Genomic DNA, 144,179 nt, shown 5'->3' on the forward strand with positions numbered 1-144,179 from the left:
TTCACCCTCCAATGTCCGCCGCAGCTGGCGCGCTGCAGCCAGCACACCGCGCTGATCCAAAGCCAGGAGCCAGGTGCTTCTCCTAGTCTCCCATGGGGTGCAGGGCCCAAGCACCTGGGCCCTCCTCCACTGCACTCCCTGGCCACAGCAGAGGGCTGGCCTGGAAGAGGGGCAACCAGGACAGAATCCGGCGCCCCAACCGGGACTAGAACCCGGTGTGCCGGCGCCGCTAGGCAGAGGATTAGCCTAGTGAGCCACGGCACCGGCCAAAAACATCCTTTTCTTTATTACCATTTGTTATTTAACATAGGGTTATATTTAAAAAAATTTAAATTCAGCCTCTAGGTAAAATACTGCATAAACATTAGTAAGTCTTTTATTCAGCAGAGAGAACTAATCTAATCATGTTTTTTTTTTTTTTTTTGTATGCAACTAGACCATAGAGGTATTAATGGAAAAATATAAGTGGTCTTCAAAAAGTTAATGGAAAATGTATACTCTGAAAATACTATCATGGATTTCACTAACTTTCGGACCAAAATAACACCCTTTAATCTGCATTCCATGAACATTAGGATGTCTCCTTACATGATATGTTTTAATGGTACATGAACAATATGAAGAGGAGAGAAGACAGAGATGTGGCTTCACCCAGCCACATGGTGCAGTCCGCTGCCGCCTGTGAGCCGCCCTCTTACCACCTTCAGGTAGGAAGTATTCATTGTGTGCCCTGAAACTCTGTGTTAATTGAGAGGGAATTCCACAGTCACCCACTGACTTTTACCTCAGCCTGGAGAGTTGACTTGGAGCAGGAAGCCACCTTCCTTCCCTCCCCTATTCCCACAGAGTGCTATACTCAGTAGCAAAAAGAGAACAGAGGCCTCTGTTCTCCTACCAGCATCATCGTCAGAGTTAGGGCAACATTTGGGGCAAAGGATAGATCCCCTGCATCCTGCAATGGTGAGAGTTTTTTTTGGCATTATCCCCTGAGCTATGCTCACACACTCCATGTGAGCAAATGGAGATTCACCTTAGGTTCTGGGGGTTAACACCAGAACCAGCCCATAAAAAATATGCTTCTGCCCTGGAAGGTTTAGGTAACGACCCACTATTCCCTGCAACACCAAGACTGGAACAATTCATTCTGAATTTCTCAGTGCCACTAGAATCTACCCGATGGACATAGTGAAGAACCTACCGTCTACCTCTCTGGACTCATACCCTCCAGAGTAAAATCTCCTGTATACTTTGTAGTCAGCCTGTAGGACTTGAAAAGAGTCTAGTTTACATACCCTAGCCTAGTACTAGGGCTGTTTGTATTATTAGCCCCAGCAGGACCTGAGCAAGGGTCCAACAGTACTACGCATTCTAGAGCCACAACAATCAGTTCCCCAAACCCCAGCATCACTCAGGCTATCCAGAAGAAGGCCCTGGCTATCATATTTGCCAGATAAACCAACACTGAACTCTCTTTGTACCAAAGCTACACATCCAAGAAAGCCCCTATTCATCTCAGACTCATCCTTCTATCCCTACAAACTGCAGTAGAATAGTCCACTGTATCACCTATAGACACAATTGACATTGATTAAGACAAAAGAAATCACTGAGAAACTATAGTCCTGGGCTCACCTGGAGTGAAAGCCAAAGCAATAAGCCAAGTGATACCCTGAATTCCAGCTAACCCATGAAGCCTTTTATAATAAAACCTATTCCATAAGAAGAAGAGATGGACACACCAGATGGGCAGACATCAATGTAGGGACACAGGAGACATGAAGGAGCAAAGTACCATGTCACCTCCAAAAGAACATAATACTCCTCCAGAATCAGATCCTGAACTGAAGAAAATCTATGAAATAACAGATATAGAAAGTGCAGAGTTGAAAAAGTATAAAGCAAGCAATTGGAAACAAAAGCATGCATGCATAGCTATCCTGATATCAGATAAAACAGACTTTAAAATATAACCTGTAAAAGAGATAAAGAAGGTCATCATATGTTGATAAAAGTTTCAATTCATATGATCAAAGTCGGTGAACTCAGGGGGCTTCCATAGCCTTGGCAGCTCATGACAAGAGCCTAGGGTGATTACTGAGGCCATAAACAAGAGTGTCAATTTGTTAAGTCAACAACAGGAGTCACTGTGCACTTACTCCTCAGGTAGGATCTTTGTCCTTAGTGTGCTGTACATTGAGATTGAATGCTATAACTAATACTCAAACAGTATTTTTCACTTTATGTTTCTGTGTGGGAGCAAACTGTTGAAATCTTTACTTAATGTATGCTAAACTGATCTTCTGTATATAAAGAGAATCGAAAATGTATCTTGATGTGAATGGAAGGGGAGAGGGAGTGGGCAAGGGGAGGGTTGCGGGTGGGAGGGACGTTATGGGGGGGACGCCATTGTAATCCATAAACTGTACTTTGGAAATTTATATTCATTAAATAAAAGTTAAAAAAAAATAAAGAAAAAAAATAAAAAGAAAAGAACGGGAAAAAAAGATAAAAGTTTCAATTCAGCAATAGACATAATAATCATAAATATAATGCACCTAATACAAGAACACCAAGTATATACAGAAAATACTACTTGACATAAAGGCAGAGATAGATTCCAATACAATAATAGTGGTGATTTCAATACCACACTATCATCAATGGACAGAAAATCAATAAAGAAATATCAGAGTTCAAAATATTTATCAAATAAATGGTTGTAAAAAAACATTTACAGGATATTTCACCCAACAGCGACAAAATACACATTCTTCTCATCAGCACATGGAAGATTTTCTAGGATAGACCACAGATTAGGTCATATATAAAGTACTGGCAAATTTAAAAAGCTTACAATCATATTGGCAAATTTAAAAAGTCTGTAATCATACCACGTATCTTCTCAGGCCATAAAGGAATAGAACTAAAAATCAACAACAAGAACAAGAGCATACTCATAAATAGTTGGAAATTAAACAACATGGTACTGAATGATCAGTGGGTCATTGAAAAAATTAAAATAAAAAATCAATAACTTTCTTGAAATCATTTAAAACAAAAACACAACCTGTGGGATACAGCAAAAGCAGTATTAAGAGGGGATTTTATAGCATTAAGTGCTTACATCAAAAAGAGAAATGTTTCAAAGATCTAATGATAAGAAAATCTTATGAATAAGTGGATGAATAGGAAAAAGACATACTAATTTTGATGAGCGGAACATAGCAGAATAAAAGCAGAGAAAGGGCATCCCTAGGGGAGAGTTGGAGAGAGGATTGCAGTCAAAATTCTACAGAAAGAAGCAGGATGCCATGGAGCAGCGTGCAAAGTGTAGACACACAGCAGTGAGCGGAGAAACCACTCATGATTCCCGCAGCTGGGGGCTGGAGGAGACACGGCTTCTGAGAATGAGTTGAGAGCAGACTGAGGCAGCCCATGTCACTGGTGATATTGCTTGAGGGAGAACCTTGTGAACCAAACTGACAGAGGCAGGGTACCCACGTAATCCAGTGAAAGGAAAGCATATTTTATTCTTGCCATTCCCACACAAGGGCATTCTGCAACTGGGGAGGAGAAGGCCCAATCTTGGCATCAGTAGAGGCTGTGGCAGCTCTCACATAGGCAAAACCAGGTGATTTACCAGAAGGAAAAATTTGTGTTCCCTACTGACATTGAGTCTGAGTGGGAACGTTGACAGGGAGTTGGGCAACCACCTAGTCCTGTGAGGTGATCCCACCCTCTCAATTTACCACAGACTCCAGGGTTCATACTGCCAAGGCGAAGCATCCACAGGCGGCTGACTCTGGGAATGTCTGCTCTCTCCATGGATGGGCAGGATTGCAGAGCTGAGAGCAGATCATCTACACACATTGACTGTAGGATTCATGCATGCTGTGACTGGAAATTCTGTGAAAGCATGGAAGGGCTTAGGGGCAGCTGAGTCTCTGGGCAATCACTGTCTGGTATCAGAGCCCAGAATTCCCTGACTCCATAGGGTGGGTACCTGCAGAGGGTTCCATGCTCCACTGAGGAATACACAGATCTTTTGTGTGGTTCATGCACCAGTGTGGGTAGGGGCTGTGCCCACTATGGTATAGGCATTGATGCCCTTGGAAGAGAGGAGATGATGTAGTGATTATGCCAACAAGTGTGATCATAACTTCATTCCTATTGACAACAGAGATCTAACACACTCAATTTGGAAGTCACCCTAGATTCTCTTCCCACTGTTGAACACTGACCAGAGCTCCCTGGCACCAGCAAACACATATCTCTAGGTATTCGTCAAAATAACAGGAACCCCACAAAGCCATGGGACATCGTTCAATGATAAAACACATTAGATGGGGAAACCAACAAGTGTTGCCACAAACAACTAAAAATAAATGTAGAGATAAAGAAACAAGAATTCAAAAGAATTATCATAAGATTACTCAGAAACACAAAGAAACAAATTCATGAGACAAAGAAATCCATATATAATATGAATGAAAATTTTGCTGAGATTGATACATTGAAGAAATCAAGCTGAAATATTAGAAATGAAGAATTCAATATGTCTTATAGTGGAAAGCTTCAACAACAGATTTTTGAGGCATAAGAAAGAATATCTGAGATAGAAGACAAATCTTTGGCCAGTACTGTGGCATAGTAGGCTAAGCCTCTGCCTGCAGCATCTGTATACATATTGGCACCGGTTCATGTCCCAGCTGTGTCGTGTCTCTTCCAATCAAGTTCTCTACTTATGGACTGAGTAGCAGTGGAAGATGCCCCAAGTGCTTGCTGTGTGGGAGACCTGGAAGAAGATGCTAATTCCTGGCTTTGGACAAGCTCAGCTCCAGCCATTATGGCCATATGGGACATGAACCAGCAGATGGAAGCCTTAGAGATTAATGGGATACTATCAAACATCCAAACATACATATCTTTTTTTTTTTTTTTTTTTGACAGGCAGAGTGGATAGTGAGAGAGAGAGACAGAGAGAAAGGTCTGCCTTTGCCGTTGGTTCACCCTCCAATGGCCACCACAGCCGGCGCGGTGCGGTCAGCACACCGCGCTGATCCGATCGCAAGAGCCAGGTGCTTATCCTGGTCTCCCATGGGGTGCAGGGCCCAAGCACTTGGACTGTCGCTCCCCCTCTTCATGGAGGAACGACACAGGACCCTGCGCTGTTCTTTCGTCTGCTCGGCCCTCCCCGGGTTTGCTGCTGGTTCTTCCCGGGTTGGCTACTGTCCCTTCCACCTCTGTGGAAGGGCGGTTCCCCCTGGCCACATTCCCCACTTCCGCAGGGGAGCAGCACACCGCCGGCTGGCTCTCTCGGGGGCTGCACAGGTGTTCCCCTTAGATGTTCCCCTTAGATGTTCCTGGTGCATGCCGTCTCTCTCCTCCTTTATAGTCCTCCTCTGCCAATCCCAACTCGGCTGCCCACACGCCGAGTACGCTGCTCTCCTCCAATCAGGAGCAAGTCCTACAGTTTATTGGTTGAACTGGAGGCAGCTGTGTAGAAGCTGTTTTCTTCTCTCCCAGCGCCATATTGTGGGAGAGCAGGTGCATAGAATAAGTCTTAATTCCAGTAACAGTCTAGTCCGAGCTGCTCCCCACATGGACCATACTGCACTGCACTCCCTGGCCACAGCAGAGAGCTGGCCTGGAAGAGGGGTAACCGGGACTAGAACCCGGTGTGCCGGCGCCACAAGGCGGAGGATTAGCCTAGTGAGCCGTGGTGCCGGCCCCAAACATACATATCTTAAGGGATCTTGAAGGTATAGAAAGAGAGAATGGATTAGAAGTCCTATTCATGGCAATAATAGTAAGAAACTTTCCTAATTTGGAAAAAGAAAGGGACATTCAAAGTACAGGGAGCACATAGAACTCCAAATAGATATGATCAGAAAAGATCTTCACAACAGCATATTGTAGTCAAACGTCCAACAGTAAAACATAAAGGTAAGAATCTAATATGTGCATGAAAGAAATGTCAGATTACCTTCAGAGGAGCCCCAGTTAGATTCAGAGCATTTTTCTCATCAGAAACCCTCAGGCTAGGAGAGAATGGAGAAACAAAATCCAAGGCCAAAAAAAAAAAAAGCCTGTCAATCCAGAGCACTGTACTTTGTAAAGCTCTCATTTATGAATAAACGTGAAATAAAGACCTTCCAAAACAAGAAATGCAAAAAAATTGTCACCAGTTGCCCAGCTTTACCAAAGATTCTTTTATTTTTATTTTTTTTATTTTTTGACAGGCAGAGTGGACAGTGAGAGAGAGAGACAGAGAGAAAGGTCTTCCTTTGCCGTTGGTTCACCCTCCAATGGCCGCTGCGGCAGGCGCACTGCGGCCGGCGCACCGTGCTGATCCGAAGGCAGGAGCCAGGTACTTATCCTGGTTTCCCATGGGGTGCAGCGCCCAAGGACTTGGGCCATCCTCCGCTGCACTCCCTGGCCACAGCAGAGAGCTGGCCTGGAAGAGGGGCAACCGGGACAGAATCTGGTGCCCCGACCGGTACTAGAACCCGGTGTGCCGGCGCCGCAAGGTGGAGGATTAGCCTAGTGAGCCGCTGCGCCGGCCTACCAAAGATTCTTACAGATGTACTACACATGGAAACAGACTGATAGTCATCATTTTGAAAGGATATTAAAGCAGAAAATCTCCTACTAAAAGTATAAATGAAATCCAAGTAAAAAAATAGGAATATTTACAGAAAATGTTAAGACCAAATTGTGACATCAATAAGAGCCTTGAATGTAACTGGCCTAAATTCTCCAATTTAAAGATACAGACTGTATGAATAAATTTAAAAAAACAAGAATCTTCTATTTGCTGCCTAAAATAAACACCTCAATAATGAAGACACACAGATTGAAATAGATATTCCATGCTAATGGAAAGTAAAAATGTGCAGTAGTTATCCTAATATCAGACAAAATAGTTTTTAACATGACAAAATTGAGAAGAGACAAAGAAGGGACGTGTGTAATCATTAAGATATCAATTCAACAGGAAGATGTCACTTTAATAATTTACATGCAGCCAATGCCAAGGTGCCTCACATTTAAAACAAATGTTAATGGATCTATAGGGAGACATAGACTGCAATACAATAGTAATGGGGGACTTCATCTTCCCACTTTCAACAATGGACAGATCAACCACGCAGAAAATCAAGAAAGAAAAAACAGTGCTAATGGACACTATCGACCCAGTAGACCTAACGGATATTTACAGAACATTTCATTCAATACCTGAAGAATACACATTCTTTTCATCAGTACTTAGAACTTTCTCTAAGATAGATCATATGATAGGCCATAAAGGAACTCTCAAAAAATTTAAAAAAAATTGAAATCATGTAATATATATTTTCTTACCACAATGGAATGAAGCTGGAAATTAACAAGTTAAGAATCTGTAGATAGAATGAAAACACATGGAGATTCAACAACACACTTCTGCATAAACAGTGTGTCAAAGAAGATAGCAAAAGGAAAAATTTAAAATTCCTGGAAATAAATGAAGATGACAATACAGCATGTCAAAACTTATGGGATACAGCAAAAGCAGTGTTAAGAGGAAAGTTTATAGAAGTTGCTGCCTACACCAAAAAGTGGAAAAGACATCAAATAAATGAGTTACCAGTGTATCTCAAGGACCTAGAAAAGCAACATCAAGCTAAACCCAAAATTAGTAGGAGGAAAAATAATTAAAATTAGAAAATAAACAAAAGTGAAACAAAAAATGAAATCAAAAAATCAGTGAAATGAAGAGTGGCTTTTTGAAAAAATAAACAAAGTTTATTCACCATAGGCCCAATAAGCCTCACAGAGAGAAGACCCAAATCAATAAAATCAGAGATGAAAAAGAGATGTAACAATGGATACCACAGAAATAAAAAGAATCATCAGAAATTACTACAAACAGATGTATGCCAACAAATTGGAGAATCCAGAAGAAATTGATATATTCCTGGACATATATAATCTACCAAAATTGAGGCATGAATACATAGAAAAGCTAAACAGATCAATAATCAAAACTGAGTTTGAATCAGTAATAAAGACCCTCCTGACAAAGAAAAGCCCAGGACTGAATGGGTTCACAGCTGGATTTTGTTAGATTTTTAAGAAGAAATAGTACCAACTCTCCTCAAACTATTCAAAAGAACTTAAAGGGAGGGAATCCTCATCAATTCCTTCTACAAAATTAGCATCACCTTAATTCCAAAAACAGAAAAAAGAAACAAGGAAAGGAAAATATAGACCAATATCACTGATGAACATAGATTCAAAAATCCTCAACAAAATACTAATCAAATCCAACATATCAGAAAGATCATTCACCCAGACCAAGTGGGATTTATTCCTGGTATGCAAGCAGGGATGGGTTCAACATAGGCAAATCAAAGACATCAGCACATAAATAAACTGAAGAAAAAAACTGTATGACTATCTTAATAGATGCAGAGAAAGCATTTGATAAAATACAGCATCGTTTCATGATGAAAACTTTAAGCAAATTGGGTAAAGAATAAACACTCCTCAACACAATCAACACACTATATGACAAAACCACAGTAAGCATAATATTGAATCTGGAATGAGAGAAAGATGCCCACTTGCACCATTGCTATTTAATATAATTTTGGAGGTTTTAGCCAGAGCCATTAGGCAAGAAAATGGAATCAAATGGATACAAATTTGAAAGGAGGAAATAAAATTCTCTCTGTTTTCAGATGACATGATTGTATATATAGAAGAATCAAAAGATTCTACTAAGAGACTCTTGGAACTCATAAGAGAATTTGGTAAATTGTAGAATATAAAATCACTACACAAAAATCAATAATCTTTGTATACACAGACAATGCCATGGCTGAGAAAGAACTTGTAAGATTAGTCCCATTCACCATAGCTACAAATATTTTAAATACCTTGGAATGAATTTCACCAAGGAAGTGAAAGAGCTCAACAATGGAAATCATAAAATATTAAAAAAAGAAAGAAGACACAAAAAATCAAAAAATCTTAAATGCTCATGGATTTTAAGAATATTCTCAAAATGTCCATACTACCAAAAGCAATTTACAGATTCAATGTGATCCCAATCAAATATCAACGACATATTTTGAGACCTAGAAAAAATGCTACAATTCAGATCGAAACACAAAAGATGCTGAATACCTAAAGTAACCTTCAACAACAAACATAGAGCTGGAGGCATTACATTATCAGATTTCAAGATATACTAGAGGGCAGTTACAATCAACATAGCCTGGTAGCGGCACAAAAAATCAACATGTAGAACAATGTAACAGAATAGAAACCTCAGAAATAAATCTACACATCTATAACCAAACAATCTTGACAAAAGTGCTAAAATCAATCCCTGGAGAAAGGACATTTTTTTCAACAAATGATGCTGGTAAAATTGGATCTCTGTGTGCAGAAATATGAATAAGACCCCCTACCTTATACAAAAATCAACTCAAAATGGATCAAAGACCTAAGTCTGCAACCTGACACCTTCAAATTACTAGAGGAGAAGATTGGGGAAACTCTGCTGATATTGGAATAGGCAAAGACTTTTTGGAATAAACCCCAGAAGGACAGGCAATCAAACAAAAATAGACAAAGGGGATTACATCAAGCTACAAAGCTTTTGCAGGGCAAAGGAAATAACAACAAAGTGAAGAGGTAACTGACAGAATGAGAGAAAATATTTGCAAACTATACAACTTGTAAGGAATTTTATCCACGATCTGTAAGCAGCTCAAGAAACCCAACAACAACAAAACAATCTGGTTATGAAATGGTCAAAGGACAGTAACAGGCATTTTTCAAAGGATGAAATTCAAATGGCCAACAGACACATGAAAAAATGAGGATCACAAGCTCTCAGAGAAATGCAAATCAAAACCACAATGAGGCTTCACCTCACCCTGTTAGAATGACACTCATACAGTGATCAAATAAATAAATAAATAAATGCTGGTGAGGATGTGGGGGAAAGGGTGCCAAATCCAGTGTTGGTGGGAATATATACTAGTACAGCCATTATGGAAGGCAGCATGGAGAATCCTCAGAAATTTTGAAATAGATCTATCATATGATCTAGCCATCCCATTTACCCAGATGAAGTTAAGTCAGCATTTGAAAGAGTTATCTGCACTCCCATGTTTAATACAACTGAATTCACAATAGCTAAGGAATGGAATCAACCAAGATGTCCAGCAACCAATGACTAGATAAAGCAAATGTAGTATATATACACTATGGAATATTATTCAACCATAAAAATGAATGAAATCCTGTCTTAATAAAATGGATACAACTGAAAGCCATTATACTTAGTGAAATAAGCCAGTCTCAAAGAGACAAACATATGTTTTCCCTGAACTGTGTTAAGTAATAGAGTACAAAAAATGTAATGTATATAAGCAAAATTGTCATTTTGGGATTTGATTATAGTTAAAGTCCTTGTCTCTACTGTTGAGGAACAGTGTTTTTTTCTTACTATTTGGTAAATTCTTTACTTAGTGAGAGTTAAGTTTATTATTATAAAATAAACTATAAGTATGTCATTGTAGACATTAAGAGAAAGTATAAGGAATCAGGAGGGACAGGTACAGCGGGAGCATGGGCATGACAGAGGGTAGAGTAAGTGGTATCACTATGCTCTTAAATCTGTATATATGAAATACATGATTTTTTTACACATTCTGTACTGTTGTATTTTTATGTTTTTATTTTTATCTTTTAAAATTTTATTTAAATTATAAAAGTTTCAGATATTTCATATATACAGATTTAGGTGTGAAATTTGTTCACCCTATATAAACTTTAAAATTGAAAGATAACCACATGTACACATAACAAAATGAAACTACTGAAACCAAATATAAAATTTTGAATCTTAAGAGTAATAAAATCATCTAATGATGCAACTTGAAGACTTACAAAAACAAAACTAAAAATTGGCAGGTAGCAAGAAATAATAAAGATTGGATTAAGAATAAATGAAATTGAAACTAAAAATATTAAGAGACAAATATTGCTTTGGGGGAAAATGAGGAAAATAGATTGACATCTAGCCAGATTAACAAAGAAAAATGAGAAAAATTATACATAAAAAGGAGACATTACAACTGATACCACTGCAATACAAAGTATAATAAGAAATGACTATGAAGAACTATTTGCTAATAAATGGGAAAATATCAAAGAAATGGGTAAATTCCCAGTTCATGTAACCTAACAAGATTAAATCAAAAAGAGACAATCTAAAAAGACCCATAACAAGCAATGAAATTGAAGCAGTAATTAAAAGTCTTCCATCAAAGAAAAGTTCTGGTGTTGATCATTTTGTTACTGAATTCTACAAAAAAAATTAAAGAGAAAGTAACTCCAATACTCTTCAAATTGTTGCAAAATATTGAACAGGTGAGAATTCTGCCAAACTCTTTTTATGAGGCCAATATCACTTCAGTACCAAAACCATAGACATGGCACAGAAAGAAAAATATAGGCCTATATCCACAATGAATATAAATAAAAAAATTTTCAACACAATACTAGCAAATTGAACTCAAAACCACATCAAAAAGAACACCATCAAGTGGAATTTATCACAGAAATGCAAGGGTGGTTCAACATTCACAAATAAATAAGTATCATAAATCACATCAATAGTATGAAGAACAAGTTATATGGTAACCTTAGTAGATGCAGAGAAAGCATTAGATAAGATTCAACAGCCCTTTGAGCATTCCTCAAAATAATAAAGGCAGAAAAATTGACAGCATTTCCCCTCTAATCTGGAACAAGACAAGGATATCCATTTCACCACTCATATTCAATATAGTACTAGAAGTTCTAGCAAGAGCATTTAGGGAGGAAGAAGAAATAAAGGGCATCACAATTGGAAAAGAGGAAATTAAATTCAAGTCAAATTAAATCAAAATAAAATCAAACAAACATGAATATGTTTTCAGATGGTATGATGTTGTATATAGACAAACCTAAACACCCTCGCAAAAAGCTGTTAGAATTGATAAACCAAGTCAGTAAAGTTGCAGGTTATATAATAAACATACATAAATAGTAGCTTTTTCATATGCTAATGATGAGTTCACAGAAAAAGAAATCAAGAAAGAAATCCCATGTGTAAAGTCAAATATTTATGAATAAATTTAATCAAATAAGTTAAAGATATCTAAACTGAAAATTATCAAACACCAATGAATGAAATCATCAAGGATACACACAAAAAATAGATATCCCCTGCTCATGGATCAGAATAATCAATATCATAAAAATGTCTATACTACTTAAACCAATCTACACATTCCATGCAATTTCCATCAAAATAACAGCATTCTTTGCAGAGTTAGAAAAAAACAATGCTTAAATTCATATGGAATCACAAAAGACATGGACTAGCCAAAAGGATCCTGAACAAGAAAATCAAGCTGGAGACATCACAATACCAGATTTCAAAGCATATTAGAAACCTGTAGTAATTAAAACAGCTTGGAACTGGCATAAAGACCATTACATAGATCAATGGAACCGAATACAAAGCCCAGAAATTAATTTATATACATAGAGCCAACTGATTTTCATCAAAAGTTTCCAGACTATACAATGGAGATAATCTCTTCACCAAATGATACTGGCAAAGGTGGATATATTTATGTAGGAGAAGGAAATTAAAATCATACCTCTCACCATATATACAAATTAACTCAAGATTGATCAAAGACCTAAATTTAAGACCTGAAGCTATGAAATTGCTGGAAGAAAATGTAGAGGAAACACTCCAAGACATTTTTGTAGGGGACAACTTCTTGGACAAGACCCCAAAGCCCAGGCAATAAATGCAAAACTAATCAAGTGTGACTATATCAAACTCACAAGCTTTTGCACAGCAAAGGGAATGATGAATAGAGTGAAGAGACAGACAACAGAATGAGAAAAGAAATATTTGCAAACTGTGGGGAGCAACTCAGATTAGACTGTTACTGGAATTAAGACTTATTCTATGCATCTGCTCTCCCACAATATGGCGCTGGGAGAGGAGGAAACAGCTTCTACACAGCTGCCTCCAGTTCAACCAATAAACAGCAGGACCTGCTCCTGATTGCAGGAGAGCAGCGTACTCAGCGTGTGGGTAGCAGAGTTGGGATTGGTGGAAGAGGACTATAAAGGAGGAGAGAGACGGCATGCACCAGGAACATCTATCTGAAGGAACACCTGTGCAGCCCCCAAGAGAGCCGGCCGGCGGTGTGCTGCTCCCCCGCGGAAGTGGGGAAAGTGGCAGGGGGAACCGCCCTTCCACGGAGGTGGAAGGGTCAGTAGCCAACCCGGGAAGAACCAGCAGCAAACCTGCGGAGGGCCGAGCAGAAAAAGAACAGCGCAGGGTCCTGTGTCGTTCCTCCGCGAAGAGGGGGAGCGACACAAACCACCTATATGACAAAGGCTTAATAACCTGAGTATATCAGCAACTTAAAAAGAACAACACAAAACAAGCAATCCAACTCAGAAATAAGTGAAGTTCAAGAGACAGTTCTCAAAAGAAGAAATACAAATGGCCAACAGATACATGAAAAGATGTTCAATATCAATAGGCATCATGGAAATGCAAATGAAAACCACAATGAGATATCACCTCTTGCTTGTCAGAATGGTAAAAATCCAAAACACAGAGAGTAACAAATACTAGCCAGGATGTGGACAATAGGGAACACTTACACATTGTTGGTGGGGATGTAAACTAGTGTAGCCACTGTGGAAAACAGTGTGGAGATTTTTTAGAAAATAGAAATAGACTTGTCATATGATTCAGCAATCCCACTAGTGAGAATATACCCAAGACTTGAACACAATGTATCCAAGAAATACCTACACCACCATGTTTATAGCAGCACTGTTCATAATAGCCAAAATTTGGAAACAACCAAGGTATCCATCATGAAATTAACGGATAAAGAAAATGTGGTGTGGTATGTATATATACACACAATGGAATATTATTCAGCTATAAAAAAGAATGAAATTCTGCAATGTGCACAAATGGAGGATATTATATTGAGGGAAATAAGCCAGACCCAGAAAGACAAGTACGTCATCTCCCTTATATGTGGGAGCTATAATTTAAAAATCAAGCAACAAAGAAAGAAATGTCTGTATGCATCAATATTGCTGCAAATATAATTCTGTAAAACTTTGCTTTATAACCCTGTCAAACCAATGGTGAAGAATGTTATACTATTATAGTTTTAATGATCTGTGATTACTTTGAAATTTACTTTATATGGGTGAAATGGTCATTTTTTCATTCAAAATTGTTTATAGCCATTGTTTAAATTTCCATTTAACTAGGGTCTTTTTCTTTTCCCTTGCTAAATTTCTTAATCTGTTTTGTATTAAGCCTTTTTATTGTAACATGAACTTAAAATGTATTATTTCAAAACCAAAAAAAAAAAGAGGGTGAAAGGAAAAGAATATCAATATATTCTTTGACTTGTATCTATAAATCACATTGAATCTGTTAAACACTAATTAAAAATTAAAATACAGAGAAATATGAGGATAGGTGTCACTGGTAAAATCCAAAATCATTGCATGTGTTGCTTTGTTAATTCTCCATAAAAATTCAACAACTTAAATTTACTTTCTTTGAATTCATTTAAAATCACTACAGTTTACTCACAGCCTGGATAAATGATATAGCGGTCATTGAAACTGGGCTATTCACTTGATCTCCACATAAATATTTTATATACTAATTTTGTATACCAAGAACTGACCTCAAGTTTCTTTTCTTTTTAAAGATTTATTTATTGGGGCCGGCGCTATGGCGTAGCGAGTAAAGCTGCCCCTGCAGTGCCAGCATTCCATATGGACGCGTGTTCTAGTCCTGGCTGCTCCACTTCTGATCCAGCTCTCTACTATGGCCTGAGAAAGCAGTAGAAGATGGCCCAAATCCTTGGGCCCCTGCACTCATCTGGGAGACCCAGAAGAAACTCCTGGCTCCTGCCTTTGGATTGGTGTAGCTCCAGCCATTGTGGCCATTTGGGGAATGAACAAATGTATGGAAGATTTCTCTCTCTCTCTCTCTCTCTCTCTCTCTCTCTCTCGCCCTTCCTCCCTCCCTCCCTCTGCCTCTCTGTAACTCTGCGTTTCAAATAAATAAATCTTTCAAAAATTCAAAGGAAGATCTATAATACAAGAATCGTGGTTTTTACAGTATAGAAAGCTTTGCCCTAATAAAATCTTCATGAAAATGAAAAGGAAATAGACTTGTTCAGAAAGGAGTTATATGGCAACTGGTGCCTTCTGAGATTCACCTCCCAACTCTATCTGTGTAAAGGAAAATGCCAATGTTTAACATCATTTTAAGATTGCACATGCTGAGTGCTGGCATTGTGGCATAGCAGGTAAGTGTCCGTCTGTAGTGCTAGCAGTCTCATATGGGCCTGATTCATGGCCCAGCTGCTCCAGCTCCCTTCAAATGGCCTAGGAAAAGCAGTGGAAGATGGCTCAAGGATTTGTGCCCTTCTGCCCACAAGGGATATGCAGATGAAGTTCCTGGCTTTGCCCTTACCCAGTCCTGGCTGTTGTGCCCATCTGGGGAGTGAACAAATGGATGGAAATCTCTCTGCCTCTCCCTGTCACTTTTTCAAATAAATAAATAAATAAATAAATCTTTTTAAAAAAATCATATGTGCTCATTACTACATTCAATTTTCCTAGGATAATTATAAAATTATTGTCATTCAAGTTACTGACAAAAACCACTTTGGAAGATTTATTATTATTTATTCAAATAATCTATATAGAAGCTTATAAACTGATAGCTGCTTCTCAGTAAGGAAAATAAAACACTGACCACCAAAAAATTTCTTTTGTGGTACCTAAGTAGGAGAAAAGGGAGACTTCTTCATGCTTGTTCTTGATAGACTCCTAAAGCAGTATCCACCAATACATGACACTTCCTCATGGCAGCATCTTGCCAAACCCTGGAGAGATTCCTCTCAGTGCACTACTTACAACAGGTGATTTCCAGTAAGCATAATGCTTGTATTTTCCCATAGACAACCCTGTTGAGCAGCTCCAAAGGATTTTTTTTTTTTTTTTGACAGGCAGAGTGGACAGTGAGAGAGAGAGGCAGAGAGAAAGGTCTTCCTTTGCCGTTGGTTCACCCTCCAATGGCCACTGCGGCCAGCAAACTGTGGCCGGCTCACCGCGCTGATCCGATGGCAGGAGCCAGGAGCCAGGTGCTTTTCCTGGTCTCCCATGGGGTGCAGGGCCCAAGCACCTGGGCCATCCTCCACTGCACTCCCTGGCCACAGCAGAGAGCTGGCCTGGAAGAGGGGCAACCGGGACAGAATCCGGCACCCCGACCGGGACTAGAACCCAGTGTGCCGGCGCCGCTAGGTGGAGGATTAGCCTAGTGAGCCGCGGCACCGGCCAAAGGTTTTCAATGGGTTTCAGATACAACATGTCCTTACTGATGGTGCTGTCCCAGTTTCCATCACCTTGTGGCTCCTAACTCCCCTTCTCAGAAGGTTTGAAGATGTGCAGTACTCTTTCAGATTTGTTCCTTAAATGTGTACTTTAACTCAGGGGGTGGAGACTGCTCTTTAAATATGATGTCCCTGAATTCCTTTGCCTGCTTTCTACCTCATGCTGCTAATACACCATTACTACAATTTGTGATTGTTGATAATCTTTACAATATTCTTCGGCAATTCAAACTTTCCTGCAGTTTGTGGCTCCTGATTTGCCCATGACTGATACAAACTTCACAGGGTGGATAATCCTATGAGATACACCAGAAAATATGGGATTTAGTTATTTATTTGGCTTTTCCTTGCTCTTGAACAGAGTCTTGAAATCCTTGCCAATTGGAAATATAACATAAGTAATAAGTGTAGTGAAGTGACATTACAATCAGTCTCCAAGCTACGGTTGACTTTAAGTGAATCAAGTTCCTTTGGAGTCCAAATGGATGCCAAGCTTGACAACAAGGGTGGGTCACATTACAGCAAGGCTTTATCTGACTGCACAGGATCACTTACAAAAATAAAAAGATGAGTTTCCTTTAACTCAGTTCCAGTAATTTTCTGAAAAGTAAGGAACTGTCAGAACAGTCCTTTTGTTTCTTGATATGATAGGGCTCATATTGCTGAAAAACAAAACATAAAATCTAATTGTACTGGTGGCTAAATTACATTGTCAACTCAATTCACGGTCTTCAAAGTTTTCTGTATGAAGATTAGCACACTGATTCAGAATGAGAAGGAACCTGAAACCGTCTTGAACCTCTAAGTCAGTTGAATCTTCTCTCACTGGTAGAAATTGCTTGATTCTGAGAGTATTCATTTTGTTAAGTTTGAAAATCTGTAGTAATATCATCTGGGACAGATATCTATCCTATCCTCACAAACTTGGCTTTTATAGATGTTGGATAGACCTCAGAGAATAACTGTAAACCATTATAAACGATCTGGTACTGATTCTACATGCAGCTACTCTTCCATATAGTGCCTTTGCTGGAACAAATCAAGATGGCTGCTACTGACTAGAAGGTCACTATTCAGATAATGCCTTTCCCCCACTTTTCAAGGATCATGAAAAAAGTCTTTTATCAAATGGGGCCTGAAGCACATCTTTTAAGCCTTGTCACAGTACTATGCAAATATCCTTGTTTTGTGTCATAACAGTCAACAAAGATCTTGACGATTTGTCATTCCATAAAACATCACACAGGTACCCTGCATTGACAATATTATTGTGATTATATCCATAACTGAAAGCAACAGGCATTTTCATTACCCTTCTATGGCATGTGCAGAATAGGAGATGAATGACAAATCAAACAAAAATTAGTCAAGTGGCCCATAACCTCCAATTCACAAGAAAAGTTGGTGGCCTAGTACATATAAACATATACTTTGCATATAAAATATTCATGTATATACATGAACAGATATATATAGGGTAAGCTGCTGCTCCTTAAACTACCTGCTATATCCCGTTTAGTGTAGGTTCTTCATCTGCCAGTTGAATAATGTGGAACAATCTGTAAATGCCAGCAGGCTTTTTCCTCACCCATTCACAGGGTCACAATGAAGTCATGAACAAAGTATCCATGCTGCCAATAATAGATGCTATGTATAGTCTCTCAACAACAATATACTTTTTTTTTTTTAACAAGAATGGTCTTGCTAATTTTTCAACAGTTGAAAGGAACACTGAGCCTCAGATTTGTCACCCACTACCCAGATGTAAAAGCCAGCAACCTTATGGAGGTTTTATTATATTAGACTCAGTTCATTATGGAGTGGTGACATTATATGACTTATTTGTTCTTTAAAAAGGGGGCGGGGGTGGTGGTGCTGTAGTGCAGTGGGTTAATGCCCTGGCCTGAAGTGTTGGCATCCCATATGGGCATTGGTTCGAGACCTGGCTGCTCCACTTCCAATCCAGCTCTCTGCTATGGCCTGGGATAACAGTGGAAGATAGTCCAAGTCCTTGGGTCCCTGAAGCCATGTGGGAGACCCAGAAGAAGCTCCTGGCTTCGGATTGGTGCAGCTCCAGCGGTTGCGGCCAATTGGGGAGTGAACCACTGGATGGAAGACCTATCTCTGTCTCTGTTTTTCTTCTCTCTGTATAACTCAGACTTTCAAATAAATATATAAATCTTAAAAAAGAAACCACTAAGGAAAGGGGTTTATTTTGGCTCACAGTTCTGAAGGTTCAAGAACATCATATGGCAAGAGGGATTGTGTATGTCTGTGTATAAAGTCACCAGGATTTAATCCTGAGGGCGCCAACCTAAAAAATCCATCATGGCAAGGCCGAGGCAACTTTGGTTGGCTGACAAGGTCACAGCAGAAGGTCTGTCTTAGCAAGGCATGAGAAGGACAGCTGTGGTCCTCTTGTGGTTTTAGGTTTGTTGGGAATTACACTCTGCATAAGAAAGCTGGAGCTTCCTAGTGGTCCCGCTAATGATTGCTGTATTCCTAATTTTAGGGAAGAGCGCTTAGTCTTGTATCCCCAAAATGTCCATTGCTTTGTAGAATTTTAATCAAGCAGAATGTTAGTGTAGGATAAGGGGTTAATGCTTTATGCAAGGTTGAGCTGTTTGTGGGAACGAGTTAAAAGGCAACAGGCTCCCTGGTGTATACTTCCCCCTAAACAAAGATAAATGTTATTAAAGCTTTAATTCAATATATGCAACAAATACAACAATGGTTAGGATATCAAAACTGTGGAATAGATCTAAGTGAACCTTTAGATAAGTACAATAAGGAAATTAAAGAGTTATTGAAAGGACTGCATAAGAGGGGTTACATTTAAAAATGGGCCTGCTTTGAACTTGGGGCTTCTAGTGAAGATAAGATTAGGAAGATAATACTATAGTTTCTGTAGCCAATTTCTGCCTAGCTCAACAGCACTCCAGGCCTTGGCTTGTGTGGGCAGTCTGTTATCTTGCGCCTGTCTATGATTGTAACCCATGCTCTGAATATGCCCTTGGAAATCGTTGTCTCGTACTTGTCCATGATTGTAACTCATGCTCTAAGTATGCCCTTGAAAACCAAAGAAATTGTAACTAGATAAAAATGGATAACAGACTTGTTATTGTAAAAAGAAAGAATCATTATGTGACATGATAAAAAAATAAAGTCTGGCACTCGAGAGCCAGAGCCATGCCATCAGCCTTGCTGTGAGCGTGTCTCTCATTGCTTCCTGCGCCAACACCTCCCGCCTTCAGGAACCCCTGGACCTGCTGGAGCTGGACTCCGGCACCATCAACTTCAATCATCTGTCAAGGGTCCCACTTTTACATAATATATTTGGATTAAGTTTGTACCCTATTGATATAATTAAAATAAAGCTCTGGGGACCAAACCTTTAGCACATGAGTCTTTGGGAAAAATTAAAACAAATATCCAAACTATAACAAAGACACATATTCTGAATATGGCTTTTTCTTCTCTTCTTGTAATGTTTCTGACAGAAGGCCCCTCTTAAATCTCAGAGAATGCCTTGTAAACCGTCATGGCACTACATACATCACTTCTCCTGGACAAGAATTTTATTTCACCACAACCAGTGCAGCAATGCGCTGATGTCCTTGTAATCAAGCAAATTTAAAACATTCCACATCACCACAAAGGAGTTGAACTGGTTGCAAAGATGAAATAGCTTACTGATATAGTACCATTTCATAGACGGCCTCCTGAAAAGATTGCTTTCTGTCTTATAGTATGCAAGACAGTGCATGCTTTGAATCCTAGACAATTATGTTGCTAATTTCTCATAGCATACATGGCCTGGGAACCAAGAAGTGGGTCTGACCCTATGAACTGTGATACTAAGTAATCTAATGTCAGAATACTTGACCCCAATTACAAAGGAAACATGAGATCACTGCTATACCATGGTGGCAACACCATCTGCAATGTGGAGGACTCTCTGGTCCCTCTAAATAGTTCTGTTTCCAATAGTAAAGTGACAGAAAAACTACCGTAACTGGCTCTGGGGGTATAATAATTGAGTATAAAGATCCTTGGAATAAAGTTCTGAGTCATTTAATTAGGTAAAAAAACTCCAACCACCTTAGGTCCTGGCTGATACTGAGGATAACAGGGAAAAGGTAGTAGAAGAATGAACCTCCAAAATCAACCAGGTCTTTTTACCACCTGTAAAAATGAGGTCAGTAATAGCTCTGCTTATTTTCTCTTTGCTTACAATATGTGTGTGTGTGTTTATTTATATGCTAGTTTATTTCTCGTTTTACTTCCATTATGATTTTATACAGCATTTTTGGAAGCTAGCTTTTCTGCAACTTAATTAATGGATATAGTGACTATTGAGAACCTGTCTTTTGGAGAAACTTCGAAAACTATGTGAAATATACAAAAATATATACATCTTGCTAGTAGAAAACAGAGTGCTTTAGTTGTTATAAAGGAGTTCAAATATAGAAGCAGGGTGTGCATGGAAAGTGAGCAGCCAAAGGAATGAGCTGTGCCAGTTAACAAACATATTGTCTCTAACTGGCAACAAAAGCAAAAATAGACAAATGGAATTGTATCAAACTAAAAAGCTCTGCACAGCAAAGGAAACAATTAACAGAGTGAATAGAAAAAGCAGAGATTGGGGAAAACATTTGTAAATTGTATACCAGAAAAGGAGTTCATATCCAAAATCTGCAAGAAACTCAAAGTACTCCATAAAAAGAAAACAATCTGATTTCCTTTTTACAAAGTTGTTTTTTTCTCTACCATAAAACAAAGACTTTCCACTGAAGAGAAGAAAGTTTTCATTAACCTTCTTTGGTTTCTTGACTGGATCTGGAAATAAAACAAAAATAAACAGGAGGAAATCACACAAATTTATTTAGGAGATTTAGGAGACAAGAAGTGTCCATAAGGAAATGAAGATCAAAAGAAACGGGATGGCCGGCACTGCAGCTAACTAGACTAATCCTCCAACTGCGGCACGGGCACCCGGGGGTTCTAGTCCCGGTCAGGGCGCCGGATTCTGTCCCAGTTGCTCCTCTTCCAGTCCAGCTCTCTGCTGTGGCCCGAGAAGGCAGTGGAGGATGGCCCAAGTGCTTGGGCCCTGCACCCGCATGGGAGACCAAGAAGAAGCACCTGTCTCCTGGCTTCGGATCGATGCAGCGTGCCAGCCATAGCGGCCATTTCGGGGGTGAACCAATGGAAGGAAGACCTTTCTGTCTCTCTCTCACTGTCTAACTCTGCCTGTCAAAAAAAAAAGAAGAAGAAGAAGAAGAAGAAGAAGAAGAAGAAGAAGAAGAAGAAGAAGAAGAAGAAGAAGAAGAAGAAACAGGGGAATCTGCATATATTGTATGCCAAGTCTGATGAAAAGTGGATAGTCATGGAGAAACATGTTTGGGTCACAAAGGGGTAGTGACTGGAGAACAACAGAGCCTGTTTATTCAGATTCTCTTCTGTGATCTGAGTCCTCAGGGGTAAGGGTATTCTTTCCACCTGTGTAACAGGAGGGTCTCTTTGGAATGAGGGTTTTATACCTACTTCAGGGGAAGGTCTACTGCATTTTACTGTGCAGTTGAGTGGAGAAGGCCGAGGGCAGATTTTCTATGCCTGCTTCAGAAGAGAGGAAGCAGGAGAAGGTCAAAGAAACCTTCCTCTTCCTGTGATTTTTCTCAGTCTCTTTCACTTTATAATACTCGGGTTGCCAAGGTGGTATGTTTTGGGGTATCATCGTGTGAATCCCAACACAACTAATTCCACTTGTAATCATTGCTACCGCCATCTAAGTCATTCACCTGTGCAAAGGGGAGAAAGCCTATAAATTAAATGAGATACTCACAGAATATATTGGTTGCAGAAAATATATTCTTGACATTTACTTAATTTGTGATTTTTAGAAATTACATCAAATTTTAAAATGTGTGAGAAGGTATATATCTTTAAAATAATATTCTAAGATGTATATGATCAAAACACTTAAAGGTAGCTGCCTTCCACTACTACATACTGATTTTTCTTACCCGGGAAAACCAAATAGAATTAAAGGAAACACAAAAATTCCTCTCTTAAATCATCATCTGGTTTAAAACAAAACAAGTTGGATTTTTACGTTTCAATAAAATAGAAGTTGTTATTTGAAAAATCCATGGATATATAGTTTCTGCCTTTAATAAATGCACCAAATTGATGCAAAAACTAGCTTATTTTTCCTGAGAACTGACTGCAAGGAATTGGGAATTTGTCTGTGGATCTCTTCTCCAGATACATGGCTACAGCTGCAGGTCAAATCGTGCACTTGCATTTGTTTCAGAGAAATTGTTTCAGAGAAAACTTTCTACCTGTGAGCAATCAGTGCACAGGAGTGTCTTTGTGTTTTATCACAAAATATTTGAAACACCCAAAACAAACAAAGATCATAAGAAATTTGCATGTGCCTGGAACCCATATTAAAGAAATATTTACATTTTCCTGTATTTGTTTATTTGCAGAAATAAAATATTCACTGAGACTTATAACTACTTTTCTCTCTGAACAACATGTCCCCCTCTTTCTCCTCAGAGCTTATATGTGTTATACATTACTTCATGTGTGAATATGAATATACATTTATATTTGGAGTATTTTGGCTAGTTTAAACTTTGCATGAATTAAATCATGCTATGCATTTTCTACATGGTGTGTCTAACAATTTTCATTCAAGAACTATTGTTTTACAATAGATATAGCTCTAGTTCACTTTATTTCCTAGATATTATTCCATTTTATGAATTAATAAACCACAATCTTATTTTTATATTCTTTATATTTATATTCTCCATTCCTTCACCTTACAATTTTTAAAATTTTATATTACAAATTGTGTTGAAATGAATACTGCTGTCAAAGAAAAACAAAACTAGGAAGGAGAAGTTTTATTTATAAGAAAGACCATTGTGATAGGGAAAACACTGATTTCAGAAATCTGCATGTAGGATCTGGTGTTGTAGCACAGCAAGTTAAGTGCTGCTTAGCAAACCAGCATCCCTTGTCAGAATCCAAGTTTGAGTCCTGGCTACTCTATTTCTATTCTAGCTTTCTGGGAATGCCCTTGAGAGGCAGCAGATGATGGCTCAAGTAGTTGAGTCTCTGGCACCCACATGGAAGACCCAGATGGAATTTCTGGTTCCTTACTTCAGCCTGGCCTGGCCTGGCCTCACCTAAGCTTTTGTGGCCATTTTGGGAGTGAACAAGCCAATGGCAGCACTATTTCTCTCTGCCTCTCTGTCTCCCTGCCACATCACTCTGTTTTCAAATCACTAAATATGAAAGAAAAAAGAAATCTGCAAATGTCCCAGACAGAAAGTTTCCCATTTTATAGATTAAGGATACACAGAATTTTTAAGGGGAAACTGCACACAGTGAGAAATGGCCCATAGTGTCTTATAATGAGAAGGTGTCACTGTGGAAAGCCATTCCCTGGAGACGCCGATCAAGGAAGAAATTCCACTCTTGTCCTTGAACAATTCCAGAGCACTAACCACAATTTCAGAACTTGGAGAGAAACCTAACGTTTGGATGAAACAAAACAGAGGGTAAGAAATGGTCATTGTGAACACTTGGCCAATCCCCTCTGTTGTTTAAGAGACAAAGTCTATTTTTAAAAACTACAACAAATTAAATAAGAGCCATTAAAGGATTAAAGTGAGTTCAAATAGTTTTCAGGGGTGGAAAGACCTTCACATTCTGACTGGCCCTAAAGGACTCTTTTTCCTTGTACTATATATTGAGCAGGTTTTTGGATTGATAGCTATTGAGGGGTCTTAGTAATAGGTATTTTAAAAAAGAGAATAAAATTAAAAGAACAGATAATAAAGTAAGAATACATCATTCAAACCAAGATCTGAGATTTGGAAGAGGCCAACCAAAATTCTAAGATGTTGGGCCAGAAGCATCTTAATTCAGTTAGTAGAGTGAAGATAAACAGTGGCAATTTGACAAATTTCATAGTTTGCAGTTTGAATATTTTTGGTGACAGCATAGATTCAAGAGTGTGCACAGAAGTCTTTTTTTAAGCACTGTGCAGGTACCCTCTTGGGGAGCTAGAATTGTGTCCAATCCCAGATCATTGTGAAGAATGCCTAACTGCAGTGCTGTAGTTCCCTAGCAATGTTATAATTTTGGTAAGACTGTTGACAATCAGGGATACTTCCTGGACCAGATTGTGAAAGATGCAGGGGTTCCAATAAATTTCTGTGTGGCTCACAGGACAAAGTTCCAAGCGTGAAGGTGATCCACATCATCTGCTGCGGCAGTCAAGTCTTTTTGGATATTTCCAATATTCTTGGCCAGGAGACTCCTTGGGCCTATTTCATAATAACACTATCTTCATTGGAGCTCTGCCTGTATCACCTAGTCACCCCCCAAAAGCCACCCCACACCTTGGGGGCTGCAATCCAGACAGGTGAATTTTGTGGGTGGCACAAATATTCAGTCTACTGAACAAGGGAAAGTGTAAAACTGATAAGAGAATTTACATATAATAGTAAGAACATGTTCTAGGGTCCAGCGCTGTGGCTTAGCAGGTAAAGCCACCACCTGCCGTGCCTCAAAATCCATTTGGGTGCCAGTTTGAGCACCAGCTGTTCCACTTCCAATCCAGCTTCCTGCTAATGTGCCTGGGAAACCAGTGAAAGATGGCTCAAGTACTTGAGCCTCTGCACCAACTAGGAGATCCAGATGAAGTTCCTGCTCCTAGCTTGGATGGGCCCAGCTCCAACTATGGTGGTCATCTGGGGAGTGAATCACTGGATGGAAGATATTTCTGTGTGTGTAACTCTGCCTTTCAAATAAATAAATAAATTTTTAGAAAAACATAGTCCCATTCATGAAATTTAGGGAGATGAATAAATGTAATTACCAGTGAAGGAAACATCCATTTAGAAGGGTTATTTTTCTTGCTATAGCTTCTCAGCTTCAGTAGGGCAATGTTTTTGACAGATGGGGCCAAGAGTCACAACTTACTCCCAAAAGGGACTGAAGTTTCCCAGTTGGCAAAGAAGATGATTTAATTCTAGCCTCTATGGTGAGTGATTTTATGAAGGCCATACCTGAGAGACTGAGTGAGTCCAAGGAGCTATCTAGATGTTTTTAAATACCATCCATTTGGATAGGATACCCAACTTGTTTCCAGCCAGTCTTTGCATGTTCATGGGGCTTTGAAGAAGGTGTTAATTACTTAAATTGGAAGATTGAGTCTAATCAGGAGTGTATTCAAGATCTTATCTGATTATGGTGATAGTGGAAGAGCTTTATGAGCCAACAGCCTAGCATATCAATGAGTCTAGTTGTTTTCCTTATCACTCATCCAATTCTCTATCTTAAATATCACTATTTCTTCTGGCCACAACAAAGCTTTCAGAAGATCAGATATAAGATACATTTTTAATTAGTGTCCTAACTGTTGTCTTAAATATTCTGGCTTTTAGAAATATATTAAAATAATATCCTAAGTTGAAATCATATCTACATTTTATACAGAGGTTAAATCTGTTGTCTTTATCCAAAATCAGGCTCTTCTGAAAACCACAAGTTCGGTAACCTGAGTGACTTTAGACTTTGCTTATATTCTATGGGAGCTTTAACATCTGTACTGACATCATACCTGAGAATTTCCCTCTGAAATGAAAAGATATACACTGTTAACAAAGATGCTACTATCTGGATTTCCAAGTAGGATCTGAAAGGTTGTGCTCTGAGAGGATTGAGTGGTTGTAAGACAATCATGCTGTTGCCCTTCACCTGGGAAAGGGAGGAGAATGGGAGGAGTGAGATTTTTTTAAAATTTTTTTTTTGACAGGCAGAGTGGACAGTGAGAGAGAGAGAAACAGAGAGAAAGGTCTTCCTTTTTGCCATTGGTTCACCCTCCAATGGCCGCCACGGCCAGCGCGCTGTGGCCGGCACATTGCGCTGATCCGATGGCAGGAGCCAGGTGCTTTTCCTGGTCTCCCATGGGGTGCAGGGCCCAAGCACTTGGGCCATCCTCCACTGCACTCCCAGGCCACAGCAGAGAGCTGGCCTGGAAGAGGGGCAACCGGGACAGAATCCGGCGCCCCGACCAGGACTAGAACCCTGTGTGCTGGCGCCGCAAGGTGGAGGATTAGCCTAGTGAGCCGCAGCGCCAGCCAGGAGTGAGATTTTGACATGATGGCTAGTGACATAAAAATGACTAAAAGATTTCCTAAGAGTAGAACTGAGAAACCAAAATGTGCTACATACATAAGAAAGAAAAATTTCTTGAGTAATACATAAGGTAAGTAAATGTTCAGGATATGGTATAGCACAAAGACAACTGTGGCTTGAATTAAGTTTGTGGTTTCCTGGAATGAACATGAAATGCTTACATTCCAGTTAGAAAGTAGATGAACTCAACTTTTGAACTTAATAAAAAGTTATTTTGGGCATTATGAGGTCCAAGAGACACAGAAATGAGCTTTAAAATGGGAAAACATGAGGAAAATTATCTAATTGTAACATAGGGAATATTTGCACAGTCTCAGGTATTATGGTGGAAAATTGTGAGGTTCTGAGAATATAGTAGGTAGCTTTGGTGTCTATCAGAGAGATCGTAGGTGCCCATTCACTGCTGGTATTATTTCCCCTATCTGTTCAACGTTATCTGAGGCCAGTCAGGAGCAGATCTTCCTGAGACTCAGATTTGTGGTTATCTCTCTGCCCTTCAGTATTCTTTAGCCCATTATCATTTCTTTCTATACTTGATCTTAGCCAAAATGTTTTATCATTTTTTTTTTTTTTTTGCTGCAGGAGGGATGTTTTATCATTTCTTTTGCAGCAATATACTTATGTGTCTCTGTTAAAGATTTTGGTGAAGGTGAGGGTTACCATAAGTTCTTAGAAAAATTTCCCTAAAGTTGTTTAAACTGAAAAAGTCACGAGTCTGCATTGTGTAGATGTATCTTTATCAGCCTGTGTATTCTCATAGTTCTGTGCTAAAGTAGGAACTTCAGAGTGGAAACACTGGACCAGTTATGTGATGTGTGTAAATTGCCTCTCTGTTCTATATAAAGTCCATTAATAAGGCTGATAACCAAAGTAGACCCCATGTGGTCATCTAGAGTTTGACTTAAATCATGTTTCTAAACATTTATTAGGAGTCTAAGAGCTTTTCATTAATCTCTTTACCTTTGTTAATAAGCCTCAGGGATGTTTTCTAACTTCTCTTAAATATGACCAATTTAGCTTTTTAAAAACAATTCAGCAGTTTTTCCAGGCCTTATTAAGGGTTGAACCAATTAATAGAGATATGACACCTCCAGAGAGTGTGTCACTAAAATTAACCTAAATTGTGTAGAAATTATATGTAGCTTGAGGAAATAATTGCAGAATTTGGTCTAGATTGAGACAAACATTTAAAAATTATCACCTGGAGAGTGGTGGTTGGGTCCTGAAAACCTCTCGTCCTCAGAGTCCTAACACTCAAGAAGGAAGATTGAGGTCATGGGTCACAAAGGGAACTAAGAAGTTGGAAGTGCCTGGGGTTGAGGGGAATGGAAGAGAAACACAGGTAGGTAATAGAAGAGCAGAAGGAAAAGACCCATACGTTGAGAACAAGGGCATCAGAGTCAGGGGAAGAAACAGAGTAGCATTGCGGAACAGGTGTGTTATATCTTAATGTTAGCCATCACAAAGCACACCGGACACTGGAGTAACGGAAGGGGTTTATTGGGTAACACCCTACAAGACCAGAGTGAAGGGGCAGCGAAGGAAAAAGAGAGGGAGACTGTAAGAGAGAGAAACAGAGGAAGAAGAAGAGAGAGGAGAGAAGCCAAGAGAGCACAGGAGAGAAGGACCGAGAGAGAGCAGGAGAGAAGGGCCAAGAGAGAAGAGCCAAGAGCCAAGAGAGCACTTGTTCAGGAACAGGCCCTTTTAAAACTTTGCCTGAGTGCGGGCAGGGAAACAGGAGCAGCGAATCCCATTAGGATGGGGGTGGAGTCTGGCTCAGGTAGCTGGGCCATGCGACCACCTGGCTACAACTGTGCCAGTTTCCTAACATTCCCCTCTTTTGTTTTTTATAAAGCAAGGTTTCTATGGGATTACATTAGTCCCAAAAGTCCAAGAGGGGTAGAGGGACGATGATCTGTCTTTAGAGCTACTTCCTGCTGACATGGGGAGATGATGTACTCTTCGCTGACATGGGGCGATGTCTCAGCCGCTGTCTCCTGGGTGGAGAGCCGAGTATATCCCTGTAGCAGCATTTGGTTGACTGCCTGGTTGCTGAAGGCCTTCCTTTGTTCCATTATCACCTGCTGTAAACACTTAGACACTGTAGTATAGAAGACAGGGTGAGAGTAGTAACCAATGATCCTAAGAGTAGCATTAACCAGGTAATAAGAGGATTTTATAGAGAGGAAATGGAGGGGGTCTCTAGACCCTTGTGGGGAAAGTTTGATGGATGTAGCCTAAAGCTGATTCCAGCCAAGCCTGGAGAGAGGCCACTTACCTTTTGCAGGTAGCGGGGTTTGTTTGTAGAGAAATTTTGAACAATCATACAACATTAGGTGGAGAAGAGGACCATCAGTACACACAGGTTGGGAGTAGAACCATTGGTGGTAGAGTAGAGGCTATGGTTACAAAGGAATGAGGCTCAAGTGGGCTAGATACAGAGGACAGAGTTGTTATTAGAGGAGCTAAGAAAGGTGCTGTCTAAGCTACAAATAAGTTTTCTGATTGAGAGGCAAATAGAACCTGACAGAAGGGGCTTGATAATGATCAGGTGTGCTTTAAAGCCTTGTAAATTATGAGGCCTAGACTTATCTATCTCTTCATAGGGTACATCCTACAGGAGGTGTGAACCTCCTTGAGGAAGGCATCCTGTTGACTTCCATTACCTAGCTGGCATGGGAGGAGAGCTGGCCAGGTAAAGGCAAGTGGCAACTCCAACAGGAAATATACAGCTCTGCCTGCAATGTTACTGACCCTACTTGGCCATTTCCTCAGTTGCAGTGGTCAATTTGAAGTGAAGGGCTTTTTAGCTTAGAGCCAATAAGATGTGTGGCTCTGACCTGGGTGTCCTTTAACTCCAGGGCAGGTCCATTTCCAGTGATCCAACTCTTGGCAGAGCTGCAGGGCTCTTCACAAGCTGACTTCTGCTGAAGCCCAGGCTCACCACATTGAAAGTCACTGCAGTGGACTGGCCTGTTGGGTCTCCTTGAGGGCAGATCACTGTACAGAGCAGCCATTAACAGGCCTGCCACCCATTGCTTCTGATGCCTAGCTTTCTTTTCCTCCTGGTTTTTGTTAAAGCAGACCAGAGGATGCAAGTCAAGCGGGTGCTCAAGTCCCATCTCTAATCTTCAGTGGCCTAAACTAGAAGTCTGTAGTCACAGGCATGTTCTGTAGTAGTTTATGTTGAGGCAGACAATGCCCATGAGGAAAACTATATTCTCACTTTAAAACTTTCTTTCCTTTTGTTCTGAAAGGGAGGCTTTCCTGTTTACTGTTTACCTCACTGATGGCGAAGTAAATCTAGCTAAGAAATTATAATTTAAGCTCTTATTTTGGCTATGCTATTACAGAAATGTGTTAGCCATCTCTTTTATAAGATCTAAAATCAAATTTTGCATCTTGGAGATTCCTTCATAATAGAATTAGTTTCCTGCCTCAAAGAGAACAGAGAAATGAAAGAATAAGTTGGGCTTAGACTAGAGAAATAGGGGTGCCAGTCCCAGATTGCTTACTGACAATAGCAATATCACATGAAAACTTAGAAAGCAGTTTTAACCATTAGATAACAACTTAAGAAAACATTTACCAGAAGGCCCAATGCCTTCCATAAATATTGATACATATATTTGGAAACATCTCAAATATCTAACATGATGTAGCTTGTTTAACCTGCAAATTTCAGCACAAGCATATAAAATGTTTTTAGTTTCTTTCTATCAACAAGTTTAAAACATATGATACAGAGATTCAGGTCACATGGATTAAAATATATCTTTGGATTATTTTAGCTATTTAAATTTATGGAGAATCTTATCTATAAGCCAATTAAAATAAAATTCTTAGTAAATTTTCCCATGTAGACATACAATATGTATACACATACAACATAACAGATAGAACACTAAAGCAGTTTTAATAGCTTTTTTTAAAAAATCTAACTCCTGTTTATAAATTACCAATTGATTTGAATTACTTTTTGTTTTAGTAACCCCAGCTAACCATACTTTCTCACAGTTGGTACCTTTAATATATTATTGGCTTCATCTGTTTACAGTCATCCGAAAGTACTGAATACAATACATGTGGCTGGAAAAAGTTCATCAGAACCTATAGGAAGGCAGCTAAACACAGAACCAACAATGCTTTATTTTTATGAGCAACAAATCTGATATACCAAACTGTGGATGACAAAAGACTTTAAGTTGCCACATTTAAAATTATAAACTCATTAACCAACAAGAGGCATTTGCTTACTGCACACAGTATTTCTGAAAGCACCTGTAGTATTTTACAAAGCATGTAACTCTTTTAGGCAGCTGGGGCTTTCTCATTGAGATAACCGTTATGTCTAGTAACACAAGATTATTAGACTTTTTAATTTTTAGACATTTGTATTAGTGCCATTTTATATTATAGAAACTTAAAATTTAGCACCACTTCACATCTTAACAGTACTTCTAATGTAGTCCAAATAGCCTGATTAGTTGGTGTCTCTACAAGATGAGAGACATAGGTCCTTCGATTTTTTCAGTTGGGCCCGAACTGGAAAAACCAAAGTCCAGAATTTACTGGAAATTTCAGAGTACAAATTCTTTGAAACTTTGATTTTGATTTTTTGAATGGCTGTCAAGAATGTCAAGAAGGCTCAAAATCCAAAATATCTGGTTGAAATAGGATTCCTTAACATCATGACATAATATAGGCCAAATTTGTTCATTGTTACAAGATGATTATTTAAGTGTTTGAAAATAAGCACATATTTAAATAACCCATAGCTCTTAATAAAAATTCTGTTGTTTTTATACAATTAGAATTTAACAGCCATCAAGGGAACATAACAGATTACTTTAACTTATTGCTTTAACAGAGGATTAGATTGTAATTTTATGTCAAAGAGGAATAGATTAGTATACTTGTGATGGTTTTCCATCTGCTAATGTCCTTGATTTAATTTTGAAATAACCCATTAAAAATTTTCAGAGTAAGATTAAGGTAACACATCAAATTTCAGCCCGAGTTACTTTAAACAGTGTTGAACTATTTTCACAGTTTATAAACTAACCCAAATAATTTTTTATAGAACATGTTGAGTATACAAAAGCTTTACCCAATTTAAATTAGCAGTTATACCTAAATGACTTAGGATGCTGATACATTTTTATCTGAATTTAATTGAAATTAAAATTGCATTCATCTAAGACAAGTACTAATTACCCATTGCTGTTTCATTGAGTACTGATTACCTTGAAACCTGTAAAAATAAATGGCAAAATAAGTTCAGCATTTTACAAAGCAATAGTTTCAAAGGTAGTGGTATTTCTAGATTTAAAGAAAAATTACAGTGAGCCAGGTCCATGCAGGAAATCTGATTTTCCTGTCTGGCTTGCTCATGATAAAACAAAAGAGCCCTCAGGGGGTGGGATACCTAATTTGTTTCTCAATAAGCAGGGAGCCCAAAAGGATGGGACTACCATTCCCTTGCTATTCTTTTTTTTTTTTTTAACTTTTATTTAATGAATATAAATTTCCAAAGTACAGCTTATGGATTACAATGGCTTCCCCCCATAACGTCCCTCCCACCCGCAACCTTCCCCTTTCTCACTCCCTCTCCCCTTCCATTCACATCAAGATTCATTTTCAATTCTCTTTATATACAGAAGATCAGTTTAGCATACATTAAGTAAAGATTTCAACAGTTTGCTCCCACACAGAAACATAAAGTGAAAAATACTGTTTGAGTACTAGTTATAGCATTAAATCTCAATGTACAGCACACTAAGGACAAAGATCCTACATGAGGAGTAAGTGCACAGTGACTCCTGTTGTTGACTTAACAAATTGACACTCTTGTTTATGGCCTCAGTAATCACCCTAGGCTCTTGTCATGAGCTGCCAAGGCTATGGAAGCCCCCCTGAGTTCACCAACTCTGATCATATTTAGACAAGGCCATGGTCAAAGTGGTAAGACTGGGACAGGAGAGGGACAAAAGACCAGTTGAAAACCATGCAGACAGCCATTCCCAAACTGATAAGACAGAGATAGTAGACTTTGGGCTCTGAGATAAAGAATTCCTAGGTGGGAGGGGGAGATACAATGAGTGGGGGTAGGAGCTAGGGAGGAAGTAATGTGGGCAGAGAATGGCTTTGAGGAATAGATAAACAAGGGGCTTGAGAGAAGATGGAAGACACTGCAGTGGAGGTGGGAGCAGAGGTTGATCCCGCCCCCTAGAATTCGATGGGAGGGGGAGACAAGGACACAGCCAGGGCTGGAGCCAATGGTGGACTCTGCATCTGCTGCGTGGGAGATAATGGCACTGGAACTTCAGCCGCTGAGTCCTCAGGAGGCTGCTGAGCCGGTGCCTGTAGATTGGAGCAATAAGGAGGTTCCTCTGCAGGATCAAAGGAGGTTGTGGTAGTGGTGGGAACAGGGTCAGGGCAGAAGAAAGGATTTTTTGCTCAGGCCTCTGACCCCTAGTGCGAATCTTGGAGGCCAGAAGGACCTGAGCGGGAGAGCAAGAAGTACACAGGGAAGGTTTAGTTCAAAGATAGGAAAAGGCTTGAATGTATGGAATCTCCTTCCATTTTCCCAAATGCTCATGGAAGCGATAAAGATGTTATCAGCATCAAACTACTCCAACTTCCAATCCCTCAGGGCCAAATGCGCCACCATGGAGGGGCTGCTTTTTGAGGGCTGGGGCCAATTTGAGAGGGACCATCAGATGGAACGCGGTTAGAGAAAAGTTCCCATTGCGACCTGTAGAGTCAGACCTGTGGATTGCAAGCGTCCTTGCATCCCCGCTATCTGACTAATGAGAGAATATGGGAGCAGAAGGCGGGGTTGTTACCCAAACGCCCGCTGGAGCCCAGGGCCTCACCTGTAAAGAGGCGAACAGAGATGGAGTCGTCACTCGCACCCACTGTTGCCTGGACACAGTGTCCATAGAGGCTAAAGGCCTTAAGTAGAAGTAGGTGTGGTGGCTAAAGTCCAGTGCTACGACCTTTACGAGAGTAGTCAGGCTAGTATCTGACAGTAGACCACCACTCAAATAGAAGTCGCTGTGAGGGCTTCCTGTTCCACGTCTTACCTCAAAATTTGGAAGGCCAATGTGTGGATGGAGATCGCAGAGCGTTCAGTGGCTTGGAAAGAGTTCCAGAGTTGTGCTTCACAACTGGCAAAAATCCAGGACCCCAGAGCACTGGAGGATGCTGGATTACCAATATGAGGCTATCCAAGTCACGGCACCAATGTTATAGCTTTTTCTTTTTTTCCTTTCTTTTCTTTTCATTTTTCTTTTTTTCTTTTTTTTTTTTTTTTTTTTTTTTTTTGACAGACAGAGTGGATAGTGAGAGAGAGAGGCAGAAAGAAAGGTCTTCCTTTTGCCATCGTTTCACCCTCCAATGGCCACCACGGCCGGCGCTGTGGCCGGTGCACCGCGCTATCCGAAGGCAGGAGCCAGGTGCTTCTCCTGGTCTCCCATGGGGTGCAGGGCCCAAGCACTTGGACCATCCTCCACTGCCTTCCTTGGCCACAGCAGAGAGCTGGCCTGGAAGAGGGGCAACCGGGATAGAATACGGCGCCCCGACCAAGACTAGAACCCGGTGTGCTGGCGCCGCTAGGTGGAGGATTAGCCTATTGAGCCGGGGCACTGGCCAATGTTATATCCTAATGTTAGCTGTCACAAAGCACACCGGACACAGGAGTAAGGGAAAGGGTTTAAAGGGGAACACCCTACAGACCAGAGTGAAGGGGCAGCGAAGGAAAAAGAGAAGGAGACTGTAAGAGAGAGAGACAGAGGAGGGAGAAGAGAGAGGAGAGAAACCAAGAGAGGCCAAGAGAGTGCAGGAGAGAAGGACCGAGAGAGAGCAGGAGAGAAGGGCCAAGAGAGAGCAGGAGAGAAGGGCCAAGAGCCCAGAGGAGGAGGCTAGAGACAGGAACTGAGAGAGAGCAGGAGAGAAGGGTCAAGGGTCAAGAGCCAAGAGCCAAGAGCCAAGAGCCAAGAGCCAAGAGCCAAGAGAGCACTTGTTCAGGAACAGGCCCTTTTAAAACTTTGCCTGAGGGCGGGCAGGGAAGCAGGAGCAGTGAATCCCATTAGGATGGGGGTGGAGCCTGGCTCAGGTAGCTGGGCCATGTGGCCACCTGGTTGCAACTGTGCCAGTTTCCTAACAAGGTGGTCCTTGAGTGACTGAATAGCATAGCCCCCAATAAGGTAGACCAAGAACATTGAAGGCCTGATTGAGATTTGATTGGGAGAACAGTGCTATACCTGCTTCATATCAAAAACAAATAAGTCAATATTCTTAGGATTCAAGAGCTATCTGAAAAGTGAATGAACTCAGTGGGTCCCAAAAGCCTCCAACTGGCCATTGCAATTCCAAGTTACCTTAGTAAAATTTAACTGTTTTTGAAAGCACTGGGCCAAACTAAAGCCATACTGCTAAAGCACATGATCAGCTGCAGTTAATCTACTTTCAATCCCAGTAGACTGAGAGTTACCCATGGAAGAAGCAGAATCAAATGGAGAAAGGATCCAGGAGTAACAAATTACTTTCACGTACATTCCTCATTAGAGAGCCAAAGGGTCCCACATGCAAGCTTTGCTAAAGAGCTAAAGGGATTGTTCTGTGCAATTCTTATGCAACAAACCATGAAAAAGTAAAGGAGATTCACAAAATAAGTGAGAATATTTCACTGGAGAGCCATGTTGTAAATCCCCATTCCGAAAATCCAAGAACACTTCTGTGCAGGAAGCATCTCCTTGCTTATCAGAGGGTCAGATATTAAATCCCCATTCAAATAAGCCAAGAATAGTTCCATCCATCAAGAGTCTCACTAGAACAGAAAAGAGGCAGGACAAACCGTGCTTAACCACAAAGAAACCATGAAAATCCCAATATAAAGGAATTCGAGCAACTCCCTATAAAGCTACTATGCACAAGTGGTCAGAGCACTAGATTAAGAGTTGAGTCACCACCATGGATCACAATTTATCCAGCCAGGAAAGAAACTCGAAGGAGTGACCGAGTAAAGGCGGTGGAGCCTGAGGGTCCATCAGCACTCCATCTAAGCCATGGCACCAGAAGCTGTCAACAAAACCAAATCTGAACTCAAGGAGAGGCTTTAATTAGAAGAAAAGATTACAATAGAGAGAAGGCCCCCATTTGAAAAATTTGAGCATATAAAAATCAAATAGCAAAGGCTTTTTTTTGCTTAAGGTGTTCAGAGGGACAAGTGGAGTTCAGCAGAATTTTTAAAGAGCAAGTTCTACGTTCTACTTCCAAGAGTAACAGTGACATGAAAGGGTCTTTCTGTAGCCAGCTGATGTTCAGGAGAAGCTAAAGATGAGAGACAGGTCTATTCCACTTGGTACTTACTCCAGCTTCAGGTCCAATGGTGGGATTAGCATTGCTACACATTTTGTTGCTTACTCAGACTTCCACAGAGTTCAGGGGCCAGTAGGAAGTGAATCCTTGGACAACAAAGGAGCCCCCTCTCCAGCTGAAAAGCAAGCTTCCCCTGGCTGCCTAACAAACTAACAGCCTGTCATAGTTTTTTGTCTACCTGTTGTGCAGTAATGCGCAATCCCACAACAGTCCCTTTGTAGCTAGGAAAGAAATCTGGGGAGCTCTCTCCTGACAAAACAGAACAGGACCAGCTGAAGTCAATCTATAATTGGAGCCTGCTCAGACCAGCTCAGAGGGAGGGAAGAGTTATGCTCAGGTTCATTATCATGTTAAGTGAGGTGCATTATCATATTAAGTGACTTCTCCAAGGGTGTTTTAGTAGCATCTTTGAAGATTGTATATAAAGACGTGATTTGTTAAGGCTCCTGCTCAGAGGATTTTCCCCACTCCTTTCCCGGTACCTGTCAGGTCTGTTATACTGTTTCACCCAGTTCAGCTCAACTGCCCTACCTCCATAAATCCCCAACCTTTTTCAGTAAGGAGAGATTGATTTGGGCCTTAACATGACTTGCCCCTTCCTCCCATATGCCTGTAGTTAATAATAAATGTTCTCTCTCTCGGAAAGTGAATCCAGTCTTTTCATGATAGTTGCAGTGAGCCTGCAAAAAGGGAGACCTGTCCAAATCAGGGGAAAAGCCTGCCTGGAGTTCAGTCCAAGGAAGAGGGCAAGAAGTGGCAGTTGTGAACACTTGGTCACCTCTAAATATTTCTTCTGATGTTTGTGTGAAAATTTCTCTAGAGCTGGGGTCAGAAAGCATCTTGCAGACCAAAGGGAAGACAATGATTGTGGCTCTGTGGCCTTATGGTTTCTGTTACAACTACTCAGCTACATGACTGTAGCATGAAAGCAGCACAGACACCTACAGAATGGATGGAATTCTGCTCTGTGTAACTTGATTTATTAGACACTTGGCCAGATGTGGCCCATGGACCCTATTCTGCCAACCTGTACAGTATTGTGTTTTATCAGTCAGGAACTGAATTTCTCGAAATGTGAGAAAAAGCACAGTAATGGCTTACACTCCCATCCTAATAACATCAGCCTATTTCTCATTGGCCAAAGCATTTCATAAAGGCACACATAACTTCAAGAAGGTGTGAGAAATATAGACATTAAGCATATATAACTCTTAAAGAACTTCTTATTTGTGATTAAGAAATATAACCAAATTCTAATTTGAGTTTTTTTTCCTTTTCTAGTACATTTTCGTTATAAAATCCAAAAATGGAAATTCAGAGTACAAGAATAGACCAGATATTATAACGGCCTGTATTTAACTCAAGTTCATATGAGTAGGGTACAATATCATCAATATTAAAATTGAAACATAAAAAATTGCTGAAATACTTTTATTTTACTTACTCATTACAGCATTTGCCATGCAGTCTCAGAAAATGAGTTGATTTATTGATTTAGGGAGAAAAAACACTAATGTCTCAAAGACTATGATGATAAGAGAAAAGCCTAACACATTAAGGGAGTTTCAAATCCTGAGGAATTTACATGAAATATTTGAACTCAGAAGGTTAGCATTTATAAATTGCTTTTCAAATATATTTGCAATGAAAGAATGTGTAGGGGCACTATAGACTCCTCATACTTCAGGCCATGGAAAGGGTAACATATGTCTGTTTTTCTCACTAAGGCTAAAGCTGTTTGGAATATCATTGGCTCATTTCCTAAAGCCCTCTTTTTTTGCTCATATACAGATTTCTGCATGGAAACAATTCATTCTCTGGATGTGAAACTCCCCCATCTTCTTAGCTAGTTGAACCATTTGTATGCTGGTCAGCGCTAGAGTGAGAGAAATCCCCTCGGGCACTGTGCTAGTCTTTTTAAGACCAATCTTATCTTTACAAACATTTCTTGATCTGTTTTATCATCCTACCCTGGAGAAGATGGATTTTATTGATACTGTTTTAGGTTAAACATCTTGCTTGGTTTAAAACAGCACACAAAGATAATGCTATACTCTTTAATCCTATATTCTTTTTAATTCTTTTATTGCTTTGAGTTCTGTGTTAATTTTTTTGTATTGCTGTATTTTCTATCTTATGACTTTGCCATATATTATTTGTTAAATGTATTGTAAAAATATTTGTTAAATATTTGTAAACCAAACATTCAGGGAAACTGTTTTGGACTAATTAAAAAAGGTTCAATACTATGGTCAATTTTTCTTTTTTACCTTTTAGCAATAATGACTGCTTCATTTGATGGTTATGTGGGTGAACTCTTATCTTTCACTTCCTATTTTGAAAAGCTATCTCATATCTATTGTCACTTATAATCTATTTAGATTACTATTTTAATAAAAATATAATAAATAGTAGGGGTAATACATATATTTGGACTTGAATTATTAATACTAAAATTGAAACATAAAAGATGGCTAAAATACTTTTATTTGACTTACTCATTACAGCATTTGTCATGCAGTCTCGGAAAATATGAGACTCCCTCAATGTGTTAGGCTTTTCTCTTACCATCATAGCCTATAATCATTAGTGCTTTTTCTCCCTAAATCAATTGAGGCTGCAAAAAACCTCCTTAGCCATAATCTGAACCAAAAATAGATAAATAAATAACACTCACTGCAGCTTGTGTTCCTGCTCTTGATCTGTCTTTTTTTCCCCAGTTTTCCTCAGCTTCTATAGAAGCCAAGTTATAAAAAAAATTTCTTCAGCTTTATTTTTCGGTTAGAGTTATATATCATTAGGAGTATTAAACCATAGAAAACTTTAACTTTCAAACTTTTAGGTAGGAAGTTAGAAATTAGCCTATGTGTGTGTGTGGAAAGGGCCTGAGGAAACTGACATCTGCAGGAGTCCAGCATCTGCATTGCTGACATCTATGGCAGTCCAGCTCTGCTCTGCAAAGTCCTGCCCAGACCCTGGTAACCTTCCAGGTGGTCCCAGCCCTTCCCCCAAGGAAAGCTCCCAGGAGAATTATCTCTCCTCAGGACCAAGTGGGTTACCTGCTTGATAACAGAGTCCCGGAAGACCCTCAGAGATGCTCTGGGGGACGTCACTCTGCTCTGCAGGCCAGGTGGTTGCTCAGCAGAGAGCTTAGAGGGCAGTTTTGTTTAGACTCCAGGTTTTTAGGGGAGTTTCTTTACACCCTCCCCCCTTTCCACCAGAACAAAGGGTTTGTTAAGAGCAATTAGCAAATTCCTCCCCAGGTTTGCTGGCACTGGGCGGAGGGCAGAGCATTCAACCATGCAACCTTGCTTTCCCCCAGTCCAAGTGACTGGGTACTCTCTCTCCATACGTTCCATTCTGATGGATGCCCTATCCACAATAAAACCTTATTACTTTGCTCTCTGTCTCACGCCTGAATTCTTTCTTGTGTAAAGACGAGAACCCCACAACTTCCCTCCCGTGAGAAACTACCAACTAAAAGAAAAAAAGTCCCATCACATTTTCACTTACCAACATGATTTAGTTTGTAACTAATCCCATCAAACCATAGAATAAATGTTTAAACACTTGGATGGTACCATCCAAATATTCTCCAAAGCATATATGCTCATGTCTCATCCATGTTTCCACTTTCTTATATAATAAGTTATCTATCTGAAAGGAACTAGAAATAAGTTCAGGAGCATGAAATAGGCAAGTAGATGGTTTTTCAAAGACTAACAATATTCCATTTTTAAAAGTTGCTATGGGGGCCAGTGCTGTGGCGCAGGGGGTTAAAGCCCTGGCCTGAAGCACCAGCATCCCATATGGGCGCCAGTTCTAGTCCTGGCTGCTCCTCTTCTGAACCAGCTCTCTGCTATGGCCTGGGAAAGCAGTAGAAGATGGTCCAAATCCTTGGGCACCTGCACCCACGTGAGAACACGGGGAGAAGCTCCTGGCTCCTGGCTTTTAACTGGTGCAGCTCTGGCCATTGTGGCCATTTGAGGAGTGAACCAGTGGATGGAAGACCTCTGTATCTGTCTCTACCTTTCTCTGTATCTCTGTCTTTCAAATAAATAAAATAAATATTAAAAAAAAGCTGATATGAAAAAGAGTATTATGGCTATATGCTTACTGCACCTTGTTATTTATAAAATGTATCCTTGAATGCATTTGTTATTCATCTTCAAAACTCACCCATCTTCTGGATAATAAATTTAAAATAAATAAATAAATAAAATTTAAAATAAATTTCTGGGGCCAGTGCTGTGGCACAGCTGTTAAAGCTGCCATCTGCAGTGCTGGTACCCCATATGGGCACCAGTTTGAGTCCCAGCTGCTCCACTTTTGATCCAGCTTTCTGCTATGGCCTGGGAAAGTTGCAGAAGATGGCCTAAGTCCTTGGGCTCCTGCACCCACATGGGAGACTGCAAAGAAGTCCCTGGCTCTTGGTTTTGGATTGACACAGCTCCGGCCATTGTGGCCATATGGGGAGTGAACATGTGGATGGAAGACCTATCTCTCTCTCTTTCTCTCTCATTCTCTCTCTCTCTCTCTCTCTCTCTCTGTCTCTGCCTCTGCCTCTCTGTAAATCTGCTTCTCAAATAAATAAATAAATCTTTAAAAATCAATCAATACGTAAAATAAAATAAATTTCCTAGGAATCTGGTACCAACAAGGTATCCTAATTACTGTGATTTATTTTAAGTCATTTTAAAAATGACAAAGAAGCTACTACTTTCTAAAGAGTTTTTTCCAGTTTTTCTCTCCATCCTTACGAATTTTCTGTTCTTCACCAACACACATTTTTAAACCTTGTTTAGAAACACTCATTCTAATTTCTCACTACTGTTGTTCAGCCTTTGAATACACTCACTGTGTAATGTTTTTCTTCTTTAGTTTATGCCTCTCGTCTCCCACACCCAGATTTTTTTTTTATTTTAAAAATATGTTCTAATCTACCACCACACCTCCAATTTTAGGAAATTACGTCACTGTAGTAGCTTTTTACATGCTTTAGTACTTAGAGGGTAGAAATCTCTCAGCTCTCTCTAATTTTAGTCTCCTGTAATTCTTAATAAAATCCATCAAAACAAATTAAGTAATGCATATCTACCCTGACTCCCTCAAAGGTGCAGTTCACTTGTGTCTAGATGCACATTAATTTAGATTATATGAATTAATCTGTGGAGAGTATATAATATATAGTAACTTGTACTCTACAAGCTGTAGACTATATAAAGGTATATTCAAATTTTAAAAAGGAAAAGAAAATTCCTAGTACCAAAAGGGAAAAAGTCTCCTCTCATTTCTTTCTGAGAAATTTTTCTTTAGAAAACTAGTAATTCTAAGTTCTTTCTCTGTCTCTTTGAAATATGTGTAATCTTTTGAAGAGCAAAATAGGACTCTTGCTGGCTTTAACACACAAGGAATGTCTTTCTCAAGAACCAATGAATCATCTCTTTAAAATGTAATTCTCAAAGAGATAGCATCCCTACCCAGCACTACCCACCCCTTTCTATAAGAGGATAGGAGCCTAACTTCAGCGAATACCTTGCTCCAAATTGAAAAAAATGGCCTTCTGTCATAATATGAGTTTATTTTTCCTTAAAGCCAATTAACGCAAATGACTACCCTAAATACCATGTGAATCTAGGATAAACCATGCATGAAAAATATTACTATCAAATCTTTTTTACTCGAAGAATAATTATTTATTTTGAAAACAGACAGGCAATGGGTAGTATCTGCTTAGTAATAACAGAGTGAAATTTCTGTTTTTGCAGTCTCTCTAATGGATTATCTATGATGTACCTCTAATTCAGGTTTGATATAGAATAATAAAACTATTTTCTTTCTCAGATAGCTTTTTGTAGGAGTTTCACTGTTTTCTTGGATGACAAAGATTTTATTTTTAATTATATATTTCCTAGCAACTAACAGGAGCTATTAAATACAGTAGAGAATATAATGTAAAAATACTTATAGAGAGACAGAGACAGGGAGACAGAAAGAGGAGAGACCTATTTTCTCAAACTAATTCTCTGTGTGTTCTTACATGTAAAGGGATAATATGTGTACTTAGCTCACAAACTGTTATGTACATAAAGAGACAATATTGTATATGTAAAGTATTAAACACGGGGAATGCTTTTATTATAAATAAATTATAAAACTGTTATGAATTGTAGCAAGGCAGGGGGCATCACTATTACAGAGTTCTAGAATCAAGAGGAATCACATCCATTCCTTACTAGATTAGTTAGCTTTCATTACTTTAATTAAAATGCCCAGGAGGAGTCTTATGGGAAGGAAAAGGTTCATGTTGCCTTACACTTTGGAGGTTCACTGTTCAGGATCAGGTGGCTCCATTGCTCTTGCATCTGGTAGAAGTTGGCTCTGGTAGAGTGCATGCAGAGTAACCATCAAATGGCGAACCAGGAAGCAGAAGGAGAAACTAGGCTTAACCTAATAATTAACCTTATCATAAGTAACTACCTTCTGAGGGCAAGATCCAGTGATGTGAAGACTCCCATGACATGAACCTCCCATACAACATAGTTAGATCAAGTCTCTACCCTTATCCCTATTAAATTTTTTTAATATATATTTGAGAGGCAGAGTTACAGAGAGAGGGAGAAACAAAGAGAAAGTTCTATTGAGTGTTGACTCCCTAAATAGCTGCAAGGGCATGAGCTGGGCTGATCTGAAGCCAGAAGCCAGAAGACAGGAGCTTCTTCCAGATCTCCCACATGGGTGTAGGGGCTTAAGAACTTGGTCCATCTTCCACTGCTTTCCCAAGCCATAAGCAGAGAGCTGGAACAGAAAAGGAGCAGCCAGGACATGAACCAGTGCCCATAGGGATAGTGGTGCCACAGTCAGAGGCTTAGCCTACTAAGCCACAGCACCAGCCCCCTTGCTAGCTCTTAACAAAAAACTTTAGAGGTTAAGCATCACCATAAGTTTGGAAAATTAAGTTCTGTTCATTCCATAACATTCTGCCCTGACTCCACAAACTCATTCAAATATGACATTCGAAAATTCCACGTCTGGAATCCTGAGCACACTGTGGTGGTGTTGGGTTCCTACAACTTGGGCATCCTTGGCCCTGCAGCTTTGCTTGTCACAGCCAGTGCTTTAGTTCTCACAGTTGGACATCCCATTTCTGCAGCTCCACTAGGTATTGCCCTGGTGAGGGCTCTCTGCAGCATCTCCAACCCTACCTTTCCACTAAGTATTGGCTTAGTAGAGGTTCTTTGAAGTGACATTGCTCCACGACCAATCTTTATGAGTGCTAGTTTGTCCACAACACCCTTAGAAATCCAGGTAACTGTCTCCAAGCCTCAAGGGTCTTTTGAACTTTGCCCCAAAAGCTGTTCTGTGAGACTCCATGCTGATGCCTGCAGCTTTCCCAGGGTAGCCTGCCACAGCACTTGCAACTCTCTCAGCAGGTGTCTCTCGTTGGTCACAACAGCTTGAACTGGGCCAGGCAGGTTGCTGATGTGAGCCTTCCCAAGTACATTAGTGAATTTTTTCAGATGCCAAGCAGCTGAGGCTCAAATCAGTGTTTCAATATGGGATTCAAATATTATTAACATGAGTTTTCTTTTCAGTCGATTGATATGATGCATTGAATCATGTGGTTGTTAAACGTTGAAACACTCATTATTAGTGGGATCCATCCCACTTCAATATGTCAAATAATTATTTTTGTACATTTTGTGGATTCAGTTTTTTTTTTCTTTTTTTTTTTTTTTTTTTTTTTTTTAGGAATAATGGAATAGGACCGTGGTTCTATTTTGTTGGTTTTCGGAACTGAGGCCATGATTAAGAGGGACGGCCGGGGCATTCGTATTGTGCCGCTAGAGGTGAAATTTTTGGACCAGCGCAATACGGACCAGAGCAAAAGCATTTGCCAAGAATGTTTTCATTAGTCAAGAATGAAAGTTGGAGGTTCGAAGATGATCAGATACCATCGTAGTTCCGACCATAAACGAAGCCGACTGGTGATGCGACAGCATTATTCCTGTGACCCGCCGGGCAGCTTCCGGAAAACCAAAGTCTTTGAGTTCTGGGGGGAGTATTGTTGCAAAGCTGAAACTGGATTCAATTTTATAATATTTTGTTGTTAGTTTTGCAAATGGGTATATGAGATATGTTGGTTCTATAATGTTCCATTCATTACATGTAGTTTCATTAATGTTCTATAATGTTCCTTTCATTAAATGTATAAGGACTTTAATTAGTTTGGTCTAACACTGATTTCATAGAAACTAATTTCTCTTGGTCTCTATTATCTGGAAGATTGTATAGAAAATTGGTATTTCTAGGACTTCCATTTAGTTCTTTTTTATATTTTCCATTTCTCTGTTGAGGTTTTTGCTAGTTTTTATTTATTATGATCATATTTTTCCACACTTCATTGTGCATAATTACACTATTTACTGTAAAACTCTTATCTATTAGTTCCAACATCTGACTCATCTTAGGGTCTGAATTCATGGATTGCCTTTCTCTTATGAATAGTTATGTTCTCATTTTGCATATGTTGAGAAATTTTAAATTACATTCTGTACATTATCTACAATATATTTTAGAAACTCTAAATTTTATTGTGTTCTTCTGATGAGTATATCTTTTTTATTGCTTTTTCTTCAAAAGTAGATAATGTGGATAAATTGCACACACTATGACCCTATGTTAAAAATTCCTCCAAACTGTGTGTGTATATGTATGTGTGAGTGAGTGGTTGTGTGCATATGGGGGGTGGGGTCTGTTTAAGCTTGCCTGAATTGTGTGGAATCTTCCATATGAACTTCTAGTTCATGTCTTAACCAAAGTTTCACAAAAATTTACATCAAAGAATTGAGGTTTTCCCTTTCAGACTCTCTTTTTTCTTGGGTGTTACCACTTCAGTTTCAAGATGTTCTGGTTTCCACAATAAATATGTGGTCCAATAAATCAATACATTTTATATTGGAACTGTAAAACCTCTCCCTAGACTAAAAGCTTCAGGCATGGGAGACTGACTCAGGGTAATTTCCTTCTTCAAAATATTTAGACCCCTCCTTTCTTTCAATATCTATAGTCACTCACAATGCTGTCTAGTAGAATTTTTTTATTTATTGCCTGCTACTTTTAGTTGTCAGAGACAGTTTGTCTGATGTGAAATCATGGATATACAAGAAATAAAATTCTCAGACTGCCGATTTTTTAAAATTATTGTTGAATAACATATGATGAATTTAGGGACTATATATGTAATCATTAGTATCTTTTATAAGCAAAAGCAATCAACTCTATTTTGGATCTTATGCTTCTGTTTCTTATTTCTTCTAATTTGTTACTTTGGCTACAGTTTCCTGGATATAATGAGAATGATGGATAATAATTTAAATCTTTTTTTCTATTAGAGGTAATAAATCTTGAGCAATCTTTTTCAACTTAACTATTAGGCTTCTAGTTTATATGACACACACACAAACACACACACACATATACTTTGGTAGAAAACCTCAACAAGATGAGTTGCTCAATTTTGGCTGATATGATATGTTTTAACCATAAACAGCATAATTTGTTGAATTCTGTTGCACTTGGGAAAGGCACGTGACTTTTCTCCTTAGACAATTTTTGCAGCACATTATATTACTGTATTTCATGGCATTAAATAATGTTAGTTTTTTAGGGATAACCAAGGTTGTGAAATATTTCTACAATAAAATTATAAAATATTAATGATAGAAGGTACAAAAAATGGAAAAATCTTCCATGTTCATAGACTGGAAGAATTAATATCAAATTGTTCATACTTCCCAAAGCTATTTATAAATACAATTGATCCCAATCAAAATACCCAGGACATTCTTCACAGAGCTAGAAAAACAATCCAAAATTCATATGGAAACATAAAAATTCTACATAGCCAAACAATCTCAAACAGAAAAAACAAAGCCAGAAGCAGCAAGTACCAGATTTAAGACATACTACAAGGCTGTTATATTCAAAAGAGCTTGATACTGGCACAAAAATAGACAGGTAGACCAATGGAGCAGAATAGAAACCCTAGAAGTTAACACACACATCTAAAATCAACTAATTTTTGATGAATGACCTAAAATCACTCCATGGAGAAAGGATAGGTCTCTTTAGCAAATGATGAAGGGAAAATGGGATTTCTACATGCAGAAGCTTGAAAAAAGACTCCTATCTTACATCGCATAAAAATCTAAAGACCTGAAGCCATAAAATTACTTGAGGAAAACAGAGAAATTCTACAATGCATTGGCTTAAGGGAGGACTTCTTAGATGAGACCCCAGAAACACAGGTAACAAAAGTAAAAATGGACAAATGATATTGCATCAAGTTAAGAAGCTTCTGCACAGCATAGGAAATAATCAACAAAAAGAAGAAACCAACAAAATTGGAATAAATATATGCAAACTATGCAAGTGATAAAGGATTTATATCTAGAATATATGGAGACCTCAATAAACTCAGAAACAAGACAAACAACCCAGTTAAAAAATGGGAAAAGGACATGAACAAGTACTTTTCAAAGGAGAAAATACAAATGGCCAACAGACATATGAAAAAATGCTTAGGATCATTAACCATCAGGGAAATCCAATAAAAAACATACATTACCCCAATTAGGATGGGTATCACCCCAAAATCAAAAAATAAAAAATGCTGGTGAAGATGTAGAGAAAAAAATTACCCTAATATACTGTTGGTGGAAATATGAAATAGTAAAACCATTATGGAAGATTGTATAGAGATTTTTGAGAGAACTAAAAATAGATCCATCATATAACCCAGTTGTCACACTTTTGGGAATATATGCAAAAGAAATGAAAGCAACATATGAAAGAGTTATCTGTATCCCCGTGTTTATAGAAACTCAATTTACAATAACTAAGATATGGAATTACCATCTATGTCCATCAATTGATGACTGGATAAAGAAAATATGGCATACATACAACATATAATATTAGCAATAAAAAAGGATGGAATTGATATTTGCAACAAAATGGGTGCAACTGGAGACCATTATGTTAAGTGTAATAAACAAGACCCCTGAAGAAAAATGTCACATGCTTCTTCTCTTATTTGTAGTGATTAATATAGAGAGGATAAAAATTGTATAAATGTCAGATCATTTGATATAAAGTTTATAAATAGTGCTTTGCTAAATAATACATTGTAAATAACATACTCCAGTCTCATACAGTAAAAAAAAGAAATGGAGAGGGAGGAATATTGGGGAAAATCAGAGTAGTACATTGGGTGTTAGTTATGAGGATGATCAGATGCCAAACTCATTGACCTATACATTTTAGTGCATTTCTTGATTTGTATACTATATTTCTATAATTTGTAAAGCTAATTAGACTTGGGTTAAAAAATACTGGTACTTGATAAATTTTAATAGCCCTTTAGACTCAAATATTGTGTAAACATTTTTAAAGAAAATATCAAGTAAGAAGTATATTTATCTCCATTTACACAGAGTTAATTCAAATCAAATTAAAACTGAGGAAAGATCTTTGAGTAGCTTATTAATCATGTGAAGGGAGATCTCTTTTTATATCAAAATTTTCAAGAAGAAAAAATATTCAGCTTATTGGCAGTTTCTAATTATTGCAAAAAGAAAATGTTAAAATGGTTTCCATGTGTAGGTGTCAAAAAGCACCTGCAATCTAACCCTTATGTGAAAGTATGGGTTAGATTCTTGGCATATCCTTTCCCAGTGTGGAAAAAAATATACTTTGCATGTGACATAGTCTCCTCATCATTTAGAAATTTGATTGCAAATGTGTTTTAAATTATATTTTCAATTATGATCTTTTTCTGTTGTGAAGGTTAATCCTGTACATCAATTTGGAGGGTATGTCTAATTACAAAATTTATTGAATGGCGGCCGGCGCCGTGGCTCACTAGGCTAATCCTCCGCCTTGTGGCGCCGGCACACCGGGTTCTAGTCCCGGTTGGGGCGCCGGATTCTTTCCCGGTTGCCCCTCTTCCAGGCCAGCTCTCTGCTGTGGCCAGGGAGTGCAGTGGAGGATGGCCCAAGTGCTTGGGCCCTGCACCCCATGGGAGACCAGGAGAAGTACCTGGCTCCTGCCATTGGATCAGTGTGGTGCGCCGGCCGCAGCGCGCCAGCCGCGGCGGCCATTGGAGGGTGAACCAACGGCAAAGGAAGACCTTTCTCTCTGTCTCTCTCTCTCTCTCACTGTCCACTCTGCCTGTCAAAAAAAAAATTATTGAATGGCATGGAGGGAGAGAAAGAGAACAGCATACCCATCTGCTAGTTCACTCCCAAATGCTTCAATAGCCAAAGCCAAGACAGGCTGAAGTCAAACACTGGAAACTCCACATAGGTACCAGGGACCTCAAGTACTTGGGCTTTGATAGCTGCCATGGAGTCTACATTAGCAGAAAGCTGGAATAGGAAGCTGAACTGGGTACTATACTCAGGCACTCCTATACCACGCGTGGGTGTCACAAGCATGTCTTAAACTCTGTATCAAATGTCTGCCTTTGGATGGTATTTTGGAATGAAATTAACATTTAACGGTGGATTTCAGGTAAAGCAGATTGTTTGTTATGCTGTATTTGAGTTTTCACCAACTTGTTGAAAGCTTGAACAGAACAAATCAAAAAACATATCCCATGAAGCCAGCTCTCACACAAAAGAGAATTATCCCAACTTACTTTGCATATCACCTGTATCATCTGCTTTTCTGGGTCTCTAGTTTGCACTGCAGATTTTGGACATGCCTGCCACCATATTTGCATTAAACAACTTCTTGTCATAAATTTGTACATTTATGTAGATCATATTGGATCTGCTTCCCTGGAGAACCCTGACTAATACAACTTCTTTCTGGCATAATATGTAAGGGAATGGGATTATCTCTTCCTCAAAAGTTTCCAAAACTCACCAGTACAAAGATCTTGGCTTAGCATTCAGTATTACATTATCACCCATCTTATCTTTTCGCTAGAAATCTTCTAAAATTTTCATATATTGCATATATTAATTTAGTCAATTCTTATGATAGCTTATCTCTGATTCATATTTTATTATTCTTATGGATCTATTTGATATATATATATAATCTATTTTGATTTGATGGAAATATGATCACTTGATTTGGCATTTGTCCTATTCCTTCTCCTTTTCTTTTAGCATTACTTATTTATTGACTGATTTATGCTTTAGATTCTGCAAACTGATGATATTATCCTGTGAGTCCATAGTCCTTTAGGGATAGCAGCTGCATTGGTTAGAAATGTGTAGTCCAGAATAAAAGCATCATCCATATTCCAAATTATATATCCTAATGTGATTTTAGGAAGTGGGATGGGTGGTGGTTGCCTCAATGTGGAGGTTCTCTTTCATCACAATCTGAGATCATCAACTCAAGCCATCAAACCATTTTCCTGCATTCAACACATGCTCAACCAGCAGATTTCCAGTATGTCCCTAGGCACTCTGACATCCAGAATTGTATATCTGGGTTCAAATCACCTTGACAACTAAGGGCAGAAGGAATTATGGACAGGAATGAAATATTTGAGGCTGAACACTCTAACCCTACCATTTCTTGTTTGCCCATCAGCATACCTAATTTGGCAATCCCACAACTCTTTCTCTCCTCTAATTTGGTAGTTAATCTTTTGTTGTTGTTTTTGTTTATTTTTATTTTGTGTATTTTTGAAGTGGTGATACATGAGCAGAGACATCATCAACATTTAGAGAAAGAGAAAAAGGATGAATATTCTTCTTCTGTTCTCCATTTGTGCCTCAGGCTCTCTTCTAACCTGGCAGCAGGGATCTTCCAGCTTTTGCCTCTCTCGAGACTTTCACGTTCTGAAATCTGTCAGCTTCCCTCCTGTTTTTGTGGTATCTCCAAGGTTAAGCCTTGGGAAAGTAGCCAGCTTTTTATGTTCATCTTGTCAGGAATGAAGCCAGAATTGCTTGCCTTTTTTTTTTTTTTTTGTAGTTTTCTTTTTCTTAATTTCTTTGATTAATATGCCTTAACGTCTTCTACTGAGGCAATTTAAAAATTCGATCTGAGAAACAGAATAATTATGATTTAAAATAAATGGAATTTCTTAAACAGAACATAGAAGTTGAGAAGTGTTGATAAACATGCTTAAACACAGAATTTGAATCTATATTTCCTATATGACAGTAAAATTTGTCAAACTGTCCCTGCTTCATGAATGTACATTAATCCAGTGATTTTTTTTCTAGAGACCCTCTGATATTTCTTAGTATTTCATTCTTGATGATGACCATTGGGAGAGCTCTTTGTCCTGGAGATTCTAAATGTTCTGAATAATCCATTACAACCCAAGCTTCCTTATGGGCCTGTTACTTATTCTGGAGTGGAAAGCACTTGTTCTAAATTTTCTAATACTTTCTGAATTTTTCGGTTCTTGCCACTACTTAGTAATGGACATGGCAATTTATTGTTCAGAAGAATGAAAATAACATAAAAGCTGTTCTCCAAGAATGTAACAGTTTAAGGAAGCAAATTAAATTTTAAGTGCATATGCTGCAGAAACTAGTCATTTTGAAACTTCAGATTTACCACAAATTTACCACCCTTCTATGTACTGAAAGAAGTGCAGTGTTACCAGGATGGTAATTAAAGACATGAAGAATTTTTCTAAGAAAAAGTTAATATGGTGCATTGTTCCTTTTAAGGTTCTTTGGAAATGCAGCTTAAATCAAAGTGCAGTTAACCTTACTAAAGTTTAACATAAATGATCTAATCACAATGAAATGAACGAGCTCCTCAACCAAAATTGATCATTTATATGTATATGATATATATATATATATATATACACATATATATCAATTGCAGGGATATATTCTTCAATTACATCATTATGCCAACATCCTAGAATATGCTCATAAGATATAGATAGTGTATTCTACTATACACCTAGGCTATATGATATATTTATATTAATATAACTTATAGTTCCTAGGGCCATTTTTTTATTTGACAGGCAGAGTTACAGAGAGAGAGAGACAGAGAGAAAGGTCTTCCCTCCACTGGTTCACTCCCCAAATGGCTGTGCTGTGCTGATCTGAAGTCAGGAGCCAGGTGCTTCCTACTGGTCTCCCATGAGGGTGCAGGGGCCCAAGCACTTGGGCCATCCTCCACTGCCCTCCGGGGCCACAGCAGAGAGCTGGACTGGAAGAGGAGCAACTGGGTCTAGAACCCGGGGTGCCGGCGCCGCAGGCAGAGGATTAACCAAGTTAGTCACGGCGCCGCCCCCTCTTCTCCCAGGGCCTTATTGAGCCAAACAACATAAGATCAAATCAAATGCAAAAGAAAATGATGCAATGAAGATAAGTAAAAATGGTGAACGTGAGATAGCTATGCAAGGCTGCTTCCGTCATAATACAGCAAAATGTTTTACTGGAGACTTAGTAAGTGGTAGGAATATACTTGAACATATTAATACAAAGCATAGTATACTAAATTCCTAAACCATAGCATAGTTGCTTATTATCATGTATTATGCACATCTATAATTCTATCGCTATACTTCTATAAGACTGACAGTAACAGACTTCTGTACAGCAACATCATCACAAACATGTGAACAATGGATTGCAGGACAATGTTGTCACAACTAAAGTGTAGCCAGGCCATAGGGATTTCTAGCTCCATTATAGTCTTAAGTGACCAACACTGTATATGCAGTGTGCATGTGTGTGTGTGTGTGTGTGTGTGTGTAAACTCTAAAAAACTAAAACAATGGTATAGGGAACACATTGTTCTCAGATGATTCTGTAAATCCTCCTGCCTAATGCACCAAAAATAATCCATACTGTGAGTTTAGTCAGTGCAGAACTCCTCGGTCACTAGTGAGTTAATGCCTCTAATCATTCACTGACTGAAGACATTAACTTACAAAGCAGCTGAACTATGGGATTTGTTTTTCTTGAAAGAAGATTCCATTTTAACATCGTTCCATTAGGATAATGTACCAAGTTCTAAATAGTGAAACTTGAAAAACAATTTCTGTCCTCATCTTATTAAAAATATCAAATTTAGAAGCTGCATGGTACAAAGTATGTGGCAACCCTTTTATGTTAAGATTTTAGTGGATACAGAGAGAATACTTCCATCTGCACTTTCTTGCTCTTTTTTAATATTTGAAAGTTTATTTTCAGCGACTATATTCTCTGCTGTGAACTGCTCTACAATTCTCACATTACCCTGGGAAATGTGACTGTCAGCTATTTCTAAACCCTAGCCTTGTAGCTTTCTCCACAGAACTCTGTAGTTTGTATACCCTCATTATGCTTTAATAAGTTGCCTTAACATGATAGAATACATATTACTTAATCAAGGAGGTCTGGTTTACTTTCTGTGCTATCTCCCTGATAAATAGGGTGGTACCTAGGTCATAATTAATGCTTTTCAAATATATGAGGAATATGACATATCACAACGTTAGTTTTATACAAAAGCTTGACACATCATCATACCCATTATATATCAAATTAAGAGTGTTGAAAGCATTGAACTGAAATTGCAATTGGAAAGGTAACAACTATAGCCTTGAGTCAGTGTAGTTGACTTTCTTGTTGATTGCTCTGTGTGCTTTTGTCAGGTTTTCCATTGTCCACTCATATTACTCATATTTTGTTGATGTGTAGATGTGTGAGCACTCATCTGTCCCCAAACTTTTCACAGTGTACACCTTTTACCCTGCCAGAATGATTTCCTTGCCCCTTCATGTTTCATTTAAACTCTATAAACTGTGTATGTAGAAATATATTTAATATTTTATTTATTTGGAAGGCAGGGAAAGAGGCTGAAGAGAGGAAGAGAAAGGAACACCAATTTTCCATTTCCTCCTGCAGGAGGCTGAGATCTCAGTCTGGGTCTCCCATGTAGAGGCTCAACCTCTTGAGCCATAGCTTGTTGCCTCACAGGGTGTGCGCTAGCAGGGATCTGTAACTGGGACCAGAACTGACTTGGACCCAGCCACTATGATATGGGATGAGGGTATCCCAAAGAACATCTTTAACTGCTACACCAAATGCCTACTCCTATTTAAATATTATGTAAGTAATTCAATGAGTGATGTATTATCACCAGCCATAACTTGTGGTCACATTCTTTCTTTTACTAAAATAACTTAATCTGTAATCAGACTAGGATATGCAGTGGTTTTAAAGCATTAGATACCATTTAAAAGCAGAGAATCATCCAGAAAGAAGTAGGGAAAACAATGTATAAGTAACATACATGTCATACCACGGCTCATATACTCTGAGCAAAAGAAGAGGGTAATTGTATTAATGTTAATCATTTTAGGTTTTGAATGTATTGTGTATTTCTTTAATAGTTCTGGATATACAGACAAGAAATTCATGCTATTACAATATAGATTATAAATAGTACACTAGTCTCTGAGCAATTTATATGGTATGATTCTCCATCCATTGAATTAAATGTCTTATTATCAACAGAATAAAATTGAGGGGAAGTGTAGGTTTGCTCCAATCACTTAACATAGATTGGGGGAAAAATGTGAAGTTATTTTAATTGGAATTATTGCTTATCTCCAGACATCTACCCCCAAAAACTTACATTAATAATATATTAGAATTTTTATTTAGATATTTGAGAGGCAGAGAGAGAAAGAGAAAAAGAAAAGGAAAGGGAAAGGGAGGAAGGGAGGAAGGGAGGGAGGGAGGGAGGGAGGAAGGAAGGAAGGAAGGAAGGAAGGAAGGAAGGAAGGAAGAGAGAAAGAAAGAAAGAAAGAAAGAAAGAAAGAAAGAAAGAGAGAAAGAAAGAAAAACTCCAATTCGCTGGTTGACTCCCCAAATGCCCACAATAACAGGGGCTGTACCAGGCTGAAGCCAGCAGAGGGGAACTGGAGCTGGGTTTCCCACCCAGGTGACAAGGACCTAACTACTTGAACCAACAGTTGCTGCCTCTCAGGGTACACATTAGCATGAAGCTAGAATCAGGAGTGGAGTTGGAACTGGAACCCAGACTCTTCAGTACAGGATGCAGGCTTGTCAAGTGGTGTCTTAACATCTAAGCCAATTTTTGTGTTTTATTTAATCCTTGATAAGGAAATTCCCCATTTGTGTTTTGTCTGAAAAGGGTGATCGCTAAGGAAATAGGTGCGAGTACAGACCATAAAACATCAGGACAGCAGAAGATGTTATTCAACTTTGGTCTTGATACACATCTGACCTTTATGAATAATTTTTTAGATACCTTCATTAAACCCAGAGAATGGCTATAAAAGCAACTCTGGCTATTCAACAGTGTACTGTTGTGGTCAGTTCTGAAAAGAAAAGAAAAATATGCCATGACACTATACAGTTGTTTGAAATATGCCTATACATATGAGCAAGAAACCAAAAACATCAAAACTGAGCTTTTCATAACAACACGTCTATATTACATTACCACTTTTCCATGGCCTGGAAGTGATTATCTGATCTCTTTACTTCAAAGTAGAATTAATTAAATAATTAATTATCTAAGAAATCATCCTTTCAGTTTTACTTTGTGTACCTAGAATATTAGAACCAGAAGAAATTCCAAGGATCCCCTACTCTTGCCAAGTCATTTAACGTGTGCTACAACAGAACCTGGGAGAATAAATTACTCTGCCACATTCCATTCTCATTAATCTGGCAAAAATTTGATCAAAACCCTTAAAATCAAAACACTTAATTCTGAATCTCTGCCTTTTTTCAGTTTGTTTTGAATTGTCCTTTGTTCACGATAATCTTTCAGATTTTAGCCTCAATTTAATGCTCATCAAATTAGTATTTTATTCCCAAGAAATTGAATTGTTGATTTTTTTCTATGAATATAAGAAAAATCAGGGTTCCTTCCATCATTTTTTAAATTGATGATATTCTTAGGCTGGCGCCGTGGCTCAATAGGCTAATCCTCCACCTTGTGGCGCCAGCACACCGGGTTCTAGTCCCGGTCAGGGCGCCGGATTCTGTCCCAGTTGCCCCTCTTCCAGGCCAGCTCTCTGCTGTGGCCAGGGAGTGCAGTAGAGGATGGCCCAAGTCCTTGGGCCCTGCACCTGCATGGGAGACCAGGAGAAGCACCTGGCTCCAGCTTTGGATCAGTGCGGTGCGCTGACCGCAGCACGTCAGCCACAGTGGCCATTGGAGGGTGAACCAACGGAAAAGGAAGACTTTCTCTCTGTCTCTCTCTCTCACTGTCCACTCTGCCTGTCAAAAATAAATAAATAAATAAATAAATAAATTGATGATATTCCTGCCAAATATTAAAAATCTATTAATTTCAGGGGCTGACTTTGTGGCAGAGCATGTAAAGCTGCCTTCTGTGATGTAGTCACCCATCATGGGTTACCTGTTTGTGTTTGATAGCCCCCACTTCCAATCCAACTCTCTGCTAATGGCCTAGGAAAAACAGCAGATGATGGTCCAAGTGTTGGGGTCCTGCCTTCAACATGGGAGACCCAGATGAAGCTTCTGGCTCCTGACTCCAGGCCTGGCCCAGCCTTGGCTGTGTGGACATCTGGGTCATAATCTTATAACACTAAATCTTGAATTTTTCTAAATTTTAAGAAGTTAAGACATTTAAAACCTAGATCCTAACTCAATTTATTGAACTCCTCTTCACCACATTACCACAAGGACATGTCAAGACATTCTTCAATGATAGTTGTGCAAAAATGCCTCCTTTACATAGAACGCATTGTCTTCTTCTTCTGCAGTGCCTTTTTTCTCTCTCCTGGTCATTATTCTTTTTTTTTTTTTTTTTTTTTTTTTTTTTTTTTTTTTTTTTGACAGGCAGAGTGGACAGTGAGAGAGAGAGAGAGACAGAGAGAAAGGACTTCCTTTGTCGTTGGTTCACCCTCCAATGGCCGCCGCAGCCGGCACGCTGTGGCCAGTGCACCGCGCCTATCTGAAGGCAGGAGCCAGGTACTTCTCCTAGTCTCCCATGGGGTGCAGGGCCCAAGCACTTGGGCCATCCTCTACTGCACTCCCTGGCCACAGCAGAGAGCTGGCCTGGAAGAGGGGCAACTGGGACAGAATCCGGCGCCCTGACCGGGACTAGAACCCGGTGTGCCTGCGCCGCAAGGCGGAGGACTAGCCTACTGAGCCGCAGCGCCGGCCCATTATTCTTTTATATAATAGCCAATCATAAGCATCCTGATCAAGATGTTTTCCCAATCAGAAGCCCGTACTGATTCAATACTTGAATTCTTAAGGCATTTATTGCCTTTCTTATAGGCTACATCATTATTTTAGGCTAATTATGTTTTTATCCCCCCTCTTTCTCTCTCTCTCTCTCTCTCTCTATATATATATATATATATACATATCTCTCTATATTTATAATATATATCTTTATATAAACAGATAAAGATGATGGCATTTTTAATTAGACTGTGAACTCTGTGGAGTCAGAGATCATTTCATGAACTTACTTGCATTCTGGAAAATAGTGTAGTGTCCTGTAAACAAGAATTTCTATGTAAATGTTTACTGCTGAAAATATGAGAAATAAGAATCACAGAAAACATCTCAATGCTTTTACTCTCTTGGAATAGGAGTTCAAAATGGAAAAGGAGCAATGATAGAAATTAAAAATATAGAAGTAATCCATCAAATGTACTTTTAAGAATATAATGAAATCTATTAGCCTGCACATAAGAGAAAAATGTGATACATATTTTAAAATTTTAAAAATGCAGGGAATTGGAAAATTCTTATTTTTCTGTAAGAGTGCTCAGATTAAGAACTTATGAAGTACAACAAAAATACTAGAACTTGATCCAAAAAATATCATATAGCCACAAGCCATCATAGTCCACTATGATTTTTAAGACAACAGATTCGATAGTCAAGCCACCTTGGGTCTATACCTTAGCTCAGCCACTGGCTAACTGTGCAACTGTAAGTAATAAATTTGTTTTCAGTTGACTCTAATACAGCAGGATAAAAATATACACTATTATTTCTATTTCATAATATTATTTTGAAGATTGCACAGAGAGATCAGCAGAAGTGGTTACTATATTACCTGTTGGGACTCAGAAAACGACACTCCCAAGGGAAGGCATCAGAAGCACAGTCTGTCTCTGTCTCTTCCTGCCCTCTTCTTCTCTCTCGCTTCCCCAGTGGTAAGCCTTAGAAATGAGAATTGCTCTTCCCCAAGATGTGCCATAAGAACGGAAATCTCTCTTGCCCAAAGCCAGCCATAAAAACTAGAATTATGACTCCAACTTTCCCCCACCTTTCCTTGTGAGACTTGGCCATAAAGAAATTCCTTGACCTATCTTGTTTTACCATAGATCTGAGGCTCCCATTTAAGAAAAAAAAAATTTACTCTGTACCCAAGGGGGAGGAAAGCTAAACAGAGGCCAAGAAGAATTTGAACAGAGGGGCCCTGCTATGTTCCCCCTCAGTCTATTAGCTGGTCATAGATTTTCTTCCTAATCACATTTCCACACAGTTGACCACTCCTCCTCTAATCTAACCATGACAATAGTTTTCCCTGGGGCTTTAGGTCTTCATCCTGAAGTCTCCTGTGTCATGTAAAACAATCATTAAATAATAATGTTATATACTTTTCCTGTTAACTTGTCTTTTGTTAAAGGGTGTTTTCCTGACCTTTATGATGGGTAAACAAAGGTGGCACCTCTTCCTGCACATGCAAACCATTATCTAGAAAATATTCAGTCACTGGTAATTACTTGTTCTTTAGCCACAGGAACCAAGTGACATCTTTGTATAGTAAGTAAAAAAAAAAAAAAAAAAAAGACAGTCTATGGATTGATGTCATGCAATCTGATTGCATCATAGTGAAGCAGCATGTAATTAATTTGTAATAATTACAACATGAAATGGAAGAAACTGTTCCTGTTGTCTCGGGATCCTAAACTTCATACCCACGATGGATATGAAACTCTATGTTCAAGAGAACAGCTTGATATTTATAGAAGACTAAGCTGATCTATTTGCCTCATTCTATCTCAGCTTTTTTTTTTTTAAGGCTCAACTTTTTTTAGAGATGGTAGATGTTTTTGGAAGAAATGTGCAGGCAAGGAGACTCATGGAGGAAGAGCCTTTCATGCATGTCAGATAGGAGCTGGACAAAAACCTCCTGTGATTAAGTCACCTCCTATGTACTCCCTGGTTACATTCAATGACATGAAGAAAATTCCAGACCATCTTGTGCTGATACTCAAGCAGTGTGCGATAGAATTCTTAGAAAAGTTTGAGAGCAATACTCTGGAGTTTAAACATATTGAGGGTCATGGCTGGCTCTTACTAGGAAAAATCTGGAGGCAGGAGACAACTTGGGCAGAGGGACTAACGCAGGTGGGGACGATGGATAGAGGGAGCAGCTGCAGACTGAGGTGCAATCCCACCTCGGGTATTATGTACCTCAAATAATTTTACAGAGTGAAAATACCTCCTGAGATCTCTGAACATCAAACAGTAATAATCCCCTCAAATGTGATGGCATAGGTATGCTTGCCATAAGCAGGTTATTTAACTGAGAAGTGAAAAATACAAATACCACAGGTTTAGTCTCATCCTGTTTTCCTGCTCTGAACCTACTGCTTGCTCTGAGTTGTGGGGAATGGTTGGAGAAAAAAAAAAAAAATGAGGGAGGGGGTTTGAGAATAGTAAGGCAAAGGAAGGCCAAAGACAGCAAGTCCCCTTCCCACCTTCCCAAAGGTTCTAAAGAAAATGCGAGATGATGATCACTGATCTTGTTTCCTAAATGCAATGACCGCTGATTACAGTGGTTACAGGTGAAGAAACCCCATAGGTTTGTGGTGCTACCCAGAAAGCAGGGTGAGTGCTGCCATGGCAGGTTTGGAGCACTGCCACCCAGGGCCCTGGCTTATACTAGCGGTTACCTGGAGAGGTTAGGTTCCATAACTTGAAAGTGCACAATACCTAAAGTCCTTTGGAGTGAACTTTTCTGATAAGATATGGGTGACAGGAAGAGGTAAAGGGTATATTTTCCCTTCCTTTCTCTTGGATGCCATATTCCATACAGCTTCCGAAGATGGTTTGCAGAACCAAGAATTAGCCTTATTTGTCACTAAGCTGAAGCTACACAGGAACATATACCTTTATATTTGTTTTACATCATTTATACTTTCTTGAGTTCTGCCACCTTGGGATTGCATTGCCCAATAACATATTACTGAATGTACTTTTTAGGTTCATGCATTGTTTTCTATAACAGAGCTAGGACTATGACAAAGTAAGAATTCTTCTGAGATGATTACGTATTAGTAAATATATTAAAAATGTCTGCCATGTTCATAAATCATAGAGTGAAAATATCCATAAAAATTTCCTAGTAGATTCCAAGCACAAATTCAACAGCAGTAAATATACATTTTGGAATAAAACACTATATAAATAATACAAAATTCTATTAAATAAGAAATTCATTTCCACAAATGAAGGAAAAAAGATTTTTTCTAAAGCAACTACCTACACAATTTCAAAACTGGGCCACATTAAATAATTTTTAAAATATGAGTAGCCAATGGAAGGCCTGTCAAGGAAAATAATGTGAGATCATTGTATGTATCCCAGCTAATTAAATCACAATGGAAAATCAAACAGGTTACTCTGGAAAGATCATACAGTCACTCATATTTTAGAACTTACCAAAAGCATTAAATTTATATTATTGTTTTATCTAGCTGTTCTGTGATTAAGGATTTATCATTTGCATATAAATGATTTTTTTTCCAAAACAATTTTTTTTTTTTTTATTCCACAAGGCTGGAATCAGAAGGGTTTTGTTCTTGATTGAATTCCTAACACCTAGCTCAGCACTGGCCCATTGTGATGATAGCCATTAATGATTCAATACAATGGACCAAGTAGTCCTCCATGAATTTTACAGAAATCAATACATTTTATTCTCATAACAGCTTTCTTTAAAGTTGTATAGATGTATAGATATATAGATGTTATTACAAATGAGATTTCTACTGATGATATGATGTATCTAAGGTCAAACAGTAAATGATGAAAAAGGGATTTGGACTCAGATATTCTGATTCCAGAACTTGTACTAACCATTGACCTTTAATGTTTTTCATAAGTTCAAATCATACAGTTGTTTTTAACTATTACATGTGGAATGTTTGGTTTGCATTGCACACTTTTGTTTCTCCTTTCTGGTCTGCAAAATTGATAGCATGGAATTTCTCTCATGGTTCAGGACATGAATGAAGTCAATAGATGTTACTAGAAAGAAACTCCAATCCAAGCTTAAATTATGTCTCATTTGGGGATGATTTTAAGAAAAAAAAATGTAAGTAACAGTTATATTTAATTGAAAATGTTGCTGAAACTGGAATGTTATACAATGCATTAAGCTACCACTTGCAATCCCATCATATCATATGGGCAGTGGTTTGAGTCTCAACAGCTCCACTTATGACCCAACTTCCTGATAATGGCCTAGTAGAAGCAGCAGCAGATGTCCAAAATATGTGGGCCCGTGCCACGCTTGTGTGAGATCCAGGTGAAGCTCTTGGTTCCTGGCTTTGGCTACCCAAGCCATTGGTGGCCACTGGGGGAGGGAATCAGTGAATGGAAGGTCTCTTCTCTCTCTCTTTCGAATAAATCTTTTAAAAAATATAGTCTTGCCCTTATCTAATAAGCTTATTAAGGTGGTCCTAGTCCTCTCACAGGGGCGATTTAGAAGAATCTTCCCTGCTCTGCCCCAAGGAGGCTATTAGGACCCAAAAAACTGTGCTGATGAAGTTCTGGAAGAAATTTCAGGATTTCCATGTCTAGGAAGCAATCCACTCTGAAATATCTCAGAAGGGAAGGGGAAAGAGAAGAAAGCCCACGTTCATCTGGAAAAAAAAAATGAACTCTAGTCTGAGTCAGCTGTTTCCTGAGATGCCCTGCCTGATCTAACTGATGTATTTCTCTTCAGAGTATTACTGTAAATTGCTCCTCCATCATCGTGTCAGAAACACTTTTTGGACCCCCAATTACATGAAAATGTTTACTCAGGTAAATAAAATATACTGAAAAATTGGGATGTGCCAAGATTGCAAAAGCGATTACCAGGAGGCCTTTAAAAAAGTGCTACGTTCCATTGGCTCTTTTTATATGTAACTTGATAGAAGCAGCATGTCACTCTCAATCAATAATTTAAAAAAATTCTATTATGAAAGGCAAAATAATAGTCGCCTTCCACCATCCTGTGTCATAAGTCTGCTAATTGCTTTATTTTGAATCCCTGTGGCTTGGTTAATTAAAGTGATCAAAGTCCTTTGAAAACCTTCTCACTCTAGTCAAACTTGACTTTTGATGAGTCACTTTGAAGTGATTTGGGTACTATTGTGAAACCTCAACAAATACAATCCTTGACTACCATGTGTCCTTACAGTCCAAGGCTTAGGAACTTCCAAGTTCCAGGGGACAATATTATCAGAAAACTTTCCAGGAGAACCCTGGATTCATAATTCAATGACCCAGTTTAACATTATACAAAACTAAGCTTTTGAACTACCTCCTGTGACATTGTGAGTCTCATTGAACAATACTGTTAGCAACTTACAGCACACTAAATACAAGGGTACTTCAAAAAGTTCATGGGAAAATAGAATTCGAAGCTCATTTTGGTGCAAAACTTTGAAATACATGCACAGTTTTTCTATAATATATATTTTGCCCTCCCCACCCCTCTTATTTAGGAGAGGTAGACAGAGCACTCCCATCCACTGGTTCACTTCCTAAATGCAGACAATAGACAGGGATGGAGTCAAGAGCTGGGAACTCAACCCAGGTCTTCGACAAGCATGAGAGAAACCTAATTACATGAGTTAATCACTTTTGTCTCTCCTAGTCTGCACTAGTGGGAAGCTGGAGTCAGGAACTGAAATCTTAGACTCTTACTTCTGTAGGAATAATCTTATGAGTATAAAGTAAACTTGGAGCCGGAGCTGTGGCATAGTGGGTAAAGCCACAGCCTGCAGTGCCAGCATTCCACATAGGCACTGGTTCGAGACATGGCTGCTCCACTTCTGATCCAGCTCTCTGCTATGGCCTGAGAATGCCATAGAAAACGGCCCAAGTTCTTGGGCTCTTGCACCCACATGGGAGACCCAGAGGAAGCTACTGGCTCCTGGCTTCCGATTGGCTGTTTTTTTGTTTGTTTGTTTGTTTGTTTTGTTTGTTTTGTTTTGTTTTTTGACAGGCAGAGTGGACAGTGAGAGAGAGAGAGACAGAAAGAAAGGTCTTCCTTTGCCGTTGGTTCACCCTCCAATGGCCGCCGCGGCCAGCGCGCTGCGGCCGGCGCACCACGCTGATCCGATGGCAGGAGCCAGGAGCCAGGTGCTTTTCCTGGTCTCCCATGGGGTGCAGGGCCCAAGCACTTGGTCCATCCTCCACTGCACTCCCTGGCCACAGCAGAGGGCTGGCCTGGAAGAGGGGCAACTGGGACAGAATCCAGCGCCCCAACCGGGACTAGAACCCGGTGTGCTGGCGCCGCTAGGCGGAGGATTAGCCTAGTGAGCCGTGGCGCCGGCCTCCGATTGGCTGTTGTGGCCATTTGGGGGAGTGAACCAGCAGATAGAAGATCTCTCTCTCTCCCTCTCTCTCTCTACCTCTGCCCCTCCATAACTCTGCCTTTCAAATGAATGAATAGCCTTTTTGTTACAGAAATCTGGGGTGGGAAAACTCCCTCCATTCAAAGAGGCACCAGAGACAGTGGAGGATCCAGCAGTTTAATATGCCAGCAGGCTCAGCTGGAATCATTTCCTGAGAACTAAGCAACAATCCCGAGTTTCTTACAATATTTATAAGTTCATCAGTGTCATACCTTAGCTGTTGCAGCATTGGTGGGTTTAAATTGCAGCCTACGTGATTTAGGACCACGCTTCCAATGGTTGGTGGGCCCAGTATGCTGGTAAGAAATATACCAGGAGCAGATTTATTAGGACAGATTTATGACTGGAGTTTACAGAAGAACTTAGGACTTCTTCTCCCTGGACAAGGTATCAGTGGGCAGCTGCTTCACTAGTTAATTGTGAGCAGCCACCTTTCAAGGTCTGTGTTGGGAGGAGGGGTCCACTTTTCTTTCTTTGTCTCTGGTTGCGGCCCTATTTCCTCTACACTTTAAAAAAATTAAAGTAAACTAAAAATAGATCTTTTCAAAAATTGAGAGTGGGAATAGGAGAAAGAAAAGGAAGAAGGGTGGGAGCATGAGTGGGAGGGAGGATTTGTTGGGAAGAATCACTATGTTCCTGAATCTGTGTATATGAAATGCCTGAAATTTGTATACCTTACATAAAATGTAAAAAAAAAAAAAAAGAAAGAAAGAAAAAAAAGAACCAAAATCAAGCCTTCTTCTGTAGTATACAGACTTCCTGACTGCTAGGTTAAAATGACCACTAACATTTTCCATGAAATTTAAGAATCATCATATTCTAGCATATCTGGGAATTCAAGCAAAAAATACATTTCATAGAAGGGTTGACTTGAAAAATAAAAATTACAAGTGGATAAAAGGATTATTGAGTTTGACTAAATATAAATATATTTCATTGTATTTTTCTGTTTCTAAAAGAATATTGTGGGAGCCTGGGACTAGAAGTGGGCCAGATTAACTCCCTCCCACAGCTCCTGGCCAGCACGTACAAATTGCAGCTCTTTGCTAGCACACACACTAAACAAAACATAATGGAAGCCCATTCTAACAAATATTTGCAAAGGAACAAGATTTAGGTTGCAACAAAAAGCCAGCTGGAAAAGGCTCCATTAAGACTGTCCCTGCCTTCACAATAGCTAATACATAACGACTACATTTACTCCTTGGAGATGATGCATCAAAGACATACAAATACCCCAAAACTGTGAGACCTCAGCAGCTTGGTCTCACTGTCTCTACCAGCCCTTCTGTTTGCTCAGAGCTGCCCTGTCTTCTGCTCAAATAGACTTTGCTTCTTCTTTTCTCAACATTGTGCAGTCTCATAAATTTTCATTGACAATAGCACATCAATCTGGACTCATCTTACCAGTTTTTCCCTAATAATACATGTAAATACAGAGAAATAGTAATTTGGGAATGGCAATGCATGAAATGTAGAAACTGGGTTGATAATAAGGAATATCTCTACATAGTTTTAAATTTACTATAGCCAAGAACCCAGATTCTAACATTAAAGGCTCATGTATTTAGGATAATTCATCCACATAGAGAAACAGCGTTTCCTAATGTTTCCAAGGAGAAAGGCTCCTTTATGTATCAAAAATACTGAGAGAAAGCCAAATGATATTAGTTGCTCAGAATGGGAAATTAATTTATTATTTATGAACTTAAAAAATGAGAAAAACTGTTAGTCATTGGACAATAATTATAAATGATTTCAAGTAAATTACACTAGTATCTAAATAGATGCAAAATGCAATGTTTATTTAAGTGAAAACTTATTATCCAAACTTATATACAAGGCTTATTATACATGTGAATCAAAAGACCATTTGCCATGAATCTGTGACTCTATTCTGCCTATTGCTAGTATCTAGTGTTATGGGGTAAATAGTTGAATTGATTTTTAGTCTGAATTTCGAAAATGACTATTTTAGAACTATGTAAGTCAATTAACATATTTGTGATGCATGTTACTCTCCAGGTTTAATTTTCTTTCTTACCAAATTAAAGGGCTGAATTACATGATTTTCATGATCCCTTCTGGCTTTTCCTTTTGATGCATTAATCTATTTTATGAATTTTTAAAAGTTGTGATTGTTTTCTTGTTATTTTATCAGTTTTCTGACATGTTGATTGAAGAACTGGGTTTAACTTACATTCTTGGGTCAATTTCTCTCTAAAGGAAAAGACATATTTATTTGACCTGAGGTATCAAGATCATTGCTCTAATATACCATTTTAATCACCTGGTATGTTATAGAATAGCCACTGTTTTAGGAAGCAATCTTTTATAATAGCAATTTTTTTTTCCAAAAACCAAAAAGACTCCCAGTGGCCTGATACAAGATAATCCTATTCACCATCACTTCCTCAATTCCTTATATCTAAAATCTACCAATTTCTTCAAGTTTAACAAGAACTTTAATTGGAACATATTCATGGCCACTTAACAGCAACTGTAAAAGGTTGCAATAGTTCCTTTCTTCCCTTTTGAACTTAAGAAATATAAGACAGAACGGATTTTACTTCATATGGTTAAGAATTTTCTATTTGATCTTTGCCCCACATGGACTACCACAGTGTTCCTGACAACAGAAAATATAATTTGGCAATTTTCACATTGCAATACAATACTGATTTTTAGTTTTTATTTAAAAAAAAAATAAAATCATCTGCCTGCGGCGCCGGCATCCCATATGGGCACCAGTTCTAGTCCCGGCTGCTCCTCTTCTGAGCCAGCTCTCTGCTGTGGCCTGGGAAAGCAGTGGAAGATGGTCCAAGTCCTTGGGACCCTGCACCCATGTGGGAGACCTGGAAGAAGCTTCTGGCTCCTGGCTTTGGATTAGCACAGCTCCGTCCGTTGAGGCCATCTGGGGAGTGAACCAGTGGATGGAAGACCTCTCTCTCTCTGCCTCTCCTCTTTCTGTGTAACTCTGACTTTCAAATAAATAAATAAATATTTAAAAAAAGAATTAGATGTACCAGCAGAAACCAATTGCTTCTTCTGCTTTTTCTTCCATATCTGTAATGATAAATCGATCTTCTTTTATACCAAGGAAGTTTTATTTCTTTGGAAAAAAGAACATAATGTGAAAATTTCATCAGTGTTTTAGAAATGTACTGCCTGCCTTCGGTTCTATCCTTTTCTCCTTTTGCCCTTCTTTGGGTGGTTTATTCTAATCTTTGGTCACAGTCTCCTTTCTCTATTTCTTCCAATATAAATAGACAGAGAACTCTTAAACACGTATTCTTATATTCTCTTTTCTCCCAACATAAAAGAAGTACCCAGAGAGCTGTGTTTGGTGAATACCAAGTGTTATGCTCACCAAAATTCACATGTTGTGTGTATTTAGCATGTTGTACTCTATATGCTACTCATCACAGAAGCACTGAGTGAGCTCATGAAAGCCTATGGACATGGATAACATCAATCCTCTAACTTCCAGCTTCCCTATTGCAATGACCCACATATGGCTGCTGCACTTGAGAGAGTGAGGCTTTATTGGCTAAAACTGTTCTTTGTTCTAGAGCTCACAAAATTGCCTTAGGAAGGGAAATATTAATTTGATTGTTTTCTATTTCATTCAGCTTTTGGAACAGCCAAACAGAATTTTTTTTTTCAGTTTTCAAAAGTTAATTAATTAATTAATTAATTTGAAATGGAGACAGAGAAATCTCCCTTCTCTTGGTTAATTCTCCAAATGTTCTCAACAACCAGGACAGAGCTAGGAAGAAGCCAGAAGCCAGAACTCAATCTAGGTCTTCCATATGGGTAGCAGGGACCTACCTACTTAAGCCATCACCCCCTCCCTCCCAGGGTGTACATTAGCAAGAAGCTAGAATTGGGAGCAGAGTCAGGGTTTGAACCCAGGCACTCTGGTATGAAATGTAGGCAATCCAAGTGGCTTGTTAATCACTACATCAAATACCCAGCCCTGGTTTTATCTCTAATTTATGAAGAAAAGCAGTTAAAATGTGTATGAGGTTAGTTGAAAAATTCATGAGAAATACATATGAAAAAAACTATGGATTTCTAAAAGTTTTCACCAAAACACACTAATCTTTTAATTCCACTTTTATGGACTTTCAGAAATACCATTATAATATCTATATGGATTCTACATAATATGTTACTTTATTTTTTTATAAATGGAAGAAAAATTGAAAGGATAACAGAATATCATAAGCCATGCATAACAGCAGCAACTCCTAAACCCTTAGAATGTATACATTCATGATGGGGCATCATATACGTTATAAAAAAAAAAAAAAGAAGAAGAAAAGAATACAAAAAGGCCTCAGTGACCTGATTAAGTATTGCAGGAGAAAGGGAAGAGCAACATTCTTTGGGTTAGAACTGTCCTTTCCTTTCCATCTGATGAAGTCGAGTATGTCAAAATACTCGACTGAAGTATTTTTCTGAAGCTGACTTCTGCAAGAAAGTAGTTTAGTGAAAAATGTAAGCTCATTCTGTGAATGATGATAGCATAATGAGAAATACCTATCCTGTTGCGTGATATTAATTTGTAATTTGAAAAGAAAGAAATGAGAGGAGAGGCAAGGATTCTTAGAAGAGAAGGAAGGTTCATGCTCGAGCTGGAGCAACTTAGAAGATTGCAGAATTGCCAAAAATGTAAGTTTCTCCACACTGTTCATGCAAAAAAACAAGTTAGAAAAATAGGATTTGATTCACCAGGATGAATATGCAGATCATCACAAAAGCAATAACTTTATTGAAAACCATGGCTATGGATGAAAGCTTCTAATCCAGCTCTCATATTTTTCACAAGGATTCGTTGACACCTAAATGAAAACCTACTCAGCAGAAACTGTTAACATTTATGTATCTCAAAAAATGAAAATGTAGGCATCATGCTTTTGGCTTCTAAAATAGTTCCTTTCCCTAAAACCCCATAAATCCAAAGTAAGCACACAAAGAAGATCAACACCAAAAATATTGTAGTCTAGACACCTCTGGCCTCTTTCCTGAATGGATTAAATTTAGTCTATTTGCATAAATTTGTCACTTGTGTGTTCTATCAATCTCCATTAGCCCTACTTCATGGTAATAATTGTTTAGGGTTGAACAATTGTATGATGCTGAATAAGACATGCCCTTGTCTTCTAGGAGCTTACATTCTAAAGGTTACAGACACAAAATAAACAGTAAGCACATAAACAAATAAGATCTGCATGTTAACTTGATCAACGTTTAGTGCTATTTAGGAAAACATTTTAGGGAATATAAACAAAAGAGGTTTGAAACCGAATTAATAGAGAAATGCAATACACAATGGTTTGAAAGGATGGATAAATGAAAGTCAGAGGCCTATTACTGGAACCGTCGTGTTCAAGAACCCTCCAGTGTTGCTAACTTGCATTCAAGAGCTGCTATTGCACCATGATTGCCTCTGACATCTGCAAAACTAGAAAGTAGAATGTGAAATGCAGTTTGATCTCTTGAATGGTGTCTTGGCGTTCTCAACTCTACCACCTTGCCTATCAGCCAAAATAGTAAGAAGAAAGCATATCTACTTTCTAAAGGTCATTGAGAACTTAATTTTGATCTATAATCCCTATGCAAAGCATTCAGAGAAGCTTTGGCTTAATGGTGACTGTAGTACAGAAAAGCAGTATGGAGGGAGGATGGAAAGGAGGCTGAGTGGGACAATCCACAGATACCATCACAGGCAGATTGAGGTGAACAGTGAAGGGGTATAACAGAAGTGACATGATAGAGAATGTGGTGTCAGTGCTAGGAGCTTACTATGAGAGGCTGGCCAGACAGGGCTCTGAGAAACTGACATTTGATTGGATATTTCAGGAAAGGTACTAACACCAGCCATTTGAAGAACTGGAAAAAGAACTACAAAGGAATGAGCAAGTGCAAAGTCACTATGTGGAGAAAGGGTTTGGTGTATCTGAGGAAAAAAGAAGGAGCTAAGTTGGTTCAAATGGGAGAGCAGGACATGAGAGAAAGGCAAGGAGAAGTAAAGTTGTGGTGGACCACACAAGCCATAATAATAACTACTGGAAAGTTCAAGCAGAAAGGCACTATGATCTTGTTTATTCTCTAAATATACAATGGACTGTAAGTGCATTATAGACCATGACTTTGGAGGATTCAGTAACAGGAGTTAGGAAACAGGTTAAGGACTCTTCTAACAGTCTCATGGATTAGACTCCAAGGCATTGTAAGTCAGCCAGAGAAAAACAACGGAATCTTAGACATGGCACAGAAATGGGCCTGACAGATGGTGATAATGTATCCCATGGGGCAAGGCAGGTGTATTGCAAAGAGAAGAATGAAGGATGACTACAAAAATGCACTCCACTTCCAAGTCTTTTTCACATTGTTCTTCCCTATTTTTTAGCTTTGATTTTTTTTCCCCACACCTACCTCTTGAACCTCACAACGGATATCACCTTCATTTCTGACTTGTCTGTCAGGACTACATTTATATTTTCTCTATGGATTGAGGCAGTTTCAAATACATGATACTAACAAGTTGAATCCAGTCTGTTCCACTGCTCCTCTGAACTCATTTGAACACCATTTTGGACAAAAATAATTTATATTAGAAAATTGGTCACTTTGGGTGGCAATGGTGACTGCACATCTTAAAAGACTTTTTTCTGGGTTTCCTAATTCTTATTAACATGATTCCTACAACATTTGTTTCAGAATTTCTTTGCTTTCTATTAATTTATGATTGCATTGACCTAGGATTACTTGATTTGTAAATGGGTGACCATGAGCTTTGGTCCCTTTTTCCCAGACTAACAAAATGTTTATGTCTACTGTCAACTGTCAGTAGTCAACTCTTCAGAGGGAAATGATATTTGCATAGCTTGAAAACAGTATTTTTTCAGGAAATTTTATTGGTTATTCAGTTATAGTTTTCTGGTCAGGTTGTGGCAAGAAAACAACTTGAAAGAACACTGACAGGAGACAAGAGGTTCAGGTCACGGAAAATGCACTTGGATGACAGAATGAATCACAAGCACAAGAAGACATTACAGAAATAAAGGTGATAGCAAAGTTGAGAGAAACAGATGTTATGTTGACCTCAGTTCATTGGAATCAAATCACTAATTTGCTTACCATCGTCTAGTACTTTGAAATGATCCCTGAGGAACTCAGGAGCAGCAGTGAGTATCTAAACCAGGTACTTCCAGATTTTAGTGTGCAGTTTGTGAGAGTAAAAGTAATCCCGGATGGAATACAAAGACATTGCAGCAATAACATTAGCATAATGGAAGGCACTCGTTGATAGTATTCCTAGGCAGCAAACTGAAATATGGAGAAACAACCATATTGTTTTCTCCATTTCATTGCTAGAATGAAACATAGACATTGCTAACTCAGCTGACAGGCATGGAGCCCTTCCTTGAGAGTGGGGCAGGGCTTTGGGAATTTTAGAAACACATTCTAGTCGGGAAACAGAAGCTGAAGAGTGTCTGAGCCGACACTTGTTCAGAATGTCTAGATCACCACATTCAAACCTAGCCTCAAATAGTTTCATCACTGTCTTGGCTGGATGTCTAGATGGCTGAAATCTGTGACCTCGCTTCTATTCCCTCCAACTTCTGAGTTTCAATATCCTGTTTTGTAAAACAGGAAATGTTGTGGTCAAAGCTAGTGAGGAAAAAAATGTTATTCTACAATGCTGTAAAATTTCTTGCTACTTGTGCGCATTCAAAAAATTTTGATTATTTTCTGCTTTGAGAAAAAAAATCAGTTGGAGTGAAGGTGCATGGACTTTGGAGTTTGTAACACCAGTTTACTAAAGGTCAGGACATATGCAAGCTATTTTAAAATATTTAGCCTCAGTCTCCTGTAACACTTGTAACATCTGAACTACTACAGTGGAGAAGTATTTTAAATATTGGATAAGCTGATTGACACAAACACACTCATAGTGCCTAAATAAGCATTCAATACAGTTTTGTTAGGGGAATGATTGAATGACATTATTATTTCAGGTGGAATTCAAATGCCAATATTTGGAGCCTTTTGATCAGCTCCACTTAAATGTATATTTCCTCTGAGCTGCAAATTCTTCAACCATAAAATGCAAAACTAAGACTACATGAGCAATCCTCAAATGCTCATGTATAAAAGGACCATTCAGAGACTTTATTAAAGGTTTAGATTCCTGGGTCTCATATTAAAAGGAGTCTTAATTAGTGATTCTGTAGAGAGGCCCATAAATTTATAATTTTAGAAGTCATACTAGTTGATTATGGTCCAGATTATGGTCTGTCTTAGATTCTCCCCTGGATCTAAAATTCCTCATTTTCATTCCTACAAACTATTCCCAAAAGTTCTGCCATAATTTGAGATTATTTATTCTTTAATAATATTACCTCATATCCTATGAGGGCACTTCAAAAAGTTCATGGAGAATGTGTATTATGGAAAAACCCAATGTGTTTGAAATTTTTTAAATTCCACTTACAATTTTTGAAGTAGGCTTGTATAGATCGATGTATAGCCACATATATACCCAGGTTGACACTAGGATAGAAATTCCATTCTGAAATCTTCTACATAATAACTGTTGAAAAATAGTAGTCACTATGAGGTGAAATTACCATGTTGTAAAGTTTCCTAAAGGCATCACTCACGTTGGCCTGCTTGTTCAGCCAGCTCAGATAAAACCCTATCTGCAGAGTGTAAATGATGCTCTCAAAGTTTCTAAACAAACATGCTAAAACAAAAATCTCATTACTCTGACATCATCACCCTTGTGTTTTTCTTTAAAAACAAATTCTGGTTACAAAATCTCTGAAAGGTTTGTGCCAACTGGATGCTTGATATCATATTCCATTCCATCTTTGTGTCTCCAGAATCAGCTCATGTCTGTGGTTGGTGTAAAGGCATGTAATGTCAGAAATATGTCTCACACCTTTTAAATATTCTAAAATATTTTCATATAAAGGCAGACACCTGGTAGTCTTAATTGGACCAAAAAGACAGGGAAAGCTGGGAGAAAACACCAATCACTTCACAAACAGAGCATGAAAAATGTCATCAACCAAACAGTAGATCTGCTTCACTCCCTATACATTTTTCTAGAGAGTCATTTTGTGAATAAATCTTGCCCCTTGGAGGAGCATATTCCATTAGCTGCTGAGGTTGAAGAATGGGAGGAATCAGCACTCTGTGAAGAGTGGCTCAGTTCACACAGCCCTGGGGCTGGCAACTTCTCATTCTTTCTTAATGGTGCCTTTTGGGAAAAGTGTTTCCTTTTATATAGAAGCAAGAGTACATTCAATTTCCCATGTGGTTTTGACTCCAGAAATAATAGGAAAAAATAGAAAAACTAGACACTAAGCTTTGTTTAAATGGTAACACGGACTGAAGGAGCTTCAGGTTCTCTGGTCTAGTTCTGTTCAGTTCAGGGTAATCTCCAGCCTCTATAATTCTTGGAGAGAAAGTTTTAACCTGATATCACTAACAGTGGATGAATAAGTGACACTAATTCAGATGTACAAGTGCACATCTTTAGAAGATGAATATGTGGTGGTAGTGAGAATTTGCCTCTCAAATATTCAATTGCAAGAAGTGTAATTGACCAAGGATTCTAGCAGCAGCCTCTCAAATCCATTGCTGTGTTTGTGTGGCAGTTACATTTCCTATAGCTATTTCTCAGTCCCTGGCTGAACAGGGTAGGGATGTTAATGCAGACTTGATCTGGAGAAGCTGAACCTCCCTAATGGGCAAGCTGGGTTCAAGATTCACCAGTCACCTTGCCACACATTCCTTGGAACTGTACTGTAGTCTAAGATGCCTCCTTCCAATCCTTTCCTGTGTGCCCTTCTCTTTCACAGGGGTGACAATTGAATTTAATGATTCTTTCAGCCTCTCCTGACTCCTTCATTTTGTCTCATAAGATTTTTCCTTTATAAATTTCTCAGTATCTAATTTTGTTTCTGCTTATCAGAAAATGCAAACTAACCTAAAATTTTTCCTTATATTTTTAAGTTAAATACCTCATAAATTTATGAATGAGTTACAATATCTGTATAGCTAGAATAAAAGTGCAGTTTCAGTGGAGGAGGACTAAAGAAATTGAGTTACATTGCAAGAAATAGATCTGCTACTCAATGCAAATAATTCAAGTTGTCTATATCTTATCAGAAGAGTACTGTGAAATTCAGGAGTAAAGCTTCTTAACAATGGGTTCATTTTTGCTTAATTTTATCTCTGTACAAATAAGACTATCTACTTATGCTAGGACAAAATTTCAAGTAGATTAATTTCACGGAAGCCTCACCTAGAGTAGGTTCTATTTGTCTAGAGAGCTGTGGCATTGAATGTGAGACTAATTGTTAAACATCTTTTGATTGAATGGTCATGTTAATGACACTATTCTGGAGGGAGTGCTTAGTGATGCTGGAGAGCTGATTGAGCACTTAAATACTTGGGGTTCTGAAACAGTTAATGATCATCTCTCTAATTCAGATTTTTTAACTAAATAAACATTCTTTTAAATAAAACATGAAACGTGACTATAACAAAGTTATCAAAAGCAAGATAATTATCATTAACATTTGGACCAATCTTTCTTCAAGCCCCCAACTGTGTCCCTGCTATACTTTTTGACAAACTTGAGGCCCACAAGGAAGAACTGGATACCAGAAGTACATCCTACTACTCTCTCTTCAACACCAAATTAATCTCCTCAATCTTCATGAAAATAAATTCATGCATCTAACATTATTAATTATGAAACAGAATCCACTAAATCACTGAAGGTCATTCATCATAAAAATGACATACCAAACTCCTTAAAAGTTCATCTTTCTTCATGATGGAAAATGTATCTGACTTGCAGAAGATACTATGTGCAGAAAACTATGCAATGTGATCTATGTCTGACCTGACTGTGAGGTTGCACAACTGAGGTGGGACTGTGAAAATTAATACCATTGGTTGAACTCTTTAACACACAATTATTCTTGGGTGTTTAAACTTAACTGAAAAGTGATCCCTGTTAAATATAAGAGTGGGAATAAGACAGGGAGGAGACGTACAGTTCGGCACATGCTCACTCGGACTTACCCCTAGGTAGAGCTAGAAACGTGCCAGGGGATGCCAATTCAATCTCATCAAGGTGTCATGTGCCAAGGCCATCTCACTAGTCAAAGTGATCAGTTTCAGTTCATAACTGATCATAATGATAGGATTTAGTGTCAAAGGGATCACATAAACAAGATTAGTGTCTGCTAATAATAACTGATAGAATTAAAAAGAAGAGAACGATACAACATAGGAAGCGGGATACACAGCAGACTCATAGAATGGCAGATGTCCTAAATAGCACTCTGGCCTCAGAATCAGCCCTTAAGGCATTTGGATCTGGCTAAAGAGCCCATGAGAGTATTTTAGGCATGGAAAGCCAAGATACTCTGGCAAAAAAAAAAAATCCTAAATGAAAGATCTCAGAGAGTGAGATCCCAGTAGAAAGAACGGCCATCAAAGAAGGAGGTAACTTTCTCTGAAGGGAGGAGAGAACTTCCACTTTGGCTATGGCCATGTCTAATTAAGATCAGAGTTCATGAATTCAAGAGGCTTCCATAGCCTTGGCAGCTCATGACAAGAGCCTCAGGTGATTACTGATGCCATAAACAAGAGTGTCAATTGTTAAATCAACAACAGGAGTCACTGTGCACTTTTCCCCATGTAGGATCTCTGTCCTTAATATGTTGTACTATGTGAATTAAGGGTAAAACTACTACTAAAACAGTACTCTATACTTTATGTGTCTGTATGGGTGCAAACTGTTGAAATCTTTACTTAGTAAATACTAAGTAGATCTTCTGTATATAAAGATAATTGAAAATGAATCTTGATGAAGAATGGGATGGGAGAGGTAGTGGGAGATGGGATGGTTGCAGTTGGGAGGGAGGTTACGGGGGGGAAAAGCCGCTATAATCCAAAAGCTGTATTTTGGAAATTTATATTCATTAAATAAAAGTTAAAAAAAGAAAATAAATACTTATTTTATTTATTTGAGAAACAGAGATAGATTTCCAATTCCCTGGGATAGGCCAAAGCCAAGAGCCAAGAATTCTATACACAGTGCCCATGTTAATTGGCAGGGATCCAACTTCATGAGCCTGCTGCCTCCTGAGTGCTCATTATTAGCATGAAAGTGGACTCATCAGAAGCAGAGCCAGGAATGGAGCTTGGGCACTATGAAGAGGAATGCAGGTGATGCAGGTGGCATCTTAGCTTTAGTTCAAATGATACTGCTGTATTTCAAAACACAGATGATTGTTCCCTCTCCAAACCCACTACATAAAAATGCATCTAAATAAGCATGCAGTCTAAATGAGATTTGAACCAGAGACTCTGTCTCAAAACAAATTAAAATGAAATACCATGAGTGATTCTTATACACAGCTAAATTTGAGAACATTAATTCCCAAACAAGGATTAAAATATGATTATCTAGATTGAGGTCTAAATCCAGATTCTAATTAAATTTCCCAAGACCTAAAAAATTTGAATTATACTTTGCAGCATATTTTTTTCACTGTGGGTGAGTTCCTAAATCCAGTTTACCATTAGTTTTTTTATCCATAAGTAAAGAAATATGAGAATTTTTTGTTGGAATATGCCAGCTTAAATATTCATGATTTTAATTTCTAATAAGTATTATTCATTAATACATGTTTCAAAAGATCTATCTGTTCCATTAACCAAAGTCAGCCTTACCTATTTTATTTGCTTGTTCAAGGACATCATTCAGCAATTTTCTTATCTCTAATCTGCATTGTAGCTGTTACCTGTTTTGCTGGATATTATTTTCATTAGCTAACAAATTTTAAATTATTTTTTAAAGATTTACTTATCTAATTGGAAAGTCAGAATTACACAGAAAGAGAAGGAGAGGAATAGAGAGAGAGAAAGAGAGAGAGAAAGAGAGAGAGAAAGAGAGAAAGAGAGAAAGAGAGAGAGAGAGAGAGAGTCTTCCATCCGTTGGTTCACTTCCTGATTGGTCACAATGGTCGGAGCTGTGCTGATCCAAAGCAAGAAACCAGGAGTTTCCTCTGGGTCTTCCCATGTGGCTGCAGGGGCCCAAGGAATTGGGCCTTCTTCTACTGCTTTCCCAGGCGATAGCAGAGAGCTGGATCGGAGGTGGAGCCACTGGAACTTGAACTGGTGCCCATATGGAATGTCAGCACTGCAGGCAGTGGATTTACCTGCTACGCCACAGTGCTGGCCCCTGAAATTATTTAACTACACATCTTGTATCAGCTACTATCCCATTCCTTGCTTTCCTTAAGTATAAAATTTCTTTATATTGTTATCTATATTTTTATCTCCAAACTCTGTCCTCCTTCTCTTGTACTTAACACTCCGTCAAACCACTCATCCCTGTAACAGGCGAAACCCTGGTCACATAACTGGAAAAATCAGTCCTGTAATTTATCCTAGTAGAAACACAGCTGTTCACTTTTATAAAATATTGTCTTCTCTTGGCTTCTAGAGCAAAACAGTCCTGGTTCCTTCCTTACCACTTTGTTCACTCCTTAATCTCCTGTAGTTATTCTTCTTCACCTCTCCAATCGTTTAATGCTGAGGTTCTTCTAAGTTCAATCCTTTGCCCTCTTTTACTCTCATCTACGTTTGTTCATGTGGAACTCTCATCTGGTCTCAGGAGCTTTATGCAGAAGACTTTCAAGTTTCAATATCCAACGTGGACCTTTCACTTGAATTCCAGACAGATGCAGCCATCTCTGTAATGGCACCTCCACTTGATGTCTGTTTATCATCTCATTGACTTGTCCAACACCAATTTGTTGATACCCACCCCTCCCCAGTCCTACTCCTCTCAGTCTTCCTGATTCTAATAAATGGCACCCCCATTTTTTTCTAATTGCTTTGGACTTCTATCCCATCTGATACCCAATTTATTTTCAAATTATATTGGTGTTAATTTCAAAATCTAACTAGATCACAGCATCTCAACTATTATCACTTTAGCAAAAACCACTTTTATATTTTATTTGAATTACTGAAAATGTTCCTTAACTGGTCTTCCTATTTCTGCCCTTGCATCCCTTCTTCCTTCTTCTCTTCTACAAATTATTCTAAATTCTCAATATATCAGCCAAAGTAATCTTTTAAATATGTAAATGACTTCGTGTACAAAGCTTCTCCTTAGAACCCCATGAGATCACTTGCTGTTCTTACAATTTGGATTGTTAATTTGGATTAATTTCCTATAACTCCACCTTATTCTGTCTGCTCAAACCATATTCTCCTTGCTGCTATTGCTTCAAAAACTAAGAAAGATCTTGCTTCAAGGTTTCTCTTGCTGTCTCTTGTCTGGAAAGCAGTTGCTCAAGTATCCACTCATCTCATTCAGTTCCTGCTCATGTCACTTTCAGAATAGCTATCATCTCTGACCACTGCATTTAACATTTTACTGTATTATTAAGAAATTCCTTTTTCCATCACCTTACTTAACTTTATTTAGAGAACTTTATTTTCTGACATTATATTTTACTAATTCAAATATAAACTCCAATATAGTAGTCTATTACATTCATTGTTTTATACCCATCATTTAGAAAACTATATAGCATACAATTGATGGTCAACAAAAATACTTGAATGAATATGTATTTTGCGTGAAATACCATGTTCAAGTTAGATGATTACTTGATGTGAATTTATGTCTCTACCTATGATAATGGTTTTTATGGTCATAGTGAGATTAACTACTTGACCCTCTGACTCAGTACTGCAATAACTACACATACTTTTTAAAAGCAAACATACAGAAATCATCAATGCAGTGACTTTTGGGTGGTCAGTAAATCATACATTTTGAAATTCTAACCAATAGTAAAGGAAAGTGATTATTGTCTGCATGTATCCCTCCAAAATTCACATGTTGAAGTTTAATGATCACTGTGATAGTATTAATGGGTAGGTGGGACCTTAGGAGACTAGTTAACTCTACAAAATGGTGCCCCAGTATTGGGAATAGGATCCTTATAGAAGGCTTAAGGGAGTGGGTTAATGTGTTTCAGTATTCTTGATAGTGAGGACATAATGTTTGGTCCCCTTTTGCCCTTCTATACATCTCAGCATGTAAGGACACCATGTCCAAGGGGTCATATTTGAAGCTGATACCCAGACCTCACCAGACATGAAAATGCTGGCATTTTGGTATTGGACTTCCAAGACCTTAGAACTGTTTTTTTTTTTTTATCATTTATAAGTTACCTACTCTGTGGCATTTTATCATATGAACACAAATGAACTACAATAGGAGCTATGAACTTTTGTTCTAAAAGAGAAGCAGAATAAAAAGTCAAAAATAATGCTTACAAAAGAAGTCAATTCGATTGTCCTTTCAGTTGTGTCCCTTGCTCCTAGACAACTAGTAATATCCCTCTACTTCTGGATCTGATATAAGACATCATTTTTCCACTTATTTATTTTTAAGATTTATCTACTTATTTAAAAGGGATAAAGTGGAGGCGGGGAGACACACACACACAGGTATGCACACCCAGGTATGTTCCATGTGCTGGTTCACTCTCCAAATGGCCACAATAGACAGGGCTAGGCAAAGCCAAAGCCAGGAATCAGAAACTCCATCTAGATTTCCATGTCGGTGGTAGTGGACCAAGTACTTGGGCCATCATCTGCTGCCTTAGTAGATGCATTATCAGGAAGCTGGATCAGTAGCATAGCAGCAGGACTCAAACTGGCACACTAATATGAGATGCCAGGTGTGGCAAGTGGAGGCTTAAGCTGCTGCACCACACCACACTGACCCATCATGTTTCCTTTACAATAATTGGGAGAATATTTGAAATGAAAAAGTCAAAGAAAAATAGATGGTTCTGATATTTATGAGTCTGTGATACCACATAGTTAAATTATAACTTGATTGTATGTTTCTTGCCTAATCTGCATACAAGGTTATTTTTTAAACTACCACCATTGTTATTGAATGTCTTCTTAAAATAATAATTATCACAGCAATATTGTAAGAATGTAATGAGGTAATATTTGAAAACAGTTGTGTGAATTTAGTTTTATTACTGAGTTATTAATGTTTGGTGAAAGAAAAATATATGTGAAAATGAAAACTAGGACTTGAATAGTAGTAATGCCTTATCTTTACCAACCAGAAAGTTTCTAAAACACAGTGAAAACTCTACTGTGTCATTTTAACTATTAAATCATTGGAACAAATAAAAGCCACATTAAAACACCCTCATTTGTGTAACTCTCATGGTCCTTTGCTCTCAAAAGTTGGAACTATATTTTTAATTAGCCAGTTTTAACTTAAATAAAAATAATACACAAAATCATTTTAATATAATCTGATTCCTACAAACAAGTATAGTAAAATCTGTGAACTTGAGTTTTGTTATCTAGTATCATGAAATAAAAGAACCCATAGTTAGATGGACAAGCAGTAAGACAGAAAAATAGGCATAGTGTCTCATCCTGTATATACTCAGAACTGATTTTTTTGAGATTTTTATTTTATTTGAATTGGGAGAGAGACAGGAGAGGGAGAGAGAGAGAGAGAGAGAGAGGGAGAGGGAGAGAGAGAGAATTTTCTATCCACTGATTCACTTCTCTTTTGCCTGCAACAGGTAGGTCTGGATCAGGCCAAAGCCAGGAGCCCAGAAAGTCCTCCATCTGGGTAGGGACCCAAGTACTTGAGCCATCACCTGCTGCCTTCCATGGTCCATATTAGCAGGCAGCTATAATCCAGAGCAGCCAAGACTCAATTCCAGGCTCTACAATTTGATATGTGGACATTCAAAGAGGCATCTCAACCACTGTGCCAAAAACTGGCCACGGAAATTATCATTTTTAAAAAATGATTTAGAAAAGATATTGAAAATTATTGACAAGAAAAGATGCTAAGGGAGTTGGAATCTGTAACCCTCATTCACAGTGTGCAGTTTGATAATATTCATCAGGTGTTAATTTTCTGCATTAGGTTTGGATCTCAGTATAACCTGGGTTAGCCATAGTAGGATCCTGTTGAGTCAATTCAGTTGGCCATCAGCATGCGAGTAAGATATAAAACCTCTCAGTACAACAAAATAGGTAATCACACATGGGGAAAAAAAAACTAATTCATTTAGAATGGTAACGAAAGTAAAGCTTCTGTGAAATTATATAACATCCAAGTAGAGCAAAAATTAGAAAAATATGATGGTAAGAAAATTAAAATTAAACGTAATTCTTAAATATCCTAAGGCATTTTATTGTTGGAATACCATCCTTTGAAACACAATAGCACATTCTCTGCCAAAGGTGAAACAGGCCAATTCTGCTTGTCTGGGTGATATGTTTTGACAATAATTAAAAAATAATGATTTTTCCAAACCAATGCATTCCTACCATAGCATAAATGTATTATAATTATTCATCAAATGTAAAATATACATATTATTATTAATAGTAGAATTTAATCTATTTTATTTTTATGTAGTTGGAGAAATTCACTTTAAAATAATAGATTTTACATAACTTTAATCATTAAATTGTCTTCTCATTTTCTTCTGTATAAATCTTTATTGAGGGGCGGAGCCAAGATGGCGGAATAGTGAGGGCGCGCACCGATAGTCCGGGAAAATTTAGTTTAATAAAAGGGGAGTTACGGTAGCCTCAGAAAAAAGAACCAGGAAAATATTGCAGAGGAAACCCTTCTGGATTGAGTGGTCATGAATCGGAGGACCTACTGGGAGAACAAGGTCGCCCACCACGCGGAAGCCGAGCCGCAGGACCGAGCCGCACAAGCCGAGCCGCGGGACCGAGCTGCGCAAGCCGAGCCGCGGGACTGAGCCGCTGGAACGCGAGGTGAGCCCGAGACACCGGCAGGCAAGCGGAGAGAGGAGACTAGAGGGAACAACCCCCGGGGAGGGGGGGAACTTCACCAGGCTAACTGGAAGAGAGAGAGGTGACTGGTACGGACACGGGTTTCTCTCTCTCCGCTCACCTCTCAAGGGCAAGCAAGACAAAGAACAGGCGCCATCTTGGACATACGTCATAAGCAGAGCGACCTCAGGTCTGCACCGGCCCTGAGCATAGCAGAAAAACCTGATTCTGGGCGGGGCAAATTAACAGGAGATTAGGACCTAGTAAATTTGTGGTGCTACTGAACTGAGACTGTGAAAAAAGAGACGGTGGGGGAGAGAACTCACGGAATTCACGTGAGCACTCTCCAGAGACGCTACAATTCCGTAACTTTGGCAACCCAGTGGGAGACTGAAGGAGAATTTGAGCCCACTCTAAGGGCCGAACAGATTCCCTGTGTGGTCCTTGGGAAAGAGCTTCTGATCTCTGGCTCCTGTGGGTATATCATTTGCCTGCTAACTACCTCCAACTTCGTTCAGCTGTGCAGAATAACTTCCCTTTTGAATCAAAAAAAAAAAAAAAAAAAAAAAAAAGAAAGAGAGAGAGAGAGAGAGGTTTACCACGCCTAACCTGGGAGTGTCACCTTTGGCACACCAAACAGAGCTCTCAGGCCACACCCATCTCAAGCCCTAAGGCTCCATCAAAAACAGATAGTCCACTTAATCTAGAGTCATAGTATAACAAGAAAAAGCACCACAGTGAAGAAACCAAATATCTCCAATATGCCAAATAACAAATGCAAAAACCGAGGTAATAAAAACAAGGAAGTCACCATGAAGCCCTCAAATGAAAACGACACCCCAATTCAAGATTATGAAGATGATGATATAGAAGAAATGCAAGAAGCAGATCTCAAAAAATTGATAAGAACATTAAGAAGTTCTCAAAAACAAATTCTTGAACTACAGAAATCCTTAATGGACAAGATAGAAAATCTCTCTCGTGAAAATGAAATATTAAGAAGGAATCAAAATCAAATGAAACAACTAGTACAACAGGAAACTGTGATAGTGACTGAAGTGAAGAATTCAATAGATCAAATGAAAAACACAATAGAGAGCCTTACAAACAGAATGGGTGAAGCAGAAGAGAGAATATTGGACTTAGAAGACAGAGAATAGGAAAGGATACTGTCAGACCAAAGAAAAGAAGAGGAAATTAGGAATCTAAAACATATTGTCGGGAATCTTCAGGATACTATTAAAAAAACCAACATTCGGGTTCTAGGAGTTCCTGAAGGCATGGAGAGGGAGAAAGGATTAGAAGGCCTTTTTAGTGAGATATTAGCAGAAAATTTCCCAGGTTTGGAGAAGGACAGAGAAATCCTAGTACAGGAAGCTCACAGAACCCCTAATAAACACGACCAAAAGAGACCCTCACCACGACATGTTGTAATTAAACTCTCCACAGTGAAACATAAAGAAAAGATCCTAAAATGTGCAAGAGAGAAACGTCAGATTACTCTCAGAGGATCTCCAATCAGACTCACAGCTGACTTCTCATCAGAAACTCTACAAGCCAGGAGGGAATGGCGAGATATAGCCCAGGTACTAAGAGAGAACAACTGCCAGCCCAGAATATTATATCCTGCAAAGCTATCATTTGTGAATGAAGGTGAAATAAAGACTTTTCATAGCAAACAGAAATTGAAAGAATTTGTTGCCACTCGTCCAGCCCTGCAAAAGATGCTTAAAGATGTGTTACACACAGAAACACAGAAACACGGTCATCAATATGAAAGAAGGTAAAGGAAGGAAACCAAGGAAGGAAAGCTCACAGCAAAAGATCACAGGGAATTCAAAGCATATAGTAGAACTTATCTTTGGCAAATGGCAGGGCAAAGTTACCACTTATCAATAGTCACATTGAACGTGAATGGCCTGAACTGTCCAGTTAAAAGACACCGATTGGCTGATTGGGTTAAGGAACAAAACCCATCTATTTGCTGCTTACAAGAAACTCATCTTTCCAACAAAGATCCATACAGACTGAAAGTGAAAGGCTGGAAAAAGATATACCATGCCAACAGAAATGAAAAAAGAGCGGGCGTAGCCATCTTAATTTCAGACAACATAAACTTTATCACAAAAACCATTAAGAGAGACAAAGAGGGACACTACATAATGATTAAGGGATCAATTCAACAGGAAGATATAACAATTATCAATGTATATGCACCTAACTACAGGGCACCGGTTTATCTAAAAGATTTGTTAACGGACTTAAAGGGAGACTTAGACCCCAATACAATAGTACTGGGGGACTTCAATACTCCACTCTCAGAAATAGACAGATCAATAGGACAGAAGATCAACAAGGATACAGTAGATTTAAACGACACTATAGCCCAAATGGATCTAACAGATTTATACAGAACTTTCAATCCTACAGCTAAAGATTTTACATTCTTCTCAGCAGTACATGGAACCTTCTCTAGGATTGACCACATACTAGGCCATAAAGCAAGTCTCAGCAAATTCAAAAGAATTAGAATCATACCATGCAGCTTCTCAGACCATAAAGGAATGAAGTTGGAAATTAGAAACTCAGGAATCCCTAGAGCATATGCAAACACATGGAGATTGAAAACATGCTCCTGAATGAACAATGGGTCATAGAAGAAATCAAAAGAGAAATCAAAAACTTTCTGGAATTAAATGAGGATAACAGCACAACATACCAAAACTTATGGGACGCAGCAAAAGCAGTGTTAAGAGGAAAGTTTATATCAATAGGTGCCTACATCAAGAAATTGGAAAGGCACCAAATAGATGAGCTTTCAATTCACCTCAAGGATCTAGAAAACCTACAGCAAATCAAACCCAAATCTAGTAGGAGAAGAGAAATAATTAAAATCAGAGAAGAAATCAACAGGATTGAATCCAAAAAAAAAACATTACAAAAAATCAGCCAAACGAGGAGCTGGTTTTTTGAAAAAATAAACAAAATTGACACCCCATTGGCCCAACTAACTAAAAAAAGAAGAGAAAAGACCCAAATCAATAAAATCAGAGATGAAAAAGGAAACGTAACAACAGACACCACAGAAATAAAAAGAATCATCAGAAATTACTACAAGGACTTGTATGCCAGCAAACAGGGAAACCTATCAGAAATGGATAGATTCCTGGACACGTGCAATCTACCAAAATTGAACCATGAAGACATCGAAAACCTAAACAGACCCATAACTGAAACAGAAATTGAAACAGTAATAAAGGCCCTCCCAACAAAGAAAAGCCCAGGACCAGATGGATTCACTGCTGAATTCTACCAGACATTTAAAGAAGAACTAACTCCAATTCTTCTCAAACTATTCAGAACAATCGAAGAAGAGGGAATCCTCCCAAATTCTTTCTATGAAGCCAGCATCACCTTAATTCCTAAGCCGGGAAAAGATGCAGCACTGAAAGAGAATTACAGACCAATATCCCTGATGAACATAGATGCAAAAATCCTCAATAAAATTCTCGCCAATAGAATGCAACAACACATCAGAAAGATCATCCACCCAGACCAAGTGGGATTTATCCCTGGTATGCAGGGATGGTTTAATGTGCGCAAGACAATCAATGTGATACACCACATTAACAGACTGCAGAAGAAAAACCATATGATTCTCTCAATAGATGCCGAGAAAGCATTTGATAAAATACAACACCCGTTCATGATGAAAACTCTAAGCAAACTGGGTTTGGAAGGAACATTCCTCAATACAATCAAAGCAATCTATGAAAAACCCACAGCCAACATCCTATTGAATGGAGAAAAGTTTGTACCAGACAGGGATGCCCACTCTCACCACTGCTATTCAATATAGTTCTGGAGGTTCTAGCCAGAGCTATTAGGCAAGAAAAAGAAATTAAAGGGATACAAATTGGGAAGGAAGAACTCAAACTATCCCTCAAACATGATTCTTTATTTAGGGGACCCAAAGAACTCTACTAAGAGACTATTGGAACTCATAGAAGATTTTGGCAAAGTAGCAGGGTATAAAATCAATGCACAAAAATCAACAGACTTTGTATACACAGACAATGCCATGGCTGAGGAAGAACTTCTAAGATCAATCCCATTCACAATAGCTACAAAAACAATCAAATACCTTGGAATAAACTTAACCAAGGACGTTAAAGATCTCTACGATGAAAATTACAAAACCTTAAAGAAAGAAATAGAAGAGGATACCAAGAAATGGAAAAATCTTCCATGCTCATGGATTGGAAGAATCAATATCATCAAAATGTCCATTCTCCCAAAATCAATTTATAGATTCAATGCAATACCAATCAAGATACCGAAGACCTTCTTCTCAGATCTGGAAAAATTGGTGCTGAAATTCATATGGAGGCACAAGAGACCTCGAATAGCTAAAGCAATCTTGTACAACAAAAACAAAGCTGGAGGCGTCACAATACCAGATTTCAGGACATACTACAGGGCAGTTGTAATCAAAACAGCATGGTACTGGTACAGAAACAGATGGATAGACCAATGGAACAGAATTGAAACACCAGAAATCAACCCAAACATCTACAGCCAACTTATATTTGATCAAGGATCTAAAACCAATTCCTGGAGCAAGGACAGTCTATTCAATAAATGGTGCTGGGAAAATTGGATTTCCACGTGCAGAATCATGAAGCAAGACCCCTACCTTACACCTTACACAAAAATCCACTCAACATGGATTAAAGACCTAAATCTATGACCTGACACCATCAAGTTACTAGAGAACACTGGAGAAACCCTTCAAGATATTGGCACAGGCAAAGAGTTTCTGGAAAAGACCCGGGAGGCACAGGCAGTCAAAGCCAAAATTAACTATTGGGATTGCATCAAATTGAGAAGTTTCTGTACTGCAAAAGAAACAGTCAGGAGAGTGAAGAGACAACAGACAGAATGGGAAAAAATATTTGCAAACTATGCAACAGATAAAGGGTTAATAACCAGAATCTACAAAGAGATCAAGAAACTCCACAAAAACAAAACCAACAACCCACTTAAGAGATGGGCCAAGGACCTCAATAGACATTTTTCAAAAAGAGGAAATCCAAATGGCCAACAGGCACATGAAAAAATGTTCAAGGTCATTAGTAATCAGGGAAATGCAAATCAAAACCACAATGAGGTTTCACCTCATCCCAGTTAGAATGGCTCACATTCAGAAATCTACCAACAACAGATGCTGGTGAGGATGTGGGGAAAAAGGGACACTAACCCACTGTTGGTGGGAATGCAAACTGGTCAAGCCACTATGGAAGTCAGTCTGGAGATTCCTCAGAAACCTGAAAATAACCCTACCGTTCGACCCAGCCATCCCACTCCTTGGAATCTACCCAAAGGAATTTAAATTGGCAAACAAAAAAGCAGTCTGCAGCCTAATGTTTATTGCAGCTCAATTCACAATAGCTAAGACCTGGAACCGATGTAATTGCCCATCAACGGTAGACTGGATAAAGAAATTATGGGATATGTACTCTTTAGAATACTATACCGCAGTAAGAAACAATGAAATCCAGTCATTTGCAACAAAATGGAGGAATCTGGAACACATCATGCTGAGTGAAATAAGCCAGTCCCAAAGGGACAAATACCATATGTTCTCCCTGATCGGTGACAACTGACTGAACACCAAAAAGGAAACCTCCTGAAGTGAAACGGACACTATGGGAAACGGCGACTTGATCAGCATAGCCCTGACTGTTAATGAACAATTTAATACATTATCCCTCTTAGTAGTTTTTTTGTCTGTTCTACTTAATATGACTGGTTTAATTCTGTAATTAATACACAGTTATTCTTAAGTGTTAAAAATTAACTGAAATGTGATCCCTGTTAAACATAAGAGTGGGAATAAGAGAGGGAAGAGATGTATAATTTGGGACATGCTCAAGCTGACTTGCCCCAAATGGTAGAGTTAAAAACATACCAGGGGATTCCAATTCAATCCCATCAAGGTGGCATGTACCAATGCCATCTCACTATTCCAAGTGATCAATTTCAGTTCACAATTGATCATAATGAAAGGACTAAGAGTCAAAGGGAGCACATAAACACGTCTAGTACCTGCTAACACTAACCGATAGAATAAATAAAGGGGAGAGTGATCCAACATGGGAAGTGAGATACTCAGCAGACTCATAGAATGGCAGATGTCCTGAATAGCACTCTGGCCTCAGAATCAGCCCTAAAGGCATTCGGATCTGGCTGAAAAGCCCATGAGAGTATTTCAGGCATGGAAAGCCAAGACACTCTGGCAAAAGATCTCTGCGAGTGAGATCCCAGTGGAAAGAACAGGTCTTCAAAGAAGGAGGTACCTTTCTCTGAAGGGAGGAGAGAACCTCCACTTTGACTATGACCTTGTCTAAACAAGATAAGAATCGGAGAACTCAGAGGGCTTCCATAGCCTTGGAAACTCATGACCGGAGCATAGGGAGATTACTGATGCCATAGACAGGAGTGTCAATTGGTAAAGTCAACAACAGGAGTCACTGTGCACTTACTCCTCATGTAGGATCTCTGTCCTTAATGTGCTGTGTATTGAGATTTAATGCTATAACGAGTACTCAAACAGTATATTTCACTTTGTGTTCTCATGGGGGTGCAAACTGTTGAAATCTTTACTTAATGTATACTAAACTGATCTTCTGTAAAAAAAAAAAAAAAAAAAAAAAAAAAAAAAAAAAAAAGAAATTATCAACTCCCAGCTTGACTCTCACTGGGATTAAACATGACAATAAGTCTGATCTGATTTCATCATCACTTAAAAAATCATCTATTATTTTTCACTTTATGTTTCTGTGTGGGAGCAAACTGTTGAAATCCTTACTTAATGTATACTAAGCTGATCTTCTGTATATTAAGATAATCGAAAATGAATCTTGATGTGAATGGAAGGGGAGAGGGAGTGGGAAAGGGGAGGGTAGTGGGTGGGAGGGACGGTATGTGGGGGAAGCCATTGTAATCCATAAATCGTACTTTGGAAATTTATATTCATTAAATAAAAGTTAAAAAAAAATCTTTATTGAATATACAAAGCATTGTGGTAAACACTGTGGGACTTAGGAGTGTAGATAGGTTGTCTTTGTTACCAATAACTTTTCCATCCAGAAAGGACAAAGGAAAACATACAAGGAGACAAAACAAATTATAAAGGATAATGGCTTAATAAATTAAAAACAAATTAGTAAATAAAATTCAACTCAAAAAAGTACACTAAGCCTAATACAAAGGGTCATAAGATATATTTGTCACAGTGATTTTTGTTATTAATTCACTGGGTGAGATGGATTGATATACAGATCTTCCTAGTATACAGCAATAATTTATAGGACAGAGGTGAGGGCAGTGTAATAAATCCTCCACTTACAGGATGTTTTCTGAAGATTTATAAAGCTATGCTGAATTTTCACACTCAGATTTGTTACCAACTGAAAATGAGAATCATCAATTAGCCTTGCTCGATTTTATGAACGCTGGCTCTGGCTTTGGTGGGAGAAAAAGTAATTTCTGTCCATTTAAATGCTTCCACTAAGTATGACATCATTGGGAAGATTGTGGTACCTTGTCTATCATTTTCTCACACATAAAAGGAAATTTTTTGCTGGATTAGGTTTTTAAATAAAGGATCCTCTGACACTCAGGGGGAGATCTGTGGATAGAATTCACCAGTTTTGATGGGGGAAAATGTTTGCATTCACCAACCTCTATAGAGATTTGCATTGAATTCCGTTAGCAATATAGACAGCTAATAATAATGCTAGTGGCACTTCCAAATTTGATACCATTTGACATCACAGTCACAAATATTCTCATATGATATTAGAGACACTGTAGACATCTGAGAATATGATTAAAATAAGATTATTTCTTTTGTATTCCATAATGTGTTACTATATAATGACATATATTACTATGTCACAAATTAGTTGTTTAAAAAAATTGACAAATGTATTTCAAAAGTGCAGACTTTCTTTTTAAATTCCAGGCATACATTTTACCCAGATAAAACATTTTGTGGTGAAAAATGGGTTCATAAGACTCAAAGTCGTCCAAGACAAAACAAACAAACAAACAAAAAAGTCGAGAAGTCTTTGCATACAAGAGATCTTCAAAATGTTAATAGAGTTGACTGCCTTTGTGGCTCAGCAGGTGATGCAGCTACTTGCAATGCCAGCATCCCATATTGGAGAACAAGTTCAAGTCCTCCCTGCTCTACTTCCCATCCACCTTTCTGCAAATGCACATGGGAAAGCAGCAGAAGATCATACAATTACTTGGGTCCCTGCCACCCATGTGGGAGACCTGGGTGAAGTGCCTGGTTCCCGGCTTTGGCTTGGCCTGACACTAGTCATTACAATCATTTGGGTAGTGAACCAATGGACCGAAGATTTCTCTCTCTTTCTTTCACTCTCTCTCACTGTCTTTTTACAACAAATAAACAAGGTTTTTTTTTTTTTTTTTAAATAAGTATTTTGAAAAAATCCTTGCACAAATAAAAAATCTATATTTCCATGAACTATGAAGTACCCTTGTACTTTGAAACAATACATGGGAGGCCAGCGCTGTGGCTCAATAGGCTAATCCTCCACCTTGCGGTGCTGGCACACCGGGTTCTAGTCCCGGTCGGAGTGCCGGATTCTGTCCCAGTTGCTCCTCTTCCAGGCCAGCTCTCTGCTGTGGCCAGGGAGTGCAGTGGAGGATGGCCCAAGTGCTTGGGTCCTGCACCCCATGGGAGACCAGGAGAAGCACCTGGCTCCTGCCTTTGGATCAGTGCAGTGTGCCGGCCATGGTATGCTGGCCACGGCGGCCATTGGAGGGTGAACCAATGGCAAAGGAAGACCTTTCTCGCTGTCTCTCTCTCACTTTCCACTCTGCTTGTCAAAAAAAAAAAAAAAAAAAAAAAAAAGAAAGAAAGAAAGAAAGAAAGAAACAATACATGGGAAATGGGAGACATCAATGTATTTACACGATTAGGATCATCACTATTACTTTTAGTCTGTGTTTTGTATTGGATAGTGCTTTTGTGCCCATTGCCATTCCTTAATATAAAGTTTAAATATCCTATTTTTTTGGGGATGTTTTGGGCCTATTCTTTTTTTAATATTTTCATTCTGATTATTTGAAAGCATAGCACTGTCCATGATTCTATTCCAATCACTTCCCTTTTTTCTTTTTTTTATAATTTCTAGTAGCCAAATGAATGGAGGGCAGAATGGAGAATCAGAACAGGGCACACCTACAATATTCCCTGGGAAAATATTCTCTGGTCTCCACAGATCATTTGCAAATTTATTGCAGTCTCTTCTAGTCCACTTGGGCCCACTTAGTTTTTTCTTCATTCATATTCATTATTGACTCACCTACTAGAATGGATAAATAGTTTGGCTGGAGCCTCATTGGGAGTTTATCGAATTATAAGAGTAAATTCTTTTGAGGTTTTCTGAAAAAAAGTAAATGAGCAGGTGCAGCTCCAAATGACCCTACCAATTTAAATGGCAATAACTAATTTAATTTTATAAAATTTCTCTAAAATGAAATAAAAATTATGCTACATATGAAATATGAAATTTGTAATATAAGTGGATCTAAAACTATTCCTAAAATTACTAAGCAATTTCATTAAAAGATGAGATTTCATGGAAGCTTTGATCATTATCTCATAACTTAAATGTTTAACACATTTAGCCCAAAACCTGAATTCAGAGCAGTAAAAAAGGATTCAAAGCTCTCCTATAATTTACAAATTCATAAAATAGCTATATTCAGGGGTTTCCTTGCTTCAACAGCACTTCATTGATTTATGTAACATCAGCAAAAAGGCCTTCGGAGTCACTTGTGTTTACACAGGAAAACTTTGTATAGAGATCTTTAAGTTGGCCTATAGGCATCAGAATGCAAGCATGTTTTAGAATCAAAGGAGTATCAAAAACAAATTGGAAATTCCATGATCTACCTAGACTTTTCAGACTTCTGCCCAAAGCTCTAAAAAATGGACATGGTTTAGTGAAATTTCTAAATCCAGTGGGTGTGAGAGAAATAACAAGAATGGAAAGAAAAAGTTTTGTGTATGAGGTATACATAGCTTATACACTGGTGAAAACAAACAAATGTAGCTGGGAGGAATTGTATCTTCTCTGTCTTGTCCACTTTCTTGTCTAGTATAAAACATTCGAGTTGATCAATCTAATAAATAGTATGCTAGGAAGATAGAGAGATATGTGTTAAGAACTAAATATTAATAGTCATGGAAGCAGGAGTTATTAGTCTAGATTCATGAACTATAGAAGTCTTGAAAGTTATTTCCATGTTTAGTAGTTATGTGTCTATGGGTTAGGATTTTCTAAAATGAATTTTCACAGGTAAAATTACAGTGATTTAAATTTCTGCTTTTTTGGATGGTTGTAACAGGTTTTTGCTATGTTAAGATATAGTAGAACCTTTTTTCCCTCTAAGTGAAAAACAGTCTACGTGGCACTGCCTAATCTACTTGAGTCTCTAAATTGCTTTAAATTTTCTTGAAGGTATTTTCATTTTTCCATTTATATATACAAAGATTTGTATCTACAAATTTACATCTAATTCTTTAAAATTATTTTAATGTACCTACTTGATTAAAAGTTTGTTAAGCTAATGGTCTCAAGTATAGAATTGAAATTGGCAAAATGAATTGGTTGTGTGTTTTTATTTAGACTGGGCTGAATTAGTATATATTAATAAAAGGATTAAAGATAAAAGAGAAGTCTCAAAGCTACAAGAGAAAAGAAGGAAATAACACTTAAAGGGGACCCAATTCGGCTTTCTGCAGACTTCTCAATGAGTGATAAGGGGAATTCTTCAGACTGAAGAAAAGGAGACAATATTAGCCAGAAGGAAATATCATGAGGGAGAAAACTCATTGGTTAAGAGTAACTACAGGCCGGCGCCGCGGCTCACTAGGCTAATCCTCCCCCTAGTGGCGCCAGCACACCGGGTTCTAGTCCCGGTCAGGGTGCCGGATTCTGTCCTGGTTGCCCCTCTTCCAGGCCAGCTCTCTGCTGTGGCCAGGGAGTGCAGTGGAGGATGGCCCAAGTACTTGGGCCCTGCACCCCATGGGAGACCAGGAGAAGTACCTGGCTCCTGCCATCGGATCAGCATAGTGCGCCGGCCGCAGCGCGCCGGCCGCAGCGGCCATTGGAGGGTGAACCAATGGCAAAGGAAGACCTTTCTCTCTGTCTCTCTCTCTCTCACTGTCCACTCTGCCTGTGAAAAAAGAAAAAAAAAAGAGTAACTACACCTGATCTAAAATTGGAGGTAAAAAATTGGTACATGGATACCACAAAATAGGAAAGAATAATCACGAATTACTACAAAGAGTTAAATGCAAATAAATTGGAAAATCTAGAAGAAATTAGTAGATTTCTAGACAGATAAAATCTACTAAAATTGAGTTATGATAACATAAAAAAATCTAAATAGAACAATAACCAAAACGGAGATTGAATCAGCGATAAAGACCTTACCAACAAAGAAAAGGCCAGGCCAGATGGCTTCACTGCTGAATTCTACCAAACTTTTAAAGAAATAACTCCAGTGCTTCTCAAGCTATTCAAAAACAATTGAAAGGGAGAGAATCCCTTAATTCCAACACTAGAAAAATGATACAACAAAGAGAACTTCAGACCAGTAACTCTAATGAACATACAGTAAGTGCTACCCTTTCAGATCTTTTAGCTCTAGAAAGATCTATCCATTGAAATTGTTGCCCTTGTGAAAAAGCTGAAAGTTTATGTTTATTTGCAGAAAGTGACAATAAATTGGGAGAAAACTGAGGACTGAACTTAAGAACACAAACCCACAAAATTTGACAAGTCTGTGTATTATATATGTGATATATATTTTATGTATTATATATTCACAGATAATTTTATAAAATGGGGGAGAGTGATAACCTTTTAAGACACACAGCTATGGCATTTATAATATTTTGGTTATTGCTCAGACATAGCATGTTGACACTTGAGGAAGAGAGTCTTGTTTTTTTCTTCATCCTCTTCGTTGAACTCTTTACTTAGTGTAGGGTTAATCTTACAAGTATAAAGTTAATTGAAAATAGATCTTCATAAAATTATGAATAGGAATGGGAGAGGGAGGAAGAGAAAGGATGGGAGTGTGGGCGAGAGGATGGCAGGGTAGGAAGAATCATTATGTTTCTGAATCTGTATATATGAAACACACGGAACTTGTATACCTTAAATAAAATTTAAAAAAGAGTGATAAAAATAATTTCCTAAATTCTAAAGGTATTAAGACTTTATGTGTAGGGGTGGGCGCTGTGGTGCAGCAGGTAAATCCACTGCCTGCAGTGCTGGCATCCCATATGGGAACCCGTTCAGGTTCCAGCTGCCTCTCTTCCAATCTAGCTCTTTGCTACGGCCTGAGAAAGCAGTAGAAATGGCCCAAGTCCTTGGGCCCCTGTACCCGCGTGGGAGACCTGAGGAAGCTCCTGGCTTCTTGCTTCAGATTAGCTCAGCTCCAACCATTGCAGCCAATTGGGGAGTGAACCAGCGGATGGAAGACCTCTCTCTATCATTTTGCCTCTCCTTCTTGCTCTGTGTAACTCTGACTTTCAAATAAATAAATAAATCTTTAAAAAAATTATGTGTACTGTCTTAGATGCTTAAGCGGAGTAAGATTTTTCTACAGATCATAATGCATCAGTAAAGGTGAGCTAAACTGAGACAATGGTTTGAGAGAAACAAATACAAAAATGAACCAGTATTATCAAGAGTCATCTCTCAGAACATGTAAGACAAAGAAAGGTTTGCTTATGCGTAGTGACAAGGAAAGCAGGCATTCTATGTTTAAAGCTGAGTACATGGGAACAAAGGTGAACAAATCCTGCACCTGTAACTTAAGTAAGTTTTTTTTCCCTCTTTCTTTTTATCTTGCTTTTGTTTTTAATACGTTGCCTTTAGTGTTAGAGTTTCAGGCACTGGGAAGTGTTCTAAAAGCCATGTTCTGTGTGAGATCTTTCTCCCTTGCTAATGACATGGTCTTGACTAGGAAATATGTATCAGATGAATAAATAGACAGCTACATGAGTGGAAATAGTGACTGTATGGTTGTATTTTTTACACATTGCAGTAAATTTTTCAGAAAAGAATAATCCTGCAGAATCACCCTTATTTCAGAAAATGATGAGAAACTTAAAACAAAATTAGCTTCTTGGGAGATATTTGAGCAGTTTCTGCCCCAAGGCCTTTCTCTGCAAAGCCATTCTCATACTAATTTGTTGTAATGGGTAATACTGGCATCCACACAACAAAGAACACAGGACACAGATGAAGGAAGCCCCCGCCCCAACCCCTTTTGTGTTCTTCCTTTCCTTCATGGAGAAGAATTTCAATTAGGCCAAGCACTTGTCTGACCACTAATTTTCTAATGACTCATAAGAGGTTATGCATCTCCTCTTTGTGCAGACCAGAGGTCCATACCACAGAACTGTGCAATATTCTCAAGGACTGTAGATTTTTCACTCTGTAACTTTATGTTTTGTACTTTCAAACATTCAGACAAGAAGTTAGGAAAAGCACATTTTGGGGGGAAATACAATGTTTTGGAAAAATTTACATTTATGGAAGTCATCTTTACTTATTGAAAATAACTGCACAATGTAATATGCTTCACAGCTTAGCCTAGACGAGAAGACGGAAAACATGTATTTAAAAAATAACTTTATTAAAATATTCCTGAACCACATAGATGCATTTAAAAAATATTTGCAAAATCAGAGCTACAGACATTAAGCCAAATAAAAATTGGATATAGAATAATGAAGTAATGATAATGATCACAGTAAAACATCAACAACAATAAAAATGAAAAACAATCTCCTAATAACTTAGCAGTCACTGACATCAATATTCATGATGCATCTGAAGAATACCTATTGTTATTGATATTTTATACATAAAAGATTTAAGTCTCAGTGTCCTAAAATAAGTTCTCTAAAGTAACTCAGCAGAGTGCAGATTTACATTCAAGTTAATTTGCTATTAATATCCATGCTTTTCTTAAATATTCTTCACCTACTACTCAGTAGGTCATTTACCCCAACAGCCTCATATGAATGCGTTTGCATTTGAATGATAAGTATGCAATAGTAGGTTAAAACCATTTATATTTCCAAAACAAATAATATTTCTCAATAGGCATAATGCACATATAAAACAAATTCTATACCCGGCGCCGTGGCTCAATAGGCTAATCCTCTGCCTAGCGGCACCAGCACACCGGGTTCTAGTCCCAGTCGGGGCGCCGGATTCTGTCCCAGTTGCCCCTCTTCCAGACCAGCTCTCTGCTGTGGCCAGGGAGTGCAGTGGAGGATGGCCCAAGTACTTGGGCCCTGCACCCCATGGGAGACCAGGACAAGCACCTGGCTCCTGGCTCCTGCCTTTGGATAGGCACGGTGCGCCGGCCGCAGTGCGCAAAAGGAAGACCTTTCTCTCTCTCTCTCTCTCTCTCCCTCTCTCACTGTCAACTCTGTCTGTAAAAAAAAAATTCTACCTTTTAGTCACGCCTCTGTGTATGTATAAGAAGAATTATTTTCAGCAGTGGGCATTTCGCATAGCGGTTAAGACACCAGTTAAGATGCCCATGTCCAACATTGCTCAGGTCTATTCCCAGCTCTGGTTCCTGATTTCATTTTTCTGTTAGTGTGGACCCTGGAAGGAAGCAGGTGATGTATCAAGTAATTGGATAGCTGCCACCCAAATAGAGACCTGTATTTAGTTTCCAGCTCATGGATTTAGTCTGACCCAGTCCCAGGTATTATGGGCACTTGGGGAGTCTCTCTCTCTCTCATAAATAATTTTTAAATATTTAAATTGAAGTGTTATTTCAAACAGAAAAAAAACATATAAAATTTCAAAGCAATATACACTCCTTTCCATGGAAAGAGATTGATAACTTTATAATTACATTTTTTTCATATAAGTTATAAGCCAAGAGCTCCATCCCAGGCCCCCACGTAGCTGGCAGGAACCCTAGCATGTGGGCTAGGTTTAGGAACAAGTGACCCTTCCCTGCCTACCCTCCATCCTGCCCATGCTCCAACCTTCCCTCCTCCTCCCTCTCACATTCCCATTATTAATTTTTATAAGAGCTATTTTCAGTTTATTTAATGATCATATAGTTAACCCTACACTAAGTAAAATAGTTCAACAAGTAATATGAAGAGAAACAAACACTGTTCCTCAAAGGAAGTGTCAAGGGTTATAAACAATCATCAAATCTCAAAATGTCTATTTCACTCCAAAACCATTACATTTCAGGTACTCTAGTAATTACTTTGGAAGAGGAAAAGCATATGATATCTGATGTTTGGGAACTGGCTTATTTCATTAAGGTAAAACGATTTCCAGTTGTGTCCATCTTGTTGAAAAGACATGATTTTGGGGCCAGGGCTGTGGCCATCTGCAGCAGCCAATCCATATGGGCACCAGTTCAAGTTCCAGCTGCTCCACTTCTGATGTAGATCTCTGTTGTGGCCTGAGAGAGCAGTAGAAGATGCCCCAAGTCCTTGGGCCCCTGCACCTGTGTGGGAGACCCAGAGGAAGCTCCTGGCTTCTGGCTTCAGATCAGCACAGCTCCAGCCATTGGAGCCAACTGGGGAGTGAACCAGCGGTTGGAAGACCTCTCTCTCTCTCTGCCTCTCCTCTCTCTCTCTCTGCCTCTCCTCTCTCTGTGTAACTCTGGTTTTCAAATAAATAACTAAACCTTTAAAAAGGACATGATTTCATTTTTTTTGTAGCTGAGCAGTACTCAGCAGTGTATATATACTATAATTTCTTTATCCAGTCAACAGCTGATGAAAATGTGGGTTGATTCCATATCTTAGCTATTGTGAACTGTGCTGCAATGAACATGGGGGTATAGATGCGTACTTCATATATTGATTTCTTTTGGTATGGGTAAATTTCCAGAAATGGGATGACTGGATCATATGGTAGGTTTATATTCAGATTTCTGAATATCTCCATACTGTCTTCCATAGTGGCTACATCAGTTTCCACTTCCACCAGTGGTGGACCAGGGTACCTTTGTACCCACATCCTCACCATCATTTGTCATTTGTTGATTTCTGTATGAGAACCATTTTAAGTGGAGTGAAGTGAAGTCTCACTATGGTTTTGATTTGAATTTCCCTGATGGCTAGTGATCCTGAGCATTTTTTAAACTTTTATTTAATGAATATAAATTTCCAAAGTACAGAATATGGATTACAATGGCTTCCCCCCAATAACATCCCTCCCACCCGCAACCCTCCCCTTTCCCACTCCCTCTCCCCTTCCATTCACATCAAGATTCATTTTCGATTCTCTTTATATACAGAAGATCAGTTTAGTATACATTAAGTAAAGATTTCAACAGTTTGCGATCCTGAGCATTTTTTCAACAGTATGTTGTCATTTGAATTTTTTCTCTTGAAACATGCCTGTTCAAATCCTTTGCCTATTTCTGAACTGGATTGTTTGTTTTGTTGTTGTTGACATACTTGAACTCTTTATAGATTATGAATGCTAACTCATTATTAGTTGCATAGTTTGAAAATATTTTCTCTTGATTGCCTCTTCACTTTGCTGAGGGTTTCTTCGTAGTATAGAAGCTTCTCAACTTGATGTAATCCCATTTTGTCAACTTTAGCTTTGATTGACTGTGCTTCTGGGCTCTTTTCCAAGAAATCTGCCTATTTCAATGTCCTGCAGAGTTTCCCCAATGTTCTCTACTAATTTGATGGGGTTAGGTCGTAAATTTAAGTGTTTGATTCATTTTAAGTAGATTTTTGTAGTAGGGCATGGGTCTAGTTTCATACTTCTGCACATAGAGGTCCAGTTTCTCCAGCATCATTTGTTAAAGAGGCTGTCCTTGCTCCAGGTGTTGATTTTAGCTCTTTTGTCAAGTTGGTTGTAGATGCATTGATTGATTTCTGGGGTTTCTATTCTGTCCTATTGGTCTATTAGCTTATTTTCGTGCCAGCACCAGGCTGTTTTGACTATAACTACCCTGTAGTGTGTCTTGAAATCAAGGATGTGATGCCTCTGTCTTTTTTTGTTGTTGTATAAGATTGTTTAACCTTTGCAGGGTCTTTCATGTTTCCATATGAATTTTAGCATCATTTATTCTAGATCTGCAATGAATGTCATTGTTATTTTGATAGGGATCTCACTGAATCTCTAATCTCATTGCGTAGTGTGGACATACAATTAATGTTGATTCTTTCAATCCATGAACATGGAAGATTTTTCAATTTTTAAGTCCTCTTCTATTTCTTTCTTTAGTGTTTTGTAATTTTCATCCTAGAAACCTTTGACATCCTTGATTAAATTTATTCCAAGATATTTAATTTTTTTGGAAATATTTTAAGACTGATCATAAAAGTTCTTTATCAGGCTTAAAATTGTCTGTGTGTACAAAGGCTATTGATTTTTGCATGTTGATTTTATATCCTGCCACTTTACCATACTCTTTTAGGAGTTCAAATAGTCTCTCAATGGAGTCTTCTGGAACTCCTATATGCAGAATTATGTTATTCACAAATGGGCATAGTTTGATTTCCTCCTTTTCAATTTGTATCCTTTTGATTTCTTTTTCTTGACTAATGCCTCTGGCTAAAATTTTCACGACTATGTTGAATAGTAATGGTGAGAGTGGGCATCCTTGTCTGACTGTGGATCTTAGGGGAAATACTTTCAGCTTTTCCCCATTCAATAGGATGCTGTCCATGGTTTGTCATAAATTACCTTGATTGTGTTGAAGAAGGTTCCTTCTATACCTAATATGCTTAAGAATTTCATCCTGAAAACTGCTTTCTCTGCATCTAATGAGATAACCATATGGTTTTTATTCTTCAGTTTATTAATGTGATGTATCTTATTGATATGCAAATCTTGAATCATCCCTCCATATCAAGTATAAATCTCATTTGGACTGGATGAATGATCATTCTTATGGCTGTTGGATTCCGTTAGCTAACATGTTGCATCTATGTTCATCAGGGATATTGATCTACAGTTAATTTTCTCTGTTGCATCTTTTTCTAATCAAGGAATTATGCTGATATAGGCTTTATTGGAGGAGTTTGGGAGGATTCCCTCCCTTTCAATTGTTTTGAATAGCTTGAGAAGAATTGGAATTAGTTCTTCTTTAAATGTCTGGTAGATTTCAGCAGTGAAGTCACCCAGTCTTGGAGTTTTCTTTGTTAGGAGGGTCTTTATAACTGATTCAATTTATATCTTGGTTATGGGTCTACTTAGGTTTCCTATGTCTTCATGACTCAGTTTTGGTAGACTGTCTGTGTCCGGGAATCTACCCATTTCTTCTAGGTTTCCCAATTTGCTGGCTTGCAGCTCTTTGTATTAATTCTTGATGATTCTTTTCTTTTTATTTCTATTGTTATCTATATATTTCCTTTTTCATCTCTGATTTTTTTTAAATCCCTTCATTTCATTGATCTTTTGTATTGTTGTTTTAATTTCAATTTTATTTCTTCTCTAGTTTTAATTATTTCTTTCCTTCTAATAACTTTGTGCTTGGTTTGTTTTTGTTTTTCTAAGTTCTTGAGGTTCATTGATAGCTCATTTATTTTGTACCTTTCCAATTTCTTCATGTAGGCACCAATTACTATAAACTTCCTTCTTAACACTGCTTTTGTTGTACCCCATAAGTTTTCTTTTAAAGATTTTATTTATTTGAGAGGTAGAGTTATAGACAGTGAGAGGGAGAAACAGAGAGAGAGCTCTTTCTTCAGTTTGTTCACTCCCCAAATGGATGCAATGTCGGGAGCTGTGCCAATCTGAAGCAAGGAGCCAGGAGCCTCTTCCAGGTCTCCCATGTTGGTACAGGGGCCCAAGGACTTGGGCCATCTTCCACTGCTTTTCCAGGCCACAGCAGAGAGCTGGAATAGAAAATGAGCATCTGGGATAGAACTGGACCCATATGGGATGCCGGTGCTGCAGGCGAAGGATTAACCTACTGCGCCATGGCGCCATCCCCATCCCCATAAGTTCTGATATGATGTAGTGTCATATTCATTTGCTTCCAGAAATTTTTTAATTTCTCTTTTGCTTTTTTTCTATGACCCACTGTCCATTCAGGACCATATTGTTCAGTCTCCATGTGTTTGCATATGTACTATAGATTCTTGAGTTGTTGATTTTGAGCTTCATTCCACTGTGGTCAGAGAAGAGGCATGGTATGATTTCAATTTTGTTTTAATTTGCTGAGACTTGCTTTATGGCCTAGCATATGGTCTATCCTAAAGAAAGTTCCATTCACTGATGAGAAAAATATATATTCTGCAACTGCAGGGTGAAAAGTTCTGTAGATATCAGTTAGGTTCTTTTGGTCCATAGTGTTAATTAGCTCTGTTGTTCCTTTGTTCATTTTCTTTCTGTTGTTCTGCCCATTGATGAAAGTAGGGTATTGAAGTCCCTGGTTACTATTGTATTAGAATCTATGTCTTCTTTTAGATCCATTAACATTTCTTTTCAATAGCCAAGAGTCTGTAATTGTGTGCATATACATTTATTATAGTCACATCTTCCTGTTTAATTGATCCCTTAATCTTTACATAGTGCCCTTTTTCTTCTCTTTTAACAGTTTTTTGTTGTTGTTGTTGTTGTTAAATTTATTGTGTCTGATATTACAATGCAAACAACAGCTCTTTTTTGGTTTCTGTTAGCATGGAATATTTTTTCCATCCTTTTACTTTCAGTCTGTGTATGCATCTTTATTGGTGAGATTTTTTTTTTTTTGTAGGCAGCAAATAGATGGGTCTTATTTTTTAATCCATTCAGCCAGTCTGTATCCTTTAACGGGAGAGTTGAGGCCATATAAATTCAAGGTGACTATTGGTAAGTAATTACTTGCCCTGCTATTTTTCCATAAATATTCCTATTATTTTTTAACTTTTATTTAATGAATATAAATTTCCAAAGTACAGAATATGGATTACAATGGCTTCCCCCCATAACGTCCCTCCAACCCGCAACCCTCCCCTTTCCCACTCCCTCTCCCCTTCCATTCACATCAAGATTCATTTTCAATTCTCTTTATATACAGAAGATCAGTTTAGCATACATTAAGTAAAGATTTCAACAGTTTGCTCCCACACAGAAACATAAAGTGAAAAATACTGTTTGAGTACCAGTTATAGCAATTTCTGTTTGTTATTGAAAGTCTTTATTTCACCTTCATTCATAAAGGAGAGCTTTGCAGGGTAGAGTATTCTTGATTGGCAGGTTTTTTTTTTTTTTAACACTTACACTATATCTCACCATTCCCTTCTATCTGTAGGGTTTCTGATAAAGAGTTAGCTGCCAGTCTAATTGGAGATACCATAATAGTAAGTTTGTGTTTCTCTCCTGCCCTTTTTTAGAATCTTTATGTTTTACTATGGAGAGTTTGACTACAATGTGTCATGGTGAAGATCTTTTCTGGTTGTGTCTGTTTGAAGTTCTATGTGCTTCCTCTACTTGGACATCACTTTCTTTCTCCAAATTGGAGTTAGCTTTCTGTAATTATTTCACTAAATAGACCTTCTAGTCCATTTTTTCTTTATAAACCTTCAGGAACTTTTAAGAACTGAATGTTGGATCATTTGATAGTCTCCCTTAAATCACCCACACTTTTTTTTAAGACTTATTTATTTATTTGAAAGTCAGAATTGAACAGAGAAGGAGAAGCAGAGAGAGAGAGAGGTCTTCCATCTGCTGGTTCACTCCCCAGTTGGCTGCAACAGCCTGAGCTGTGCTGATCTGAAGCCAGGAGCCAGGAGCTTCCTCCGGGTCTTCCCACATTGATGCAGGGGCCCAGGGACTTGGGTTATTTTTCATTTATTCCCAGGCCATAGGATCAGAAGTGGAACAGCCAGGACTGGAACCAGTGCCCATATGGGATGCTGCCACTTCAAGTGACGGCTTTACCCACCAGGCCACAGCACCGGCTCCCACCCATACTTTTTTTCAAGTTTTCTATTTTCATTTTTTTTTCCTTTGGTCTGACTGTAAGATTTCCAAAGATTTGTCTTCAGGTTCAAATATTCTTTCTTCTGCCTCACTAAGTCTGCTGTTAAGACTTTCTACTGTATTTTTATTTGATCTATTGAATTATTAATTTCTAATATTGTATTTTCATTTCTCTTCAGAATCTCAATTTCATGGGAAACATTTTCATTCATGGTGTGTATGGTTTTCTTTAGCTCATGGATTTCCCTCTGATTGCTTTTGAGTAATTCTATGATTAATTTTTGAATTCCATTACGTACATTTCCTCAGTCTCTTCATCTTCACATTCTAATATTTAAATGTTGTGTTCCTTTTAGGAACATCTTGGTATCTTCCTTTCTTTTGTTTTTTTTTTTTTTTTTTTTTTTTTTTTTTTTTTTTTTTGAATTTCTTCATTTGTTTTTAGGCATTTGTGGAGTTGATTTGTGGAGTCTGGCTAATTTCCCACTGATGGATTTTATCTTTGAGCTATGCCTCTGTGGCTGAGTGGAATATTTGCACTTTCAGTGAAAACCAAGAGGTGTGTGGTGGGTGTGGCCAAGGTGCTCTGATCATTGCTCCAAGGTAGGGAAGTATCCAGTGTAACACCCAAGTAGGGTGTGGTAAATCTCAATGCCTGGGTATTAGCCCCCAGTGTGTTCTGTACCACTGTACGCATCACACAAATGATCTGTGCAGTTGTCACTGTGAGCTCAGTGTGAGCACAGTTGAGACCTCCTCTTGGCAACCAACGAGCTCCAAGCGTGGGGAGCCACACCCAGTGTTTGCCAGGGACCCAGTTTTACACTGAACTCCTCATGAAACCACACAAGGCTTCCATAATCACTGAGTCCAGCGGTTTCTCCCTGCCCTGCCAGTCTGTCCAGTCAACAGAGCCAGATGTTCCCCAGGAGAGTTCTGCCTAGGCATGCTGATCCTGGGAGGCTGCTGGTGCCTCGCAGTCCTGTGTGGTCGCCCAGCCACCTCCCAGCCAGCCTCAGAGTCAGTGGGCACTGCTGATCGTTCCCTCTACCAGGATCTCTGGATCACAGGCATACACAAGAGCCACTTGCCAAATGCTGCTCTCTCCCCAGCACGGCCACCAGTACTGCAGAGAAGATGGTGCCCTATCTCAGCCAGGTGCTGTGCATGCACACAACGTTTTCTGCAGCTGCATTAAAACATTTTACTCTACATGCTATATGCAAAAGGTAACTAAACCGCTCCAAATGTTGTATTTCCACTTCTCTGATTCTCTGAAGCAAGGGACGAAATAACTGAGCTTTTCAGCTTGCTAAGTACTACGGTTTTAATATGCTTTTTTCTCCGAAAACTCATGCTGAGTCTTGGTCTCCAGCACAACAGTGTTAGGAGGTACAACAGGAAGTGTATCATGGAAAACCTGTTCTCAGTTCCTTTTTTATTTGAACTTACCATCTTGGTGATCTCATCCAAAATCATGGCCTTAATAATCCCAATAATTCCAGTTTTATAGCACCACTTCAGCTCTCTCTCCAAAATACCAGGCTGCTATATCCAATGTCTCCTTAACAGTAGCTTTTGAGCTTATACACACACACACACACACACACACACACACACACATATATATATAATGTATTTAAATTGTCCAAAATGAGACTTCTGATTCACCAGAAACCATATTACATTCATAGCCATACACACACAAGTACCAGAGTACTCAATGTTATAACTGGCTAGGATAGATTTAAAAAAATGAAAATGTCCATGATGATTTTTATTTTTTCTCTCAGAACTCACTTTAAAGTTTTTAGTGAATTTTGTTGATTTGACTTTGAAGTATGTTCAGAACCCATATGTCTTTTGCAGTTTTTATTGTTGGTAACTTAATTCATCATGATATCTTGCCAGAAAAATAAAAAAATATTTTAAGTGATCCTAAACATCCTCTTTTTTTTTTCCTTGAGCATCTCTAATGTATTCCAAATACCAAAGAACAAATTACCCTTATACCATGTCATAATGTCACCATTCTGCATAAAATCCTGTCATGGTCAAAATCCATAAAATGGCCAAGGCCTTGCAGAACCTAGCCTGCTGACTTCATAGTCTGTCCAGCCACACTGGACCCTTCAACTATACTTGATTTTATATCATTTTATGTCCCTTATTTTGGCCACCTCTGTGAGATAAAAAGTTTGCTAAGATGCAACATGGCTCATTCCTCACATCTAATTTTTCTTTCAAATGTCTTTCCTCAATGACCAGTTTATTTAGTATTAACTCTCATTATTTAATTCTCCTTCCTCCTGACATTCTTTATATTTTGTTGTTACTTTTTATAGTACTTACCACCTTGTTATTTATTGTATTAGGTTTAAGTTCATTATCTACTGCTACTCCAAAATATAATCTACACAATGAAGTCTTCTATGTCTATTCTGTGTTACTATATTCCAAGATGAGTAATATAGACACATAGGAGAAGCAAAATAAATATTTGTGTAATTAATCTTATATATCCTTGGCCTCTAAAAATGTGGCATTCCAGAAATTATTTAAGTTATAACTATCTCAGTCATCAAAGTTTTGCTTTTGAAATATACTAAATTAACCTAAAGATACTAAGAGGGTTATTAAGAATGAACCAGCTCAATTTCAAAACTGAAGTTGAAAATAAAATGTGATATTTATTTTACTCTTATTTACATCACAGTTCAACTATCTGTATATATAGTTGTTTCTGAGTCTGGCCAATTTCCTTGACTTAAGTCAAACATACTACTTCAAATGTTTCTTGAAATCGATAACTTTAGAAATAAATAACTGTAAAAAAGCCTTTCCCTTGCCAAGACTTATGGCAGTGTCATTTGCTGTAATAGACTTTAAACACCATCTATAGCAGATACACTGTCTTATTTTATATCTGACTGATGGTCACACACACTCAGCTATCATCAGATGTACAATGTCCATTGCCTATTTTATGCATATCATTTCCACTTACATTGATAAAGATCTCTGTCTCAAAAAATATAATTCATTCTGAATGTATACAAAATCTAAAGCAAAGAGAACTTAATCCTCATTATTATGGTGTTGAGTTACCTTGAGCAAGTCCAACAAGTGCTCTGGCAAAAATAAAACATACATTGCATGCACTATGTTACACTCCTTTATGAACTTATACAAGACTGTAAATCTGGGTCAAATGTTAGCATTGCTTTGAATGCAAGATCCCAGGCAACCTCTATCCATCATAGACAAATAAGATAAAACTCAGTAATTTTAAAAGTAATATTTATTAAAGTTACTAAAAAATTCATTTTTAATCACCTACCATGTATCAAACCCATTCTAGTTTCTATTATACATTTTATTTTTTTGTAATATCATTATCAAAGTAGGAATTGTTAGTCACATTTTATATATAATAACATTGAAGTTTAGAGGCTATTAATTTTCCCACAGTCATGAAGTTGGTAAAAGATCTAAGCCAAGGTCTCAGTGATTCTGAGCGTTGACTTGATTTGGGTTAATACCAGACCCTAAAATATTGACTGTTAAGCAGAGGGATAGTGTTACTGGCTCTAGGGTCTTTGGCTTACTTGCCGATAGAAATTGGCAAGAGGTCAACGTACATCCCAGAGTAGGTTTATTGGGAACATAGGGTAGACGAGCTTGACAACAGGAACTGAAGGGGTGCTTTTACAGGACTGAGGGTCATGGCAGTTTTCTCATCAGTGCATAGCACTTCAGTCTGCACCCAGCTTGTATTTCTGACTCACCCTGCTCAGCACACAACAGTTTTGTTTGCTTCCAGTTCAGTGTTCTGTAGAGGCGTTGTTGGATTTGCACACTATACATTCAAAATGGCAGTGTTGTTCACTATTGCCACCCAAAGAAGGTCATATATTTGTCACACTGGGCTATTCTCAGCATGCCTGCAGGTTGGAGAAGTCCCTGATGGGGCAGGAGGTATTATTTTGTAGTTAGGGTCCAGCTACTCATTCCTCCTGCTTGGTTTGGAGCTGAACATGGGTACATAATCAGTTGGGAGATGGATATGTGTCAGGTTAGGAAGAGTTAGGTTTGGTGAGTCTTGTTTCTATCCTGTCTCAATAGTATAAGGGTTGTATCTTTAAGCATTTCAAGTCTAAGGGAAATAAAATAACTCTTTTGTTCATAAACATGTATTTCTTTTGACAAGTCAATACAACTTTATGATAAAACTGTTTATATTTTCTTTAAAGTTACAATCTTTCAGTGAAGTTGTTCATCTTTATTGTCAGTTCATGTACTTTTCATTTCCCAGAAGCTATTCATTTTGTTTCTTCCTATTTGACTGATGAGTATGATATAACATTTTTATCTCTGAATCTCTATCAGTCATTATCATCTGACACCTTTCATTTCACCTTGAAAAATGTTACTCATATTTTTATGATACTTACTCTGTTTATATAATATTAAACAAAGTGATTTTAACAAAAATTAAACCTGCACCTTAAGCTTAAGAAACTAACCAAATGTTAAAGGTTTTCAGTTACACTTTCTCAGACAACAAGAAAAGATTTAACTCTTTCATTTACAACCAAAAAGAAATTTTATGCTAAGGTAACTGGAAAACATACATGAGCCAAATGCTCATGTTCTTTGTATTGGAGTTACCTGATGTTTTTTCTCTATTACACTATCATTACACTTTCACTGCAGTTGATATTATTTTATTATGGTTTGCTTTCCTCTGTCTTCTGTTTCACACTCCTCTTTAATAGAATCATATATATCTCCAAATATTTTGCCAGCTCAGTATAAGTTTACTTTCCTACATTATTCTTCAGTATGAATGTAATTCTATTTTCTCAAAAATATTTTTTATAATTCTGCTATTTGTAGGATATATAAATATATAATAGTTTTTATTTGCAAAACAATCGGATTTTTTAATAAATTTATTTTTTTCTGTAACAATAGTGAAGAGTAACAAAATAAAAAAAGTAAACAGAAAATCATCTTGTTTGGTGCATATTCTTCACTTTTTCACCTTAAAATAAATTGAAAAGGATATTTTCTCACCACTTACAACTTTACCCATGTCTGTGATAATTTATTTCTTCTTAAAGTTACCATACTTTTAATTTGAACAGGTATGTCAATAATTTTTTTTATTGGCTTTATCCAAAAGAAGACTGTCAGTTGAATTTTAATGCTTTAATTTATGTCATTATTCATTTCATTTAACTTAATTCTTCTATACTTTTGTTCAGTTTTAATTTCTTTTTTAAAGATTTATTTATTTATTTGCAAGGCAGAGTTACAGAGAGAGAGAGGAGAGACAGAGACAGAGAAAGAGAGAATCTTCCCTCTGTTGGTTCACTCTCAAATAGGCCACAAAGGCCAGGGCTGGGCCAGGCCAAAGCCAGAAGCCAGGAGATTCATCTAAGTCTCCGATGTTAGTGCAAGGTCCCACGTACTTGGGCCACCTTCTGCTGCTTTCCCAGGCATGTCAGCAGGGAGATGGATTTGAAGTGGAGCAGAAAGGACTTGAACCTTTACTCATATGGGATGCTGGCACCACAGGCAGTGGCTTAACCCGTTTTACCACAATGCCACCGTCATTTTTAATTTCTTATATTGAGTGTTAAGTTTATTCACTTTGTTTTTTAATGATTAAGATAATTAGCCTTTTCCTCTCTCTTCTCATTGAAAACTGCTTTAGTGTCTTAAAATCTTGATATAAAGATTTTTTTCTCTGACTTCATTTCTAGACAACTGACAATTTACTTTTGATCTCTGGGTTATCCGGAATAAGGAAATTCCTTTGTAATCTCTGGCATAGTTTAATTGAATATTTCTATTTTTTAGATATAATCTATACTACAACTTTAGATATAAGCTATACTACAACTTTTTTAAATCATGTATTAAACTTTTTTAAAAAAAGATTTATTTTATTTTTTTGAAAGACAGAGTTACAGAGACAGAAGGAGAGATAGAGATCTTCCATCCACTTATTCACTCCCCAAATGGCTGCAATGGCTGGGTTAGACCAGGATAAAGCCAGGAGCCCTGAACTCCAACAGGTTATCCCACATGGGTGTCAGAGACCTAAGTATTGGGAAATCTTCCATTACTTTTTCAGACAGGTTAATGGGGAACAGCTCAAGAAGCAGAGAAGGTGGTAGTCAAACTGGTGCTCCAATATGGGATGCCAGCATCATAAGCTGTGGCTTAACTCACTGTGCCGTAACACCAGCCCTCATGTATTAAACTATGGTATATGGACACACACACACACACACACACACACCACACTGGAACACACATGTTACTATCATGTATATAAGAAGCAATATATGTTATCTGCTTCCAGGATTAATAGCTTTATATTAAAGATATTTTATTTCATTTGGGGTTGATATACTAAAATTAATCTCAAAACCATCGTATTGTAATCATCCATAAATAATTGATAAAATATATTTTATCTACTTATACTCATTCCAATACTTTTCAAGTAAGAAGTCCTGAAGCATAGTAATTAGAAACAGATCCACATCTGGGTGGATCATGCATAAAAATCACTTTGGAGCTTTTCTGGGTGCTGGAGAGGGAATTGGTCCTATTAATTAGGAATTGAAACAGGACCAATGGCACTGGGAATAGTAAGTGGAACTTAGAGTAAATGAGTAAACTAAAAACAAATCTGCACTGGTGAAAAGAAAACCAGGGCTATTTTATTTTCTCCAAGTCTCAAAGTAAAATAAAGGAAATTTCTTGTGAAAATTAAAAAATCAAGGTTTGAGACCTACATTGAGATAGAGATGAATTATGCTGTCAGTATGGTCAAGTACTTCCTATCTAAAGATTATAACTTTCAAAATCAGTTCTGGAATCTTCAGTTATCAGCTTCCCTATGCCAAGTGCAGCCTCAGGATAAACATGAGTTGATATAGTTGTTTTATTCAGCTCTGACATTCTAGGGCAAAAGGACTGTGAACTAGGAAGCCTGGAGTGAACATACTTTGATCATTCAGCAGTTTCATTTATGGAATATTGTCCCAGATCATTAACTTGGTGGCCATATCACAGAAAGAGTTGCAGAGAACAATAACATCTTGGGGTTGGTGATGTAATGATAGGAACTGTTGGCTCCTTTTTGTTGCTAGGGAAAGCAGGTGTATGAACATCAATGTACCAGTTGAACAGGAGGAGAGTTTTCTTTTAAAGGGTCTCATTTGGGATTAGAGTATCTTTCCTGTAGACCATGGGTCAGCAAACATTTTCTGTAAAGGGCCAGATAGTAAATGCTTCTGACTTTATACATTATGTTATCTGTCACAAATATTCAACTCTGCTCTTATACTGTAAAGAATCCATAGGCAATTTATAAATAAATGAGCATGATTGCCTTACAATAAAACTTTATTTAAAAAAATAAATAAAAATCAGTTCTGGGTGATAATTTCCCAAAGATTCTCACAGAAATGAATGTCATTATGTTCTGGATGGTCATATTTCTCACACAATCACAGGGAATTAAATAGAAGCAGAGTCCAGGGGTAGGCATAAATCCTACTAGTTAACATACCTGTACCCCATATCAGAGTTCATGGGTATGAAACCCTGCTCTTGTTCCTGATGCTTGCTTCCTGCCAATGCAGATTCTGCAAGGTAGTAGTGATGGCTCAAGAAGTTGGGTTCTTGCTGTCAATGCATTAGACTTAGATCATGTTCCTGCTTCCCAGCTACAACTGTGATCCAGCCCTGACCATTGTAGACATTTGGGGAATTAAGCTACAGATAGGAGCACATTCTCTCTCTCTCTCTCTCTCTTTTTCTTTCTTTCTTTCTCTCTCTCTCTCTCTCATGAATAAAACAAAGTGAAAAGAAATAATCCATGAAAAAAGTAAGCTTGTAATTTAAAATTTCAAACCCTTTGCCAAGAAGCATCCCACTTGAGGCCGGCGCCGCGGCTCACTAGACTAATCCTCCGCCTTGCGGTGCCAGCACACCGGGTTCTAGTCCCCGGTCGGGGCGCCGGATTCTGTCCCGGTTGCCCCTCTTCCAGTCCAGCTCTCTGCTGTGGTCTGGGAGTGCAGTGGAGGATGGCCCAAGTGCTTGGGCCCTGCACCCCATGGGAGACCAGGAGAAGCACCTGGCTCCTGCCATTGGATCAGCGCGGTGCCCATTGGAGGGTGAACCAACGTCAAAGGAAGTCCTTTCTCTCTGTCTCTCTCTCTCACTGTCCACTCTGCCTGTCAAAAAAAAAAAAAAAAAAAAAAAAAAAAAGAAGAAGAAGAAGCATCCCACTTGGACCAAGACCAAGAACAAGCAGTTAGAAGAATTAAAATGATTCTTAAACAAAAAAAAGGAATATTAATTATAATGTTAAATTATTTAAATTCTATAAATAAAACATCTAAATCATGAACAAAGAATGAGATACTGTGAAATGCCAATAGGCCTTTCTCATGTCTTGTGATATGAAGTTTACTTTAAAATATATCAATCACACACACAAACATACACAAACATGCACACAGAAACTTCAAAAAGTTTGAAAAATGGAATTATAAGATAAATTGTATTTTGGTGCAAAAAATATTGAAATCTATGCAAAAGTTTTCTATAATATGAGTTTTCCAGAAATGATTTGAAGAAACTTCATATGTTATCAATGAGTAAGTAAGTCAAAGAAAACAAAGGGACAGACATTGTAGCACAGCAGGTTAAGTCACCATTTGGGATGCCTGCATTCCATATCAATGTGTTTGAGTCTCAGTTCCTCCACTTCTGATCTAGTTTCTTAATCCATCTTGGGAAGCAGCAGATGATGACTCAAGTGCTTGGGCACCTGCCACCCATATGGGAGACCTGAATGGAGCTCCCATCCAGCTTTGGCCTGTCCCAGCCCTGGCTATTGTGACCATTTGGGTAGTGAAACAGTGAATGAAAAATCTCTTTCTCTTTCCCTGACTCCTCTCTCTCTCTCTCTTTCTCTCTCCCCCCACCATTCAAGTAAGTGAAAAACCAATAATGTTTTTAAAAGAGAGAGAAAATGTGACATTAGATATGCGAACAGGCTGACAAACCAGAGGAAAATACAAAAATGAAAAACTGCAAAAATTATCTAAAAGTTTCAGGTGATTACAATAAAAGGAACTGAAAATTAATAATAATATTTGAAGACATACTGACTCTTATTTTTTCTCAACTATTGAACAAAAAGTTAATCTTCAGGAAAATAAAAAGCACCATGAGGGTCAAGTAAGATAGACTTAAACAAATCCATGCATAGAAACACTATAACAAAAATGCATTACATTTTATTTAATAAATATAAAAGACTTACAGCAATTAAGAGAAAAACAATGTCTACTTACAAAAGAACAAATTTTAACGCTTTGAAAGGAATAGTCAAAGCCTGGAAATAAAGAGAGAACGTAAAGGGAATGGTAAGGAGAAGAAAGAAAAATAAAGTTGTTTTTTAAAGGAAATTTTGTTGCTGTATAATTTTATAGCTGTGTGTTAATGAGCATTCTGAAAACACAGGTTTAGATCAAGAAAAATTCCGTATTCATTGAACTTTCATGTAGTCCTGAATGGGTGTAGGTTTATTATTATCAATGCTTCATTTCTTCCCTAATATAAAATTTTATGAACAGTTCTTCCTACTCTATGGCGCATATAATTCCCTGCCCAGGGATTTTGGGGCATGACCATGTGACTAGATTTGGACAATGATAAGTGACAGAACACAAGCAGAGGCTTTCAAGGTTCTGGTGCTATTTGGCTGCCTTTTGAGGTCTTCTGATCATCATGTGTAAGATAAACAGAAAGCTGAGGCCCCTTTAACTTGGGATCAGAAATAAAACACATAGAACAGACTTGAACCTTATCAGAAACACAGAGCCAATTCACGCCTTTAAGCAGAGATGTTTCAAGCACCCCACAGATATGAGTTGGGAAAGTAAATATTTTTTGTTGAAAGCAATGTAAGTTTTTTTATGCAGCATTATCGCCACAATTGCTACTCCATACAACAACATATTTCAGGAAGAATGAAAGGGAGATTGAACAAAAAAGAATTGGGTGATTAATGATGGTGAGCAAATATTTGATGAACCTTGAATAAACTGAAACAAGTATGAATTTTGCAAAACAACAGTGATTAATTTATGTCATATGGGAAAATAAGGGAACTGAAATTCCATATAGGCCAAGCCACAAATCTGGTTTGAAATTCATAGAAATAAAATATTAGTTATTACCAAGTTTAGTTTCAAATCATTTTACCCTGAAACAAGCAAGTAAGCAATATAGTGACATGCAAAACCTCCAGATGATCCCTGGGAGAGATGTGGATGGGTTCATCGTGGTAGATCCTTTATTGTCCTTAAAGTCATGACCCGAACTCAGTGTCTATCCCACCATTATTCAAATAGGATTCAATAAATAAAAAGCACCCAGAAACACAGGTCTAAGGCCTTTTATTTGAAGTAGTTCGGTGGTTTATCAGAATTCAGATTTACATGATTAAGATTTTCTTGCTGCAACACAATGAGACCTTTTTTGCTTTGGATTTTATGCTGAATCACCTGACTTATATGAGGTTTGAATACAACAGGCCCAATTAGAGTCTATTTCCACAACAATCCAGCCATTTTGTATATGAAATTTAAAGTAAATAATAATGAGTGAAAATGCAAAAACTTGGATTTGTTTCTTCCATTTTAATTTGCAGTTACAATTAACTCTTGGATTTATTTGTTCCTACAATTGTGTCTGCTTTCTAGATTTGTTACAATTATGTTCCTTTTCTTACTGTTCTTTGTTATTTAGATGTTTCCCCATTGTAACGATGCTTTCCTTCTTATCCTCAAAGATAATCCACATTTCAGAATTAGTGCACCATCATAAAATTACACCTGAATGTAACTCACCCTTAAAGCAAGGCATTTTACTTGCTTGACTAATTTCCCTCCACGATGAGAACTTCAAAAAAGTTTTTCCACTCCAACCCTGTGTTTGGTTGACATAGTTTAAAATCATTTGACTCTAGTTGCAAAATGCATTATTTCTGTTTCAAGAAAACTTAGGAACACATATAAAAATTCGAAGTCATATTTTTTATCACAGTTTTTATGCAGCTCTATAGAACTCGTTATAAATGACTATATTATACACAAGTAAGTAGACTACAAATTAGAATACATTTTGCTTACTGTATGAGTTTGTGCATCTTTCTTGGACAATATATTATTTTCTTCTATGTGTCCCCTTAAAGAATGATACTTGATCCTGCAGAGGTCTTTCCTAGATTGTATTTCTTTTCTTTTAAATGATTTTTATCATTATTTCATTTTCTAGCTTGCACTGCTACAGATGAGAAATTTAATTTAATGTTTTGTGGATTCTTGATTCTTTGTAGATAATGTAGGTAAACTTGAAAAAGGTTCTCTCTATTCTTTGGGTTCAATATATTTTTAAGTTACAGACCAGTAAATCTCACTACTGAATATATCAGAAAACACTTTAAACACAAATGTTTGAATTTCAGATTATTTTAGGAATATGTTATTTATAGTAATAAACACTAAAATTATAATAACTACTTTTCCTCTATCTTCCCATCTTTGTCTCTCTAGAATTTTTATTATTTAAATAATTAGTTTCTTTGCTTAGTCCAATAAATTTTCACTCATGGTTTTATTATTTTCTTTTTTCAAATTTGTACTTTTGTTTAATTTTATATTCTAAGACTTTATTCTCAGCAGTGTTTTCACTTGCCTTCCTAGCCTCATTTATTAAATATTTTATTTTAAAATCATTTTAGACCTACGAATTAATTGTTATGATCTTCTTGTATCACTTTGACACTCATTTCTTTTTTGTTAAATTTTTGCTATTTTACTTTTTTAACTATGGTGCCACCTTTCCTATTTAGTTGTTCATCTCCGTCTTTATTCCTTGTGTGACTGAAGCTTCCTAAAGAAATTACATCTATTTCTAAAAGATCTACACTTGGTAATATATTTCTTTGGTACAATCTTGTGGTGTAAATGGAGGATATAGCTGTGATTTTTGTTTGTTGGGTTTTTAAAATTAATTAATTATTTGTTATATATTAATGTATCCATTTAGGGGACCTGAGAATTTTTTTAAGGCCTTGAGGACTGTCTGTATGCTCTGATTTTTCTTGATATACTCAGGAAAAGAACAATTTCATCCTAACTCCTAGATTAGGGCCAGGGCACCTCAGATAAGCTGTACATCTCCAGAATTACCAGAGTTAGCAAATCAGGCAGATCCTCCAAATGCTCTCCTACCAAGAGAACTGAAGGAGCCTTGCTCATGGCAGATCCAACCGCTCCTGCCGACCGAGCTCTTACTGAGAGCCACGAATTTCCTAGTTTGTGTCCCACAAGCTAGTCAAGGATTTTCCCCTGTGGCTGGTCCAGCTATTCAGCATCCTTAAGACAAAGCCTCACAGCTGACAAGTAGAAGGAAACGCTGCTGTGGTGGTCTGTCTAGTCTGAAAGAATACTGGCACAGCTTCCCTTACATATCATTTGGAGCACACCATCTGCTGAACTGTGATAATTAGCCCACCTTGGATACTCAAATCTGAAGCTTTGTAAGATTTGAATAAAGTCAAGGAAAGGGAGAGAAAAATGAAAACAAAATCAGCAAACATATGCTACCAGGGCACTGGAAAGTTAAATGACAAGAAGGCAGGACTCTAGTCAAAACTGCTCTGAAGGCAGAATGTATAATTTTTCTTTATTTTTTAAAAAAAATTTACAGATTCTACTGTTTTAACTTTTCAGTTACAAGTGCTGGGGAAAATATTTTTCCTTTCACTTGTTTTGACACCCTATTTTAGGAAATGAGAAGTTCAAAGGAATTTCACTGATGATGAAATGTATACAATTAATAGAGGCACACAGGTCTGCCTTTCCTACCTCGTTTCCTAATCCTTCAGCTGTTTACATGCATAGAATGAAATACTAAATGTGCTTAGTAAGTAGTATCTGGATGTTCATGCAGTTATAACTTTATCTCTTTTACACACATGCTTTATGAATTATTGTAGGGAAATTTACATGAGTGAACTGTGCAAAATGCCTACTTTGCTATTTTCTGATGTTCTCTCCAAAATTAGAAAACTTGAATTGTCACATATTGCTGTGATACCATCAATCCTCACTGTGACTCAGGAGATATATTTAGATTCATAACCCAAATGGTCAAAGTGTCCCCCCTCCAATCTGTTTGTCAAGGAGCCCTATTTTCACCTTCATCAACATCAATTCCTTCAGGAGGACAAACTCTTTTTAAGAGTGGATCAAATATGGCACAAGTTTGTTGTCCTTCTTTCTTTCTATTGCTTTCTCTAAAATTTTTGTTTATTTAAGGGCAGAGAGATGGAGAAAGATGGACAAGCAGAAAGACAGAGATTTCCTATCTGCTGTTTCACTCCCCAGATGCCTGGAACCACTTGGGTTGGGCCAGGTCAAATTCGGAGGCAAGAATTCAGTCCAGGTCTCCCACGTGGGTGTTGGGCTCCAACTACTTGAGCTATCACCTGCTGCATCTCAAGGTGCACATTACCAGGAAGCTGGAATCAGAAGCAGAGCTGGAACTTGAACCCAGGCACTCCAATATAGGATGCTCCAAGTGTGTCTTAACTGCTATGACAAATGCCTGCCCCAACACCCTACTTTCTGTCCCTTTTGTCTCATAGCATCCATACACAGAATACCTCACTACTATGTTTACCTAATTAAAAACAATAACAAAACTTTAGCATAATATATCAGGTAAATAGAGGTCCATAAGTCAATCCCACAATGTGTTCAATTTCTATACGTGATCAAACAAAAATGCCCACCTAAAATTTTACTTATATACCCTTATTACTGACTGCTCACCTAGGAGGATGATAAGACTGATTATCTGTGGCCAGGGCTGTGATGTAGTGGGTTAAGTATCTGTCTGTGGTTCTGGCATCCCATATGGGCAACAATTTGAGTTCCTGCTGCTCCACTTCTGATCCAGCTCCTTGCTAATGACCTGGAAAAGCAGCTGAGGTTGGCCCAAGGGCCACCATCCATGAGTGTCAGCCACATGGGAGACCTGGAAGAAGCTCCTGGCTCCTGGCTTTGGTTCAGCCCCGCTCTGGCCATTTCAGCCAAATAGAGAGTGAACCAGCAGATGGAAGATCTCTCTCTCTCTCTCCTCTCTCTCTCTCTCCTCTCTCTCTCTCTCTCTCTTTGCCTCTCCCTTTGTGCATCTGTAACTCTGTCTCTCAAATAAATATTCTTTACAAAATGACTGATTACTTAATGAAAGATCCTAGTATATTAGAATATTAAAGGAAAATAAGTGTGACTAGATAATAATGTGAAGAACATAGCTTTTCTGTTTCTACCTGATCTAGCCATGTTCAATGACAACGTCTGGTGAACTTCACCACAGGATAAGTCCTGTTCTAAGTATCAAGTGAGGACTAGGATTTTTGATGTTGCTGGAAACATGGTGTCCAGGGTGGCAGTAGCTGACCCAATTAATTTTGTCCTCAAAAGTCAGTGGTATCCTAATTCTCTATGTAATGCCTTCAGGCCGGGAGTAATGTTCAAACTAAGTACCTTACTGGAACTCAGTATCTACACTTCTCAGTGAGTCAAGTCATAGCCTCCAAACCTGAATAAATATTTGTCTCCCAGCACTGTAGGTTATTCCATTCCTAGTAACTCAAACTTCAAGTATTTATATTGTAAAGAGTCTAAATTCTGAAAGCCATGATGTGACTCCCTGCCCACTTGCAATCCATTCTCATTTTATCACCCTTTGCTTATCAATTTACAACTTCAGATAAAATTCTTTGAATGTCACAGAGTTTGTGACCCCTGGCCAAATTCATGTTGAATCATTGGATACTGTATTTTGGAGCAAAGGAGCCTTTGTGTTTCTATAGCTACGACTTTGGCTCTAAACCTTTGATCCAACTCTGACTAGTTTTTTCCTACTCATCATCAGTAATACAGCTAAGAGCCAAACATCAGTCTTCTTAAGTTATACCAACATTCTATATTTCTCTGTCATCATTGTTTATCCCATTAACTTTAAGATAAGCTGATTTGTGAATAATTAGGAAGAAGGTAATAATTGATTCTTTGTCTATGAAACACATTACTACCTGGATGGTGTGAAATTCTATTCTTAAGAATATCAGTTTTATGTTCTTAGATCCCAACTGACTGTTGAAAATAAGTTAAAAATACTAACTTGTGACAAAAAATACAGGATAAAATGAAGCCAAACTTGACTATAAAGTTACATTCAAGCATACAGTCTCTTAGATTGCTTTGTTATAAAAGCCATTCTGCTGATGCTGCTAGATGAAAACCAAGCCAATTATGTTCCATGCAAGTAAATGTGTTTGTGTTCTAAAATATACCATGCTAGTCATATGGTACTCATATACTTCTGACCAAAGCTTGGGAAGGGATCTGACACTGGGAATGAGATGCTTTGTTTTGCAACTGAGTCTAATAATGCCTGACCCAAGTTAGGTGATACTAAAGTCACCTGACACAAGCTAAAATAACTATAGAAAATAGATATATGACTCTAACTATGAAGAGTAGTGAAACATCAGACATGAATCCATAATTCAAGTTTGCAACTGACTAGATTAGAACAGTATAGATACTGTAATGTCAGTCTTGGATTGCTATGATATTCCTCCAGTCACAGAACCATTCTCCTAATTCTAATTTTCTAGAACTAGAATACTTAAAAGTCTTTGTAATTTTATAAAAGAATTTAAAGATCAGTAAAAAAGAAACAAATGTGAAAGTTAACTGAAAAGATAAGTTTGTATATATGCATGTGTTTGTTTATTTTTAGATCTTCTGATTCATTTCTCTTCAGGTACAAATTTAATTTATTTTATTTTTATTTATTTATTTATTTTTGACAGGCAGAGTGGACAGTGAGAGAGACAGAGAGAAAGGTCTTCCTTTGCCGTTGGTTCACCCTCCAATGGCCGCCATGGCCGGCGCACCGTGCTGATCCAATGGCAGGAGCCAGGTGCTTCTCCTGGTCTCCCATGGGGTGCAGGGCCCAAGCACTTGGGCCATCCTCCACTGCACTCCCTGACCACAGCAGAGAGCTGGCCCGGAAGAGGGGCAAGCGGGACAGAATCCGGTGCCCCGACCGGGACTAGAACCTGGTGTCCCGGCGCTGCAAGGTGGAGGATTAGCCTAGTGAGCCGCGGCACTGGCAGAAATTTAATTATTAGTCAAAGTGGACATGCACTCAACTACATAATTGATTTTCTTTATCTTAATGAGGACTTTTTGTTTTACCATTATTAACTTGTAACATTAATTTTAAGTATAGTTTCTTACAGCATATTTATTTCAATGGAAACAAAGAATCACTGTATATTTATCATTACTAACAACTATTCATATCCATGATTCCACATCTGTGTAAATCCAGGAATTTGTACACTGAGATATCTTTGTATCCATGCTATGATTTATTGTGAGAAGATATTGCTGGGAGAATTCAATGATGATAGAATGAAAACTGGTCACTTAAATTCTCTACAAAGTTCAGAATGTCAAGTTTACATTTAAAATTCACTTAATATAGCTAAGGATATTGGGAGTGGTGATTACCTAATATGATCAATTTATGCTGTATGTGTGTGTTGAGATTTTGTACTGTGCCCTACAAAGTTGTACAAGTACTATATGTTAACCAACAAGTATTTTAAAAAGTAAAGTAATATGTTTGGCAAAATATTTCTTCAGATGAATCTAAAAAAAGTTTTCATCATTGTTATTTAAATGTGCTACTTGTTTCACTATCATGATTCTCTCCCTAATAAATTATTGTTATTCTAGACTCTGTATAATATATTAAATTCAATAGATATTTGATGAGCATCTTCTGTATCCAATCATTTGTACTGGAGATTTGAAAGTTAAACAAGTATCAGTTTCCTTCTTCAAGAGAATCTAATGAAATAGTAGAAAAATAGTCATTAACAAGAGCTACACAAAATAGAAAACGAGAGAAATAAAGTTCTTTGAGGTTTTGTGGAAGAATGCATTTCCAGCTTGGGAGGATGTGAGGAAAATATTTATGAATATTTTTAAATGCATGGCATTTGATGTAGAATTTGCAAAATGAATTAGATGCTGGAAGGAAGGACATGTTAGAGAAATAAAACAAGTAATGCCCTAAAGAAGTCAAGTGACATCCTTCTTCAGGTAATAACAACTAGCATTTGTCTGTATTCCTTTAGCATCTAGCTGATTAATGAAGAGTAAACAGATTTTGAATACTTGTTCTATGATTTATTAAAGAAAGTCATGGATTTGTGTGCTGGTTTATTGTTTCTCAAAGTGTTTTCTGCCACCTTGTAGGCTCGGCTATTTTCTTATGTTTTCATTGAAAAGTAGTTCTTAGAAAATTCTAATTTGCAGTGTGGGTGTTTTTTCTGTTTTTCCTCCCAAGCTTGGAAGCAGAAGAGAGACAAAGGAGGAGGCAGATGGAGAAACAAATATTGACTTTATTACCAAATAAATCTGGTATTGAAATAGGATTCCTAAAGTGAGTCCTATAATTATACTGATTTACCACACTCAAAGAAACCAGAAAATTCAGGGAAAATCATTCCCATTAACATGGCAAAATAAACCTTTCTGTCTCAATCACTATAGTTATCTTCTTGTGCTACAGGCCTATGTCCACTGACAGAGATTCTCAAGAGACAATGTGAGTATTCTGGCCTCCTTTCACTGAACTGTCCTAGATGTCTCCCCACCCTCTCTATTTGTACACTCTGTTCAGCAACTATTAAAAAATTCTAGATGCATTTTCTTTCTCCTTCATAAATGTGTTAAATATTAAGATCAGTATCAAGAAAGGCACAAAAACATTTTTCCAAATACCTTAAGTTATATGCAATAGTGTTTTCACTGTGGTATCATAATATTTAATTTCATTGTAAAACTATAATTTAAATTTTAATAAAATGTCATTAACACAAAAATAGTTTTCCTAGATCTCTCAAGACTCAGAATGGGTTTGGCATTGTGACACCGTGGGTTAAGCCACCACCTGTGATGCTGGCATCCCATATAAGCACTGATTCAAGTCCCACCTACTCCACTTCTGATCTCCCTGCTAATGCACCTGGACTGGCAGCTGAAGACTGCTGAATTGCTTGTGATAGGGATATGAAACAGTTAACTGAGACCTGATGTAGACAGAGACACAAAGGATCCTAAGACTCTGAAGCCTGACATGCAGAATAATATGCCTGGAACAAAATGACTCACTGCTCAAAAATAAAATGGAGAAACTAGAAACAAATCAGTGTGTGGTTACAGTTGGACTAGTGCAGCTCCAGACACCAACTACCCTACAATGAGAATGCTGTCAGTGACCGACACATTTTCAAAATCATGTGCAAACTTCCCTGAAGCATAAACACCTAGAAAACTTCCCCTCCATGATATCACAGTTCAGTAAACTCTCCCAGTGTGGGAGCTTTCCTTTGCTTCTACTCTCTCTTCGTCTGTATTCTTCATGGTCACAAGACATGAGCCCATCTGGTTAGAACTACAGATTCCTACAAACATCTGGGAACCTGCTTCCTATATTGGAGACCCGCATGAAGTTCTGGGCTCCCGACTGTTCTAGCTCCAGTTGTTGTAACCACTTGGAGAGTGAACCAGAGGATGGAAGATTCTCTCTCTCTCTCTTTCTCTCTCTCTCTCTCCCTCACTTCCTCCCTCCATCTCTGTAACTCTGCCTTTCAAATAAATAGAAAAAACTATAGTTTTTAAATGATTCAGAATGTCCCTAATGGTGAATACACTGTGTTTGTCACACTATTTTTTTTATAGCCACAGAGAACTCTTCTACTGGTAAGACAAGGAACAGTTAGGCATCATCCACTACATTTAGCTCCTGGTGCCAGAATTCTAGAAACTTTTTTTTAGAGATGGCATTACTAGGGATTATCTCAGAAAGATGAGAGAAAGAGAAAGCTTTTTGCCTGGTAGAAGGTTTTCCTGGTCAGAACTTGACAGAGCATCAGAGTCACCCAAGGAATTGTTTATAAAGCAATCCTGTTAAAACCTAATCTCCTAACTAGTGAATAATATTTTTCCTTGGGAGCAGTATTCTGGAGAAATAATAGAGGGTTGGCCACTTAGCCTGGTTTGAAGTCTTTAACGTTGGCCTCAAATCACATAGAAACTATTAAAACATTTCTTAGATTCCCTATTTGTCACTAACATCCTGCCCCATTTCCAATAACTACACTGAAATGTCTTTACTTCAATTTAAAACATTGTGTTCTTTATTTGGCATCTTCCTCTTTTTTAAGGAATCAATTAATAGTGCCATGTTCTTGATTAAAAAATGAGACTACCTTTATGTTTTCTTGAACACGTGGACTTAACCCACTACTCGTCTGTTGCCCTGCCCAGTAATCTGGAGAAAGAGAAAACTCGTCAGTGAACCACATTAAAGCCATATGGTTCATGTTTGATTTCCATCAGTTTTCACAGATGGATACCCTGAGTTATTGTGAGCCCATTACATGCCCTATGGTCACTTCAAAACACTCTAGCTTCCAATCACTCTGGAGGAACACAACATACTAACATGCCATCCAACGTGATCCCTCTGCGGTTTTCTTTGTCTTAGATCAATACCTTGGAGTTACAATTCTACTTGCCACACTCTTCAGCCCAATTTTGTGAGATGAAGCAAGTATTTTATGGACCAACTTGTATTTTTTACTACTTACAAACTAATACTCCTTTTCTTTTCCTCTTTTATCCTTCCAAAAAGAATTATGAGGCTCCCTAATGTGAGATTTTTTAGGATGTTGCTATCAAACTAGAAAATTGTCTTCCCCCCCTTGGAGAGCCTACACAGATCATTTATGCCAACACATTCTTTGTATTGTCTGTCTGTTCTGAAGTTTGGGGTTTTATTGTGTGATATTTTTCTTAGCTTTATCTATATAAATCAGAAAAAAATAATTATCTCTTAACTCAGAAAATATGCACATTAAAGCTCTAAATAATTTGGATATAAAGTATAGTTAATGATAGGAAGTACAAAACACTTAATTGCCAAGAATACATCCATTTGTCTATTCCCTGGCTTCTGTAACATATTCCAATATCTATGGCTCTTGTTTGTCTTTCACCAAGATAGTTACCAGCATTTAATAAAGTAGGTCTCACATGCTGTGAGAATCTATTGTATGTGTGTGTATGTGTGTCTGCGTGTGTGACAAAGTGATGATCTGGAGAATTCCCATATCATTTGGCACTGAGGCTGCTGCCCATCTGTTTCTATTTTGTTTGCTGAAATCTCTCAGTGCAAACCTCAGGACATCTTTCCTAAATATCCTCCCTGGTGATTTCCTGTTACCAGCAAGCTCTGAAACCACAAAGAATTCAACAGAGCCCTTTCATGAAGCTAAATATATCTTACAGTTTTGATATCCTCTGTGACTCTATTCAGCAGTAAAGTGGATCTTCAGTTGTTGAGCCTGAAAGCCTCTCTGGAAGTCAGAACAGAGCAATGGAGCACAAATCTTTGTATTGTGATTGACATGCTTAGATGCCAAATAAAAAATTTGCCTTCTTTTGTATTTCATTGATATGTAAAATATGTTTCAAATGAAAATATTATAAATCTTTTGTGTTATATGGCTAACAAGAGTATATGAAAGCTATCTATCTATCTATCCATTGAAAGGAGATTTTTAAGTTTTTCATTATAGAGAATAAATTATATAGGAAACATGCAGGTATCATTGTACCCCCCACAGACACAGGAACTTAAAATCTATTCATTTTCTCAAAATTAGTTTGCAAGCACAAATTTAAATAAAGCAATGCATAATATTCTAAGGTAGAAGTCAATATGTCCAAGAATTTGTATATAATAATGTAATGACTACATATACCCCAATTATCTATGCATGTAACCTATTTTAGCATATTTGCTTAATAATATTACTTTTCATTTATCAACAATATTATTTAGCTGCTAGTCACTATATCACTATAAAAACAGTACCTTCTTATCAACCACAGTGCATTCTTACCAGTAAAGAATTATCAGAGATGGAGCAAGTGTGTTGTAGTATGTAAAGCTACCACCTACAGTGCCAGAATCCTACATGGACACCGGTTTGAGTACTGACTGCTCCACTTCTAATCCAACTACCTGCTAATGCACCAGGAAAAGCAGCAGAGGATGGCCCAGAAAAAGGTCCTGAATCCTGAAAGCTGGCTTTTTTTTCTTTGGCTCAGCCACACCCCACGCCCTATCTCATAGTCACAGAATTACCATGGTTAGAGTTTGCAGGGCTTCTGCAGTCCTAGGGAGAAGGGCATCTGTTCTCAGCTCTGTGAGCCTCTCCTATCCATAGACAAAGCCATGATACACAAAATTCACAAGGCACCTATGAACCCTCACAAGGTCTGTTCTCATTACTAAGAGAGCTCTGAACTTCTGAAATCTGATCAGGTGAATATCCAGGAACTCAACCACACCCCCACAACCCTTTATGTTCCATGGTCTCTGCAGAGTTCCCACTGTCACAGGGTGCAGGATTCCCACTGTCACAGGGTACAAGCTATCTGCTCTCTCCTCTGTGAGGTGCCCTAACCCCATTGCAAGCCACCCACCATTCTCTGAGTCATGACAGAGATTGGATGGAGCTCGTCCTCAGCAAACTGAGTCTGGCACTTTGCTGGGGGTAGGGAATGGAAGAAATGCAATCTTCCTTCACAGAGTAAAGTTGGTGCCCTGCCATCCATTAGTCCTCCAGGCTGGAGGACTCTGTTTCAGACAAAATTTCTGGTGGTGCACATCACAGTAGCCTTCTTCCGTCTTGCTCTAGGAAGATGCCATTTTCTAGGCAGCCGGCTGCTGTTTCTTTGTGCTTCTTGTTCTGAGGAGTCTCTATTCTGTTCTCTAGGTTTTCCACTAAAAGGTACTTTCAAACTGATACCTGGGAATGTGGTCCTTCCCTTGTTTTTCTAGCACTCATTCAAGGCTAAAGTCAGTGCATCTTCTCTCTAGTCAGCCACCTTGGATCTCTCCCCCTCAAGTAGCATCTTAGCTACTGTCACATATCCAGTACTAAGAATTTTTTTATATTTTAAAATTTTGGGGGTATTTCTTAAATTTGAAATTATTTGAAATGTCAATCTCAATACACATCTTTTTTAAAAATGGAATCTAATACACGATTTATTTACTTATTTCTAGGGCTAATTTTGTTACAATGGTAGAATTGAATAGTTGTCACAGAGATTCTGTAACTGCAAAGTTCAAAATATTTTCTAGCAGTTAACATTAAAAATTGTCCTGGCCGGCGCCGCGGCTCAACAGGCTAATCCTCCGCCTTGCAGTGCCGGCACACCGGGTTCTAGTCCCGGTCGGGGCGCCGGATTCTGTCCCGGTTGCCCCTCTTCCAGGCCAGCTCTCTGCTATGGCCCCGGGAGTGCAGTGGAGGATGGCCCAAGTGCTTGGGCCCTGCACCCCATGGGAGACCAGGAGAAGCACCTGGCTCCTGCCTTTGGATCAGCGTGGTGCGCCGGCCGTGGCAGCCATTGGAGGGTGAACCAATGGCGAAAGGAAGACCTTTCTCTCTGTTTCTCTCTCTCTCACTGTCCACTCTGCCTGTCAAAAAAAAAAAAAAATTGTCCTAATATGCTCTTGTCTTTAAGACTACTAAAAGTTCTGGAAATTTCTAAATCACTCAGCAATTGCCTTCTGCCCTGACAAAACCCAGGTTCCCATTGAATCCCTGCAGTAAAAACTACATTTTCAGATGGTAGATTTTTCATTCATTGACCTACTGAACATTAGCGAGAAGTTTGGGTTGGGAGTGGAGCTGGAATTCTAAATCAGACAAATATTGGAATCATTGTCTTAACTGCTACATGAGAACCCAACCCAAGAATTCACTGTATATGCACATATTTGTGTATAACATTAGTTGATGTGGTAGGTTCTGTGATTGTGCATATGTGTGTGTGCTGCTCCTAAGCCTTCCAACACCTTTGTGTATTTGTGGTTGTATTACTGACACAATGAGGTGATAATCTGGTATTTGAGTTACTAAGACAGAACATCCTGTCTTTGTTGGATATAATGAAATTATCAAGGATGGGTTTAGGTGAGGTTAAATTTATCCAAAGTGATTTAAATATTATTTAAGGTGAAAGTATAATGTGTCATTTGAAAAATAGGGTTAATGAGAAAAATGCTGACAGTTTCATAGTGCTAGTGTCATTGCAATCTAACATTTTGTTCCAGATACCAATTAAGTACAAATTTGCATTTAGCCTGTCAAAAAGAAATATTTAAAAATTATTCAGCTTTAATAATTTTTATTATATACTATCTCATGATACAAAATAATGCATATTTATACCTGTTTCTACTTATTTAGATAGTTGTTATAGGTAGAATTCTATGTCTCATATAGAATATATTGAAATATTAAAGTAATTAAAGTAGAAATACATGAATAATTTAGATCAATACTGAAGGACATACAGTGTCTTACATTTAACCTTTTTATTGACACTAACTGGTATTAACCCAAGTTATTAAGTTGAATTCACTTTAGTAGTTTTTTGTTTCCTGGACCAATGCAACTCATTTTTATTAATAACACATTTAAATATGCATTAAAGTTTAGAAATTCATTCAACTTTACATAGAAATCTTTTGGAATTAAATATCCTAGGTTTTTTTTTTTTTATCCTAGCTTTTTTTAATTATTAAAATGTATCACAGTGGGAGAATTCTTGGGTGTGGGAATAATTAAAAACCATTTTTTTCATTAGTGTTCTCATGTCTACTGACCTTAATAATCTGTAAAAAATGTTTTCTTTTTTATAAAAGGGTTTTCATATTTAGCCAAAATTTTTTCTGCTCCTAGTCAATACTTATTTACTCCTGAGATTATTATAATAGCATGGTTATATTTAGTGGGAAATTGATGATTCTTTATTATTTTCCCTTCCATTGTATTGACTTGCTACTAAACTATTATTAAAGTAGAAAAGCTCATTGACATTTGGATTTTTAAAAATGGTTACAACCATAACTTCTTAGTAGCTGAAAATAAGTTATGTATATTTTATTCTTGTGAATGTTTGTGGAGTCTTCATTTGACAATCATTTGGAAAGAAAAATATTAAACTTCTTGCTTCTTATTGGTCTTACTGAAGTAGAAAGGATAAGAAAATGACATACAATAGAAATGATCCAATAGAGTTTTCAAAGCAATGTAAAATATAGCCATAAAGATAGTTATAAATTTGGATAAAATTTATAAATTCTTACGTTTATTGGTAAGTTAGATTATTATTTCCCATACCTGTAAACATAATTTAGATGCTGATCAAATAATTTCCTGTTAATATACCTTATTTAGTGAGTAGCATAATACCAGGCTGAGTAGGCATATAATACACATTCACTGAAGGTCTAATTAAATGATTATATGGCACAAAATTATATGAATAAGGGATTATGAATTGAAAATAAAAAGATTGGCCAGCACCGCGGCTCACTAGGCTAATCCTCCGCCTGCGGCACGGGCACACTGGGTTCTAGTCCTGGTTGGGGCGCCGGATTCTGTCCCGGTTGTCCCTCTTCCAGGCCAGCTCTCTGCTATGGCCTGGGAGTGCAGTGGAGGATGGCCCAAGTCCTTGGATCCTGCACCTGCATGGGAGACCAGGAGAAGCACCTGGCTCCCGGCTTCGGATCAGCGCAGCACACCGGCCACAGCGGCCATTGGAGGGTGAGCCAATGGTAAAGGAAGACCTTTCTCTCTGTCTCTCTCTCGCTATCCGCTCTGTCTGTCAAAAAAAAAAAAAAAAAAAAAGATTATTATGTAACAAAAAGTTTTCTGGTTTTGAAGTTTGATACATTAAACTTTAATTTATAAAATTTCATTATTTACTTGAATGTGAGAGAGAGAGACAGAGTTTGAGACAGAGAAAGACACAGAGCTACCATTCATGGGTTCACTCCCCAAATGCCGACAAAACCAGGAACTCATTCTAAGTCTACCACATGGGAGGCACAGACCTAACTACTGCAGCCAAAACATCTTAACCGCTAAGATAAATAATGTCTATCCATTGAGACACATTTTAATGATTTAGTTGTACTTGTATGATTCAGATAGCTTGTATTTACATGATAAAGGATTATGGTCAAATGTTAGTGTCTTAAGACAACAAAGCTTTATTCCTTATTTATGTTATCTTCCCAACATTTTCTTGTTGGGAACTCACTGTTTCTAGATCAATAGAGATAAGACATAATAACTCATATTTACTAGCATCAGAAAAAACAAAACAAAACATCACATATAATTACCCCTCTGACATGCGTCAAGCAAGACTACAAGGATTATAATAATCCAAGAAGCCTCTATTATTAATTATTAGGTTAACAGATTCCTATTTGGCACCAAAAGTAGCAGAAAAGGTTCTGAAAAATAGAAAAATTAGAGGATGAAAGCCTGGATAAATGTTAAATATGTATCCAGTGCTGAATAATTCTTCTATTTTTGCTTCAGGTAATTGGAGTGTGAGAAGAGGATATTGTAACAGAATAAAACCAGTCAGCTGTATTAATTCAGGTAAGGAGTAAAATTTGATCTTGAGCATATAATGTTGCTGAGCACATTAAAACAACAAAAACAACATATGAGAAAATCAAGTATTTCTATGGAGAAAGAGCCCTAGGAATTGATAACTTATTTAGAGTATAAGAAAAGAATTAGAAAGACCAAGAAAATTCAAAAATTGGAAAGTCCAAGGTCGCACACTTTAGGGATTGAGCAAATGTGTTAGGTTGTTTATACATAAGTACAAGAAAGCAAGATTAAACTTTTTTTTCAATAAATCAAAGCATTTCAACAACTTCATCCTCAGTGAAAATTGTATCAAAGTAAAATAAGATGAGACAAATGGCGCTTCTCTGCCTTGAATAGCTATACGAAATTAAGGATGAGATAATTTCCTATTCATGGAAACTATTCTGCTTTGAAATTTACTCATATACTTAGATATGTTAGAAAGGTAATGCACTCTGTAATGCGGTCTTTAAAATGCACAGTGTGACTGGCATGGTTTAAACATAACATTTAGTTGCAATATCACCCCAAATTATCCTAGCAGGGAGAGATGAGGCAAACCACCAATTTTGACTCCACATGTATCCCAGATAAAGAAAAATGGATAAATTGGCTTCTTTTGTGCTCTCCTTGCTGCTTGTCTTTATGAGCAGTGAAATTGTGTGGCTGGAGGTTTCAGCTCACAGAGAGGCTTATAAGAGGAAATCTGCAGGAATTAACACCTCCCAGGGAAACACCGACTGCAAATGGATCCAGTAGACTTCATGCTGAAGAGGGTGGGTGTAGATTATAAGGTAGGAGGTAGTTATTTTAAGTGGCAAGCTCCAAGCATCTGAACTCCTGTGGGGAAAAGGGAAGCACATGGATACTGGGAATTCTAGAAAAATTAATTTGGTTCTTCAAGTAGCTGCCTTGTGGAAGGTTATCAATATGTTTCCAAGCCTTAATAATGAAACATTTTCAGTTTTCTGTCATTGCAGTTATATGCTCTTCAATGAGTCACTTAACCTCTCAGTACCTCAGATTCTTTCTCTGCAAAATGGAGATAATGTCTATGGATCAGAGTAAGTCAGAAGATCACAAGAGGTCTCCTCAGGATGTGTGGCTCTGCAATTTCACAGATATCTACTCTTGTAGTATGCAGCGACCTATTAACTATAATGAGTTACTTTGCAACCTTTAAAATTGTACCCTCTTACCTCCTACCTGTATATTTAAGAGATTCAGCCACCTCTTCTCTGACTTGGGGAAGAGTCCAAGAAACTCTTGATTGGTTATGGCTGAACATGGGAGGTTATGGGGATTAAATGCCTTAATGCATTAAACTTTTTTTTTTTTTGACAGGCAGAGTGGACAGTGAGAGAGAGAGGCAGAGAGAAAGATTTTCCTTTTGCCATTGGTTCACCCTCCAATGGCCGCCATGGCCGGCGTGCTGCGGCCGGCGCACTGCGCTGATCCGATGGCAAGAGCCAGGTACTTCTCCTGGTCTCCCATGGGGTGCAGGGCCCAAGGACTTGGGCCATCCTCCACTGCACTCCCAGGCCACAGCAGAGAGCTGGCCTGGAAGAGGGGCAACCGGGACAGAATCTGGCGCCCCGACCAGGACTAGAACCTGGTGTGCTGGCGCCTCAAGGTGGAGGATTAGCCTAGTGAGCCACGGCGCTGGTCAATGCATTAAACTTTTTATGTTATTGCTTTACACATATCAACAATTCCATAAGTATTAGTATTGGTGGGTATATGAATAGCCATAATTGAAATGCTCATTGTGCTAATGTCATTATCAACGTTTTAATGATATACTCCAAGCTAATATAATTCTCTGATGTCAGTGTTTCTTGTGACTAAGTTCCTATTGAGCATTCTTAGCTCTTCTCTTCCTTGACAACATGTCATGTGATAGAGTACAGTCTTAACTGACCAGACCCTCTGGGAGACCTATATAGGAGCTCTAGAGATAGAGGTGTGACTGGATTGCTGATGTGTGTTTTGGCCGTTAGGATATGTTTGGTCCTGTGACCCTCTTTTGGCATGAATGTGAACCTGGAGTTCTGCCTCTTCCTGTTACCTCCAGTGGGACATCCCTCTCACTATACCTGACATGCTCTTCCTTATTAAATTCTGGAGAATTAAGGGAATAAGAGGGAAGGTAGAATAACGCTATTCACAGGGATGAAAACAGATACTGAAGAATACATGTTTAGTAAGAGAAAAATGGTCTTCTTAACACTGATGCTCATAAACTGAGATACATTGAGAATGGTGCCTCTCAGTGCAGAATGTCCAAATCTCCCCTTGGAGTTTCCTATTGTATTCCTTTGAATGAATCAGGGTTTGGAGATAGTACAAATGTTATCTTTAAAGTAAAACATTGCTCTTTGAAGAAAGTGGCAAAGAAGCATTGCTTCAATGTGCCTGATTCTCTTTTGATTGCTTAAGCTTTCGACTGTGAGAGGTGATCTCTTGGTTGTGGCCAAGTTTGGACTAAAGCCTATGCTAATGATCAGAGCTTTCTATATTATGTGAGGTAGCAGTAACAGTAAAATGTAAGCCCTCCACATAATGTTTACTTTGTAATGGAGTTCTTGATTGGAGTAAATGGAATAAAAGCTTGTGTTTGTAATATAAATTTAGCAAGCATAATATTGGGTGTTAATGAAAAGCAGACTCTGGGGAGAGATGCAGCAAATGCAATACCCTCTCTTAAGACAAAATAAGAGAATACTTGCTTTAAAAGATAGGTTTATGTGTGTCTTCATATGAAGGCATGGGTTGAGGAAGATTCTTTTTTGAGCAATGAACATATTCATTTACTATTTGTTGTATTTCTCTATGTTATGATAATATCCTTTGAAATAAATGACTCTGTATGTTGTTCCTGATGGTTTTTGTCATGCTTTTATGACCTCTAAAAACTCTTTTTTATTATATAAGAGAGTGCTGTTGGTCATCAAGTGTGCTTTCAGATTTTGAATTCATTAAAGTATTTTAAAAATGATGAAAAATATTTCATTCTGAAGTATATCCTAAGGGTTTCACAGGGACCAGTAGCAAACAATAAACTAACAGAAAAGGATCTTAATGTAATGTCAAACCGTGAAACAATGCAAATGAGTTTCATCTCTAGTAATTATGAGTTAGAAAAACAAAACAGGAAATCCAATAGGAGCTGCCTTTTTGCTTTCTCTATTTAGAATCTCAGTGGCTGTGTGGTAGTGGTATAGAAACATATGAGTGCTGTACAGGGGAAAGAGGAAGATCAGCTGTTTAATTGTTACAAAACTTTTATAAACATTTTAAGCTATCATCAATGTGTCAAGGCTCCAGAAACACACAGGATTCTTGCTGACCCACTGCAAAATTAATGGATAGCCTTTACTGAGTACTTATGCTGACAGTTTCCATGGGCTATCTCATTTAGTTGTTCAGCTGTCCGATAACATAGGAACTATTACTGGCCTCATTTTACAAGAAAAATGCTTAAAAACTGACATTTAAAAAGGTTGTATATCTTTTTAAAATATTTTATTTGTTATTTATTAGGAGGAGTTACAAAGAGAGAGGGGCAGAGACACAGAGAGAGGTTTTCCATATAGTGGCTCACTCCTCAGATGGATGAAATGACCAGGGCTGGGCCAAGCCGAAGCCAGGAGCCAGGAACCTTTTCCGGGTCTCCCATGTGAGAGGTAGGGGCACAAACTCTTGGGTCATTCTCTGCTGTTTTTCCCAGGCCATTAGCAGGGAAACAGATCAGAAGTGGAGCTGTCGGGACATGAACTGGCACCCAAATGGAATGCTGATGTTGCCGGCGGTGGCTTTACCCATTATACCACAACACTGGCCCCAAAATATTACATATGTTAAAAAACTTTGTGAGAAATAGTTAGGATTTTAGCTCTTATCTGTATGATTCTTTAGTACCTCCCCACAAAGCCCCCGGATTCCAAATTATATATTTGTAAGATTTATCCATTTATTTGAAAGTCATAGTTACAGAAAGAAAAGGAAGGAGGGAGAGAGAGAGAGAAAGAGAGAGAGAGCAAGCAAGCTTCAAAACACTGGTTTACCTCCCAGGTGATAGTAACAGCTGAGGCTGAGCCAGGCTAAAGCCAGGAGCCAGGAGCATCATCCAGGTCTCCCATGAGGGTGCCTGTGGCCCACCACTTGGGTCATGTTTCAATGCTTTTCTTAGGCCATTAATAGGAAACTGGATAAGAAGTGGAGCAGCCAGTATATGAATTTGTGCCCACACGTTATGCTGGTGTTGCAGGTGGCAGCTTTACCTGGTACACAACTACATTGGTTCCTAATTATCCAAATTATTACCAAAGAAGTATTATATGCAAGTTTTTATAAATAAGAACATACATAATTAGGATGTGCTGGCTCAATATGTTCTTTAGTTATATGATCTTTTCCCTTTTAATTTTACTTCTTCTGCTACAAAACAAATCTGTAGAGTGTCCAAATTCAAAAAAGACTGATTACCAGCTATTTAAAAAAATAGAAGAATATTCTTAAGCACACCATTTGCATGGCAAGAATTAGCTTCCAATATCATGAAGGATCTTAGGAAAACAGCTTATAATCTCTTTGAAACATCAATGCTCTGTCAGTTTATGAAATGAGATCCAGGTTAAAACTTAAAAACATAGTTCATATATATATATAATGTGAGTATATTACATGTATATATATACATATACATATATATATATACTTCACCACATTATTCAAAATTCATCTCTCAGGAGAGATTAAAGATACTCAGTGAGGACAGGATCTTCCTACCTTGTCTGTCTATGGAGGATAAGAAAGGAACAAAACAATAGAGACTTATGAAAAAGATAGAAAAATATGAGATATATGAGTGAGTTTATTTTGAATATAGTTGGATTAAATTACTTGCAGTTTGCATTTTCTTTACCACAAATGAACATTTCACCTCCATGCTTTCAGAAGACTTCTGTATATTACTGATCCATTCAAAAAAGCATTTAATTCTGGAACTCTCCAGCACAGGGAGGAGAGATTCAACAAACTGACGAAAGGCCCCCCCAAGGTGAGTCTGTACAAGGATTTTCTCCAAAAAGTCTATTGTAAAATATGATGATTATATCATGCTGTAGAGTCAGGCACAATGTTTACTCTCAGTCTTGAGATAAAAGTAACACAGATCTTTTTCAATGCATATACATGCATAGATGATGAATAGTACACATTAAGTATACATCGTGATATATGATGAATTACCTTCCAAACCTATTTCAATATTCAATTCCTCTATCAGTGCTTGTCTATATGAAAATATGAAACCCCATTAATCCAGTAGTTTCATTCAAGCTACTTAATCTAAACTACTTCTGCATCCTCAGAAAAATCAAATTATTCTCTCAGCAGATTTAAAACATCAAATATTTATTCTGACATAGTCATACTTTTATTACTTTAAATCTTAAAATGATGAGATATGAGAAAGTCTTTTACTTTTTATTTCTTACTAGAGACAGGAAAATAAATTTTACACTAACTTCAATTCTTTACAGAATAATTTCCCTTGGTCTGACACTAGTATCATTAAAAAAAGAAAAGAAGGATATATGATTGTGTGTGTGTGTCTGTGTGTGTTTGTGTTACAGGTCAGTTTAGATGGCTTGCAACTGACAAGAGAAAAAAATTGTATAGACTTTCATTAATAATGGATTTTTAATGTTTGTTTTTTTGATTTTATTTACCAAATTTCTATGTGAATCAGCTTTCTGAAATCAGGATCTTTATAAGGAATGAAGTGTTAACAAGTAATACTATAATTTCAAAATATTAGTTCTACTATACCTTTGAATTTTGAAACTAACTCATTTGATTACATTCATCCATATTAAGAGGAATATGTTACAAAAGGAGGCCCAGATGAAGCAGCTGGCTTTGGCCTGGCCTGGCCTTACTCTGGCCATTGTGGTCATTTGGGAGATGAATCAGTGTTTGGAGGATCTCTCTCTCTCTCTGTCTCTCTCTCTCTCTTTCTCCTTCTCCCTCTCCCTCTCTGCAACTCTACCTCTCAAGTAAAATAAATAACTATTTTTTTAAAAATGTCACTCAAGTGCAATCATTAAAATTCACGTTTTCCAAATGAAAAACAGGTTTTGGTTTATCCAAAGATTATTTGGTAATCCAAAATTATTTGGTAATCTTTTCAAGATCCATTTTCTTTTGTTTGACTTCTGTTCTGTAAGAAAAGGGGATATGTGGAATCTAGAGATAAAAGTCTTTTCATTTTTAGTAAAAACAAAACAACAAACAAAAACCAATAACTGTATCAGTTAAAAGCAAAACCAACATACTAACTCATCAGGAGTTATTAATGGAGTCACCTACATAATACAGTATGGAATGACACTGCTCTTTCCTAATCTAAGTTGACCTGTAAATTATAGTTTTTATAATTAGTGAATGAATATTTATATATCATTATAAAACAAATTGACACTTTATTTAGGCTCTCTTCATTGTTGCCTAATGGCTCTTTGCTGTTCCGGGATTCCATGTAAGATATCACATCACATTTTGTTGTCCTATCTACATAGAACCTTCTTTCTTGTGTTTCTGATTCTTCATGTTTTAGATGATTTTGACTGTTTTGTGGAGTGCTAATTAGATATGTTGCAGGATGACCCACTATTGGAATTTGTATGATGCTTTTCTTATGATTAGAGTGAGATTATAGGCGTGAGGGAGGAAGCCCACAAAGGTAAATTAACATTTTCACCACATTGTATTAAGGATACACACTATTAACATGATTTAGCATTGGTAGTGTTAACCTGGATTACCTGGCCAAGGCAGTGTTTTCTAGGTCTCTCCATTGTAAAATTATTCTTTTTTTGTTCCCCTTTTCACACTGTACTATTCAGAAGGAAGTTGCTATTATACAATTCACACTTGAAGAGTGGGAAATTTCAGCCTCCCTTCTTTAGGACAGGATACATACATAAATTATTTGGAATTCTTTTGCATTGGAAATCTGTCTTTTCTCTCACATTCATTACATATTACTTATTCAATCACTTATCTATGCTAATATGAACTCTTGAATGTTTAGTTTATAATTCAATTAATCTAATACTACTTTGCTTATTATGTTCTGTCAAATATTTCCAGGTTTATCCATTGATAACCCTGTAAGTTGTAGTGCCCTTTCAACATACACACATCAGTGTGGACTTTTTAAAAATTATTTTAGAGCACTTCTAATCTGTTATAATGTATTCTAGTAGTACCTTATATACCAGGGGTCTTTAAACAATTCATGGAAAATGCACATTGTCTTTTAATTCCATTTTTCCATGAATCTTCTGAAGTACCATTGTATATATGCCCCAGTCCTGGAGTCAGCCATTTCTCAAAGGAAGCATATTCTTTTAATTTGAGAATGAGATTTGTAAAAATAAGTTATGTGTGCTTTTAACTAGTCAGTTTTCATTGATTTTAAGACCATTTTGCTGAAGAGTAAGGAAGCATTTGTGCTTATCTACACTAGTATAGGTAAATACCCATAACTATAAGTTGATAACTGCATTAGGCTATAACTACCAATACTTGTATTAAACTAAACATGAATATTGATGTCTTCAATTCTAATTCATTATCACATCAATCATTGCTGTCTTTCCCCCTTCTTTATCAGTAAATTCTCACTCTTATGTGGCTCCCACCATGTGCCACCTGGTTACTTATTTCCATATATAGCCGTATCAGATTTGCTAACTCATATCTCCAATCAGAAACAATTTTATTAGGTAAAGAACAGTGCTTGTATGCAGTACTTCAAACTTCTAGTTGTACAGACTCCACTCATCTCCAAAATCACCCAGGTTAACTCTTTTTGTCCTGATTCCCTCCAGTAAAGGTGTTTCATACATTCGTAATACAGTTACATTGTTTTGCCACGTTTTGAATTTTACCTGGGATTTATCCAACCATCTAAATATTTTTCATTGTGTCTATTAAATTTTACTTTGTACTCTATAATTCCTAGGCTTTTGACAAATGGATAATGTCCTATATCCGCCATTACAGTATCATACAGAATATTTTCAACTCCCTAAATTTCCACTATACTTTAACTACGCAACTCTCATATACGTGCCCCAATCTTTTGGCACCACTGATATTTTCATTCTATAATTTTGATTCTTCTAGAATGCCATTTAATTAGCAACACAGTATATGTGATATTTTCTTTCACTTAATAATCTGCATTTAAAATTCTGCTGCGTCATTTTATGGCTTGATAGCTCATTTCTCTTTCTTACTGAAAAGTGATTCTTCATATGGAAATCCTACCATTTATTGATTCACTTACTGGAAAATATTTTTTTTCTTTCCAGTTTTGAGCTAGTAGAATAAAGCAGCAGTAAGTGTGAGCTGCAGGTTTTTGTGTGGACATAGTTGTAGAGGTGGCTATTATCCAGACGCATGATTCCTAGAGCAGATGGTTGGAACATGCTTAGCTTAGTAAGAAATTGCCAAACTCTCTTGTTAAGTGGGCACACAGTTTGCATTCTCACCAGCAGTGAAGAAAAATTTCTCTTGCTCTTAAGTCTAATCAACAATTGGTTTTGTCAGTTTTTATTTTTAACCTTCTAGCAGGTATATAGTGATGTCTCGTTTTCATTATAGTTCTCTAATTATGAATGATGCTGAGTTTCATTTATCATATGCTTATTTGTGATTAATATATTTTGGATATAGTATCCATTCAAATTTTAAAAACTGAGTTGTTTATTTTCCTATTGTTAGGTCTTAAGAATTTCTTTTTAGGTTTGGATACTATTTCCATGTTTAATATGTTTTTTGAAAAAAAAAATTCTCAGTCTCTATGGCTTGCTTTCCATCCTTTTAACACTATCCTTTTGTGATTAAAACTTTTTTATTTTAATAGGAACCCAACTTAACATTTGCTTTCATATTTATTAAAAGTTTATTGCTACATAAACGTATATCATTTAACATTCACTTGGTGGCTACAATATTTTACATTAAAAAAACTAAAGAAAATGACAGGGGTTAGGGAGTATAGGGAAACTAGAACCCTCATATATTCTTTGGATATAAAGTGGGTTGATCACTGTGGAAAATACCTGTGCATTCCTCTAAAGATAAAATATAAAATCACTTATAAATTCGTAGTTTCATGTCTAGTGAGAAAAACAAAAAGATACTCAAATAACTACAATTACATGGATGTTTATAACAGTACTGTTCATAATATCCATCAACAGACAAATAGACAGTGACAGATGCATGATGGAGCACTCTTCAGCAATAAAAATGAATGGGGTATTAACCATGTTGTGATGTTGATAATATTTGAAAATGGCACACTAAACAAAATAATTCAAATATAAAAGGTCAAATGAATATAATTTTATTTGTACAAAATATAATAAAATAGGAAAATCCATAGAAACAAGGCCAATTAGTGGTTGTTAGTGATGAGTATAACAGGTGTGTGCAAGGCATCTTTTGGGGTAATAAAAATGTTTTGGTAGTAGACAGAGATTATAGTACACATCATTATAAATGTATTGTCACCAAGCCATACAATTTAAAATATTAATTGTATTTTACCAATTTTGCCACAAAACCAATGAGAGACAAAGTAGAAAATCTTCATTGTCAAACCAAGGTCTCCATTTTCCTATTAAAAGTTTATAGTTTTAACCAATTTTTATTTAGTGAACTTCTTCCAACAAGATTTTCTTTTTTTTTAAAGATTTTATTTATTTATTTATTTGAGAAGTTGAATTACCGAGATGGGGAGAGACAGACAGGAAGGTCTTCCATCTGCTGGTTCACTGCCCCAAAAGGCTGCAAAGGCCAGAGCTGAGCCGATTTGGAGCCAGGAGCCAGGAGCCAGGAGCCAGGAGCCAGGAGCCAGGAGCCAGGAACTTCTGGGTTTTCCACATGGGTGCAGGGGCCCAAGCACTTGGGCCATCTACCATTGCTTTCCCAGGCCAGAAGCAAAAAGTTGGATCGGAAGAAAAGCAGGCAGGACACAAGCAGGTGTCCATAAGGGATACTGGCACCACAGGAAGAGGCTTAGCCTACTATGCCACAGGGCTGGCCCCAAAAGATATTCTTTTTTTTTTTTTTTTTTAAGATTTTTTTTTGACAGGCAGATTTAGACAGTGAGAGGGAGAGAGACAGAGAGAAAGGTCATCCTTTCCGTTGGTTCACCATCAGATGACGGCTATGGCCTTTTGTACTGTGGCTGGCATGCTGCGCCGGCCCGAAGCCAGGAACCAAGTGCTTCCTCCTGGTCTCCCACAGGAGTGCAGGGCCCAAGCACTTGGGCCATCCTCCACTGCCTTCCCGAGCCACAGCAGAGAGTTGGACTGGAAGAGGAGCAACCGGGACAGATCCGGAGCCCCAGAACCTGGGGTGCCGGTGCCACAGGCGGAGAATTAGCCAAGTGAGCCGCGGCGCCGGCCAAAGATTTATTTTTTAAAGATTTATGTATCTGTTTGAAAGTCAGAATTACAGAGAGGCAGAGGCAAAAGCAAATAAAGAGAGGTTGGTCTTCCATCTACTGGTTCACTCCCCAAATGGTCACAATGGCCAGAGCTGAGCCTATCTGAAGCCAGGAGCCAGGAGCTTCTTCCAGGTCTCCCACATGTGTGCAGGGACCCAAGCACTTGGGCCATCTTTCACTGCTTTCCCAGGCCAAAGCAAGGAGCTGGATTGGAAGTGGAGCAACCGGAACTTGAACCGGCGCCCATATGGGATTCTAGCACTGCAGGCCACAGCTTTACCTGCTATGCCACAGTGCCGGTCCCCCAAAAGATATTTTTTTTTTTTTTGACAGGCAGACTTAGTGAGAGAGACACAGAGAAAGGTCTTTCTTTCATTGGTTCACCCCCAAAATGGCTGCTATGCCCAGCATGCTGTGCCAATCCAAAGCCAGGCACTTCCTCCTGGTCTCCCATGCAGGTGCAGGGCCCAAGCACATGGGCCATCCTCCACTGCCCTCCCTGGCCACAGCAGAGAGCTGGACAGGAAGAGGAGCAACCGGGACAGAATCCGGTGCCCTGACCGGGACTAGAACCCAGAATGCTGGCACCGCAGGTAGAGGATTAGCCTAGTGAGCCGCGGCACCAGCCTCAAAAGATATTCTTCAGTAATGGTAAATGATCCACTCTATGTATCATAGATATTCCAGATGCTTAACCCACTATACCACACCACCGGCCTAAAAATAATATTATTTCTAGCTTAATTTTTCATTGTGAAGTAATGAAGAATGCTATAAATTTGTAATGCATGTTCAGAGCAGTCAAACCAGAATCTACATTTTATTTATGTTGGGAACCTGAAAAGTTACTATTAGGATTAGGATGCCATCTTAAGTGTTATATTAATAACCCATTACAAATTAATATTTACTGTCTTTTAACCATATCAGAAATTTATTTTATCATCATTAATCTACATATTTGAATCATCTTATATGTATTTTTAGATACAGAGCCACACACTCATAATCCTCAAAGTTGAAAAAGGAAATAACTGGAAAAGAATTGACTCCACATAGAGCAGGATGGCATTAACCATTTCATCAGAGGATCTTCCATAGTGCATTTTGACTTCAACAAGCAGGGCTTCATTAGGATGAAATAACTAATTCACTGGATGATTTTACATTCAATATTTTATATACTATTTGAATTTTGAGGTATTTGTTTATTTGATTTAATATTTGTCAAATTTCAAAACCTGTGGGGATTACTTTATTTAATCAAAGACATATATTAATGATAGAAGGAAGATACTTCAGAAATAAAGATTTCAATGTTAGGTTTTTCAGACTATTTTTTTAGTTTTATTTATTTATTTGAAAGGCAGAGTTACAGAGAGGCAGACCAGGGTGGACTTGTACCCGCTGGTTCTCTCTCCAAATGGCCGCAATGGCTGGAGCTGGGTTGATCTGAAACCAGGAGCCAGGAGTTTCTTTTGGGTTTCCCAGATGGGTCAGGGGCCCAAGGATTTGGGCCATCTTCTACTGCTTTCCCAGGCCATAGAAGAGAGCTGTATCAGAAGTGCAGCAGCCAGGAATCGTACTGGCATCCATATGGGATACCGTATCTGCAGGCAGTGGCTTTACCCACTACACCACAGTGGTGGCTCCCAGACTTGTTAGAATTGCCTTAAATCCAAAGTACTTCCTGGCATGTCGGGCCTCCTGTCCTTCATAGAAATCATATAACATGACTCAGGAGAAACCTTACCTTTGCTTGCTTCCTGCCCAGAGTTCTAGCTTTCTTACTTTGTTTTGTTTTGTTTTGATGTCTGTCCATAACAGCTTTCTTTGTAATCGCTGAAATCTAGAGACAACACAAATAATCTTTAATAGCAAATGGATAAATAGAATGTGGAGCATGAAGTATAACTTTCTTATTGGAACCACTGGGTTGTTCTAAAAATGGTAGATTGATATTTTTCTAAGATTTGAATTGTGAATACAGAATATATTTAGAAGCAATCTGCTCTGATGATTGATAAAATAGGATTTTTTTTCCTGTACCATTCCATTTATAGCTTAGTTACCACATATCAAAAGCTCATGATGTGGAATTAAGACATGAAGAAGTCCATAATGTTCATCATCTTTTGAACAACATTCAGTTCTCTTTTTAATACATGTTCTAGACCATTAAAAACATGACTGTTGTTTGAGCGAGCCAGTGTCAGTTCTCCTCTTGAGTTCAGATTAATAAACAGACAAACAAACTTGCAGGTAGAGATCATTTTGCTTGTAAAGTTGAAATCATAAGATATGTTTAGGTTTTTGTGCAAATTGATTTCTTTATATTGAAATCTGTGAAATTAGACAGACTTATCCACTGAATTGTGTACACTCCCTAAGGGAGAGTTTATTCTAGAAAAGGACAGACAGGGACAGCAGTCACCTCCTTACTCCATATGATAGAAGGTGGGCAGATTGATTATGTTCATGGCTTTCCTCCACCTCACAGAGACATTGTGTATAGGAAAGAAATTTCTGTACTCACCAACACATTCTTTACATTCTGAGATTGGACTGAATTACCCGGAGCTACAATGAGGGCTTCAGTCTGGGCACTCAAACATTTCTCCCTCAGAACCACTGTTGGGCTACAAAGAAATGTTAAGGATGCAGACTAACTGCTTCAAAGGCAGCACAAAGCAAAAGGTCCAAAGCAAGGACAGACAGAGATACTTAAGACATGGCTGCTATCCCCCTGTTTGGATTGACTATTAAACAGCAAACTTGATTTTACCAAAGAAGCAGATTTGAGAAACAAAGGATGGTATATCACACTTTCATAATGTCTTCCTATATTTTAGAAATAGAGGGCAAACTAGCTTAATTTCAAGTGGGACCACTTTTGTTGAATAAATAACAATCCTGTCAGTGAATCTTACAATTTGACATGTGCAAGCAGTAAGGTGCAGGGTGCTACATGTGTGTGCTGGTAGAAGGAAATGGAGATTTTGCAATCCAAGCATTTTAGCAGGTATTTCAATGGAACATGCTTCATGCTTCTCCCACAGCAGCACATGCTTCTGGTAGGCAGTTTGAATTTGTGCCCCTCAATCTCAGTGATTTCCTCTTGCTTGGCTGTAGATTCTGGCATGCCTGTGCATAAATTGTCAACTTTATTAGAGCTATAAAAGACCCGAGTGTTAACAACAAGCATGCAGATGCAATGCTTGCCCAGCCAAGCACACTTCCTGGGCCACCAAAATGGTACAGCTGCAGCCATTGTGTGCCATTAGCAGTGACAATCTGTAAATCTTAATCTGTTAAACTGTGGCACCGTCATGAGTTGCTCTGGGGTAAACATTTGCTATTTCAATTAGCCAGTGTGCAGACCTCTATAAATATGCTGTGTTTTCCCTTAGAGACCAGGCTATACATTTAAAGTCAAAGAATGTAATTATTTTCAAACGCCTAATTTGTAACTAACTTAACCATATTTTTTATGACTGTTCTTTTAGGCTGAGTCCTTTGCTTTCTCATAGTGTTTCATTTGGAAATTAGAAAATTTATTTCGAGGTTAGGACTTCTATTTAATTCGTTCGTAATGCAAGGTATTTCTTGATTCTTTGTCCTTGAAAGCAAGTAAGTCTGTGGGTCCACTTTATCTTCTACCTTAAAACTGACTCACATCTGTTCAGATAATTCTGTTGAACAGTAGCACAAAGAATGATGAATATGAATACTATATCAGTGACAGACTTTGATTAAGTAGAGAAGCAATAAACCAAACACCATCCTCATACTAACTTATTTGAAGTATTTAGCCAGTAAACAAGGGTTAAGAGGAATGAAAATCAATAAAACTGGTCTGAGAGCCTAAGTATTTAGGAGTTATTAACACAGATATTTGATATATTAATTGAATATTATGAAGATAAATCAATGTGTATACATTTCAAAATATTTGTTTTAAACCTGGGAGTTTGATGAGAAACAAAAGTGTAGCACTCGTCCTCCCTCCTGGAACTTCGATTCTGTCTTACAGTCTCCATGATTACTATATAAACTTTAAAATTCATAGAGTGTCATTTCTTTGAATATGACCATATTTTAGTTGCCAATCTCTAAACTCATAGGTGTTTATTTCTGTATTAGTTGTGTATGGTTCTGGCTGAGGGTGTCTCATACAACTGCAGCCAAGATATCAGTAGAAAGCGCAAACATTTGCAGCTGGTTCTGTGGCACAGTGGGTTAAAACCTTGGCCTGAAGCACTGGCTTGAAGCACCAGCATCCCATATGGGTGCCGGTTCTAGTCCCGGTTGCTCCTCTTCAGATCCAGCTCTCTGCTGTGGCCTGGGAAAGCAGCAGAGGATGGCTCAAGTGCTTGGGCCCGTGCACCTGCATGGGAGACCCAGAAGAAACTTGTCTGCTGGCTCCACATCAGCAGAGCTCGGGCCGTTGCGGCCAGTTGGGGAGTCAACCAGCAGATGTAAGACTTCTCTCCCTCTGCCTCTCCTCTCTCTGTGTAACTCTGACTTTCTTTTTTTGTTTGTTTGTTTTTGTTTTTTGTTTTTTGTTTTTTTTTAACTTTTATTTAATGAATATAAATTTCCAAAGTACAGAATATTGATTACAATGGCTTCCCCCCCATAACATCCCTCCCACCCGCAACCCTCCCCTTTCCCACTCCCTCTCCCCTTCCATTCACATCAAGATTCATTTTCAATTCTCTTTATATACAGAAGATCAGTTTAGAATACATTAAGTAAAGATTTCAACAGTTTGCTCCCACACAGAAACATAAAGTGAAAAATACTGTTTGAGTACTAGTTATAGCATTAAATCTCAATGTACAGCACACTAAGGACAAAGATCCTACATGAGGAGTAAGTGCACAGTGACTCCTGTTGTTGACTTAACAAATTGACACTCTTGTTTATGGCCTCAGTAATCACCCTAGGCTCTTGTCATGAGCTGCCAAGGCTATGGAAGCCCCCTGAGTTCACTGACTCTGATCATATTTAGACAAGGCCATGGTCAAAGTGGAAGTTCTCTCCTCCCTTCAGAGAAAGGTACCTCCTTCTTTGATGACCTGTTCTTTCCACTGGGATCTCACTCGTGGAGATCTTTCATTTAGTTTTTTTTTTTTTTTTTTCCCAGAGTGTCTTGGCTTTCCATGCCTGAAATACTCTCATGGGCATTTATGGACACTATGAGAAACAGTGACTTGATCAGCTCTTGTCCTGACAGTTGATGTACAATGTAATACTTCATCCATTTTAATATTTTTTTTGTTCTAGTATCATTGGTTGAACTCTGTAATTAACACACAATTATTCTTAGGTGTTTAAATTTTAACTGAAAAGTGATCCCTGTTAGGAATTTGGAAAACATTATGTTGAGTGTAATAAGCCAATTCCAAAGGGACAAATACCACTTGTTCTCCTTGATAGGTGACAACTAACTGAGCACCAAAAAGGAAACCTGTTAAAGTGAAATGAACACTATGAGAAACGGTGACTTGATCAGCCCTCACCCTGACTGTTGATGAACAGCTTAATATGTTATCCCTCTTAGTATTTTTTTTGTTTGTTCTACTTAATACTTTTGTTTGAATACTGTAATCAATACACAATGTAACTCTGACTTTCAAATAAATAAAATAAATCTTCTAAAAAAAGTGCAAACACTTGAGGCGTGATTAGGACTGGGTGCTCTGATTCACTTGCGTGGCTCTTGGTTGGAGGCTTCAGTTTCTTGCTTTATGAGCCCGTCTCTATATTTTCCCAGAACATGACAGCTGGCTTTCTCAAAGGTAAATGGCCTAAGATACAGAAAGCTGTGTTGTGCTTCCCTACGTGAGTGAGCAATATAGTCACATTCACACAGTGTCTCTTACTGCTCTGGTTAGTCATTAAAAGCAAGTCAACTTGTTTTAGCCTGCACTCCACTCAAGGGGAAGGGACTGGGGTGTAAATATCTGAAGGCCAGTATCATTGGCATCCTTACTGGAAGCTGGCTATACATACACCTTCACCTCGAGGAGTAAAGGCTTTTGTTAAAATATAGAATATGCCCTATGATTTCCAATGGTGACAAGCAAAGGTGGCAAACTATATCCTACAAGTTAAATCCACCCCAGGGATTATATTTTATGGCTTTTGC

This window comes from Oryctolagus cuniculus, chromosome 2 (assembly GCF_964237555.1).
Source record: "Oryctolagus cuniculus chromosome 2, mOryCun1.1, whole genome shotgun sequence".
Classification (NCBI taxonomy): Eukaryota; Metazoa; Chordata; class Mammalia; order Lagomorpha; family Leporidae; genus Oryctolagus; species Oryctolagus cuniculus.